We start from the raw sequence: 144,179 nt of genomic DNA, 5'->3' as shown, positions 1-144,179 counted from the left end.
GGGGCACAAAATTTCCTACAAAATCGACTATTTACATCAAAATGACCAAAAATGGACTTGAACCCTTCTCCAAAACACCGTCCAATTGTATTATTGACTCCACCAATTTTGATCAATTTAAGAAATTAATTAAAATTATTGTTATAGGTAGTTTTAATAAATTAAATAACAATTATTTTTATATAATTATATATAACAATAAGTTTTCTAAGTTTTCTTATATAGTTATATTCTTATTGTGTATACATTTTCATAAAAGTAAAATATGTAATTTTACTCAATTGTTACTTCATCAATTTATATTAATATTGTTTGAATATAAAAATAAGTTTTTATACTATTTTTAGTACATAATTTAAATCTGCTGATATTTTTAAATTTTTACAAAGACTAATATTAAAAATGTAAAATTCCCTGATCTCCATCACAAGTCTTACTTAAAGGGATCAGGAATCGAATAATATTAATAGATATGTCTCCATAACAATTTATGATGTAGTACCTATTCTATTAATTAAATCCAAAAATAATGTTAACCATAATATCACACCATGAAATTCCACACTAATTTTAATACCTACATATTTTTTTTTTTTAATTATTACAAAGTAAAAATAATCTAAATAAATGGATACTAATTTTTTATTTATACATTTTAAAAATATTTCATTTTTAAAGTTACTAATGGGAGCAATGGTTTTATAATCTATACTCTACACTGTAAAACTGATTATACGTACATTGTATTATTTAATTCTTAAATAAACATTTTGCAGAAACTTGAAGATAAAAAAACAGATTATGAAAAAAATGGAATTATTGTAAGGTTTAATGAAAATCCATTTGCTATACTAGTGGTCACTCCTATTATGCAAAAGGCTCATAAATTAGCCTTTGCTAAAGATATTGCTTTTGCAGACAGTACAGCATCATGTGATACTCAAAGTCATACTGTTACATTCATGCTTACATCATGTGGTATTGGAGCTATTCCTCTGGGTATATTCATAACAAAAGGACAAACAGTTGATGAATATAAAACAGCATTTTCCCTGCTGAATGATTCAGTTCCTAACAGTTTTGATGGCCAAGGTTTTCCAAGACATTTTATAATTGATGATAGCGAGGCAGAAAGGCAAGCACTAAAATCAATTTGGCCACAATCAAATATTTTGCTTTGTAGGTTCCACGTTTTACAATCAGTATGGAGATGGTTATGGGACGCTAAACATAATATCAAAAACGAACACAGAAAATTGTTGTTTAATTTATTTCAAAGTATTTTAATTTCACCAGATTATAATAGTGCTCACAAAGCCTATATTACTGCTATTGGCAAGACAAAAACTATTAATAATAGCATAGGTGATGAAATTATACCACTTAAGTATGAAAAATGGGTGAAATATATTAATAATTATTGGACGAGAAAAGAGTTATGGTGTTTAGCTTTTAGAAATTCTGTTCCCGAGTAACAATTCAAGTTCCCACACAGTTCAATTTACACTGAGATTGCGGTGCTGCACTCGGTTCATTATTGGTTCCTAGCCCCGACCGTTGATCATTTTGAATACCAAATTTTAACCAGGTGTGAACCGAGTGCAGCAAAGGTTTAAAAGTTCGAATTTTGACCGTTCGAAGGTTCAATGATTGAACGTTCCGTAACCGTGTATAAGTTTAAGTTATGACGGTTTCCATTCAGTTCACTGTTCATTATTGGACCGTGCTACAACAGTGTTTAAGTTTAAGGTAGGGCGGTGCCCATTTAGTTCACAGTTCATTATTAGACCATGCTACAACAGTGTTTTGTTTTACTTTTAAACCTTCTCAAAATATATTGTAAATTAAATCATTAAATAATATATTGTTCCTCAATAGTTCAGCCAAGTAAAATATTTATTGCTAATACTTTTATTCCAGGGGCGCCCTCAGAAAATCAGCTCAGAGGGTGCGAAATTAAATGTATGTTATACATGCATAAATATGTTTATAAACATATGTTGTCACATATTTACATTATTATACATTGATTTTTTTGTTCATTAAAAAAATCCCAGCGGCTGTAAAGGCACCCATTGGCCCCTCTCTGCGGGTGCCCTTATTTTATTCTAAAGTACATAATATTTAAATTAGATTATAATTAATAATAACTTGAATTGAAAACTTTAGATTTTTATTTTTAATATTACAATTTTAAAACAGTTTACTATAATTTTGAGAGGCGTTCTAGATGTGTAATTGAGCACAACATGTTTTAAGTAATCTTTACTACATTGTTTATAGTTTAATCCACTACGCTGTGACAACCCCACTTGAATGTATTTAATTAAGATATATATATACTATATGCTTACAACATGTTGGATAATTTAATGATTTTCTATATCTTTTGATAAAATGTATTATTGTATGATTCTACATTTTCACAGAAAATATATATGTTAAGCCCCCTCTCTCGGGTATAGCGTTTAAATATAAAATTAAAAAACTTCCCTATACAAATATCTGGCTCACACACGGGTATTGTACATAAATTAATATTTTAATACAATTTAATAATATATAGGCATATAAGAAAAATTATATTTTTATTATTATTTATTACATTTTGTAATCATACATATGAATAAAATAAAAATTAATCAAAAATCAGTGGTTTAGAATGTTTCAAAATATTATTGATGACCTGAATGGCTGCAGAAACGTCTTCTTTTGTTTTTATTCGTCCAGCTAAAGATTCTAGACATAAAATATTTTCAAAAATTATTTATATTTAAGACTATTATAATAACTGTATAATATTGTAAGCATTAGATATTCATTATAAATATACATGAATATACATACCATTCATTACTTTGTACAAGTGTAATATTTTGAATGACCTTTTTGTTTTTCCATGAAAACTGAAATTTGACGCCACATGTCTGGTAAAACATAAATCAAAACAATTTGAAACCGCGGCACTCAATGACAGATTAGATCCAGTTCGCAGAACCAAATAATTTTTCTGAAAAACATGTAAAGCATATTAGAATATATTTTATGTTATAAAATGTATAATAGAATTTACTAGTTCTTCAGCATGACCGTTAAAGTTTGAATTTTCAGTTTGTGGTTTTAAAATTTGCTCTACCAAATCTAAGTTCTCCATAGATTTCAATGGTAAAAAATCCATAAAAGGTGTTGGTAAACTTGGGAGAGGTATAGCAGATCGAGAATGGTTAAGCAATGTATTTAATTTTTTATCTAAATTGCTGAGAAAAGCTGAAACTTTTGTTTGTTGTGTGTTGAATAATGTAAATTGAGTTAGGATGTAGTTTTCTCTTTTCATTATATTAGCTTTCAACTTATCTATTTGTTTACAGCAACAATTCATATTGGAACTGGTCGGAACAACATCTGAAAAAAATATTATAAATTAAAATTTAACGTTTTTGGTATTTATTTTAGTGATTTACCTGCATTGTTTTCCATTGCAGTAAGTGCTAAATGATTGTTATCTTCATTTACATTTTCAACATGATTTGATTTTTCTGCAGGTTCAAACTAAAATATTAAAAAAATAATATTTATACTTTATACTAATTATCACAAATATCAACTACTAATATTACAGTGTTTATGTCAATGTTATAACTGTAGTAATTGTCATCATTCTCATCATCGATCACGTAACTGTCATCATTGTCTATATCTTTACAAAAATCAACTATCTAAAAAAATATTTATAATTAATAAATATATATTTTTTTCATCAAATTTAACAATTATATTGATTTTAGTTACTTACTAATGAATTAGATACAACTTTGTCAGCAACTTCATTAGTTGCATGTAGATTAGCAGGGGTATTATTAAACACACTTTCTGTGACTGTCGAATGCAATTGTGAACCATCATTGTTAGAAGTTTCACTTAAATTTTTATTAACGATGTCCTGTGTGAACTATTAAATAGTTTTAAAATCGTAAGATATATTTTAAGTAGTGCTATTATTTTACCATATTTAGTGTTAATGTATCTTGTCCTTGATGATCAACTACATTTGCAATATTCTCAATCTTCTCTGTACAGCTTGTATTTGGTAAATCTGCAGATGTTGAGTTGCAATCCGTATTTTCATTTGTGTTTATTTTAAACGGCCTTAATACATTACTCTAAAAAGTTAATTGTATAATTTATAAAACATTTTCAAATCATTATCAACAGGAAATTAAATAACAAAAAAGAAATAATTACCAAGTATTAAGTATATAATGGTACTTACAGTTGATGCAATTTGACTTGGTTCAGAAAAACTTATCTTTGGTGGTATTGGTAATGTTATATTATTTATAGGTAATATTGACTGTTGATTTGTTGTACTTTTTAACACTTTATTTTTTAGCGCAGTATCAATATCAGGTGAGAAACGTTTCGGTGCCTTTCTACAGCGATTCTTATGGTTATATGAATCATGCACACGGGTATCACTATCGTTATCATCGCTCCCAGACCATGCTTTAGCAACGTTTCTGGCAATTAGTACACTATCTAAAAATAAATATACGCTTTTACAGATTAAATAACAAAAGTTGTATGATAAATAAGATGTAATTAAACATAGAAACTATAAACATTTATTTATTTTCTTTACCAAATGGTCCAGCAATTTTCATTGAATCATGCCAAATACCATCTATAGTGTTTGGTTCAAACGCTTCCTTTATCATTTTATCAATTTGTTGGTTTTTAAAAAATGAAAATCCTTTTTGGGGTAATTTAAGATCAGTTTTGGAATGTGGAAACCAACATTTTCCAGGAGCTTCAATAGTCGATCCGTCTTGAGTATATGACTTGTACCAGTTAAGGTACGGTTTGGCTAGAGCGACAGCGACCGCGACCGTACTACGACCGCGACCGCGATTTTACTGCATTAATGAAATTAAATGTACCCGGTTTACCTACGGCGACCGCGACCGGCGATTTTGGATCGGTCGCGGCGATTATAACTTCGGTCGCTACAAGAGCGGTCAAATCGCGGTCGCTCCACATATATTCGGATTGAAAACAGTACGGCGGCAAGGTGGGCCTAATAACCCCCACAGAAAAATTTCAGAAATTTTAGAATATAAGAACTTGTATACTTTATATAATATAATAATAGCTATATATAGCTATAATAGTTATATGATACGAAAATTATGAAAATATTTAAATTTTATTTAATTTTATAACCCTTAGTATTTGTTGAAAAAACTTTAGCACATGAAAAAAAATATTTACCTGCTGCCCCCCTCATTAAAAAAGACAAGCAAACGTACAATAGCTTAGCTCATTCATTGAAAAAAATACTTGCTAAACTTGAGACAAATGTTTAGAAAAATCACCTAAAACGAATCTCACTCACAAATATGGTAGTATCTGGAGAAAAAAAAAATAATTCGCTTTAAATGACCAAATCTTCCTATTAAAAATCTGTTGGTAGCAATGGTAAAAATTGTTAACAGGGTAGGATCTCGATGAGGTGATCTATTTGTCAGCATACTAATGACCTAATGGCAATTTGTACCATTATTATATAACATTAACATCCAATGGTTAAAAATAGATTTTTCGATTTTTCTCATTGTGCGTGTTGTAAACAAAATAATGCGTGATAAGTGATAACACAAACAGTCACTTGAATATTCATAATTTAAAATTGAAAAGTAGTAAGTACGTTTGTTATATAAGTAAGTAAACAACAAGTATGAACAAAACACTAAAATTTTCAAAAGAAGAAGACGAGGCATTGGCCGAAAATGTTTCAAAACATCCGGCATTATACAATCCTCAAAATCAAGACCACAAGGACTTGAATATTAAAGAAGCGATTTGGGCAGAAGTCAGTAAATCAGTAGGCAGAAGTGGTAAGTAGATTGATATTAATACTAGTTTATTATAACTAGGTAAATATTGTACAACAGAAACTCGCAGAATAAGTGGTGCAAATGCATAAATAACAATTAATGAATTGGACTTTTCAACATTCAAATAAATAATAAAATATTAACTTATAAAAGTAAATGTCCAACTAATTCACAGCTCTACTATAATTGGTTGTATAATTAACTATAAGGCGTACCAGTAATATAAGTAGGTAGGTCGTATCAATATTATTTTTTCATTATTATTTTATTCATAAATTGTTATTTATTATTAGGACATTGCCATACCCGCATTTGTTGTCTTCACTTCACAATTTACAAGTGCGTAACAAGTTTTAATAATACAATTAAGAGTGAATTTACGTATACATACCAAAACAAGTTATAGCTAAGTAGTAAGTGTACAACATTTTATACTTTAAAAATGCTCATAGATAAATTACTTCAAAATAAAAATATCCAGAATATACCTTCAACAACAACACAAATAATATTGTTAAATTTAAGTTTTATAGTGAAATGCCAAACTTAACTTTTAAGAATCTAACATTATAATATATTAATATATAGGGGGGAGGCATGTGTGATGTTATACCAAAAGTATGTTGCACCCAGTGAGCTGTTTTCTGCTGTAAAATAATGTTGATTCAATTAAAACTCAATTTATTATAATATAACTGCAGGTATCAGTATCTTTAATAAGCTGTAACAATGTAATAATAATATAATATTTATATTAATTATAACAATAATAATATAAGTACTAATATGTATAAATTTGTAAAAAAATAGGTATTATGTTGATGAAGTTCTTGAAATTTGATGATTTTGCCATGGTACTTGCCCTTCTTGAATAAAAAAATTCTTAAATTTGTCTCTTACATCAAATCCTTCAGCATTTGCAAAGCCTCCTGTTCTTGATAAGTCATTAAATAATGTTGGCTGTGTTGTATCATGTTCATAATAAGATTTTCCATTTTTTTCTAAAAATGCATCCCTTAGCAAATTATGCAAGCAACAAGCCACTATAATTAAATCGTCACAAACTTCTGCATCTACAGCTATTGGAGTGTAAAACACTCTAAATACTTGAGACAATAAACCAAAAGCATTTTCAGTTACCCTCCGACATCTGCTTAATCTATAATTAAAAATGGTCTTAGATCTGTCTCCTTGTATTGAACCTCTTGAATATGGTTTCATAATATTCTTATGAAGCCGAAATGCTTCATCTCCAACAATAACATGAGGAGTAACTATATTTGTACCAGGAAGAGCCTTATCTTCAGGAAAATTGAAAACTCCTTGTAATATTTGTTGGCCTATTGTTGTTTTATTGAAAATTCCACTATCGCCTTCTTTTCCATAGGAACCAACATCAATTATTAGGAACTTACAATTAGCATCTACATAGGCCAAAAGAACTATAGAAAAATACTCTTTATAGTTAAAGAATAATGATCCTGTTTTTTTTGGACACTTCATGCGGATATGTTTACCATCAATTGCAGCTATTACATTAGGGAATTGCCATTTATTCCAAAACTCAAGAGCATTTTTTTTTTAAATTTCCTCAGTAGGACTTGGTATAAATATTGACAATAAATGTTTTTTCATAGCTTTGAGTGTATTTTTTATAATAATGCTTATATAACTATGAGAAATTCTAAATTGAAATGATAATGAGCGGTAGCTTTCTCCACTTGCAAGATATCTGTAAGCATAAAAGTAAGCAAATATTGTTGTGATGTATTTTTTCAAAAATAAATAATGACTTTACTACCAAATATAGTTTTGAACTTGGTGGATAAACATTATCTAGTATTTATTTATTTATTATTATTATTCATTAAGTACTAAAAAAAAATGTAATATTTATGATTTATGAGATAGGTATTCCAAATGTAATTGTATAATATATAGCAATATTCATAGACAAATATTAGAAAAATATTAGATTTATTGTAGCTCAAACTCAAACAATAAATGGCACTTAGAGATTTTCCTGAAAAATCTTAGTAAAATAAAATCTAAAATAAATTTTTAATTTTGGAATTCTTTACATATTTCTTACAAAAATTAAGATATTTTTTAACCAAAACCAATGCTAAAAGGAGCTATTAAGATTTTTATTTTTTCTTAGCCAAGTTATTGTACACATAGACCTTAGGGGTATCATTAGATATGGCTAATTACATTTTATAATTCAAATGTATTAAATATTAAAGGCTTATTATTTATTTACAGGGGATGAGTGTAAAAAAAGATTTAAAAATCTAAAAGACTCATATAGGAGAAACAAACAGGCGAGAAAGCAAGGAACTGGATCCAGTGCATCAGCCAAACCGACAAAATGGTCTCTGGCACCATACTTGAGTTTTTTAGATACTGTTCCTCAAGAAAGAGAGTAAGTTATAAGAAGTTTTATTTTCATTAAATGATTTTAATTGATATATTTTTTTTTAAATATTTTATGATACTGTATTTTATTAAGTTGAACTGATCTTAACTTGTATATTTTGTTATTTATATTTATTTTTTAGCTCAACCACAAACTACAATGATGAGAACCATGAAACTGAGTTCATTGAAAATGAAACTTGTGCTGAAGATCTTCAGAAAGAAGGTGACATCAGTATAGAAGTTCCCATTGATGCACAGAAATTACCTCAATATTCAGCTAATTCTAAAGAAAATAAAAGAAAATATATATCAGAAATGTTTGAAAAAAGATCTAAAGAGAGAATGGACATAATATCTAAACTATCTGCAGCAACCTCATCATCAAATGAGCAAGAGGACTCTGTTGATTATTTTTTTAAAAGTTTAGCTTTAACAGTGAAAAAGTTACCATCAAATTTGATTGTACAAGCAAAATTAAAATGTTTGACTGTAGTAACAGAATTGGAACAACAGCATTTGGAAACACCTGTTGATACTGTAAAAAACCATTCTCTGTCTATAAATTCAGCTTCAACATCTGCATCTTATTCTCATCAATCATCACACTTAACATTAGAACCACATTATTCATCTAACAGTATAAACCCAGATCTTCAACATTATAATGAGTATAACCAATACTACACAAAAGCACCGATCAGTACGTTAAGTCAATACCAAATTGAAAAAAGACATGGAGATGTAAGGGAAGAAGAAGACATTGTAAAATACCACAATCTGTAGTCATGAAGAATTTCCAAATTTTACTATTTTAATAATATGTTAATTTAAAAAAATAATATTATCAAGGAAAATGTTTTTTTTAATTTTATTTTATACTTTTAAATATCTATTGGCTATTTTTATTAAAGTTTAACTTACACTTTAATTTGTATAATAATAAACATACCTAAAATGTTAGAAGTGCTTCAACCTACATGTTTAATCGTATCTAAATTAAAACCGTAATTAAAAATAATTTGAAAACTATTGAGTATAGAATATTAGAAAATGATAAAAATATAAAGATTTGGGATATATTTCATGTACCTACAGTTATTCATTATTTAAAATATTAAATATTCATATCCTACAAATTTAATTCAACTTTCCGGTAGACATTGTATTTAAGGTAGGTATGTTTTAGACAAACTAATGGGAAATCTTGCATTTAACTTTAAAATCTTAGATATAGTAAGAAAATTGTTTATGAATTTTTAACTCAAAATAATTTGAAAATGTTAGTGATCTTGACTTGACTCTCATAAAAATTATTTAGGATTTACACCCACTTTTTTTTTAATTTCCACTGAAAGCAAATTATGAGAAACATTGAATAACATTTTTATCCACATACATGTAAAAAAAAAACCAATAAAAATCGAAAATTTCATTGCTAGGTAATTTTTAAAATAGATCATAGAACTGTTACCTTAGAGTTACTGCCAACTTTTCTTCAGGTGTTATAGGTTTTGGTACAAATGGTGTTGGAATAGTAGTCAGGTCTCCTTCAATTAGGCTCAAAATGTAGTCAAATTGATCACGGTTGAGACGAAAAAATTCTCTGAATTTTTTCTCATCTAGGCGGAGATGACCGTTGATCAGTATTTGATGATACCCTTCTTCTCTCCTGGTCTTAAATAATGGATTAGGTCTTGATTTTGGCTTTGGATTAACTAAATACTGTAAATAAATATCATCGTCGTCTGCTTCTTCGAGTAATAACCATTGAATTAATTGGTTATTATCCATGTTTGCGTTTGTGAAATTATAAGTTAGGTTTTCTTAGTATTATTTTATACTTCGATACAAAACTTAAATAGTCGAATTTATTAAGTCAAACATAAATTCTCATATAAGTATTCGGCTATGATTATTGATTAAATTATTTCTGTTATCAATTATCATCCCCTCTATGACAGAATTTTTCATTTAGAAGCGGTCGCTATCGCTGTAAATAAACCATGTTGGCGATTTGCGACCGCGACCGCGATCGCGATTATTATTCAGTCGCAGTCGCTGTCGCTCTAGCCAAACCGTACCTTTATATGGAACATGTTGTATACTGTTGCATTTAGAAAATTCTACAATTAACCATGACCTAAACAACCAAAGAAATATATTATGTATAGTTATTATTATTTTTTGTATATTTTAAATATTAAACCAACATGATGTTTGTTAAATAGGTGGGAATTAACAAGTACAATTTCCAAAAATATTATTATTAATATTCTTATTCTAATATTCAAAAAGTTGTAATGAATTTAATATAAATACAGTACCTAGGTCACTGTTATTAATAATGACAGTAAGTGTAATTTTACTTCTATTTCTTTAGTTCAAAAAGCAAAATATCTATTATGAATACTTACTCTTATTAAAATATCAAAAACACTATAAGATGAACATTGTATTGTTGTATAGATAATGCAAACATGACCACTGTACAAGAGCAAGACTAATAAAAGCATTAGGTGTAGGTAATGTGTTTTAATTTTATATTTTTAGTTAGTATATAATTATAATTGTATTAATATACATGTATGTATGCCATAAAATTATTTAAATGAAAATAAATAAATAATAAAAATATTATATTATAGGTAATTTGTTTTTAATAACTTTATTGATGAAGAAATGGTATTACAATATTATGTACTTCATCAAAAGGCAAACAAACAAGTTTTTCAACAATATCGCTTTCTTCCCAACTAATAAGTGGTCCTAGCTCAGAAACTTTGTAGATTCCTAAAGACGATGACTTGCAAGGATTGTCAAAAAATTCTTCTTTTCTAACATAACTACGTCCAATTACTACAACTTGCGGTTTATTAGAAGTTAAAGTAGCAAAATTTTCAACTATTACTACCTGTCCATCACTTGTTTTCACACAATTATTGGCCTTGTCTAATTTTATGGTAAAATGTTTAAATTGCCATCCATTATATTGTGGATTACAAGTGTTTGACAACAATGCTCTTGGTTTACTATTGTCATATCTACATTCAATTGGACCAACTTCTTTTTGTGAATTGTTTTGTGACATATTCATTTTGAAAAATGATCGTTCCGCATTTCTTCGAATAATTTGCTGTACGGGTTTATTTCCTGTTTTCACATCTCTTTTTAAAACCTGCATATGATTTTCAAATGGAAATGCTGATATAGAGTCAAGTGGTCCATATTTTAATGCATCTTGTGCTAGGTGTACTAAAGCATGTACATTATGCGATATATAATTAACACCATAAATGTTTTTGAAAGTTTCAACAAAATACTTTAGAAGGTCTTGTGCATAATATAAATATTCTTGATTTGATTTACTTGATAATAAAATTCTCATTGCTATTGATAAAACAAGAAAGTGATTATAAATATGAGGATCTATTATGTCATTTTTAAACAAAACTATTCCAGTGTACAACAAACATTGACGCAACTCTGTAGCTTTCCATCTGTTTAAGTCTTTCAATGGATGTGTTCTTGAATATTCTGAAGGTTTTCTTTGAAATTCAACAGGAATGTGGTGAGCTAGTGAGGTGAGATTATTATCAAGGACAGCAATTGACTTTGGTGGTAAATTATGTCTATGTTTTACTGAGATCCAGAATGATAAAACTTTTTTGACTACACCAATGCAAACTAAATGCATATAATCGTAAGGCACAGATAATATAACATCAAAATCAGGAACCTCAGCTAGTATTGTAGTACCATTGTGAAAACCTTCATATTGGTAATTAATAAACCTGTTATGAGTTCGCAGAGGTGCGTCTAACTCTGGAAAACATGATGTATTTTGAGCTCGTTCTCCAGAAGTTGTACAGCGGACACAAGAATATCTCCCAGTATGACCACGACAATTCAATACAAAAGACTTTGCCGGGGCATCACAGATAACAGCATGTAATTTAACTGTAACTTCTTTATTATTATATTTTATAATTGTTTGTTTCATCGATTTGAATTCATCAACAAACTCTTTTAAATAATTATTTGGGTCATTTGGTTTTTTTTTTCCAAAATATAAACCAATCAAAAATACAACTGGTTTTTTAAAACTTAAATTAGAATAATAACCCATAATTGGCCAAAGATGACTAGGTGGATTTTTTGTAACAGATATTCCATCTATGCCAACCACTAACAACAATTCTGATGGCAATTGGCCTACACATTCTTCATCTAACATCTTGATTGAATTTTCTATTCCAAAATAATAATAATGTCCATCTTCCATTGCTCTTACTTGAGTAATTTTTGGTGTTTTTAGTAATGTACGAGCATCTTGTGGAAGTTCCTTCAAATTCAGTAATAATTTTAATCTTTTAAGTAAGTCACTAACTGCTACTTTTGAAATATTAAATAATAAAGCCCATTTTGCTAGTTCAGAACATAAATCTTCACTATCAATAGATGGATTTTCATATTCAGAAGTTGTTGAATAGCATTCACCACCATCTGTAAAAACCTCTAATGGGGTATCTTCAATTTCTGCAGTTTCAAGAGACATGTGGTTATCATTATAACAATTGTTCAAATTCAGTTGGCCAGATACTAAATCATTCAAATGACCAAGAGGCGTTATTCCAGAAAAATTTTGTTTTAATATGGGCTGATTTAAATCGGTCTCACTTTCAGAACTAGCATATATCATGGCAGTGGTTTTTTTTCTAACCCTATACTTAGAACTTTTGCTAACTTTGAGCTTTAATTTTTTATTTAGGCCTTCCATCATATGTAACTTCTATAAAATATTAAAATAACAATTTTTAAAATTAATTTATGATTTCATAATAATTATGAACTATTAATGTGATAGGTACCAAATGTAGCTCGTACACATTTACATAGCTATGTATTTATATATTGTAGTAACTATCAAGTAGTCAAGTATATCATAAAAAATTTAAATAACTGAAGGATTTAGTGGATGAAGGTGTTAACTAACACTTTTTTCAAAATCGTTTTTATTACATAAAATGATGCATCATGACGTATTACATAGACTATACAAATATTAGAACAAAATAATTTTTATTTATGGAGATACCAAATTGATAAAGGTGTTATTTATACAATATGTCATCCTTGTTTTGTGGATTAAGGTGTTATTGTATTAATCTCCTATTATTTTATTAACAGATACAATTTATAATTAAATGTATACAATTTCAGAGCATTGTTTATGACTTTAAAATACATAATTTTTGTTTTCAAAAATTTCTTAGCATTTGAATAGTTAAAAAGTTCCAAACGTTTATATAACTAAACCACTAAAACTGTCCTCCTGAATAATTTCAAAATTGTGAGTTAACACCTTCATCCTCTAACCCCTTCAACTATATCTTCTAGTTGTAGAATAATATTATTTTAATACTTAAGAGTTAAGTTTATATTTTATAGTTATTAAATAAAATTTTAAAATTGTATTTTTGTAGGTAATAAGACACATTTATTTATTTTTATACACTTTTTCGTTTAAATTATTATAAAATACTCCATCTAATATATATACAACATTATAAAGGTATTAGTATTGCTAGGGTAATATAAGATATCTCAAGTAAATTAACCACAGGTAGGTATTATGAAAATAATTAATATTCCTCTTCTTTAAAAATGTTGCTTTTAATTGATAATAAAATCATATTTTGGTTACTTATTACTTGAAATACAATCATAGAATATTAAATACAACAGCATCAGTAACTTCTTAAAAATAAAACTTAATTTAGGTACCTAATTAATTGTAAATTATAAAATTGAACTAAGTATTCTAATGTAGTTATTTGTTTAAGCTTATTGTTTAACAATTTTTTTTTCTATAATATATATATTTAACCAATATTATAACTTAATTTTTATTTTAGAACAAAAATATGATTTCTAAATTTCAGTCAATTTATACATAATTATATTGTGTTAAGTATATTGTGTAACAAAGAATTACAGTTACCTACCTTACGAGATTAAATAAATACTTATAAAAAAATAGTATTTAAATCATAAATAAACTATAATATTAAATTATACTAGTAATCCATATGATTACATACTATACAATACTATACAGTTCAACAATAGTGAGATTATATATAATATAATAGTAATATACCTAAACTGTATTTCATGCATAATAAATAAAGGTATATTATTAATATATTGATGATATATTATATTATTATGGTAATCAACTACAACTATTGTATATACATTTTAATATACTTACATGATTATTCTGCGTATTGACAGCGAATATCGAATGTCGTTTATGTAGTGAACACGCGATGCAGTTTACGTATGTGTAAATGATTTGTAGTTTTCGGCCTTCGGGTGAAGAAACGGTGAATGCGGTAAATATGTTAGGTTTTTATAACCCTACTTGCAATAATATTATTATTCCGCATCATGAAACCAGATAGTGATCGTATTAAATCTATTTTCGAGTATTAGGTACCAAAAACTATAAAAGATTTGCAAAGGTTTTTAAGTATGGTTAATTAGGTACGTCGGAAATTTTATTCCTAACCTGCCAATGTTCACTAAGAGATATTCTTACAAAGAATAATGAGTTTGTATGGACATCAATACATAATGAGTGTGTAAATAAACTTAAAACATTAATTGCTGGTCCCTCCGTACTTAGAAACTATGATAACACAAAATACGTGATCATACAGACAGATAGTAGTAAATTTGCCATTGAATGTGTTTTGTTACAAGAAGGCAGACCAGTTTGTTTTAAATCGAAAAGCTTATCTGAAACCGAAATTTACTACGGACAGGTTGATAAGGAATTTCTGTCAGTCTTATTTGCGTGCAAGGTATTTCATCATTATATTTATATAGTAGGCGCGTGACAGTTCAAACCGATCACCTTCCTTTAATTTCGGTAATGAAAAAGAACATAAATGACATTCCGTCTAAAAAGCTTCAATGCATTAAGGTCAAATTATCACGATATGATATTAATCTTATACATGTACCGGAAAAAAAATGTGTATCGCAGATGCATTAAGTCGAGCGTGTATATCGTCTCGAGATAATGACGTTGATGTTTCCGATGTAGTTCATTCAATTAATATGTCTAAAAATATTCGAAATGAGTTTGTACAAGAAACAATTAAAGATGATTTATTAAATCAATTAGTATACGTGTGCAAGAATGGCTGGCCTAAGCATAACAATAAAGTCTCGCGCGAGCTTATACCATATTTTAATATGCGTTACCAACTATTATATGATGACGATTTACTTTTTCTTAATAATCGTGTGTTTGTCCCTATGAAGTTACAGAATAAAATTTTATTTAAACTACACGAAATTCATCTTGGAATTTGTAAGACTAAAATGAGAGCACGTTCCTTGTTTTATTGGAAAGGTTTAGATAAAGATATCGAGGAATATATTGGTAATTGTGCAGTATGTAATAAATTTAGAAGTGAGAATATTAAAGACCCTATGATATGTCAAGAAGTTTCTAATCTACCGTATGAGAAAGTTGCGTGTGATCTTTTGGATCATGGGAAAGATACTTACCTAGTATAAGTTGATTACTATTCTGGTTGGTTTGAGTTAAATTATTTATCTTCTAAAACCTCAAGTCATATAATTAAAATACTAAAAGTTATTTTTTCGATACGTAGGATTCCAAAGCAACTTGTGGCAAATAATATGCCATTTTATTCTAATGAATTTCAGAATTTTGCGACTGACTAGGAATTTGTTATAACTACGTCAAGCCTTAGATACCCAAAATCTAACGGACTTGCGGTCTGCGGAGAAAGGTTTAAGTATTGCAAAATCAATACTAAAAATATCGGATGAAGGTAAATCTATAATTTGTATCATTATGTATTATTTCACATTTGTAAGCTTAATTTATAATTTGTATTATGTATTATTTCACTTTTGTAAACTTAATCTATAGGTAATCTGTTTTGTTTAGATATAAAAAGGGGGGAGATGTTACATAGCTAATAGCATTGATTATAGAATAGACAGATAGACCATGCTATAGGGATTTTCGGCGACTACAATTTTAATTATGATAGCTGCCGGTAGGTAGCGTTGTATGAATTAATTTTATATTATTACTACTGACGGCGAATAACATATTATTCCTAGACCGGTTTGAGGTAGTGACAGAAAAAGCGATAAGCCTATTAATGACTTTATCATGGATAAACCTATATTTATTATTTTCTGAGCATTGCGCTATGATTGCCACTATCGCTAAATAGTATATTCACAAAATTGTTAATTTTTGCGTCGAATTCTACTACAGAAAGCAATAATTAATTAATTTCATTACGAAAGATCAATTTTGTTTGGATGTTTGGAATGTTACGATTCAGTAAAATCTGCTTTGGGCGGAAATATTTAATTGAACATTACATACTATACTAGATTTACCAAGTTTTAAAAATAAAGCAAATCTTTAACCATATTGTAATTTTTAATTTTATTGCATTTTCATACTTTATAAAATACATTGTTTTGTATTTTTGTGTTCAAATTTTAAAATGAATAAAAACTCAATAACAACATAAATAATATACATAATTAAATTATTAATATAATTTATAAATAAAATAATAGTTGTGTTTTGTTATTATAAGTACATACTGAATGTGTTAAGTTTAGAAACCAACTATAAGTCTATATAATATGATGAAAAACGATTCTGAGTGAAGATATACCAAGATTGCTAAACTGGATTAGAAATAAAATACTAGGTTTAAAGAATAAAAAAATTGTCTTTATTAGTAAAAAAACACAAAATAAGGGTAAAATACATTTATACATTTATATTGAAGCATAATTATTAGAATAAAAGTAAATTGTGATGTTTGTTGGTTCTGAAAAGAACCGTTTAATAAAATTGAAACAGATAGTCTTAAAAAAGACTATTTAAAAATTTAATGCTAAGTCCTGAAAAGAACTGTTTAATATAATAAAAATCAATGCTTAATCCTGAAAAGAACTGTTTAATGTAGTTGATGTGAATTGTCCTAAAAAAGACAGTTTAATGTAATTGATACAAATAGTCCTGAAAAGAACTATTTAATGTAATTGATCCTTAGTCCTGAAAAGAACTATTTAATGTAGTTGATGTGAATTGTCCTAAAAAGGACAGTTAAGACTGCTTCTATAGTGTTTTATGCAAATAGGTACAAGGTCAGAACAAGAAAAAATGTATTTAATTTATTTAAATATGGTTTAATATTTTTAATTTAGAAAGTTTTGCTAATTTTGAGGTAGTTGAAAATAATTTTGTTTTATTAAATATTTTACAAATTAAAAGTTGTTCAATTATGTACATTTTATGATCTATGCAGTTTGTCAATGATTCATCAAGCCATTTTTTAATTGTATTATTATTTTTTAAGCACTCAGTTAGTTGAAATTTTATTTTCTTTTTATGCAAATAGTTTTTATAATTGCTTTCAAAAATATTTAAAATTTTATTTACTACATTATTTAAGCTATTTGATGGTGCTTTAAGTCCACTTTCATTGTCAATTGAAGTATAATTTTTATTAAGAAGATGCAACTGCTTTTTATCATTTAAGTTTTTATCAACAAATAGTTCAAGTTGACATTGGTTACAATTAAATTTTTTCATACATTTATAGCCCAAATATCATGCGAAATATGTTACAGAACAGTCTTCTAAAGTGACATCAATATTACTATCAGTATTATTTGAGTCCTCGTCAGATGAAAAAAAACAGAGAGATAAATTAGAATTACATTCTGTGTCGGAATCAGATGATAATTTCGAACTGTTAAAATTTATTTTATTTAGTGAACTAACTGGGTCAATTATAATTGGATTATCATCTTCTTGGGTTTCCTCACAATTTGTCGCTTTTGATGTACATAAAGAAAAAATACAATTACTTCTTATGGAAGTTCTGATTGTTCTAGCTGTTGGGTTTTTGTTATAACCACCATTTTGTCGAAAAATACTAAAGAGGTTTTCTAAAACATCCTGATTTAAACGATTAGTCATTAAAAATACAATATCATTAGATTTCTCTGCTTCAAAAAATTGCAATACACCTTTAATGGTCTGTGTAAGCCCTTTAAAACAGGGAGGTTGAGATAATTTTCCTTTTTTTAATTTTTGTAAATTTGTGAAGTATTGTGAAGCTTCTATTAAAAAATTTTTTACAGTACCTAGATCAGTTAATGCACAGAGGTATGGATTATGACTATATAAAGATTTACTATTTAAACAATCAAATAAATTATTAATAAACTCAATAAAATCTGCAGTATTCGATGAAGTGTTACTTTGAAGTTGTCCTGTTTGTATACAAGTTCGGATTGCTGCGGCCATGGAATTGCTTAATAATTGTACTGCTAATTTAACACGCATTTTTTGAAAAGAATTAGGGTAAATATGAGCATCTGTTATTTTGATGAGAGACTTACTTTTATGATTTTGTTTGTCCAACTCATATGTTTTTTTTATATCATCAAATGAGATTATTTTATTATCTTTTATATAACAGGCATTAATTAAATTATTTCTAATACTTTTAAGTAAATGAGGAACATCAAACAAAGAAAAAATTTTATTGTTGTTGATAAAAAAAAATGGATTATCTTCTGAAATATTTAATGATTTTAAAGTGCTTTGGTTGTTTGTGCCTTGATCGCAAACTATAATTTTGGGACACAACCCAACCTCAAATAACTTTTGTAAAACATCAATTATTAAATTTTTTAAAATTGTTTTGTTAACTCCAGAATGAACAAGAAAATATGCAATTGGAAATTTCCATGTAGAGTAAATACCTCGAGCCATAAATACTAAAACACAGTTAGCACTTTTATTGGTCCTCCCATAATGACCTAAATCTTCAAAACCTTCAATAAAATCAAATTCTTTGGAATATTCTATAAATTCTTTTATATACATTTCATCAAAACAAACAGTGCAAGCTTTTTCTTTATAATCAGATGACTCAAATTTTTTTTGTATATGACTGAAAAATAATTTACTAAAACCTGGTAAGAATTTTGATTGACCAATCCAACGACGAATAGTTGATGGCCCAGGTAAATTAACTTTTTGTGAACGTAAAAATTTATATGCTGTTGGTGATTTATAATATAAGTTTAAAGCTAAATTTTTTTCATTTAATGTCCACGGACAACTCCTATCTTTTAATTGCATCGTTACCATTGCCTTAGAATTAATTGATGGAAAGTTATGCATATTTATTGAATTCTTAGCATTATTATGTGTTTTAAAAGTTTTAACTCTTTTTTTTAATTTTGAAATTTGAGTTATTTTATTATGAATTAATTTGTTTTTTAGTTTTAATTTTTGTTTTAAATTGATTTTTCTAGGTGTATCTATTTCTATCAAATCAGATTTCCTTTTTAAATTTGGGCTAGGCATGTCAATTATATTTGTTATTTTAATTTTTTGAGGTGTAGAAAAAGTTGAAGGGGGGCTCGGAAAAACTAACTCTACCATGTCTGGTTTTGAGTGTGTATATGTTTTAGTTGGGGTTGACATTATACCTATTATACTCCTGCTGAGATTCATCATTCTGGTTAATGCCTGATGATGTAGATGGCTGTGTTTTAGATTGATAATTATAGGGAATAGCAGTATCTATCAAACGATTTTGAGTAAAATTTTGTACAAAGCTTTCGGGTGGGAAATGTTCTTGACAAATGTACCTATTGTGGAGTTTATCTGGATCAACAGAAAACAAACTTGTGTTTCCTGTGTAGATATAAAAAATATGTGTAAAAAAAATTATAAATATTCGCAATGGTACAGAAAAATTAAAATTTAAAATTAATTACTCACCTGAATGTATTATCCATACTTCTTTTCTATCATCTTTTGGAAAACGATACATTTTTAAATTTGGAAACATTTTCTTTGATTTTCCACAATTTAAATATTGGCATTTATTTCCAGACATGTTTAAGAATTTTTAATTGTAAATGCAACTCAAAACTCAAAAAACAAGAAAATTCGGAAGGCGGTTGTTCCACAATGAACAAGATAGTAATAAATGATAATATAATAAAATTATTATTTCCAATCATTTCAGTATATCTTCAGTTTCTTATTATTACTCTATTTTTAGATCGGCACTTCGCGATAAGCCACCTCTTCCCTTCCCCGCATATCCATGGCAAACATCTATGATGGGGGTACCACCTCCTTGCAACCCAACTACACTAGCGCTCCATAGTGGTTGCATCCTACGCATGGTCACCAAATATTAACATTGCATGGGCTATCTGTCTATTCTATAATCAATGCTAATAGCTATGATACCTACCTGCTATATACAATGAATGTAGGAAAAAAAGTCCCTGGAAAAAAAGATTCGGAAAAAAAGTCCCCGGTAAAAAAGTCCCACGGAAAAAAAGTCCCACGGAAAAAAAGTCCCACGGAAAAAAAGTCCCCAAATTAATATTTGATTTAAATTAAGTCTTTTATCGTATAGGTATTTATAATTTATATAGGTACATAGCCCATAGGTTACTTACATGTTACATATTTTGCTGAAGATAATTAACAAACAACTAAATTAAATAGGTACAAAATATTATAATAATTCAATATCTTAAACATCTTTAATAATATTAATTAAAAAATATAAAAATACATTTATTTAGATATATAAGATATATTCCTCTCGTAAAATAATTTAAAATTTAATAAAATATGTCGTATAATATTATTTAAAAAATATAAAAAATTATTTAATTAGTTATAAAAGATATTATGTTAAATAATAAAATATGTCGTATGTTAGGTATTTAAAAAATATAAAAATGCTAAAAAATATAAAAGATATGTAAAACAATAAAATATGTCGTATGTTATTTATAAAATATGAAATGCTTTTAATCAGTATTTAATAAAATGATCTTTTTCTTAAATTTTGACCTATATGTTTTAAAAAATTAGGAACATCTTTAGATTCGTCCTCGTCAAAACGCTGACATAAAATATTTAATCGTACTTCAATTTTTTTACCAGCTTTTGTTTTTCTCCGGTTAATTTCTCCTATTTCAGCCAATGCCATTCTTGCTTTGTCCGTTCCAACTTCTTGACACATTTTTGTAAGTAGTTTCCAAATACTGGGATGTTTAATGCCGACGAGATGGGAAAACCTATTATTCCAGCCCTCACAAGCATTATTAGTTCTGTGCGGATACAGCTGCATAGTAATTATAAACGCGCGTTTAACGCTTCTCATGTGAACTAGCCCTTATACTGCAACGGGAGACTTTTTTTCCGGGAACTTTTTTTCCATGGGACTTTTTCACCGGGGACTTTTTTTCCGGATCTTTTTTTCCGGGGACTTTTTTTCCGTTTACCATATACAATAACTCCGACAATAACTGTTATGCAATTATGATGTATTAACGCGTGTACTGCTATCGGTACTTTATACACAATAAAATCGGTATGCTTCTAGCACTCGAGTTTAGAACATGTATTTTTCACCTACACTCCTTATGAGATGCAACACATCATGCTAACAGTGTCGCATTACACACTATTTTAGGCCGTGGACCAATGCATTGGTCGGCAACTATGGACAGGGATGTTCCAGATATAATTATGGATCTGGAACAGGAACTCCTCTCTGATTACACCTCGAGAAGACAGCGGACAACGATTGTAACGGAACCATTGAATAATATAATAGTTGCGTCCCGAAAAAATCGGTAGGTAAATAATAATAATAGCTGATGATATTGAATATTTATAGAATTAGAACCGTGGGAAATCAGTAAATTCCATTGTCTAAATGTTATTTTGTGTATACTTATGTAGATAACTACAACACTAAAAAAATGTGGTTAATGTTTTATTATATTAGGTGTCATTAATATAATGTCGTTAGTATGTCCAAGGTTGATAGACGTATTAAAATAGGTATGTGATTTACGAACATTGGTAATTAATGACGAAATATTTTGATTGAAAACATACTGAGCTAATTAAACCCATATGAGTAACTACCACTTAAAATAGTTAAGCTCTATAGTATATCTAATTTTTATATTAGTGGGATTAGTTACAATATTTATGTATTACACATAAAAACAAAAATATACATATGCACAATTATTTATTATCCATAGAACTATCAAAATTCAATCATTATTTGGTTAAGTGAGTTAGTGATAGTGAGTTCCTCTATTTTTTTAAAATTTTATTTAATTAGTAGCTACTTATACAAATAATAATGTTTTAAAAATATAAAAATATACAAGACAGATAGCCTATAAAAAGATTATTATCATGTATTATACTAAAAAGTAGATAATATTCTCTGTACTTCTGTAATTAAATAGATAGAAGTATAAAATAATGAAACCAATAATTACAAACATATTTAGGTGTAGAAAATCAGACACAATTAAAACATAGTAGGTACCTGGTATAAGAAATATTTATCTACCAACATTCCTAAACAATTACATCACAACAAATATACAAAAAGGACACATCACCGCAGTAAGCTATTAACATTCTTCACTGTCTACGTTCTAAATTATGACCATGTTTGGGCATAAAGAAACAACACGATATGGGAAAGACTACACAACATCATTACAATATGACGCAATCGAAAATAATTTCCAAAAAAAAAAATAAAAATAATGTCATATAATTTATCCTCCATAATGTATGACTAAATATTATAATGCACTCCCAAAATGCATATCCCACTCATTTCCAACAAATAACTTTTATTCAAGCAATGAAAATATCATAGATAAAAAAATTATACAAAGAGAGAATAATAATATATTATAAGAGCAATAAAATATTTTAAAAATGTTTTTAAAAATATAAAAAAAGGTTTTTAAAACATATAATATAGCAATGTTTTGATGGCCGCTTTTCCATAGAAATAAATATGTTTAATTAACATTTTTTTAATGTATTTAAATTATTTTTTGGTCGTTTTTAAATAAACAAAAAAGGTTTTTAATATATTTTTTAAAAACTTTCTAAATGTTTTTTAAACATATGCAGTTTAAAAATGCAGTGTTTTCAGCTTATTATAGGTAGGTACATTATGTTATTTTTTTTTTTATACACACCCTATGTGTATAGAATTGCAAGAAATTGTTTACTAAAAAAAAAAAAATTATTAATTTATAATTTAATAGTATGAAACACACAAAAAAAATTAATTTTAAATAAAATGATAAAGAACCTTTATGGTTATAAGCATAATATCAATATGTATACAATTAATACAAAATAAAATAATAATATATATACTTAATAAAATATATATAATGTATACATAGGTAATAGGTATACTATGATAGGGTATACTTTAGTACTAGGTACTAAAAGAAAATAACAACTTTTAAGTATAATTATATAATAAAAACTGCAATAACCAAACTTGGATGTAACAAATAACAATATAAGTATATAATAAAATTTGTACCTATAATGTATACATAGGTATAATTATTTATATAAAAAAAACAATTTTTAAGTATGAAATAAAAATAATAATAACTGAACTTGGATGTAACGAATAGGTAACAATTAAACAATTGCAAATAAGACTATACATTAAAAAATGCTGGTTAGGTCAGATAGGCTGGTCAGATGTGGCAAGATCTATTGCTGCAGTAGTCTAAAGATAATTTAATGGCATTTCTATAATTAATAAATACAATTATATTAAAAAATGTATATTTAATTTAAATCTTATAATAATGTAAATAAAATAACTGAAAATGTATACTTTTTAATTCTGGTTTCGCTCAGAGCCATCCATGAGCTTATGATTTCTATAATACCAGCTTTTGTAGTGTTAGGAAATTTGTGTTATATCGCACCTAATAAAAAAGTATAAAACAATATAATATGACATAAAATAATGTACCTAATACAAAATATGAGATATACACATTTAATTTGGAAACAAGCTTCTCTACAATTTTGAACATTACATTATAAAAGTGTGTGATTTACTACGAGATTTATGAAACATTAATAACTCTATTCAAAATTATTCTTTATTACTGTTAGGGTCGTTCTTACAATATATGGTAGTGTCAGTTAAATCAGTTAATTCTAACAGACTGATAACAGATTTTATTACCGGCAGAATTCCGGAGCTTATAAGAGTCCGACAACTTTTACTGGAAAGATATCTATAATTTGATATTTGCACTTTTTTTTATTATCTTTCTATAATATAATATAAATTATTATTATATTGGACGCTTTAAACGGCGGCGGCTGTTTCCCGTTAACACATAGTACAAAATATTAAAATATTAATATAGACATCAAAATTCCAAACAAATTAAAATATTTTGTTTCTGCAAACGTTATCGTCTTATCGGATATTAATGTATTATATCATAATCATATTATGACAATTGACAATATCAATATGCCATGGATAGCAACGTATTTACGTATCTATAATCTATAAATAAATACGAAATATTGTGTGTGCGCGATGGTGGTGTGGTGGTGCCGTGGTGGTGTATATCGGAAAGGAACTGACTGCAACTGCTGGAATAATAATTACAAACTAAATAATATGTTATTATGACTTATGAGTAGTATACTGTTCGACGTACGTTTACCGCAAAGTAATATAGGTACATTAATTTTAGTGGATATAAATAGTTTTATTTTCACATTTATTGATTAACCAAGTGATATCAATAATATAACCTAACCTGATTATAATATGTTTTGTGTTCATATCGGAAAAATTAAGAGAATAGTGTTGTTAAATGTTAATTGTCTATTTGTCTGGCGTTGATGTGTTGTATTGTACTGTTGTGGTTACTATTATAATATGTCCCCGAACTCCGAAGCGCAATAAATTGAGTAACGAGTATAATAGGTACGATTAATACTCAATACTAAAAAATAAAAATGCATAAAGTCAAAACTAATCGTAAAGGAGGAGCAGAAAAAATTAGAGCTAAACGAATTGCTGAACTGAAAGCAGCAGGAAGTCATCCAAAACAGAAGAAATTACAATTTTGTTCAATTATTACACGAAGTGGTAAGTTTATAAGTTTATTTAATTCAATTTTATACCTCAAGTCCTTAAGTACCTATTTTAATTTATATTGCATTGGCATTTTTAGATAATTGTAATGATGATACGTCGGAATTCGAAATAAAAACAAATAATCCTACATTTTCTAGTGTAAGTATTAAAGTATATTATATACCTACCATGTTGAAAAATATAAACTGTAAATTATGAAAAATGTACATAAAGGTATTGAAAAAAAAAAACTAGGTTTAAACTGTTATTTCAATATGTGTTGTAGACTATAGAATACATAAATTTTATATTCTTATTCGAAATAACTTATATTTCATTTATCATTGCAGGATCCTGTATATGGCCAGTACATCCACTGTGCATAGTGCCAATAACTTAAACGCCAATGACAAAAGTTTCGAATTAGTAATAGAATCTGATGGTAATGAAAAAAAAAATCCTACATATTCTACTGTAAGTATAAAGTATTAAAGTATATAAACTGTAAATAAAGAAAAATGTACCCAAAGGTATTTAAAAAAAAAAACTAGGCATATACTTTTATTTCAATATGTGTTGTAGACTATAGAATTCAAAAAACTTATGTTTCTAAATGTTTGATTGCATAAGGTAGAAGATAGTATTACACATTCTAATATCAATATCAATAGTATTATAGATGATGAGACAGGTATTATGAATAGTAGTATTGGAAAAACTGGTTCTGATTTTATTTCGGTTTGTCCATCGACAACTGACAATCCTGTTGTGAGTACATTCGCTTATTGCCATTTTAATTAGATACTTTACACATTAAATTTATATGAGATTTTTTTTTTGTAGAAAAATTATGGTTATATTATACAAATTGATTTAAAATTTCCGACAAATCTTAAAAGTTTAACCGTGGTTCAAAAATTGGAGTTTGTTAATACAATTCACCCTTGTTAACCTAAGTTTTTAGAAAATGTAGCATGGTCTCTTCACAGAATATATAATCGAACAGACCTAAAAGGTAATTTAATACCAAGAAAATGGTTGACTGTGCAATGTAAAGGCAATAATTATGTAATCGCTGTGTATTGCACAATTTGCATGGTATTCAGTTCTTCAGCTAGTAATTTTTGTTCTGGATGTACAAATTTCAAAAATATATATGCTACCATTGAATCACATGAAAATAGTCAAGTTCATAGTTTAGCTGTGGAAGCATATATTCTAGCATCCAATAATTACAATATTGAAAATTCTGTAAATAGAAATATGATGAGCTTAAAAAAAAAACAAGCACTTGAACGTATTCATGTTTTAGAGCAAGTTTTTGAAATTGTTAAGCTTTTGGGGAAACAAAATCTCCCTTATAGAGGTTCAGGTTCATCTGAATCTTTATATAATATTAACTGTGAGAATATTAACTATAATAAAGGAAACTTTTTAGAACTCTTAAAGTTTACAGCCAAGCGAGATTCAATTTTAAATGACTATTAATTGACAGTTGCAATTGAAAGCAGTAAAAAGCGCAAAGAAAATATTTCTAATAATTCTAAAGGAAGAGGATCTTTAGTAACTATGCTCTCCAAGAATACAGTCAATAAAGTTATCTTAGCTATATTAAAGTTAATAAGAAGAAAAATTGAAGGTGAATTGGGAGATAAACAATTTAGTATACAGGTATGTTATTTGAAAATTAAATTTTTTCTCTATTTATACAATAGGTACATATTTTAAATATTTTGTTCATAGGTAGACAGCACACAAGATATAGGGTCCACAGACCAAGCTGCTGTTTGTATACGGTATGTTTTTAAATCTGAACGTCTCTTTGCTGTATTAGAAGTGAAAAATTCTTCTGGAAAAGGTATGTATGAATTATTAAAAAAATGTTTTGATGACCATTCGATTAATTTTCAAAACATTGTTGGTGAGTCTTTTGATGGTGCTAATATGCGAGGAGATTTCAATGGACTTCATGCATGCATAAAAAAAGAAAATGAAAACAGTATTTAAATATGGTGTTATGCACATATTTTTAATTTATGCATCTGTGACACTTGTGATAATAGAGATGCTATTAAATTATTTGGATTATTGAATCGTCTATCTACATTCTTCTCAGACTCTTACAAAAGAATGAATGTTTGGAAAGAACAACAGGAACAACTAGGAACTGGTCAGAATAAATTAAGAAAACTTCAAAAAATTGGTGAAACCCGGTGGTGGTCACGAGAAAAAGCATTAAAATGGGTTTTCAGTGGTGATGACTGTTTATATCCAGTTGTTCTTAGTGCTCTAAACTTTGTTACCACATCAAGTAAATTTGATCCAAAATCTTCATCCGAGGCCTCGTCTTTAATAGAAAATTTATGTAATTTTAAAATCATATGTACAGCTCATGTATTTTTAAAAATATTTATTACTGTTGGTTCTACGTCAACTTATTTACAAACTAAAAATTTAGACCTCCTTGCTGCATGGGAAATGGTTGAAACAACTATTAAAGAAATAGATAAAATTAATTTTGATGATGTTATGTCGGAATCAGAAAAATTTTGTTCGGATATGAATACCAAGATAACAACTATTAAATTACCTGAAGATATAATTGTCGAATCTGAGTTTAAACAAAACAAAATAAGGCGTACAAAGTGAATGTTTGACGAAATATGTAGCGATGAATCACCAATAAATCCCAAACAAAAATTTAAGGTTGAAGTGTTCCTGTGTATTATTGATCAACTAAAATCTAGCCTGTCAGAGAGATTTACAAATAATACAAGTTTAATTGCTGACATACAATATCTTCTACCAAAACATTTTAAGGATTTGAATTCAGATGATTTTCCAGAATCAGCGTTACAAAAATTGTCTACTATGTCATCAGTAGACCATCCATTGTTAATTGCTGAATTAAAACATTTTGCAAGTATTTACAATAGTGTTATACAACCGCTAAACAAATCTAATCGTATAATATATGACAGCATTGATGACAATAGCCATGAAGAAGATGATAGGATTAAAGATAATTTATATGAACTTCCCACAGATATCAGGACTGGTAAAATAAAAAACAATTTAGGTAGGTTGTAACATATAAACCTAGGTATATAAACAAGTATAACTAAAAACTTAATAGGAAATTCATTTTTTTTTAGGATGTCACAAGTCTATGAAAGAAAATAATAATGGACATAATCGTGATTCTTGTCTCTTGTATGTTCACAAACTAATTTATTCACTTAATATGCATTCTCCTTTATACGCTAATCTTTTTACTGCCATAGAATTTGTATTAACACTATCTATGAGTCAAGTAAATTGCGAGCGTGTTTTTAGTAAATTGAAAATAATTAAAAATCGTTTACGTTCTTCTCTTGGAAATGAACCCTTGGAAGCATTTCTCCTTATGACAGTCGAAAAAGAAATTTTAGACGAAATTGATTTTGAAGACATACTTGAAATAGTAAAGAGTTCATCACCGTTATTGTCTAAGCTGTTATCAAAATATTAAATATTAAAATTTATATTAACTGCACCTAAGTACCTATAATGCTATAAAATATCATTACTTTTATTTTGTTTAATTATGTTTTATGTTATATCAAATTTATCACATTGACTATATTATTATGTATTTATGTTATGTTTTCATTATTATTTATACAAGATTTTAGCAAGAGTTATGTTGATGACAATATTAACCATTTAGATATTGTACAACAACATATAATATAATATATTATAAAAACCATTAACATATTCATAACATTCAGTAATTATTGTTTTGTATAAAAGATAATTTGGGCGTTGGTCCACAAAATTTATATAGGCCCGTAATCACAATATGAGTAAATATTTTAATTTTAACTTTTAACTTTTAATTTTTTTTTTTTTTTTTGGGGGGAGGGGGTGAGACTTGTAATAATAGGGATGCTAATGAACTTGGAATAGTGGGCCGGACCCTTCCCAGTCCGCCACTGCTTAGAAAATTAACAATGTTGTGTGTAATTCAAGGATGTGAAACTTCTTAACAAATATTAAAATTGTAAATAATAAAATATAGTTGATATGAATATTGCCTACTATTATTATAACTTTGTGAATTGGACTTGCTTCAAGACTTTTTTTATTTTTTTTGCCCCATCCAACTATAATCTGCTATAAATTCATCCAAAAACATTATTCTCATTGTCGATGTTGTCATTTTAGATAAACTCTTTATCCCACCATTGGTAAATGCAATTGTGGACACCTATTAAGTTAATTGTACATTATTAATACATGGTCTAAAACATATTTTAAAATACAGAAAATATAATTTTATTAAAGGATATCACAAATTCACAACACTAACTTTTTTTTTTTGATTTTAAGTTTATTTGTGTATTATTGTAGCTAAAATAATTACAATGTTTTAGTAAAAATCCAAAGTTGAAAAAATTATTATTTATCAAGATAATGAGTTGATAGATTCAGAGATTTTGGCGCTATATATAGAGCCTATGGGTGACATAGATAAACACAATGTTTTTTAATAACTTACAACAGTATTTAATAATTTTGTTCTTCATAAGCCTAAATATATCTATGTGCTTAAAATATTATATAATATATTAATTTGTATACAAATTATATAAGTACTTGTTTTTAGTATAGTGATGTTCTTCAATATAGGTAGGAATAATGAAATTATATTACTTAGGAGAGAATTTTTATTTAGGAACTATATATATAATATAAACTAACCTTGGCTTATTAATTTAAAAGAATTTAGGTATTTACTATAATATTAAATCAAAATGTGTTATATAATTTAACTAACACATAACATATTATTATGCATTAGTTAAAACTTTCATAAAGAAAAAAAAAAATATTAATTTAACTACTAGCTACCTTAAACATTTCATAATCACCAGTTTATGGAAATATTCAATATCTTCAAGTTTGTTTTCTAACATTTTAAGACCATCTTCACTTTTTATTGGAAATACTACATTGTCCATTTTATAATTAGATACTACTACAGGTTTTTTATCATCGGTAGTATCCTTATTATCAATGAGATGATGTTTAATATAAGAAACAGTATTTCTTAATTTCATAATATCGGCTTCAATAATGGTACAATTAAAATTAATAACTTTAAAAATAATCAGTAAATAATTTAAGATTTTTAACTCACCAGAAATGAAACACAGGTCTGATGAAGAGCATCGGTGTTCGTTCTTACTATAACGTGTACCTATTAAAGGACATTCAGGCTTAGAAATCTTACCACTATCGACTGGAGTACTTATAATAGCACTAGAAATTGAGCTTGAAGTAGAAGGTGACAATGTTGATATTTAATTATATGTCCTCTTTGTAGCAGATTTCAACAATATAGGTGGAGGCGTAGGAAACTGACGATCAATGTTGGTTGGTCGTAAACTGGCTTGTGGTTCTAGGACTTCAGTAGAACTGGTCAGAGGATGTAGATCATTTTTATCCAGAGCAATATCCTCATTGCTACTACTAATTTCAAAAAGTAGCCTTGAAGAAGTTGTTTTATTTCGGCAACCTTTACCTATCATTTCAAATTCTGACTCTAAATTTGACTCACTTTGTTTTTTATTTGCTTTTATCATCATTTTGTATCCTCTTTCATAATCACCTATATAAGAATAAATCAATTTTGATATATGTAAGTATTTGTTTCAAATATTATATGACATTGGTTAATAATAACTTGTTGTGGCATAAAAATAGCACTATAAAAAGTAGCCAATGATAATTTGTAATTAATTGCACATTGCAGTAATAAGAAAACAGTTTAATTGATTATTAACACAACAAATTTCTTACTAAATTTCTTATAAAAATTAAACTCACTAATATCTCGTTCAATAATAACCATACTGAACACTTCCCAATCCTCTTTACAATCGGTGTACTCTTTTGCCAACTTTTTTATAGTAGGTACTTACACGAGCAACAGGGTATAAGCAGTGTCTATCATTTACAATTAATTTTACCGGTACCACATCATAGTATGTTATCTCATCAGTATTAATAATTTTGATTAATGACCACATTATTGCATAGGTATTATCTAAAACTAAGTTGGATAAAATAAGTTTTAAAAATATATTATTTTTTACCTACAAAAGTGTCATACCTATGGGTATATTTTTTCTATTTTATTCTCTGCCTCAATTCATAAGCAAACATAAACAACCTTAAACTTAAAATAAAAAATAGATAGGTAACTGAATACATAATCATTAAATTTACATCATTCAGCATTTATGTTTTAAATTAAATTAACAAATATTTTACATACTTTAGAAGTAATATTCTCCATCTTATTGTTCAGAAATCTAACACTTATAACCTAATATTAAAAGTACAAAATATACTTATCCTAATAAATAATCTTTACATTTACAATAGGTATTTAACATAGATGAACTAAAGGTAAGACAATATATGACTGATTTTTGTATGGGAAATATATATATTTTAAGCAAATTTCTGAAACTAGCCACATTTTTAAGATGGATAAATGTTGAACAACATAAATTCCAAGTGATGAGCTATTACACGGCACTGAATAGTAATCTTATTGTGATATAAATTTTTTACCAATGACAACTTCAGTTTTTAGTGACTTTGAATAAGCAAAGTTGTGCACCATTACAATATCACCATTTTTTGACCCACAGCAATTATCAGGTTTTGTTATTCTTAATTGAAAGTGTTGAAACATATGAATCTTGTACCTATTGTGGTCCACAACAATTTGCTAGAAGAGGACCATCACAGTGAATATTTGATATTTTTGATAATGATGATTGCCGAGGAGTTTCAAAATAGTTTTCCAATAAAAAACATTCACCTAATCGATTACAAATTTGTTCAGCTGGTTTATTATATCCTCGTACCATTGATTTAATTTTTTGCAAATAATTTTCAAATTGAAATGCAGATATTGTTTCTAAAGTAAAATTTGATGTTATTCCTGAATAGTAATCAGAGTCATCTACTATATGAATTAAACCGTGGAAATTATGAGTGATAAAGTCTTTACTATACAGATAAATAAAGTCTTCAACAAAATACCGTAGTAATGATCTGGCATAATTACACATCCACTATCTTTACACATTTTAGGTGACAATAATATAGTTACTGCAAAATTAAGAGTTGAAAAGTTCTCATATTTTTTACTAGTAAAACCAGATTTTAAGACAACTGGTCCTAAATATAGTAAAAATGTTCGAAATTCAGTAGCTTTCCAACGAAGTAAATTTTCAGTTCTCTTGGCTTCCTATTAATTTCAATAGGTACACATGAACGATATTCAACTAATAATGATGATAATCTAAGTCAGAGAGAGAAACATTTACTGTACTCAATGTTAAAATTATAGTACGAGTTACTCCTAAATAAACAAGGTGCATTATATCTAAAACAAACGAGTTGTTAAAATGCAGTCCTGGGAATTTTGTAAGTAACGTTTCAGTTTTTCTAAATTCTGTATCTGACCAATTATGAAAATCTTCATTTGTTCTTAGTACACAATCAAGATCTGTAAATACTCTACGATTTTTACTCGATTCATCTTTAACAACACACCTTGTACATGAGTTATACCCACTAAAAGACTTTATACCAAGAATGTCTGCCTTTGCAGGGGCATCACAACAGAAAGCAACAACTTTTACTGGAATTATTTTTCTACTTTGATGTAAAATACCATTCTCTGATAAATAACTGACTTCATTAACAAATTCTTCTAGGTAACAATCGATATCATGAAGTTTACCTTTACCAAACTATAAACCAATTGGGAACACATTATTTTGTAGTTAATTTATATCTGATAATATCCCAAATAAAATTGGTATCACTTGTATGTTTGAACTTTTAAAAATTGGAATACCATCTATAGTGATTATTAGTTTGAAACTATGAATTAAATCTTGAAAAGTTCCAGAAATAATTCTTTTAAGTTGTTTTTCAAGTCCTATATGGATATATTTTCCAGGAAAAACTATTTTTGAACAAAATTTAGTCTTGGATGTTTTCAATAATGTCCTAGAATCACTTGGTAAAGCAGAGGTTAAAGCAGGACTCTTTGAATTTCAGAATCATCAACAAGGAGGGGGGAATAGTTCACTTTGGGAACTCCTGGCCTATAGCCTATAACGTACCTTTTTCACCACATACAAGTGTGTGGTTTTACCAATCCCCTCCCCTTCACTACTTTCTCAATCTATAATAACTTTATATATTTAGGTGAGAGCTGCGTCAGGACTCAGGACTACACCATACTACGAATGATCACAATTCATTTTAATTGCAGTGTTCGTCCAATATTATTGTTACTCTTCTAGTCTTCTACCAGATAAATCGAACTATCTACTATATCCTACACGGACATTGTACCTTTAATAAGGTATGTTATACTTATATACTATCAACAGACTACTTATTGGTCTTATTGTTAGGTAATTTTAATGGTAAAATTTAATATAAAATTAATCAAGATACATATTGAATAAATATTTTTATTTATTGAGTTATATAGTTAAATATCTTATATTGTTGTATGTAAATATTTTTCACAAACAAAACTTATAATATATTTATTTAGAAATAAAAATTTACATTCAATTAGTATGTACTTATGTAAATTCTGATGGAAAATTACAGTTAAATTAGTTTTCAATTTTTAAATAACGTTAAATAATTTTATCTGAAGTCTAACCTAACCTAACTTAAAATAAATAGAATGCAGTAGAAATATATTTCTTATATTCGTCGAATAAATTAACCTACCAACGTCCTAAAAATTATACAAGTATGAATAATAGGTACCTATCAACATAGGCTTTCATATATTGATACTTAACATGATATTTTTTGTTACTTACCTATTAGTTGGTTTATTCTTAATTTAAAAAAAACTAGGTTTCAACAATTTAAATTGATATAACAAAAATCGTTCGATAATTTCATAAAAATTGCATAAGATATGTTATATTTGTGTGATAAAAAAATATTATTTTTAGTATTTAATTTATCAATAATATTAATTTACAAATGATTTAACAATAATCAAGATCAAAAACGTATTAATTTTATTCTGCAGGTTTTTAACATATTATAGTCACATCGTATAATGTTGTGTATTATTTCAGAAAATCATGAAGTTCAATTTGATTATTTTGGTACTGAGCTTGTGCATTGACTTAATTCTTGGATCTATCGCTAATAATAGTTCGTACTGGGAAGTTCCGTTCAGGTTTTGTGGATCAAATCTCGCAGTTGAGCTCTCAATCATCTGCAAAGGCCGCTACAACGAAGATCCACGTGAATATAATTTTCTATAGTACCTTATTCTTAATTATAATAGTATCGTCTATTTGTCGAAATTAACCTATAAAGTTTATATTAATTGTAAATTCAACGAACTCTAGAATACAAAATTAGATACCTATCACACACACACACAGTTAATTATCGGGGTTTGTGTTTCTTCTCATTTTTTATAAGTATGAAAAAATAAAACGAAAATTTCATAATTTAGTTAGATCATTTAAAATCTTTCTCAAAGACTGCGATGCCCCCCTCCCCCGCGGTTAAGGTTTCTAGCCACAGGAGTAATGATGGTGGTATAAGTCGTATCGTTGATATCGATTATTTCAATCCAATTCACTATCGAACAAATAGTGAGCGAATTAAATAATATCGTAAAACTAAGAATATAGTAAATATTATACATTTTGTTTTCAAAATCTATCGATTAATCGAAATAATCGATTATTTTGACACTATCGACTATCGAGTGTAACGAATGACTATCGCGCAGGCCTAGAAACATTTTGATTTATCATTATGGTCATAGTGTGCTGATGTAGATTTGACGAAATAAACGTTATGTTTTCTCGTAATGCTCTAATATAATACATTAAGAACTAAAAAGCAAACTTTTTTTTTAAGATTTAAAAAAAGACCTTATGAGGAGACCAGACTCGCATATCCCCTTTTTTATATGCAGATTATAATATGTTTGAAAACATTTTAGGGGTTCTAATCTTCCCTTTCCTTGCTACTCCTTGTATATTTTAGTTTGTAATTAAAACAATTTAAAATTGAATAAAATGTAAAAGAAATATGGTAAATGGTAATCTAATGATCATGTTAACTTATTTTAAGCATATTCTTTTTAGTTAGATTTATTGAAAAATGTTTGTCTTTGTTAATGATTTACCTTTGTTTGCAGGTACTCACTCGTTCAAATCTAAAAGGGCTATCGCTAATGAGTGTTGTAAAATAACTCCGTGCAGCAGGAAATATTTGAAAGATCATTATTGTCTTCCTGAATCGAAATGGTATGTAATAACATAAATAAGATATCTAAAATTGTAAACTTAAATTAACCATTCAACAAAATTTATATAAAAATAAACTTACGATAAATTCATAAACAAAGTTACAAACTTAATAATAAAAAAATATGTTCTAATTTAATTTAATAGAAATGTATCTATATAAGATTCTACTACATTTCAAATTACTTAGGTATGTAATTTTTTCAGTAACTAATTAATATGTATAAATTCCAGGCCTACAACTACAACTTTAACTTCAACTTCTACTTCAACTACAACTACAACTCCAAAACCAAAACCGGGATTTACGTTTAAAATCCGAAAAACGGATTACACTAATATTTTATTTTATTATTTTGATCTACGTAAGTACCTACATACTTTAAATCGGAGTGTCCGAATTGGTTCTGAAATGTCTGAATTGGTTCCGGGGTTCTTTCAAAGGGTATATCCGAATTAGTTCCCGAGTTGTTAAAATTTTGGCTTAATAAATAATATATAACAAACATTAAAAAAAAATTAAAATCTTAATTTAAAAATATAAAATAAATACCTAATAATAAATATAGGCGGTATATCGTTTTTTTTTTTTAATTCGTTTATTTTCTTTATAGTTATTATTTTCTATTATTGAGGTAAAAACATTTAAAAAAAATTTAAATCTACTGATTTCGTTATTTTTATATGTTCGGATGTGCGGAATAAAAGCAACTGTTGAATTTTCTGTGAAATGATTCACAGCAATTAGTAGTTCGTTCTATACTACTGGTATATTCAGCCCACATTGTTGGTGGAAGTGAGCTATCTTTTTCAATATAATTTTTAAAATATAATCGAAGAAATCATCAATTTTTTCATTCAAAATATTAATTATAATATTAAATATTTCATTTATATTATATTGTATTTTGCTTTTTCGTAAGTCTGTATCGGGAAGCAATTCGGACGTGTGCCGCCTACCTAGAATATCGGGAACCAATTCGGATGTCAATTTTCAGGTATGGGAACCAATTCGGATGCAGCCTTAAAGGGCTCATGAGTGGCCTGTAAGGGTCTTGGAGTGCATTTGAATTCGTTGGAATTTGTTGAAATAGAACTAGATACTTAGACGTTATTGTGATTTCTTACAAAACTATTTATAAACAGTTCAATATAGTTTATTTTGAATAGTAAAAATAATTTAATTTTTAAAAATGACAATATTCTTATATCTTGACACCTTGTCCTAGAATTTAGGACACCTAACTACATTTTTACTTATTCCATTTTAACTCAAATACCATTAAGTATGCTCTCAGATTCAACAAAATAAATTTTGACCTTTTTCGTTCAAATTCAAGTTTAGTTATGATACATTGAGTATATAGTTAGAATGAAAAATTTAGCTTATAAATATAAAACTCAAAACATACCTTTAATGTTGTGTAAATATAATGCTGCCCTACTGCACTTAAAGCTTCTTGTACTGGAGGGATTTAGATGCTTATAATTACCTTAATAAAAATATAGTGTGGTGGAATTGATGATATCACATTTTTTCACACAAATAGGTTGAAATAAATTATCTACAAATGGCTCAAAGCGAGTATCATCGTATCGACATCTAATGTTCCATAATTTCAATATTACCCATCCAATGTATATAATCATAGCAATAAATACACTTAAATAGTATAGAAATCCACAAACTAAAAGTTGATTTAATAATTTGTTTCAATTTTTCAGTGATGCAAGTATTGGAATATCTTCAATTGGATAAGTAACCAGTATACCAAGCAACTATCAACATTATATTGCAGCTTCAAAAATATATTTCAATCTTTTGTTATAATTAAATTATTAATATGATACACTATCAATATATGGACTATCTATAGATATCCCAACATTTTATTTTTCAATTTTAAACATCATATTACAATTTAATTTATAGTGAAAAATAAAATAATAATAATATAATATGAATCAAATACTTAAATTAGTATGTATAAGAAAGTAAATGTAGATTTAACAATTATAAATTAGTTTTTATTACCCAACTCAAATAATAATATAAGATTTATATTTTTATACATGATTTTCTGACTTATTATTTTTTATTTGTTTTGTTTATCATAGGTACACTAGTAATTTACATTCGATGTAAATGTTTGAGTTAGAATAATAATAATTATTAAAGAACAAAGAACTAAAATTGTACCACAAAATGTAATTTTAAGAAATCATAATATGTATGATTGATTATTATTTTAATATAATAAAAAGAAAATAATTTATTCATTGCTTGGTTCAGGAAGCAATTTTACCATATTAGGTTGGTTAAATAAGATAATTTGAATAAAGCAAATTGAATTATGATTTTTAAACAACATTTTACTATCTTATGACGTATATAAAACTAAACTAGAATATTTCAATATAAAACATTATATTTATATATATCTGTTTATACAAGCGACACTCTTCGCCGGTCTAAAGTTATGACTTAAGAGTCCAACATTTTGAATATTTTGTAACTTCATACCTTGTTGGTGTGTGTAAATATTGAACATCACGGAAATGAACGTTTTGGGTGGCCTACAATAATGTGTCTAGGGTGTTGAGTGTTTCAACTTCTTTACTTTTTATACTTTACATATGTACATCCTATGTAGTGTGCTAACATACCATAAAATAGCATTTGATGTGGTCATACCTTGTGATTTCTATTATGATAATATTATTTTAAATCTTAGTTAACGATACCTTGGCTCATCAAGACACCACCAAATTTTAATCCTAGAATTTATATGATAAAACTGATAACCAATATGATAGTGATTAATGACGTTACTTGTGGGTGTAGCATACTCTTAAAATATAGCTCAAACAATACATTTAAAAAGTCTACATTCCTTCAATAGATTAGTTGTTTATTTATACTATAGTGGACTCCCTTTAATTAAATCTTCTAACAGTCAGTTTTATCCAATTTTAGCATTGTTAAAAATTATCAATCATTATAACCGATAATATTGTATTTCCGATTGGTACTTATATTAACCATGACATCTTGTTTAAACAATTGTTTATAAGATATTATAGTAATTTAAGCTAATAGTTTATACGAAAAAGATATTACTGTATGTGATATAGTAGGTACATTATGTATTAGGTAGTTCCTTTACTGTAAAACTAAACCATTTAATACAAACTAACTATCTATTGATAATAATATTATAATTGTAAATTTTAATTTTTGTTTAATATTATATAGATTTATATAACTATTTTAATTGTACATGGATGAACTTGGTTGGTATGTAATTAAATTAATTTGATTAAAAAAAAACCTTGGTACCTTTTTGTGTTTTCAAATTCCAAAAATCAAAGTTTGTTTTCATTCCACATTTAAAATCAGAATTTTATTTTTAATGACATGATTACAAAATTGAAAAGAGTTACCCAAAATATTTAAATTAGTACTTTCAATAAAACAACATAGGTCCTACAAAGATGAAAAAATAACATGATTGGCATTGTTAGCTATATATAAATTAAACCTTCATTTAATTTGTTATATTATATTACATTTTGTCAAGTAACTTATATATACATTTTTCATACCTACATAAAAATTAATTTCAGTTTATCAATTATCAGTCTCAATAGAAAATTGATATTGTGTACCTAGTAATTATTGGTTACTATTTATCACTACCTACATGTATTTCACAGTTTTTTTGTTTTATTAAGTGTCCAGAATTTTTATTTATCGGTTACTGACTACTGAAGGCTGTTTTAAAAAATTTTTAATTGCAGTAACTTTCATGGACAAGGTATAGAAATAATTTTTTAATTTTCTTAAACTTTCAGGGTTGGGAGGGAAGGTTACAACTCCACCAGCACCACCATGTCTATGACACTGGTATCTTAATTATTATGTTACATATAACAATTTAGTGATCAATTAACGACCTCAATTTTTTTTTATCGGACATTTGAGAAAGGTTTTTGAAATTTACGATGGGAATTTTTATTCATAAATAGCTTACAGATTATAATAATATTATAGCAATAAAATAAATAAATATGTATTGCCATTTACTTTATAATATATACAGGGTGATTTTTTTATCATGAACCACTCATTATTTCAAAAAGTATCAATGTTTTTTAAAATATTTTTTTACAAAGTTTCATATTGTTAAAAAAACAACGTTTTTATGAAAAAATTATATTTTTTAATATTTTTTATCCTTATAATTTTTTAAGTTTTTTACTTTTTTGAATGGCAACATAGAGTTTTAATTTCATATTCCAAAGCAGAATATTTTTCTAAGTATTTTGATACGTAAAAATCGAATTTTGGACGAGTAGTTCATGAGTTATAAGTATTTAAAGTTTAGACAAGCGGAGTAGTGGACAAACATTTTGCGGGGTAACCCCGTACCACTCCACTCAGCCAATCTAAACTTTAAATACTTATAACTCATAAACTACTCGTCCAAAATTCGACTTTTACGTATCAAAATACTTAGAAAAATATTCTGCTTTGGGATATGAAATTAAAACTCTAGGTTGCCATTCAAAAAAGTAAAAAACTTAAAAAATTATAAGGATAAAAAATATTAAAAAATATAATTTTTTCATAAAAACGTTGTTTTTTTAACAACATGAAACTTTGTAAAAAAATATTTTCAAAAACATTGATACTTTTTGAAATAATGAGTGGTTCATGATAAAAAAATCGCCCTGTATAGTCTATATATATTATAAAAAAAATAATACAAATTAAATTTGATAACATTTTTTATCATGCATACCTTATATAGTTATATACAAATAATGTACATATACGTACATATTATATACATTTTTATACAGGTATTTTTTATAATATTTATAATAATATAACTATGTAAGTAAAATAAAAAAAAAAAAAATAATTTCTATTCGATAAGATTGTTTTTCCCTGTCGTAATCTAATTGTAAATTTTAATTTTTGTTTAATATTATATAGATTTAAATAACTATTTTAATTGTACATGGATGTACTTGGTTGGTATGTAATTAAATTACAAGACATTGACAATACCACTTAATAATGTTAGAAGTTCGCAATATTGGCTAGACATTTATGGTATTACCATTGATTATAAATACTATAGATTGCTCACTGGCCGGTTTTTCGGTGGCGTGCTATTTGCACGGTATCGTTAGGCTGCGCTGCGGACGCGTGGTTAGTTGTGCACGGTAACGCTGCAATCGCTAGCGTCTAACTGAGTGCGAAATGATAAATATAATATTAAGTACCTAATAACTAATAAACGTTCAAAATCTATTTTGGTTTCGTGTATAATTTAGTCAATGGCTCGATGTCTCACACACACACACGCGCACACACACACACATATATGCAATAATGGATAATATGGTGTATTGGTGTGTAGTTTTTCATTTTCAAATTGACGCTTTGACAGTCGGTTCACGGTTGTATCGTGATTGTTAACACGTTCTGTAACGTTTCTTCTATTACGCCAAAATGTCGAGAAGAAAGTGTTCTTATTTTAATTGCAAAAATATGCAAAAAAATACCAAAACTCGATTTCACACCTTTCCGTTGGATTCTAATTTATTAAATAAGTGGATAATCCATTCCGGCAAGTACCTAATGGGCTATTTTTTATTAAATAATGTTCCTATAATCCTATTTAATTCAAATTTAACCTAATCTAGTAACATACTTCAAACTTTAGGGAATGTCGAGTTGGATTCTATAAGCCCGAAAAAAATTAGAAATCGATTTTTATGCTCTGAACATTTTAATAGAGACCAGTATTCTAATCCAGTTGATCCTAAATCACGACTTAATTCCAACGCGGTTCCAAAAAATTATTCTGAAGGTAGGTAACATTTGACAGTTTAACAAAGTTTATGTGTATGACTTTATAATTTATATAATTATATTTTATGATATAATATCTACTATACACAGCGCACGTGTTTCCTACATTAAATTAAATATATTATTGTTATAGTTGCACATGTAACTAGATCTACATCGTCGGTTAATATATGAAATTCACCCAAAACTTGGAACTGGAGTGTTTCCAGTACAGACTTCATTGAATGAATTATAAATATTATAAATACAAAAATAAAAGTAGTTATCTGAAATATTAAATTAATTATGTAATTAAAAAAGTGGGCAAGTGGGTATCGCTCTGCTGTATGAGTAGGTCACTTTAGTGGATGTGTTAAATTTGAATGCAATGACAGGTATCATTGTATACGAAAAACGATTCTGAACGGAGATGATTTGTTAGTCTATCCGTCTAGCGTCTAGGATATATTATACATGGTGTATAAGATAGAACTGACTAAAAAAAAAAAATTATGCTAATTTAACGTAAAACAAAAATTGTGAAAATTATATAATTAATAAATTTAAAAAATATACTCATTTCAGAAATTATATTGAAAATAATATTTGAAAGAAGTTATAACACTCCAAATTAATTTATGCAAAAAAATATTGATATTTTAAAAAATTAACAAGATTTAGATAAATATTTTTACCATCAAAATTTTTTTAAAATTAAATTTACAAATTGGCTATTTTGAATTTTTTCAATAAAAATTTAATCAAATTTAAATTCTTTTATTTTTACTATTAAAAAAATAAAATTTTTATTTTCATATTGTACGTGTATCTTAAGGATCTCTTAATGATTAAATGATGAACAAAAAAAATAAAAAAATATTAATCAGAACAAAAGTTATTCTAAAAGTCAGTTCTATCTGTTACGGTGGAAGACATAAGCGCCAAAATTAGATAAGACAAAATAAAGTCTTATCGTACAAAAGCGCCAAAATCGTATCGTACGAAAGCGCCAAAATCCTAGGTACCTGTGTAAATTTGGGCTGAAATTCCGGATAATGAGGTTATACGAACTACAAATGCAGCTGAATCATATCATCGACATTTAAAAGATCAATTTTATTTTGCTCATTGTTCCGTACATAGTAATTGATGTTTTATTAAAATTATGAAGCGAAACATATTTATTTATATGAACTCTCCTCCTAACAATAAATTAAGGGTATCTCACGAAGAAATACCAGGATGGCGAAATAAATCGTTTAGAATATGTGAAAAAAATAGGATTAAAAAATCAACCAATTTATTAGATTTATATTTATTTGTATGTATATCATAATTTATTATTCATTTTAGATTCTGAACGAAGTGATGAATGTATTGATTTTACAATGATGTGTGTCTGTGTACAGCATAACTAGTCGAAAAAATGCTTCGATTTCAAACTTTGGGGGTGGTTTCTGATGTAAAAGTGAATATCCTTGGTGCAATATAGAGGTGGAAAGTAAACATTTTCCAACAGTTTTCAAAAAAATCGAGAAAAACAAAAAAAAAATGACGGAAAACGGGAGTTTTTACGCAAAACCAGTTTTAGACCAAATCGATTTTTTTATATGGTTGTAATTCAAAAACTAATCTTTTTAAACGCTTGAAATTTTTACCAAATGTTTATGTTAGTGTTATCTATGTACAGCTTAATTTTCAAAAAATTTTGATTTTTATGAGCAATTTTTTTTGAAGTGTCGGTAAAAAATTTTTGGATGACCAAAAAAAACTTGAAAATTTAATACTAGGTTCCTTATGAGTTGTTCTTATTATAGCTAAAAAAAATTAAAAATCGTTAGACACAATTTTTTTTTTTAAGCGTTAATACTTTAAATTTTTACGAAATCTGTCGAAAACGCGAAAATTCGCAAGTAATTTTGAAGTTGAAAAATCATAAAAATTGTTGTGTTTATAACTAAGGATTGAAAATACAACATTAAGTCTTCCATAATTTTTCCTTCAAGTAGCTATAGAGAAAACTCGAAGCGTCATTATAGGAAAAATTTTAAGTGCATTTGAATTTTAAATTTTTACGAAATAGCGTAACGATAACGATTTATCCTGAAACGATTTTAAATATTTGTTATTATTCAAAAAGTATAAGTCATAGATACTTGAAAATTTTACCAGTTATTAAGATTGGCATTTTCTTTACAGGATTTAATTTTCAAAATATTTTGACTTTTTTTGAGATATTTATAGACGACTGAAATTTTCAATTTGCCTGAACATTTTTTTTTTGAAGTGTCGATTAAAATTTTTTGGCTCAATCAAAATACTTGAAAATTTGATACAAAGTTCCTCATAAGTTATTCTTATAGTGATTAAAAAATTATAAGAATACATAGGCACGGTTTTTTTTATTAGCATTTTAAGTTCAAACATTGACTTAATACGTAAAAATTACGGCAATTTTCAGTTATCTTAGACCGAAATTCATAAAAGTTTTTCTTTTTAATTCTAAGATTTGAGAATTTAATACAAGGCTCCTAAAATAGTTTTACAATATCATTTGAAAAATAAAAGAAATATATAGTCACACATTTTTTTTATAAGCATTTACAGTTCAAATTTTGACTAAATACATATAAATTACGGCAATGTTCAAATTATCTTAGATCAAAATTCATAAAAGTTTTTCTTTTTAATTCTAAGATTTGAGGCCATCGAAAACCGCCCAGTGAGCAATCTATAGTATTTATAATCAATGGTATTACCTAATTTATATAATTTACGGTGACATACTTTAAACACTATTACTATACACAAAAACCATACTACCTAGGTACCATGTACTTTAAATATAATGAAATTTAAGGTGTAGTTAACATAAAGAATAAAGATCAATTCGATAAAGATATATAAGTTTTTGATAGAACATGCCTATTAAAGGTTAAAGAACATAAAAAAAATTTCATAAACCAATTATGGTAATAATACCGAATAATATATATTTTATAATTGATCAACCAAAAAAAATTTTATTTTATTTTAATATGTATTGTTAATGTATTCAATGATAATCAAGTTATTATTGTTTTTTTTTGTATAATATAAGCCTTATACATTTATACAGTCATATTATTATTATTTTTTAATTTGAACCTTATTCAATATAAATTATTTAATTTTTTTTTTCATAGATATTTGATAAAATATATACTTTTAAATTGATCTTTTAAATAAAGATAATGATATTTTATCTTCATGTAATTAAACTTCTTTATTTATATTACACTATATAAATTATTAATTTTTGATGACTGTATTGTTACAATTATGAAACTAGATCAATCAAGATTATAACTCTGCGCAAGACACACAGTACATTATTGATCTAATTGAGTATTTCTTAGATATCTAATATATTCATTAAGGTTTCTATCTCTTTTTGAATATCAACATACTGTTACAATCAAAATTGACAATAACAACAGGAATTAACTATGCATTGTTGTGAGTCATTACACAGACAAAAGTAATAAAAACCCAAAAATAATTGAGGAAGTGTGGTCATATTATAGTAAGTTATTCAAATTACTGATTTTTATATTATTTTGGTGGAATCTAATACATTTACACATAAGATAATACATAATCTGGATTTGAATATTGTAGTGTCCCAGCATACAGGAGAACGAACGACTTGTGTTGAGGTAGATGGTTTGGGTGAAATAAGTATAACAACTTGACTTGTGATTAATTATTATACAATTATTTGCTTGCGATGTGGACAAAACGTTATTACTGATACAAGAATGATTTAATTGAAAATATTTTAAGTCTAAATGATTAATTTGGAATGGTGACTGGCGTGAAGGAGGTGCTTGCACTGACTCTGGTGGCTCACGTCTGCATTTGGTCTATTCAGGGCTCTCCAATATAGTCCTACTCTCTGTGTGTATGTGCGTGTTTAGCGCATAGCCGGACAGCCGTCAGTACATAGCAATATCTAAAAAATTTTACTGTTATACTTCATACTTTTTTATTAACCTGATATTAATTTAAATGACATTTAATTTCTATTGTTAAGATGTATTAGTATCATAGATGCAACTTCAATTAAAAAAAAAACTATGGATGCTCAAAAGCTATACATTTTCTAATTTTAGTTTTTTTTTTGTAAGGAAAAGTTTCTGATACTTAAACACAAACATTATTTGAGAATGCTAATTTTAAAATACCCTCTAAGCCCCCTCCCCATTTGTGCCCATGATTAGTATACAATTGTTTGTCTGAATATATTATGTTTACCTACTTAACATGATTTGGTTTATAATTTAATTGCTTAATGTAGGTACCATAGCTAATTATAGATATAAAATATATTCTGATGTCCGCCACACATTTCATCATAGTATTTGAATACTAGTTATAAAAATACCATACCATTCCTATTTCTGTTGCTTAAAATTGGTAGAAATTAGAACTATATAGAAATAAAAATTACAAAATACCTAACATAATATTTGAACTAACATGTTATTAACTAAAAATAAGTACTTGTTTAAGTGTTTGATATATAAATATATATTATGTAATTATTTTATTTTGCAAACATTTAATTTGATAAAATACAATATAAAGTATATAATTGAAAAGTTTAATTTGGGGATAAGTACAGATAGTTCATCTTAATACATTAATAATTGATTCATTATATAAGATTGAAACATTTTGAAGCTGCTATACCAAGTTGCCAGTCGTGTTACTCATCTGTTTGTGGAAATTGTATTGCAATCCAAACTGTAAAATCGAAATAAATTATTAAATCAATTTTAAGTTGGTCAGTTTGGGTACAACTCAAATGTACTCAACGCTACAGATATAATGGATGGGTAATAAGATGGAAGCTTATTAAAATTAGCGTCAAGACTCTTTTAGTGCCATTTGAAGTTAATTCATTACAAGCTATCTATCTGAGTGAAAAAATGGGATATCAGTATATCACTGATTCAACATTTCAACCACATATTATACTTACATTCTGGGTTAATATACAGGGGATCGTTATTTCAAAAATTTGAAAAATACAATGATTTTTATTATTTAAAATAATCCATAGAATCATAAAATAGGTGAAACTAGTATAGTTTTACCTATTCTGTAATATATTTGTTTATAAATATGTTATGAATTTCAATTTTCTATAAAAATTTCAACAACAACAACGATGTATGTAATCCAAATGCAGTTTTACACTCTTACAATCCATCAAAAATTTATTTAAATTGGTACTTACGCAGATCTGAATAATAATATGTATAATTAACATATTTCATTTCTCTCAATTTCTGTGCTGAAGACACATACAACTCCGGTTCAGGACCACAATAATATGTTTTCAAAAATCTCCTGGTGCACGTGTCTAAACAACAATCATCAACGACAGCCCTTTTAAGTTTGGTCAGCTGTTGACTATCTGAAAATGAAGGAAATTCATAAGTCAAAATAAAAATAGTTATAAATCTAATAGACCTAACCTTATATATTATAAGTTAACTTGATTATTTGTGTTATCAATTTATTGTGATAAAGGCATAACGCATTATTGTAGATAATCATAAGAGTATCAGATAATCAGTAGCGATCTGATTGTCAGAGAAGGCGGATCCCTCTGCAGTAATTAATATGTAATATAAAATCAATGCCGTAGAAACTGTGGTGCGGGCGGTTCATTGCACCGGGGCTCCGCGTTGCAATTTCTAATATGAGGCCCATACTTAAATAAAATAATATAAGAATTAAGAATCTATACTAATAACAATTTTTTTAATAAGATCATAATATAATGATAATGCCGTTAACACTTTGTTATTTTAGTATAATATAGCACCGCCAGGCTTCATATTAGTACTCTCAGTTCCCATATAATAACATATAATAATATAATTATTTTTAAATGTTTTGAATACATAATATATTATGTACAGTATAGTTGCTTAATAGCTTAAATAAATAAAGAGTTGCGATTACATTTACATTTATACATTTTCAACTTTATTATTAGTTATTAATTTTTCTATACAAATAATTGAAGAAAAATTGATTACAATTTTAATCAATTATATTTGTATTATAATTAAAAATTCAGAATATAAATAAGTACAAATTTAAAAATATTGCAATGCAGTTTATTATATTATTAGTGGGGTTGTGGACTGTGGCGGGCTAAGCATCCCACGGATCTGTGTACCATCAATTATATCTGCACTCCCTACATTAACATCCGGTGTGCGCTTTTAAAGGGGCCACAGTTTAAATTTGCACTGGGGCCCATCTATTTCTAGCGGCACTGTTTAAAATAAAGTAATATTGCGTACAATCCCAATTAAAGTAGTATTTAATTATAGTTCCAAATTTCATCTATAACATTTGATTACCATTTACCAAGTAATCAATAGGTACATTAAAGCCGTGGAAGTGGTAAACTAAAATGTACTGAGAATAGCTAAGAAAGAGAAGCAGACTAATTATGTAATTATATTGCAGTATAATAGTATGAAGGTTTACTGGATAATATTGTATAATTGTTTTTATTCAAATTATTTTGGTTAATCATTATTTATTTCAGAAAGGAAAATTCGAAATTACAATTAAAATTGAACGTATGAAACTAATCTGAAAATTAAAATTCTATATATTCTTTTGTGTGTCTAATCATTCATCTATTAATGAGCAAACAAAATTTTTCATAGTCATAAAAATTCTGTCCATAAATTAAATATGTATGTATTGGCAATCAAAAGCTTATACATTTTTAGACCAGCGGGGTGGCATTTTGGCATCAAATAAATGCATAGGCATATACGCAGATATGCTTAGATCATGTACTACGGACTGAAAAGTCTTTGTTATTATTGTGCATAAATAAATGACTGATAACCAAATCAGATTGAACAATCTGAATTCTTCGCAATTCGCTGTCGTACATTGCTGTCAGAGAGTAGGGGTTCTTGGTTCATACATAAATCATGTTTTCATTATGACATCAAGAATTAGCATGAGGGTTAGGTCTATAATACACGATCCTAGTAGTTAAAACTACATCCATATAGTACCTACATTATCTAAGGTATGTAACAGACCACGTGGAAAAACAACATAATGTATAAAAAAGATAAGAGCGTGACCATTTCAGCTTATAATTTGTGATGTTTTTAGTTTTCAAAAAGTGGGATCTGAATGTAAACATACTGTCTATAGCCATAGGAAAGGAAGTCATTGTCATACCAGTAAAAAAAATAAAAAAAGGAGTGCTGTCATGGGACACCCGGGAGAAACGTAGTTTCTTTGGAAGTCTTATAGGTTATAGATTAATTTCAGTGGAACTATTCGAAATGAATGTAAATATTATCTTATCAGGTTTTTTTATTTAATTCATTGAAAAATACATTGAATTATTATTATTGCTCATATTCAATCACCGAAAGCAAATGATACGTTGTCATTAAATGATCGCGAAAACTGAACAGAGCAACATTGTCAACACAACACGCACCGCGGAGAAAAGGTCAATGACATCGGAGCCCGATGCGATCAAACAAAACAACGCGAAATGATGTAATCATAACGGAAAAACCCAGATTCGTCAGCACAGTTACAAAAGTGATTTTATAATATATATTTTGTTATGAACGGTTTCTATTGTAATACTATAATAATTTATTTATTATAACAATAACAATTAATAATAATAGTATCTAAGGTTTCCAGCTACCTGCAACCTGACCTTTTTTATTTTGTGTGTTTTATAGGTGGCGACGTGTAGATATATAATAACAACGTAGCCGGCCGTAGAGCGAGAGGGGCAGGAGTATAGAGAAAGCGATAAAGAGTAAGAGAGATAGCGATTAACGCTTTTATTTTCGTTACGCACGGTTTTTCTAGGCTAGGGTCCCTCCGCTCACATCACGCCTTAAGAAACTACGTTTCAAAAAATGGTAAACCTTTTGGTTTTAATAATATAATATTATGCACCTTTTAAAACGGGTATAATGTGAAAGTAGTATTTTGCCAGATATCCCATATGCCCAGTAACATTATTTTAACCAATTAAAAACAGAAATTTAATGCACTACTGGCAACACTTTTTGATCAAAATAAAATCAGATAATTTAAAAACATAAATGTTCCCGCCTTCCCGAGAATATTTCCCATGAAGGTTTTATGAAATATAAATTACAGTTTCCTAACCAATTTCTAAAAAAAAAAAAACAAATTCTAACCAGCTTTATGGTCTGCTAGTTTCGATTGATGGAAGATAAAGTATTGTAATTGATAATCAGATACCATAATATATAAATTATATTTACTTTTATCTTTATTGTAGATGCCTTTACAGATGATTGCTAGTTCAGCCGAGAGTCTTGTTCCACAAAACTGTATCGGATCAACCCAGTACGAACTATTATCAGCGATAGATCCCAGAATCAAGTCAATGCATAAGCACAGAACAAACAAAATCATATTGAACTTCATGATTATCTGAAACATTCGGTCATACAACATAAACTTTTGACTATAAGTATCGTTTATTAAATTACCTCACGATATAGAATAAAATAAATACACGTTGATCTTGATTATTAGATTATTATTGAATTTAAATGCGACTAAACACTAAATATCAATTGTTATATAATAAATTTATTTTTATCACACAAATATAGCATAAATCGTTGATTACTTTCTAATGTCAGAATTGTTTTTTATTATTTTTAAATACATACTTAGTGTCATTATACTATCTAAAATTGTGGAATATTTTGAAACTCTCATTAATTTTTATTCTTTTCATAATCACAATATCGTATAAAATATAAAAGTAATTGTTGGTACCAATACTTACATATATCATTTATAAGCAGTTAATTTATTTGACGACTATTATGAAAGTAGTTTTATTACAGTTTATTGCTGGTATTTAATAATAATTTAATATTAATATTAAAATATGATAATTGACTGAACTATAATTTGCTTTCATATCTTTTATAAGTACCTATAATAAGTAAAAATCTTCATATCTAAATGTTTTTAATATTATAATTTGTTAAATAAATTTACCACAGTATGTAACTATAATTCTAAATTAAATAGTAATACGTATTTAAAATGTAATACGATTATTATTTTTGTATATCAATAAAATATAATTAATATTATCTTGAATTAATTTTATATTAAATAATATGACTGATTTATTTAACGTTAAGTTCCTAATGCATTGATAGTGGATAAGTAATTAAACATACCTTTTTCAAGAAAAATTGCTGTGTAGGATACCTGTAGTCGACTCGATGTATCTGGTGGAAGAGTAACAATAGTTGTACTAACACTGTAGCCAAATTGAATTCTGTAACGTGATCAACTGTGGTGCAGTCTAGGGAGCAGATGAGCAGTCGGCAGATCCTACCTACTTATATATTTGATTTATATGTAGCAAATATAGAGAATAGGTGGGGGTTGTTTAGACTCTAGTGACCATTCAGGTAACAAAAGGACCTTATAAGGTGTACGGGCCGCGTACGAACAACAATAGTACGCGACGCCCGGTCACCGAAATACTTCGCGCGTTACATAGGTATACGATACACCGCTACTCACCAACCGACCTATGTGTGTGTGACGTAAAGCGACTCAAAGGAAGTGGACGTGGTCGCCGAGCAAGATCAGAGAGTACTGGTGTGTGGTGAATGTGTGAGGGTGTGTCGTGTGTATGTGTGTGCTTATAAATAAATAATAATAAAATGGTAACACGTTTCGGGTAAATAATTAATTTATGTATAATACACGATATCAATAATAAATTAACAAATATATAAAAATCACAGAAACACAATTATAATCGTATAAAAATATAATAATTAATAAATTAAAGCCCTTATGGCTGAACAAGATAAATAATATTATAGCCCCTTCTGGCTCAACACAGGAAAAATATGGGCAAAAACAATAATACAATAATGATAATAATAATCAGTGGTGATCAGCACATACTGTAAAAAACAATATAAATTTTAATAATATAATAAATGTCGGCGATTAGCGCCTAACAATGTAAAAAAATAACGTTCGCGACGACGGTTAAAGGAAGACAAAAGTGTCACGGCGGCCGTATTAACGAAGCTCGCCTCGCCTAGCATATTATAATATATTAATGTCGTACGTTCGCTCGAATATAAGGAATTACGTAACGAAAATAAAAAATTCGTTGGACGTTGACGTTCATTCAACGTCCAAGACAACGTTTTTGACTTCCCATTTTATCAAAGATCGCTTACCGGTGAATGTCATAATGGGAAATTTTCTGCCGGAACCTTTTTTTAAGTACGAGTATGTAACTAATTTCGGACTAATTTCTAACTGTACTAAAATTTGGTCGTCTGTTTCTAAAATGTTTACCCCCTCACTGATCATAAAAAACAAAGCCGAGTTTCTCATAAATCTGGTTGCTAAAGTAAAATCTAGTGAAAATCAATTAACTACAATGACTATTATCTAACTATTATTTAATTACTATTTTCATCAAATCTTATACCACATATTTTTTATTATTATGATGTACATATTATATAATTATATAATAATAATAATAATAATACATAAATTTATTATTAAACATTCATAAATTTTCTCTAAAATATTATAATTACATAGAATGTAAAATTGTGCTAACTTGAATTTTTCATTAATTTATTGCTATTACTTATTTGGAGACCTAAGGTATTTTTTTTAAATATTGTATCCAACTATTAAATATATTATGTTATTAACTTCCAGTTAAATAACTATTACAATTTAAAATATACTTTAGCATTTAATATGACTTTATTATTATTTATTAGTTATTATTTATTGCATAGGTAATAAAATTTCAACTACCTATGTTATGTGTATATTTCAAATTTTGAATTTCAATCTAACTGTATTGATAGGTTTCAAAAACAAATGACACTGGCAGAAGTCAGAATTTATTTATATTGCCAAATGCAACAAAATTAGTGGTAAACCATCCTAGAATTAAATTTAAGGTAGGTACCAACCTAAATGTGAACATGAAATACAAACAAAAATAACTATATTTGTAATTTTTAAGGAATGGGCACATTGGTTAAAGAGAACTTATCTACCCACTCTAATATATCCCTTTTTTATGCGTCTCTATCAGTTTTAGTTTGACTCTTGCTTTAGGTGTTGTTTAATAATTACATTTTTTTTCCTCTCAGTGCTTACATTATTAAGACACTATTAAAACATATTATATAAAATACAATTATATTATTATAAACTTAATACAATTTATCAAACAAATGTATCAATGTCAATGTATTAAAAATAAAAGACAAATGTAGATTTATAGTTTATAGATTTGGTTGTTTTTAATTGAGATGACATAATTTCTATTGATTATAGTGTTATTAGGTATAATACTACTGGTATAAAACTATATACTAATATCGATGCATAATGGTTTTTTACCGTCATACCAATTTAGAAGTTGAAGCAATTAGATAATAGAATAAAGTTTAAATTTTCAAAAAGCGCGGTAAAGCCAATCAGAAGGCTAAAATTATAAAAGGTGCCGAGACCGAACCCAGAATGCTAATATGCTGTTCGGGCATCACATACTCACATCGAAAATGTAAGCTGACAGTTTGTCAACAAAAATTCGAATCAGACAGATTAACTCGTAAACAAGTCAACAACTCCGATTTATGGCTAATTCATCATTATTGTACGCCGTTCTGTGCTAATTTTTTTTTTCATTGTTTATACAGTTGAACATCTTGAAATTATATTAAATAAGATATTTTTTCAAGTTGAGGTACATCATTTGGGTATTGATTTCACTTCTTTATTAAGCTCCAAATTCAATTTTTTTCAACCATGGCCCTTTTTGGCACAGAACTTTGAGATTGATTTCACATTTTTTTTAACATCAAAGTTCTATCTTTTCTCCCAGTCTCTTCAACTTACGCACAAAAAGCCTTTTTTACTTCTACGAAGTAGTTTTTTTGAAGATAATATATACGAATATACGATAAACAATATACATATACGATATACAATATACATATACGATTTGGTAATAATAATATATTATAATTTATAACATAAATATTGATAATATTGATCAATATAATCATTGTTTGTATTGGGTTTAAAGGAATGATTGCCGACAGAATTCTGCCGGTCGGACACTTTACGAAGACATATCACTTAACCGGGGTTGGTAAGAACCGACTGTCGATTAAACTTAACACTAACCGACACTTAACTGGACATTGTAAGAACGGCCCTAGTATTTTTGAATAATCTGATACAGTAACATCTTCAAAAGCTTACAATCTTTAAAAATCTTTGATATGCTGCGAATTTATAAAATCATTATATTTTATCGTTGATTTATGTTCTATAACTTCATAAAAATTTGTTACAGACCTAAAAACAAGACACTTTCTGCAAATAATATTGTAAGGATTGTGTTGTCAAGCTTAATGTCAGGGAGAATAATGATTATTTTTCTTGATGTGTAGAGATACTTTTGAAAAGTTAAAAATGTCTGTATACTTACCTCGACTATGTACTAAAATGTCAAAAAGATCAAACCCTGAAAATAATATTTGATTTAAATAATCGTTTTGATAATGAAATAATAGGAATTTTCGATTTGGTTTGTTTTTACCAGACATTTGTGATTTGTCTTGAACCTAACATTTTTACATAATTGAGTTATTGCCAAAAAAATTTAATGGACAAATTTTTGGGATCTTCTGTCCAGGCTCCAGAGATTTATTACTTTCCAAAGCTAAATTAAAAAGAGAAATATAATTATAATATGAGTTTTGGGCAAACAATAATGAAATTAATTTCCGGATACAACAATTAATACACTTAAATATCCAAATTCTTACTTATAAATAAATGATAATAATATAAAAATGCAACGTTTAATGAATATTATAATATTAGTATAATTAGAACATTACAAATAATTTACTCGTAATTCTCTGATAATTTTTCTCCGTGTATTATTAAAAAAACCCTAAAACATCAAAAATCACCTAAAAATTAAACCAAAGACTGTAAAATAAAATGTAATTTTATAAATTTGTAGGTACATTATTTAAACAAATTTGAAGACTTTAATAAAGAAACCAAGATTACAACATTTCCTTTTCAATTAAGTCTTTATTTTTTTTTAAGGACTTACACATAATATAAATAATAACACTAATATAATAATAGGATTCTTACAAACATAAGGTATATCTAGTAGTTAAAAAATAAATATATTTGTACTTAATTATTTATGTAATATATTCATTTTAATATTGGACCACTTAATGTGTTGATGTTAATATCAAAATGTATTGTTACACCATTGCTTGTAACAATTGCAATGGCTATTAAGTATACCGTGTAAGGCTTTAGATCTGAAACTAATACAGAACCTTCGCAATCGTTTTGATGAACTTCACTCACTGTCTTGACTGTCATAGGCTCTGAAATGAATAAAACATATTTAAACTGTATTTTTAATAGTTACAACATAAAAATAAAATGAAAAATATTCAACATATGTTGAATGTAGTTCTTGATAGGAATTAAAGGGTAGGTACCTACATAAATACAACATAGTTTACAAATCAGTATTTCAAGTCCAATCATGTTTATTGTTCGTATATAAAAAATATAATTTGATTGGGTGAAGAATATTAACACATTATTAGTTTTAAAATACTAACATAGATTCAATAACGTGAAGATTTGTTATTCGTCTTAATGTGTTTATATCAAAAATATATCCAAAATTAAGAAAGCAAATCATGAATGAAATTCATAAAAATAACCATTGTACCTAGAACCTATATAATTATTTATTAAGGTAATATAATGTGCATTTTCCATACTCAATAACAATTTCTAAACGTTTTGACTCGTTTTGAACTATTTATATTTATTTTTCACAAATTTCGATTTTCATTAGTTTGTTTTAAATTATTGTTGATAAAAATATTTTCAAATGGTTAAAAACCTTAAAAATGTAGTAGAAGATTTCTCAAAATTACATTTTTTTTACTCTCACATTTAGACTATATTAGATATTAGATAAACAAATTATAACAATTTTAGTTAGTAATTAATATTATTATTCACGGGTAGGTACATGAAACTTTTGAATATAGAGACCGATACATTCATATTCAAGAACATTAATAATAATATTTTTTTTTGCTACTAATTACCATCAAAATAATGCTGATTAGTCGTGATACTGTTTTTGAACACCTCTATTTAATGAAGCAATTATAAATTCGTCAGTATAATGTATCATACATTTTTTATCACAATGGAATAAAATTTAGCTCCATACTTTTGATAAAGCATATTAAAATAATGAGTTTTAATACAATAAGTGCCAAACACAACTAATAAACTAATAAAGGCATTTACACGTTTCTGTTAATTTACCTACCACAAGATAAAAATATTGAGAAACAACTGAAATTTATTTTTCCTTTTATTTAAATTTAACACAGATTGAATAATTTTATTCAATGCTCACATGTATAATATATTATACAGCTTAATTGTGATTATTTTTATTGAAACTGTATTGAATAAACTGAAAAATATTATTTATAAATATATTATGCTGATTATTACTTATGTGTTATGTATATTGAATAGTAACTTTTTTTATTTGAATTACCTACCTATAATATTAGTTATTATTATATTTTTAATATAAAACATTGCCACATAAACCATGTTAAATTATTATTTCAAGCTAAGATTTTATGGTTTTACATTTAAATACCTACAGTTGAAAAATAACAAATTTTTTTAATGTAATATATAAACTTCAATTCTGATTTTATATAATATACATAATATTATGTAAATACACAATATATTCCAAAAATATGGAAAATTTAATGATTTTACCAAATCCATATACCATAATATCATATTGAACCTCTAATATTTCCATATTATATATTCATGCTTTTAATGCAATTACTGGTGAAAGAATTATATTGTTTGCAACAGGTGACAGCTTGGGAATTTCGACAAGCCCAAGACTTGATATTGCGATGGTAATTTTAACCTTGGCCTTAAATATTTCTTACAACTTTATGAAATCAGAGTTCTAAAAAGTGATTCATATATAACTGCTGTTTATTATTTTCTTGAACGCAAGACAATGTATATTTACAAAGAAATATTCAAACTTATTTTAACTACCTAACATGCAAAGCATGAATTATTTCCCGATCCAAATTACTTAAATTTTGATTTCTTAAAAAACCTTTAATTTCTGCCGTTAAAACAATTTTGATACAAATCTGACTATTTATCATTTGTGCCAAAGTTTTTACAGAAAAATCCAAGATTTAGGGTTAATCAACATGAATATAAGTAATGACAATTTAAGTAATTTTTGCGGAATATTGGATAGACTTGAGTTTCTTACTCTTGAACTTGTTTTCGAAGGAATTTTTAACCTTAAAACATTATTTCTCCCAAAGGAAATCTTTTAAATTACTTTGACTCAATCTACGTAAATGAATCACTTACAAATAGTAGAAACTAGTACCAAATTGAAATTTAAAAAAAATAAGTCAACTTTTTCCTACGAATACTTGGAATGTACATAAAACTACAATAATGTGACCACCGAACGAATAATATATGTGAATCATGGATTCACAGATTTAATCATTTAGTTGGCCACAGTTATCCAATTATTTGGACACTCATCCACAAAATGAGATCGGAAATAGTGACAAATAAGGCGAAATTAGCCATTGAAAGCATGGATGAGCCAGTAAAAAAAAAATTCAACATATTATATCCGACTGGTTAACTTATGTCAAATAATAGATATTAAATAAATAACCATTAAAGACTTTTTAGAAAAAGTTGGTCATAACAAGATCGAGATAAACATTATAATTATTATTGCTTTTTTTTATACGTTACATAAGTAGGTATACGAAAATATATACCAGGACTTCTTATTAAATATATTATTTTTTTTTTTTTAGCGATAGGTTATTAAACTGATAAGTCATAATATTAGAAACATTATTATAAGATTTTATTAATGAACATTATATAAATTGCATTTTTTTTTAAATGTTATTTAATATATTATATTGTTGTATATTATGCATATCGTACTTAATAACCCACATTACAAATCACAATTATCTTAGTCCACGAGACATAGAGAAATATAAATTAACATATTAAATGTTAACAAAAATTAAGTTTAAGTTAAACAAACAAAATATTGACATTTGACTTATGAAAGATAAAGTTAAAAAAATTATCACTTTGTAATAAATGTAATTAATGTATCAAACGCCAATCATAGGTATTTAATTATGATAATCAACAGGTAAGTATCTCAAATGGCATATATTTTAAATATAATTAAGGATAATATTAGATTCAATTTGATTAAAATGTAATGATCGTTTATTCCCGTTATTTTATTATATATTATTATATATGATATTTCCAATAATCAATTTGTTCAATGAAGATAAATCATCATATTTGAAGCTTCGGTTTCTTATAAGTTGGAACAACTATTTTTATATGAAACATTCATATTTTTCCTAAGATATATATCAATGAGTTTTCGCGTGATTATGATAATATTAATGAATGATCAGAAAACTAAAATAAAAAATTACACAATCTGACCAAAAATGTGTATTGTGAGGTAAAAAAAGTTAGGTAGCTTCAGGTTAGGGATTATTTTATTTAATCGTGAAGGATCTAATAGGTATGACCCCACTGCATAAATTTCACAAAATACTATTGTAAATGTGACTAAGTATGTAATACAATATTAACTAAATGCTTAAACTTAAGAATATTGAGTTTTCATTAAAAACTAAAAATATCTTACCTCTGCAAAGGGGATTATTTATGGCAACTATGGGACAGTAAAATATGTGATATCCAACAATTAAACCAGTCTTGTCATCACAGTAAACTTTCCAGCTCAAACCCACAAACGTCGAACCAATCACACTAACCCAAACGTTCTTTACATTGCCATTGACTAATCAATCGTAAAGTGATTTGTACAAAATGTATATCAATAAAATAAATTAGTATACATAACAAAATTTTATTATTACAGAAAAGAGCTTATAAAACAAATGCAGTTAAATAATTACGTACAAGATTCCCACACCATTCCACTACTGCTGGCTTTAAGGTTATCAATACCATTTCTCATTGGATTTTCGCTATTAACACTTATTGCAAAAATATATTTTTCCATATCTTCGATCAAAGTAATGTTGTAGCGAGATACTGAAATTGGTAAATGCATCCAGTTCATAAAACCCTGTAGAGAAAAAATATTAATCCAGTCATTAGGTATATCAAAAACGTTGGATAATAATTGTAATTACAAATTAGAGTAAATTCTTGAAGTGAAACTTCTTTATAGAGGGTACCCATGAGAAAATAAAATGATTACCAACCTATCGACCGTCACGAAAAATTAGATAGCGTGATGATCAATAATATGGTCTAACAATCACGATACTGTAGGTTAAGTATTATGTTAAGCAAATCCTACATATTATAATAAAATATACCAAATATTATTTTCTATTTCGTATTTCTAGTTTCTACTTTCAGTTCAACATTTTGTAACGAGACAAAACACTATACACCATGTTAGATACTAGCGCGCTTCTGTGTCAGCATTATAACTATGACACAAATTCGTCACAAAATCCAAAATAGATGGCGCCCCCGTTTTTGTGTTTGTCCACCACCCAATGCTATTTGACTTATATTACTCGTAAAATATTCAATTTACTCATAACAAAAAGACCACTTATAGCTGTAAATACAATCAGAAATAGTAGAAAAAGAGTTAATAATTAATAAAATTCATGTTACATCACTACCCATCAGTCTACGAACAATTATAGTATTATCATAGAAATATGAGCACATCGCTCTCGGCAAAAGATTACATCTTTCCCATTATATTATAATATAAGTGATTTTAGGGACATGTGATCTATCCGGTATAAAAATTCAGTGAATATAGGCACACTCAACTTTAAGTACCTAATCTCCTCTCTATATAATTTTTATATTAGAAAAGGCAGAACAACCCGTCATATATATAGAAAAAAAATAATGCACGATAATATATAACCATTGATTCTAAACACTAGTAATTCAGAGCTGCTGATGGACGATAGCTAATTTAAATTCATGTACAGGGCCCATGGAAACACTCACGGTCTTTGCCTATGAAAACATTCCCTTCTAAATACTGTATTCTTTAATAAATAATTATTCTTGTAAATTCATCGGAAAATTAAATGAATAGAAGTGAGTATATAAATTAAGTAAATTCCATAAATATTGTACAAAATTGTATGAACAAAAAATTAATGACACCAGAAAATTTTAGTAATTTTGCATATAATATTAAAATAAAATTAATTTAATTTCTGATGTATACATGTTTTTTGTGTATATAATTATTACTCTTATCCAATTTACTTTACGTTGATATCAGTAGTTATATAGCCTAAGTACCTATAGAACATTTAGTATTAAAATAAATACTGCTGTGTAACACACTAAAAAACATACTAGTAACTAAGTATAATATAATAATGGGAATATATTATATTATTGCATATGCCTACGTACTACTTTATTAATATTAATTATTACGATTGGTCATATTCATACAATACGTTAATTCACATACATTACACTGCCGTGGATTGATCAGATCTTTTTCACACCAAAACAAAGTGTAGAAATCTCGTTGATCTGCAGTGTACAATATCTGAGAATCTGCACCTTTCCAGGATAGTTCAAAAATACCTTGTTTGTCAAATACATTTCTCTTGAACGACACTGGTTTATTTAGTGCTATAAATAGCGATAAGTTGACAATACAACCAGGTAAACATACAATTAATCAATTTAAAATAAACCAAATATATATAATATGACTCACTGTCTGCTACGCTTGGTACGTAAACCCTTGAACATTCTTTAGAATAACCTTCTTTATTGTATGAGATTACTATAAATTCGTATCCGATGTTGGTACTGAGAGAATTAAATTTAGCGTAATTATTTTCGGTTACATCGCTACGATAAGTGCTGTTTTGATAAATAAATAGGTGATGGTAATTAGAATGATTTAAAATTAGTTAAAAGAATAATATATTATGTTATAATATTTGTTAGGATAAAATATAGCAATAAAATATGAAAGTATATTATTATTATCAGGATGTTTACAAAAAATGTTCTATATAACACTAATAAAAAACTAATATTATTTTTTATAAATAATTAAAAATTATCTATATATTATTAAACAAAATATTGATGTTTTCATCTATAATTTAACTGAAAAATTACATTAGAAACAGTGATAATGTTTAAAATACATTTTCTAACGAAATATTTTAATGTAGATAAAGTTACATATATATAACCCTTTAAAATCACCGACGTAAAACGTTCAAAGTAATACTTACGTGATTTGTTTATCTTCTGTTGTATGAATATAGTATGCGATGTATTCAAAGCATTCACCACATTTTTCTTTGTCATCTATAGTTTGCCAATAAATCACAACGTCCCTTTTGGATTTGTCTGATAACGATGTGAAATATTCAAAGCTCCCAATATCAGTTCGTGGTGGTCTTTTAGGAACTGTAAATTTATTAGACATATAAAAAAGTAAGCATACAATAAAATAAATACCACTAAATCATACGATTATGTTCAAAATCAAAAGGACTAGTCAATATTTGATTCATCATTTTCGAATAACAAAATAAATGTATAAAAATGTGAAATACCTCAAAATAGGTATACTGAACCTAGCTATCGTAGAAATAAATTAAAAATTTACTTGTGGGTTTGGTGTAGACAGTGATGCAACCAGGAGAAGACCACTTATCATCCCCAACAGCTAACGCCGTCCGAACAGATATGCAAAAATCATAACGCGTAAACGGATATTCCAAACCGATGACATTGAAGGAATAATTATCGGCATCGTGTTCCAGACATTTCATGTCTTGGACCGAAGTGGTTTGATCTGATGTCGATTGCGATTTACAGGTATCACTTGCAGTTATTGACTATGGGGAAAAAAGGTATAATTACGTCAATCATAATTTTATTTTAACTGTTATCTGTGTATGATTGAACTCTTACATTCCACTGTTTAGGATTAGAATCCCATTGGGATTTATATTGAATCTTAAAAATTAATCCGTGTGAATAAAAAGACATTGTACCTAAAGACCACACAAGTTTGATACTAGATTTTGTTTCATCGACCACTGTGATTTTTGTTGGTTTCGTAGGAATGACTAAACATTAAAATAAAATAAAAATAAAATTAAGTGCATCTGCATAGTTATATAATAAATATTTTTCTTAATTTAAACAAGTTAAAATTATAGTTTTGTAAAATATATACTATTGGCGTAATGGTGGAAACGAATCGAGGTTGACGAATTTCCCAGTGCATTTTCGCCAATTATCATGAAATAATAATACTCGTGTGATTGTCTGTATAGTTGTGAAGTAGATAAATCCCAATAACAACTATTATTTCTGATATCTGAATCTGTAGGACAATTTGTGACAGTTCTAGAACTAAAAATGTGTATATTTTAAATAAATGATTTAATTAATGAATACCATTGATAATAATGCTAATAAAATATCACCTGCCACGACCAGGTAATCTAAAGTATAATTTATACGTAGTTTTTATGGGGTTTTCCGGCTTGGTCCAATTACACATTAAACTTTCCCAGTTGTTAGAGATACAAGAGAAATTTGTAATCTTCAATGGTTTATCTATAAACAACGATCAATTATTCATAAATACTAAGACAATTAAATACGTAAAACAATAAAACTATATATGTCCCTGTTTTATAATAAATGTATCATACTTTAAAAAAATTATACAAATAGAAACTAAAAATATTGCTAATTACCTAACTAATATTGTTTTTATTTTTTTAAGAGCTTCAATGGTGGTATGCTTACTGTTTTACTAACATCAAAAATATTATTCTGTGTAAGTATTAATATACTGCTGTCCTAAGGAAGAATGCCGTAATTTCCTTCCATGCTATTTTGAGAAAAATGACATTTTATGTTTAGTAGTTTTTGATGGTTATAAATAAATAAATACAATATTTTCAAAGTAAAATCCATAATTTCTTATAGAAATATACCTGATGAATTAAAACTGTTCGATTTTATTTTTAATTTGTATTTCAACAAGATATTGTTTTGATATTTATACTAAGTACGCTATTAATTATTCAGAATTGTTTACTTAGCAGAAATGCCATTTTTACGTAGCATATCAAAATGTACTGATCACATATGGTTGAAGAAATAACGCCGTATATTCTATATATTTTTTTTAGGTTTAAGTATAATTATTGGTTAGTTTGTTTAGTTATAACACGTCAATTAGAAAATTATTAAAATTATTTCAATGTCTTAAGCTTAAAATCCTAGTAAATATAATAATAATAATATTAAGTCAAATTTAATTAATTCATTTAGTGAATTATTTACATATCGTTATATTTAAATACATTTTTAGTTTACTAAATAACACAATTTGAATGTTATTGAATTGTCTTTATAATTTAATGAGTTATAGATTGTATTATGTAGTTATATTTTTCCAAAATTGTCTTCTATTCTGAGGAATAATTTGATTTAAATTCGAAAGAATATATTCACGTTTTTCCTTTGGTATTCCACAATTTTCAGTATGTGAAGGCGTTAGAGACATTCCTTTTTGGTTCATATATTTTTTTTTGTACAAAATCCAATGTTGGATATTTTTCGTCATTAAACTGACTTTTAGTAAGCAACACATATTTTACACGTACAGCTTTAATCGATACGATATCTCTGACAAAACTCTATTTGTAGACTGTAATAGTTTTTGCTGTGCCTTATAGTCTTTCCATTGAAAAAATCAGAATAAATCATTTTTTTTTTTTTTAAGTTAACATTTCCTTTATTGGCTGCCCCTACATCTTAAGAAAAATCTTTGAAATCGTAGGTTTTCTTTTGACGTTTCAACAAAGAGAGTTTAACTTGATGGTGGAAACTATAGGCTTACATAAATGTATGTCCAGCTTCAAAATAATTTCTTGGGCACAAATATCATCTAAGTTGACTGTGTATACTAAAAATGATAATAAACGCCAGTTCTTATTTTGACTGCTGCAGTTATCCAGCCAAATTGTCAACTTTTTGGCATCGCAATATTGCAAGAAAAACGAATAAAACGTGATGACAAAGTATTCTTCTTTACACTCACTAACACTTTCATGCCATACGAGTACACATGCAAATGTGGAAAATAACTAGCAACTATTCTTTTATTAAATAATAAAACTTTTTTAAATGTATCAACACATGGCAACATGATCACTTTTTGCAGAACATAAATAGATTTTGCATCAAATTCCTTTTTCGCGTGCTCTTGATACAGAGCTCTTGCAACATCAGCTTTTTTTATATATACAGAGTAAATTTGGCAAATTTCACAATCATCATCTAAATTATCTTTTGCGTGTTCATGAATTTTTATACCTTCACATATCTCACACTCTTCACTCTTCGCGTCCGAGTACAGTAAACGATATATTTATTTTTTAGAAACTTGATTTCTATAATAATCATATGAAATTATTGAGGTTCAGGGTATGTATCTAAAAAAAGTTGATGCATTAGCGAATACTCGGTAAATATAAAATGTGTGTGGTGTACGACACCAAATTTCCAAATATTATCAGTAATTTAAAATTAAATTTTAAGATACGGCTTATAATGAGATCAGTTTCCTAAACAACAAGGCCGTAGATTATGAGGAAGTGCTACGTAAAAACGCCGTATTTGAAATAATACACACACCAATCTTCCTCGGCAAACTGTGATTACAGCGTTTTTACTAAACTCCGATTATATTTAATGACCATTGCGGCAGCAATCTTATTTGCTTATAAACACACATTTCTGAATAAATAATCATATTTACGGCATTTTTATTTAAGAAAAGCGTGTAAAATTATAACATTAAACGTAATACAGTAAAATCTCGTTCTGTTTTCGATTTACAGTATTTTTTCTTAGGATGGCAGTATAATTATAGTATGTTATATTATATTATTATTATTTTAATAATTAAATACATGGTTTGAAGAGTAAATTAATTTTATATTAGTTTATTTCTTTGTGTTTAATATACGATTAGTACCTATGATATAATTATAAAATTATAAATATTTAAATATCTTTAAATCATATTTTATTGAAGCTATTCTCTTGCTTTTAAAAATTTAAATGTTTTTATGTTTGTATAGTGTATACGCAAAAATCAGTTGAAAAAATGATTCAATTTTCAACTTTGAAGGAAGTTTCTGTTTGAAAATTTGTTCCAAATGTTACTTTTGTGAGATGAATATTGAGAATAGTCAATACCTATTTAATGTTTTAAAAATAAAACTAAGCAAAAAAAAAAAAAATATATTATCTGTAGGACGTAGGTTATAATAATTGCAGTTAACTTACATCCAACAAAAACATTGTTAAGACACACCCCGATACAGTCATCATGTGAAGCATGTGTTTTACTTGGATGAGATCCAACAACATTTATATTGCTATTTTTCAGAGCATTATTGATTGAAGTACCAGACGATTTGGATAATTCAGCACATTGGTTGTTTTTATCCAAACATATCATGCATGTATAAACATCGGAACCTGCTGGAGGATTAGGTACGCGCAATTGTGCTGCCGTCGAGTTAATGATTGACACATATTGATTGGGCACACGTTCTTCGTTGTTATAGAACCTGATTCTTTGGCTCAGAGGTATTAATTTGTTTCCATCGGCAACATTATCTCTAAGAACTTTCTGCAATAGTTCGTGGTTAGGATTTAAAACGCATGCAATTTCCAACGGAGTACCGCTGTTGTACTCGATGAAAATTTCACCACTCGGAGTTGTTCCTAAAATTGAAAAAAAATTAAATAATAATTGATTTGAATTGCAATTTGCTTAAAAACTGTGATGCAGATAGTTTAATGAAAAACAAATTTATTTTTAGAAACCAATGTAAAAACACTGACTGAAGTAGATTAAAATGTTCCTGTTACATGTTTTTCATGCATAATAATGATAAGGAATTGTTGAACATAATTAAATCAAAAATAATAAACTAATAATAATTTGTTATGCTTAAAACATTTCCTAGTTCAAGTAATTAACAACTAATTTATTAAATTGTATAAAATTAGTATTTAAAAACAGCTTTTGATATACAATTCTTTGGTTCAATCTATGAATAATCAGTTTTATAATATATTGAAAGTTAATTAATTTATGAATAAAAACATTTAAATGATCATTTAGTTTTTTCTTAGTATATATAATTAGTTAATAATATATGGTTCTTCAATTTACAATACGATTGAATTGAATGTAACTTAAAAGTAAAAACGATTCATGTTCTTAATTTCTTACCTCCGGGTGAATATATGCCGGGGCCACAAGTAATTGATGAGTTTGAAAATCCAACTAGTATAAGTAATATCAACAATTCTTCAATCCAATTCTGTCCCGATGTAAACAGTCTATGTTTGAAAGATCCAGTTTTATACTTACGGGGTATCATTGTACCTATAAGCAAATTATCTGTAACAAAAAAATAAAAATTATTGAACTTCTGATCAGTGTCGCAACTACCGGGTGTGCAAGGCGTGCATTGCACATCGGCCCCCAAGGCCCCAAGCCCTTATATGCCCCACATCACCTTATAACATGCCAAACTGTTAACTTGTTAAAATGTTAGAAATGTTCAAAGCCAAACTTAATACACTAATACTAGTTCTAATAAGTGTCCTATACCTTCTACAGAATAATAATAATAAAAATAATAATGCGGGTCCTTGTCCGTGGTCTGCGTTATCAGGCGACTAACCACTCAACCAATGTGAGCTCATTTAATCGTATATAAAAATGGATCATTCCAATGGGTTTTTAATTTGTATACGTACGATTTCGGGACAACGGGGAAAATGGTAATAACTATTAAGTAATCACGATATCTGTTGAAGTGAAAACATACATTTGTCATTTAATTGTTTTTCATTATTTGTCTGTATGATCTATAAGTGGTTTTACTTGTAAAATTTATATTTACTGTAATATAGTAGTATAGTACACTAAACTGTACCTACAGTACTCTAAAGTGTACCTTGTAAGAGTTTTAAGTTTTAACCGTCTAACAAATAACTGTTTTATTATGAAAGTGATTTTGAGTGATTTTTGTTTTGATTTTTTAATAGTATTTTAAATTTGTTAAAAATGTCAAAACGTATATATGTTAATGGCTGGGAAAAGCACAAAAAAAATGAAACAACCGAAAGAAAAAGTAATGCAGCAAATGTTAAGAAATTGTGAATTTGTGAATTAAAAAATCAGGTAATTATTTGTAAATTATATCTATTAGATATATTAGTAAATAGAATTTAGTAAATTGTTAAGTGTTAAGTGAATCTAAAAAAATTTTCAAATTATATTAAAAAAAAACATATAATATATATTTATTGATTGTATTATTATAATTTTAAATTTAATTTAAAAAAAAAAAACAACATTAAATAACCAATAGGCTAACAAATAAGTTGTAAATTATAGGTATACTTATGTATTTCGGTTTATATTAATATATTAATACAACATAATTTATTAAATAAAAAAAAATAATTGAAAATGATCCACTAAATTAAATTATAAAAGAGAATGATAGTTCAGAAGGTACGTTTATTGATTACCTGTATATTTATAAATAAAAATGTTAAAAAATATAACAATAAATATTGCACAAATAAGTTGTAAATTATAGGTACTTCAATATTTCATTATATATTTCAGATTTTGGTGGCCTAAATTTAACTTTGAAGTATACAACTAATCGTGGACATTTTGAAAGTGAAGTATGCACATATTTAAAAAGAGTATTTTGTTATTCGGACCATGCAAACCATCAATCAAAAAATTTCCTAGGAACCATGTTAATAGATGTTTTTCTACTGATTATTACTATAACAACTAAAACAGGTATCAAAATTCCACGACAATGGTTATGTTATTCTTTAATATTAGATAAAGTATATTCTGAGTTTTGTTGGCTTTTTGCTAACCGGCAAACGAGCATTTTAAATATGAATGGATTTCTGGCGTTGACAACGGGCAACATTTATCACAACAAATTTCTAAACATGAAAATTCTATTCAACATATTATAAAAACAACAACAATTTCGAAGATATTGGGAAAAAAATAAAACATTAGATACAGATTTAGAGAAACAGATATCTGAAGAAGCAGAGTATTGGAGGAATGTTCTTCGTCGAGTTATTCATGTTATTTTAACACTTACATCTGGTAATACTGCTCTCCGAAGAAACAAAGGGAAGAAAGGTAATCTTCAAGAAATTGAAGATAACTTTATGCATACTATTATATTACTTGCAAAATTTGATCCTTTTATTCATAATTTATTAAATGATTCAAAAAAACATGTAAAATACTCAAACTTGAAAATTCAAGACGAGCTTATAGAACTTTACATGCTTGTTCATCACCAAGAGCTAAGAATTTGGCGTTTTATATAATTGATAAGGATTTATCAACAAGTTTTCCTGTTGTTTTAGCTGCATGTCTTATATTTTTAACCATTCCTGTTACGGTAACATCGACAAAAAGGAGTTTTTCTAAGCTTAAATTAACTAAAAATTATTTGCTCAATTCCATAGGCCAAGAACGACTCAGTGGAGTTTCCATACTAAACATAGAAAGGAGAAGAACTTCAGATATAGATATAAAGAAAATCATTGAGAACTATGCATATGCAAAAGCGAGAAAAAAACAATTCTGTTAGATACTTTAGTTTCAAATGTGTTAAAATTATACTATAATTTTATAAATGTTTTATGTTTATAACCATTATAAATGTAATTATACAACATTAAACAACCATTATCTGTATAATTTAATAATTTCCATAATATTCCTTATAATATTAACCTTTCATAATATAAACACCGGCTATCATATTTTATTAACAATAGGTAAATTAATTTTGAAAAAATATTTAGGCCCCCAAATTAAGATTTGCACACCAGCCCCGTAATTTGTAGTTGCGGCACTGCTTCTAATACAAATTATGTGAAATGTTTTCATGCTAGGGTGATAAAATAGTGCAGACTGATATTGAATTATCTAGCTTACTAATTATTTACTTATACTAGAAACGAAATATAAAAAAACTCTATAAACGTTAATTATTATACTTACTCTAAACAACTTAATAATTTTTTACACTAGATATTTATTTAATGTTATCCACGCAGATTTACACAAGATAATAAAAATAAACCAGGACCTCGCACTGCTGCATTGGTCATTTGGTAGATCATTGTAAATTGTGATGCATATGTTAAACTTGAGTTCAACAACATATCGTAAATCTATATTCATACAAAAAACGATTCTAAACACAGAAACGACATATCAACTTCTATAAGTACCTAATGATATTTAATATTAATTTATATGAGTATAAGTTATAACCATAAATCTCAGTGAGTTAACATTAATGGCCTGTCCATTCATAATTATTGATCTCGAAGAGATTTTCAATGTCGTGTTTTAAAAATCAATGGGCATTTATATTATCTAGACACTGGACTATTAAGTATATAAATAGGAGATGTTTTTGACTTTGTTAGAGATAATCTCTAAATTTTAAATTTAATTATCTTTTCATAAATGACAATATAGTAAAAATAGTATTGGTATATTGATATTTATGGTTAATTTGGCGGTTGTGGACAGAAGGCTATGAGTTCACGACTACAAGATAACCTTTTCAATCAAGATTCTTATTTCTTTCAACTTATCAACTCTGCAGAGCATCAAACTTATGAATGTACTATATTGTATTATATGCGAGTAATCTTATATTTAAAATTATAAGATTTATAACTGTTGGTTCGTTGTATAACGTGTTAAATTTAATAATTATTTTTTTATATTCAATATATTAATTATAATTCTTAATTCATCGTATACAATGAAAGGTATCCGGCGTAACTTGAAAAAAAAACAAAAGTGAAAGAAAAAATAGAAGATTAAAAATATCACTTGTGAAAATACACAAAGACATTTATGTATAATGATCCATTATTATATATATATATTTTTTTTTATAAAGGGATTACCTATCTTCCGGAACCACAGATTGAGAAACGCGGTGTTAGACTCATTAGTGTCAGACATTTTACGACGTCTGATAACGTGACCATCGAGTGTATAGTATACTAATATTAGAATAATTAATATTTGCGTTGAATTATGGTATTTTTAATATTTAATTCATGAGTATGAAAATAAAATAATTAAACAGAAAAAATACGTACAAATGCGAATTTTTAAATGTACGTAAATCTTTATAAAAGTATCAAAAAACACAACACCTTAGAATATAATATATTTAATAATAGCGATATGAATAAAAATGAATTACAATTGGTTTTCATAACAATATTGGTTCAGTTCACTTTTATTTTTTTCTACTATTTACTCATTCACTATTTTGTTTTTGTTTAATAACCCAGAATCGAATAAAATTCATATACTTATATCACACGTTATATGATATGGATTATAGCCTATAGGTCCTTCATATTGTATATTTTAAACAAATAATGCATTAATAAATTCAGTCATATATTAGTGCAGTCTAAAACATATGGATGGTTTTAACAATTTTATTAATTTAAGACCAGACTTAAGAGGATTAGGAGGAATAGATAGGATAATATAATACCCACGAATAGTAGTCGAGTGTGGTAATGACAGTCAACAGATATAATAATCATAATTTGTTTTAACTTTATTTCCTGTACAACGATTTTATTGTCTATACATCTATAATAGGTACATAATGAAGTAGAATTCCAATATTGCCCACTAAAGTAATTTAATGTTTTTATATCTCTTACAGTAAAATTTTAGCTCTCAATTTTAGTTATACAACTATTTCGCTGTGGAATTTTTATGATTAAAACGTAATAATTAATAAATAATATAGTTTCATCGTTATTGGTGCCTGCATGTCTTCGTGTTACGTCGTTTGTCAAATATAAATGGGCATGCACAATAAATACTAAATAGTAATAATAATTATTATGTATTATAGCTGTGCGGTTTATGAAGTGTTGTTAATTGCAATGTAGGTATACCTATGTAAATGCATAAGTTATACATAAAAGTGTGTACATTTTGAATGCTTTTATTTATATATGTTTTAGTGTGTATTTAATACCAAGATGGATTTTAATTTGCATATGATGATTGTTTATTATAATAACGTCGTGATATCGTCAATATTCAGTGATTTATGATCGATACAATTTTTATATTTATTTTATTATAATAATTGTGAAATGACGAATTGTAATTCCATTATTCCATATAATAATTTATAATAAATAAGATTGAATATCTTAAACACATCAAATATATAAGTAAACTGTGACCTATTTTTATAAAATTATATGATATAAGATTAAGATTAGTTCCGAATTGCATTTAGATTTGATTGAAATGTATTTTTTGTATACTTAAAAAGTATTTGAGTATCTAGGTACGCTAGGTAGTTCTTAAAATTACATTCATGAAGATTATATATTTCTAGCTTATAACATCTAAAAATGTATATACAGCCATTCCAATTGTATGTACTTATGTATATTGTTAGTATTTAGCTTAGAAATTGAATAAAATAATAATATAAACTTAAAGGTTGATAATTTTCAATATTACATTTTTAGGTGAGTTATGTAAAATATTGATGTTTACAAATATTAAATGTTCATACCTCATCCATTTCGCTGTAGGTAATAAAGAACAAGGGTGACACAGTTTCCTAGACATTCAAATTATATCAGTTGGTGTAACAATAAGCGATTTCAATTTATTTCTCTATTATACTTTTAAGTTCATGTAAAAAATGTTTGTCATCAAGAGTCAAGACCAATGACATTATAGTATATTTTGTATAATATGTTACAATTCACTATTAATATAGGATTAACAACTATAATTGGGCCATACAACCATGATAACAGATTTATTGGAAACAAAATTCCTTCTGCTAATTGTTGTCGAAAAAAAATAATATTGAGTTTTGGTTATTACAAAAATACCTAATTGCCTTATATTAATAGTTTATATAATGGTTGTTTAAAAAACTTATTCCAACGTTCTAAAAAAGTATACGTTCCAGATTATTTTTATAGACAGTAAATATTTTTTTATTAATCTGTATCAGTGTATCAAAATCAAAATGTAAATTTTATTTAAACTGAATAGATATTAAAAACCAACTAATAATGAGGAATTCTGTTTTTTTGTTTTTATTAAATAATAATATTTATGAATATCAAATTTTCGTGCATACCTTAAAAATTTTAATGTAGTAAAAACCAATAAGAGAACACAAATTCTTAGGTAGGTACCTTTAAAATACATCTACCTAGGTTATATTATGATATAAAGCCAACAATACGACATTTAAAATGGCAAACAAAAATTGGTTAAATTTTGTGCGATGGAAACGACACATGTGGACGTGATATTATCAAGTAGATTAGCCAACATTTTTTATATTTGTCTTTTGAATATACTTTAAGAAAATTTAGTTGAATAGTTTTATACTATTAATAACGTTTTAATGTATTTTATAGGTCTAAAAATAGAAATCTCAACAAACTAAAAAAAAAATAAAAAAATATTGTACTATTGTCTATTGTTCCTTACTACCTAATTACAACTAATCAATGTTAAACCGAATATAATTTCGTGAAAAAAAGTATTAGTTAGTACGAAGTGAGTTACAATATTAATAATATTTATGGAAATAAAACATTACTTTCTAGTTTGCTAGTTATTTCATATTTGCCCTTCATTTGTGAGTTTTATATTTGTTTCAGATTTATTTTATGTAAAAATGCATAATTTTGTTTCATGTGATATTTCAATTCAAAAAATGTTAAAATATGACTAACTTTTAAATACATTCTGTATTGGTTATTTCAATTGCATATTTTGATTGTTCAGTGTGATATAGGTACAGTCGGCAGTCGCGTAGACTGATCATTTTTATTGCTGTATTTTTTTTCATTTAAACAAAACATTTGAAATGAGTGAATACAGTTGTATAACATAATTTAGTTTAAACACTATTTTAATAGCCTATATAATAAAAAATGTTACTAAATCGATATTTGTATGAATACATTTAGTTGGTTGTAATTAAAATGACAAAATTATTATACGTGGTTTTAATACCTTAATGCATGAACGTATTCACACCATTGTTTACAATTTCGTGGTACATTGACTATAATAACCATAATATAGATATAAATAACATATCAGGTATATTATGATACGTACCAAAATAATATGCTATATTTATGGCTGAAATTATTTCAACAAACCTAAAAGAAAAGCTAATAACCAGTGCCGTAACTAGGCATTGGCAAGGTGGGCGGTGGCCAAGGGCGCAATTTAAAATGATCGCGCTAGGGGCGCAATTTTTATTTCATATAAATACTAAAAATTCATTATTAATTTATAACATTGGTTGCCAAGGGCGCACATAAAGCTAGTTACGGCACTGCTAATAACTAATAATGATATTGATATATAATATACTTAAATGATGTGTGTAAAATGTAAATCGTACTAAATCGTTTTTCGTATGCAATGATTTTTCATTGGTTAGGTCATTCAACAAATTAAATAACAGAGCGAATTATATCAGGTACTTATTTATAAATTTTCGAATAAATATGATGATTAATAAATCCATATATCATTAATCAGACGAAATTAATTTTAATTCAATGATTTCTTTGTTATGGATTTTAAAAGTAAATAACTAAAAGTGGTAACTACTTATAATAAGTGGAGCAAAGAACCAATTGAAATACAATTACTAACTTTTATTTCACACCTTCAAACACTGTATTATGTATGTTTAATTCACAGTCACTTATATCGTGTACAGAGCGGCAAGGTTATAAAATATAATAAATATGTGCCACAAGAAAATTAAAGTCTCAGTATATGAGGTATAGTCGTATAGATTGTGAATTTTATGGGGGCTTGTTTATGAACTAGTTATATTTGAATAAATATAATTAAATGTTAAAAATACATTTTTAATTTGTTTTTTGATAATTATAGTACGATAAGGGTTTGTAATGAAATAAAAAACAAAAGCAGGTAAGTCGTGGATGTCGCTCTGCTATACAGTAGGTTACTGTAATGGATGGGATTAAATTTGAATGCAATGATAGGTATCATTGTATACGAAAAACGATTCTGAACGGAGATGATTTGTCAGTCTAGGATATATTATATTTAAATATTGTCATATATTCTATTTTGAAATAAATATTTTATTTTTCAATTAAGTCGCATTTTGCATAAGGCATAGTTAATCAATTAGTGTAGTTATCATGTAGTTATCATAATTCATAATACCTTATATTATCATAGATATACGAATACCTGGTTTGAGGATAAATCGTTATCATTACGCGATTTCATAAATCATTTAAAACTCAAACGCTCAAAACATTTTTCCTATAATGACACTTCAAATTTTCTCTATAGCTATTTGAAGCAAAACTTGGTGTTAAATTTTATAACCTTAGATATAAATACAAACAATATTATTAATTTTGAACTAAAAAATAATTTGCAAATATTCATGATTTTGACGAATTTTTGTCAATATTGGAAATTCAAATGCTAATAAAAATTTAATTTGAATTTCCGGTGGACATTTTTTTTGTGATAAAGATTGAAAAACTTGTAAGGAGCCTTGTATTAAATTTTCAAATCTTATGTATAAAAGGAAAATTTTTTATGAATTTCTAGAATAAAATAATTTACGAATTTTCGTGATTTTTACGTATGTTGTCAAAATTAAAATTTGAATGCATGTAAAAAAAAAATGTAGATATATATTTCTTTTATTTTTCAATTGCTATTGCAAAACTATATTATGAGCTTTGTATTAAATTCTCAAATCTTAGAATTAAAAAGAAAAACTTTTATGAATTTTGATCTAAGATAATTTGAACATTGCCGTAATTTATATGTATTTAGTCAAAATTTGAACTGTAAATGCTTATAAAAAAAATGTGTGACTATATATTTCTTTTATTTTTCAAATGATATTGTAAAACTATTTTAGGAGCCTTGTATTAAATTCTCAAATCATAGAATTAAAAAAAAAAACTTTTATGAATTTTGATCTAAGATCTAAGAGTGTAGACCATTTCGGCATTCAGTTACGGTTAGGTTAGGTTAGTCAGTCTAGGGTTTTTAAACCATATTCATTATAATATTATAATTTTAAAAAAAAATTAAGTATCTATAAAATAAATTCCAAATCAATTAAATTAGATTCATTATAAATGTAGCCGACTCACTCAGTCATTCACAGTATATATTAAAATAAGTTAACGACAATAACTATTAACATTAGAGTATAAGGTACCTATACTCTAGACAATATAATTAGCTACCAACAAATATTATATTTAAATTACAACAATATAACTAAGATTATTATTCTTGTTAAATTAATATAATGTAATTTCATTCAAATTTGAACTTAAAATAACTATAAAAAAACTGTTTGTATAGTTTTTAGATTTTTTGTGTGTCAGAATTACCTACTTGCGTGAAACCTTATTTTAAATTTTCAATCCTTATTTATATACAGGTAAAACGTTTTAAACATTTTTAATAATTAAATAATTTGAAAATTTTCTATTAAATAAATTTTGTCGAAATTTTAACTTTAAACGGCTATATAAAAAAAAAATGTGCCTATGTAAATTTAATATTTTCCAACTTCTATTATATCAACTTTTAGAAAATTTTGTAATACATTTTCAAGTTTTTTTAACCCAATGAATAAAATTTGATCGACATTTATAGAATAAAAAACATAAGAAAACGAAAAATTTCAAATAGCTAAACATAACTTAAAAATTGTTGAAATGTTTTGAAAATGTTATGAAGTACAGGAATTGATAAAATAAAAATATGGTTTAAATTTAAAGTTTATTGAGATATTTGTTTTTGATTAACAACAAAATATAAGAATATTAATACAAGAGAAATTGAGAGAATGTCCAATGTTGGAATTCAAATTAAATTTAACTTTCCGGTAGACATTTTTTATTTGATAAAAGTAGGTAAACTTAATATGAACTATGAAGAATCTCGTATTGAATTTTAAAATTAGATTTTTTTTTTAAACTAGAAAATTGTACAATCTGTAGAATAATTATTTACAATAAGCACAAATGATTTAAGAATTTGATAGAAGAGATAAAATAATAGAGATAAAGTAACAAACAATAAGTTAAATTACAATTACAATTATTTACATAAGTTCAGATAGACGACTTAACTGAAGAGGCCATCATTGATGGTACTTCATGACATGACATGTGGTGTAAACCAGATTTAAAAAGATAAATTTTTATGAATTTCTAACTCAATATTATTTGCACCTTTTCGTTATTTTTATGCTTTTTTACCCAACGAAATAAAATATGATTGACATTTTTAGAAAAAAAAATCGATTTACTTTCTACTATCAAAGTAATAAAAGTATACGATTTATGCTATCGAATATCATAATTAAACTTGATGATTTATGAATTTTTACTTAATTCATAAGGATATGATAGATGAAAAAAAACACACTCCATTGTAAAATCAATAAAATCATCGGTTCTTAAAATCATTGTAGCATAGGTTTATTTGTATTTTTTTTAATAATACTAAAAAGATACAGGCAGAAGTAATTGTGCATTGTGAAGTACGTAAACGTTACGCACAAGATAGTATTCGTAGCCCGTGAATACGTATAACAATAGAGAATATTCTTTTCGGATAAGAAACCAATATATGGAGCCCCGCAGACACATGAACACAAAACATTAATCTGGATAATAAATCGTCTTAGACACATAGTACTAACACCTTAACACATGATATAAGCATTTGTAACGTATACAGGGATTGGGAAATATATACTCGCATTATATACGTTATTTTTTTTGGAATTATTTTCTAGGGATAAAAAGGTCCATTTTGTGTGGTAACAATATTATCAGTAGGAGGTATACATACCACTACAGTTTATTGTACTGGCCAGACCATTTTTTTTATACGTATGTTAAAAATTAAATATGTGTCTACCTAAATACGAGAATAAAATAAACCACAAATTTATAAATAAATAAAAAATTAAACATTATTTTAGACTCATGTAGGTCATAAATCTCTAAGCTGAGACATTTTTGGGGGAAATATAAAATAGGTTTTAAGCAATGTTGAAACAATAATACACTATTCCAAAATTGAAGATCGATTAAGTTTTGATACTATAATGTAAAAAAGTAACGAGTAAATTAAAAAGTATATATTCTGTCACTACTTAACTCTCAGATCTTCAAATTAAGTCATTTAAGTTAATGCAAGCTTAATTAATGATAGTAACATTGAAAAGCGGATTTAAAAAAAAAAATACTATGACAAAATTGAATATTTATATAGAAAATGCGAGTTCACACTGTACTGACCAAAAAATATTAAAAATATATAAACGAATATTTTTATTAATATATATATAATATATAATAATATATACATATCAGTGGCGCACACGTAGGGTACCAAGTGGTGCAATTGCACTGGTTTCTCGTAGGTCCCGCGGGGCCTACATACATTCGGGGGCCCCACTCTGCAGATCTCTTGATTAGACACTATAAATACATAACATCTGGTCCATCTGAATATTTAGATCGTTGAATAAAGCGTAAAGAGTTGGTAGTGCCAAATATGCAAACAAATAAATTTGGGGGCCCTATAGTTATAACTGCACTGGTTCGTGGAAAACCTGTGGGCGCCACTGATACATATAATATAATATATAAAATATATAATATAATAATATTGATATATTTACTTACATATTTGTACTTAATATACTGCCTACGTCATAATCATTTGGTATAGAAAGTGTTAGTACAAGCTAGTCACGATAACTCGAACTTTTCCCGATTATTTTTAAAAGTACTTTGTGTTTTCTCTCCTCGAGTACTAATTATAGATTCAATGTATACTTCAAAACCACCTTTAAAGTTTAAGATTTTTATTCTTATGACAAACACACAAAAAACAATTAAAGCTTATTTAAAACCATTGAATCAAAAATTTAAATCAAATAACAATTAAAAAAAAATTGTTCTCAGGAAATCAAAAATACAACGGGGAGATAAAGATGATAGATATACTATACGACTAAATAACTATACGGCCAATAACATAATAGAAATAATAATAACATGAAGTAGGTATAAATTGTATAATAAACTTATATGAACTTACCTCGATAATTATATTTATTGCAGGCCGTCTGGTTGCCAATTGATCTTTACTTTTCGTTTTTTTTCGCAATATACTTTTTTACAGCAAATCTATATCATGACGATATAACGTGTTTTCGGCAGTCGAGTGGTTAGAACTGCGATCTAAAAATTATCAATATTAATTAACGCCAAATAACAATCACCAACAAAATAAAAAAATTGATATTATATTGCAATACCTTAAGGAGCCATTAAATATAACAAAAAAATAAAAATAATTACTTCGATGTAAGTCAGAGATTAAAAGCCACAGCATGAAAATCATACAACAGCTTAGAAACAGTGAATGAATGAGACTGTCCCGGATCCTGATACTGATGGTTGACCGTTGAGCGCACAAAAAATAATACGTAGCGCTAAGGGAAGTGGGAGGGGATCATTGTTATGGCCGATCCTTAAAAATGAGCGTAGAAATAATATTGTAAACACATGATTTTTGGTTGTCTTTTTGATTAAATATGGACAGAATTACATGATGTGCCCTTAAATGAAACTTCTATGTCTTAAAATATTGAATGATGGAATTTCTTTTAGAGGCAAAAAACGCATTTTCACCGAACTATGTATTATAGCCTATCTATATAGATTACAGACTATGGAGACAAATGATAGTTAGCAAATGTTGGACATCTTCTCGTAACTATAATGATATACACTAATACTATAAGTAGACATTTGGTTAAATTTTTAAGGGGCTATAACAATCAAATTTAAAGTGCTCACAAGGGCTTCAACTCCGCATCCTCTTCCTATAAATAAATATAAAATATTACTAATAAAAATATCGCAACAGTTTAATTTCGGGAAAGCGCTCTTAAATTAAATCATGTATTTCCAATATTATTATTCACACTTGACGTTTAAAAGCCATATAAGGCTGCTTACCATTTAGCATTAAATATTATAACTACCAGGGTCTAAAGCGGATTTAGAAATTAAAAAAGGGAAGAGCTAGATGATAAAATTTACTTTAAGTGCATAAAAGCATAGGCATTGAGTTTAAGTTTTATTAATAAAATAATAATAATAACAAACTTAAACAAAATTATCTTTTATTGCATATAATATTATATAATTAAGTGTGCAAGAGTGAAATATTTTTAAGTACCCACAGCCTAATGTGGACTTTGGTCCTCATAGCCCCTCCCCCTTGTATTTGTGCCTGATATACTTAGTTGAATATAAGTGCTATAACTTAAGAATCCTAAAATAGCTTCAAAAGGGCTATAATCAATTACATAATAATATAGGTACTGTAACCACCGAGAATTTCAAATAAAAATAATTTACAGAAAAATAAATATATTTTCATAGAATTGTCTAGTCTTACCAAAAATAATAGCACATGATGCCAACGATGAAAATATTTTTTTCTTTTTTTGACCAACATAACTAAAAATTTGCAATAGCTCATCATCAAAAATAGTTCTTAGCATTTGTCTAATAGTAGATGCTAATGAATTTTTCACCAAACGTTTTAGACCATTAACCTGAAATCAATATTAAATATTTAAAATTGTTTAGTTATTATTAATATGTATAATATATACATATAATGGAGTTTGCATATTTGAATATGATTTAAATATAATATGTTAAAGAATAACTTACAACATTTAATCTGAATGATTTCTTAAGTAAATTGTTTTCAAATTCCCTAGGTTCATCTTCATTGCGCAATGGCAACATTGAACTATAATCATTTTCACAATTTATAGTTATTGAATCCTTTTGATTTGAAACACTCCTTTCATTTCTTAATACTACATCATTTAAAATACTATTCATTATATTTTGGTTATGCGTCAAGTTCTCAATTTCATATTTAATTTTTAAGACAACACTTAAAAATTTTTCAATGTATCTGAATTATAAATAATGTAAGTAATGATTTATATTAGAAAAGGTAAGTAGTAAATATGCATGATATTTTAGAACATTACCATTAGAATCTGATACATTTGGAAATATATTAGGAGTAATACAGTTTTGGTTTAAACTGTTTAAAGATCCACGGAATGAAGTTGTTGGAGTGTATCTACCCAAAGAGTTATTAACTGTAATATAAAAAAATATTATTACTAAATATTGATTTAATAATACAAAGCATGTAAAATATTAACACATTTATGGTTCGAAAAGATTTTGATTAATTTTATTGAAACATCTAGTGATTAAAAAGGTAAAGGCAACTGGATACCAGTCGAAATTGAGTTATAAAACTAGCAATATATTTCTTCAATCAGCCTAATATTTATGTATGGTTATAATAAACCTTTTACTCGCAGACCGGCTCATCCTATACCAAATTATATAATATATTGATGTCGTATACAGACATGGCACGGTGGTGCAGCTCATTTAGTATAAATATAATATAGTATACAAGTTTATCGTATTTTTTACCGTATCAGAGTAACTTGGTAACCAAAAAGGGCCACCTATCTCGACAAGTGGAAACATGAAGAGAGTCGGTCTATTAGTAAAATGTCTAGATATACCTAGTGAAGCGATAAGAATTCCGAAAACAAAATTTGAATTCAGCATCAAGTCATGTGATAACGGGCATGTCACTTTTTTAATATCAGTCCTTAACTTAATTTAAATTTATTGACATCATTAAAAAAAAAAACTAAACATAAATTGCAAAAGTGGCTCTCACGTACATAATATCACACTGAAGTCAAATCTGTTTTCATAATTGTTTTCTTTATACTACATTGATCGGACTGATCGAAGAAAGATAGGTAGTTTTTGTTGTACAAATTTCCAATCAGTTTTAACTGACTTGTGTGTGCGAGAGTTCCCCTGCTCTAATCTAGTGTGTCATGAATTACGTGTGGACACCCACACTATAATTATCATTTACTACTCACACAACAACACTGTGTAATGCATGTAAAACGAGACATTGCCTAAATTTGACTACTCAGAAACTGCTTGTAACCAGGAGCCTTAAGTATTATGACATAAAAGTATCATTTGTTTAATGCTGTTTGTATAAATATTATCTAAAGAAATTTTATTATTACCAGAAACCTTATGGTTGAGTGTATCTAATGCCACAGTAGTTTCAGGTTGAGTAGAATCCAACATAGTCACTTTGAACGGAGAAGAAGTAGTATGTACTATAATTGAATTTTGCTGTTTCATTTCTAAGAATTAAAAATTGTTTAAAATTTATTAAAACAATTAAAATTATTTAATTCTTATACCAACCTATAGAACCATTAGAATCTGATGATGAATAATTTTTAGAATCGAAGAAGTCCTGTGAAACTTTTAATTTATCATAATCATCATGATTTCTTGTAGGGACATCTAAATGCAAATATGTACATAAAATAAAACAAAAATTCTAAGTTATAAGTTATAACAATAACGATACCCATAGTTCTATAATCGTATGAATCATTAAGGTTTGCATCACTTATTCCAGCTACAGTACTACTTAAATGCTGTGTATGAGATTTTTGTTTATTATTATAACTAGGTATAAGAAAATCTTTTGAAAATATTAAATATAAGTATTAAATCAATTAAAAATTATTTAGACTAAGTATGAAATTGTAACTATTTTTAGTATAATAATACTTTGGCTAGAAGTAGAAGAGGTTGTATCAAATAATTTTTTTCTAACTTCTAAAGTAGGACAAGTTGAGATTATGTGTGGCCTATTTGATTTTGGGTCGTCACACACGGAACTAGACAAATCATCTAGAAAAATGTTTATTATTAATGATTAACAACATTAATTAGTGAAACAATAATAATTTTAATGACAATTACCTGTATATAATAAACCAGAAAAAATAGGAGCATCTTCCACTACAAGCTTTCATCCTTCTAGTTTTATTTTGAATATCTTCACTAGTAGAAAGATCTGATGTGTTTTCAGCCATTCTTACTTTTGATTTAGCTTCTGGGAGGCTATCTAAAATTTTTCAATATTTACTTAATCATAATGTTTATTTATACATTATATTATATTATAAGCTTATCCTATATTTTTTGATAATTATTGCAGATAGATTAGTATTTTTGCCTCACAATGCATACATAACTAAATAGAAAAAAAAAATTATAAAATTATCAATGCCTTTTTTTAAAATTCTTGAAGGAAAATAATTAAAATCGTATTTATTCACAATTGTTCTTCTGTGAATATGTTTTTTTATATCCCTATTTTCCCACGCACACATTGATTTTTTAACCCAATGGCTAGGTACTGCTTCAACAGAATTTTCTTTGACAAAATAAACAACAGTCCACATGATAATACTGTAGTGTATACTGAAAAAAAAAATGTTAACATTTGTTATCTTAAATTTGTAGGTAGGTATACTATACTAAAATACTTTTTAAGTAATAGCTTATAAACAATTTTTTTTTACTGCATATGATTTATACCTATTGGCTTAAAATGACGATGTAATATTGATAAATGATGAACATGTATAGATAAATAAGTACTTATATTAAACAATAAGCTACTAAACACATTATAACAGGTAACATATTAAATAATTAGTCATGCTTGATGCATCAATTGTTTTTGTTAGAAATTTAAAAAAAAAACTAAAATTATATCTACTAGTAGGGACCTACTTGTTTAGTAGTTATATAATTAAAAATATAAACTTAAGTATGAAGTATAACATAATATTATGCCTTATACCTACACCACATAATTTAAATATTTCTACTTTGTTTACCAACATAATATGATATGATATATATTTTATTATTATTATTAGCTAATATAACAGTAGGTATTACTTATGAAATTTTTTCAACGAGGAAAAACAAATTTATATAAATTATTATTTTAATTTAAGGCTAGCAAAAAGTTAAGTACGCATATAGAACAAATATATATATATAATACTATTGATTATAAATACTATAGATTGTTCACTGAGCGGTTTTTCGGTGGCACGATAAAAGTCGGGTAACGCTATGAGGCGCTGTAGTCGCATGGTTAGTGTGGTCGGGTAACGTTGTAATCGCTGTAGTCACGTCTGGTTGGCGAATGGCGATGGAACAGCGATTTCAGGAGAGGCACATCATTCCATAATATTGTCAATTGACTACCAGTCTATACTCTATACTATTTATTTATTTCACACTATCTCATTATGGTAATACTACAGCATATATCCTGCATGCAGAGCGTAGTTCACATTGACATAATATAAATTATATAATTTATATTATGTCAATGGTAGTTCATAGTTAGGTTCTCACTACTCTATGTATAATCCGAGATCCGCAACGCGGATTTACTGTTACAGTGATAGGGCATAATCAAAATCGACTGATCTGCATACAAAATATCCACTGCTTTAAACAATTAATATAATTAATAAATTAGTGTAATGAATATTAAGTACCTATGATAATTAATAATCCAAATAAATAAAACAATTTAGTACTGCTAGGCTAAAAAAAACAACATAAAACTAAACTTTAATTAATAGTTGGTACAAATTCATAAAATTATACACTCAAATTATTCTTATAGCTTGATGAAATGTATATCAACGTGTAATAATTGTGAAGCAGATGATAACGAATTTCTCACAATCGATGTTTTAAAAGATGTTGTTATAAATAATATAAATACTTCAAATCCTACGGACATAATAGAAACATCAAACTTTGATAGCGATCAACAAAAAAAATCTGATTCTGATTCAAGCACCCAACTATTTGAGATCCCAAACTCACTGGAAGTATCATTAGAAACATGCTCCATAATTTATTTTGCTGGCTATTTAGCCAAAAAATGCATGGACAAATTAAATTGTTCTTTTTGTGATTTAATTAAACCAAAAGAAAATGTATGTGATGAAAAAGAATTGTTACTAATGTATAAAACATATGATCATGTAGGTGCATCTCAGGGTCTAAAAGCTCCATCAGATAATTTGATAAAAGTGGTTACATTATGTTTGAACTTATTCAAAAGTAAATTTCCTGAGATAATAATGTCTGAGAAAAAAATTTTAGAACAACTTATGTCTAGTGCAGAAAAAAAAATTAATAAACACTCTTCTGTTTTAAAAAGTACTTCTTGTAAAAATCACTATATATATACATACTACACTTACTCTTTCGAACTAAAATTTACAAAGAGTGTAAATGGTTAAGTACAAATATTGAAAGGAAAGGATACCAAAATGCAGTCAAACTCCGTGTGCTTGAGCATAAATGAATGCGATTTTAGAAAATATTATATTTCTATATAGAACATTGGTACTTATTTCAATATTTTTTATTTTTGTTATTTCATTTTATTTCATACGGAGTAAACTCCATTTACAAAAAATATATATCATTTTATATAATTTATATGAATTCATTTATAGCTGAAAGTTTTAGACTATAAGCTTTTTTTTCAACTATTGATAAGTGGTTACTGGTTACTAGTATATTATTATATAACATTTATTATTTATATATTTAAATTTATATACAGTATCTATACTATTTGTTTTATGTATTTTTTATTTGTATTATACTTTTTCATTTGTAAATATTTAAAAATGTGTGTAAAAAAAGAACTAAAAATACGTCTAAATTGTTAATGATTACCTAATAGTTTACTAATTGTGTTTTGTGCATAGGTATAAAATAGATACCTATATTAAATATTTACTGGAATTTTAACTTTTGTATTTATTTACATGGCATACAGAATAGATACCTACCCTTTTTTCAAATGTTCTTAGTGCACTTTCATTTATAATTAAATTTTTACCATACGGTTAAATTTGCTATGCTTGATTTTATTTGTTGGGTCGAAAAACTTGAAAATTTAATACAAGGCTCCTCATCCTTACACATTGTTACAATATCATTTTAAAAATACTAAAAATATATTGGCAACATTTTTTATAAGTATTTAAATATCAAATTTCGACAAAATTATATAAACAGTGCAAATGGATTAATGACAATTCAAATAAAAAAAGAGAATTACAAAATGTAGACAAATTAAAAATTTTTAAAAATAAATACCTAATTGATTGGTGCTGCATACAGTACGTATACTTTTGATGATTTTAGTAATAACTTAGATAAAATGAATAGGTAGGTCTACATGACATTTTAATGAAAAATTTGTTTGATTATATTGTATACATTTTACAAGAAATCTTAAAAATTAACCTGTTATAAATAAAAATAAATGTTTATAAATACAGTATATTAATTGAACCTTGTAGTTATAAATTTTTATTATTGTTTGTATAATTATTTCTGTAAACGTGAATATATTTCAAAAAATGTTTTCATCAATCGAAAGCCATTAAAATAAAACTTTTGATTTTGTTGAGCAAACATAAGGACTTAAAACTCCATCGAATTTAATAATAAAAATTGCAACCATATCATTAACTCAAACTCTTAATAGTTTATGATTTACTAATTGTACCTAGGTATTATAGGTATATAAAATAATTACTGGAATATTAGTTATTGTTTATTTGAGTAAAATACCTACGTAAATAAATTAAGAATAGATGGGTCTCATCTTTCCAATATTTTTTAGTTTACTCTTTCTTAATTTTCTAACAGCTCTTATAATTAATAGTAAATTAGAACGCTCTAAATTAGTTTCTTTTCCCAATGTGTTAATAGACAATAGTTGAAGGTTTGATTATTAATTAATAATATAAATAATTATTGTAATGACGATCAGTGGAGAGCAAAATAAATGGTCACTCATTTCAGTGAACATCGATCGGTAACGTAAAACAAAAATAAAAATTGATGCCCGTAGACACCGCGCACACGACCAAATCATTCAAAATAAAAATAGTGATTATTTGATTATTATTAGAAGTCGGATCGGTTCGGGATCGGGAGTCGTCGACGTCATGACGACTGACGAGTGACGATAAAAACCAGTTATACCCGCACCGCGACAATCGCGGTTACGGCATTTGGAATAAAATACGAATTTATTAATATTGTTTGTTCTTATCGCCATCTATCGAGAGTTTTAATGTACGCCACCGAAAAACCGGCCAGTGAGCAATCTATAGTATTTATAATCAATGATATTACTTTTGATGTTTGACCGCACATTGAAAAAATAGGTTTCAGTATTAGATACCTATTAATTTTAAATTGTTAATCCAATTTTCATGTTTTTGTGATGTTAATGTTGATGTGAATGTACTACTTGATAGGCTATTTTATAAGTAATATAACTTTTAGTATATGCATAAAATATATTTACATTTTTTTTTTTTTACAATATTAGGTACAATTGTTTTTTTTCTTCTTTTAGTATATAACTTCAAATTATACATTAAGAAGAATGTAATAATGGAATTGCAATGCTAATTGTCATTCCAATGACAATAACATGACTTTTTTTAGATATCATTGACAGTCCAAGTATTCTTTGATAAATTTTTAACAGTGTATATTCCAAAATTAAACGACTGAATTGGTTCATCATAGAATAATCCTTTGAATTCAAATTTTCTTCCAATCAAAACTATTGAACCAGTGTCAGTTTTACAATATCATTTGTTTTAGATGCAAAATATGAATCTGCATCTTTTTTAACTTTTATTTTATAATTTTCTAAAACTAATGTATTCAATTGTGGATTTACACAACCATCTAATAAAGGTCCATTGCTATGTGGTCCTTTTAATAAACTGTTGTCACTTTGATTAATTGTATTTGAACTCAAATTAAAGTTATCGCATTCACTGAATCTTTTAACAACTTGTTCCAAAGGCTTATTAGGCTGTCTTAACATATTTTTGAGAACTTTCATATAGTTCTCAAATGGAAAAGCACTGCAATTGTCTAGGGGCCCATATTTTTTATAACCATCTACTAAATGAATTAAACCATGAATGTTTGAAGATATAAGATAGGTTTAGTAGATTATCAGCATATTGTATTAATGCACCGAGGTTGGGAGATAATAATATAATCATTGCTATATTGAGTGCCATAAAATGTTTATAACAATCTTTGGACACAATACCTTTCAGTACTTAAGGGCCAATATACAGTAGAAATGAACGAAATTCCGTGGCTTTCCAACGCAATACCTCTTGTTAAAGCTCTGGGCTTTCTGGAAAACTCACAAGGAAATTTAGACTTGAAACTCAATAATACATTTGAAATTTGCTTAATTTTTGAAGAGGGTAATCGAACATTTAAAGGCCCATTCATCCATAACAGTATAAGTTTTTTCATAGCACCAAGAGTTACCAAGTGCATATAATCGAGGGAGAAAGAAGATACCACGATTTGTAAAATGGGTTGAAAGGTCTGGTAATCCAAAATTACTGACCATGACTCTAGGAGCAGATCTACAAAAGTTATTTGGTTTGTGATCTTCATTTCGATTCAGATTGTCATAGTAAAGGCACAAAATTACTGAAACATAATGCTATTCCTACATTATGTCTACCAGTTTGTGAGTTACATTATCGCGTGAACCATATTTATGTCCAATGTTCGTGTTAAATGTTTGTGTTAATTTATCAAAAATAAGTAAGATAGGTACGGAACTTTTTTAAATGATATAAATGTACTATGTATAGATATTCGATCATAAACATTTGAAATTAGTGTAAGTAAATACATCTTTTAAATGTTAACTACTTATCTAACATTCAGCGCAATTAAGTAATTATTCAACTCTACTTGTGTTCCGGTCAATTTTGTGGTAAATTTAATTTATTAAATGTTGCTTTATTGAGTATTTGCTTTATGCTAACTGCATGATTGAATGATAATTATTATTTTTTTATTTGTTTATAATAATGAGGGCTAGTAATTAAAGATTGTTGCTTTTTATCTTATCATATATAATTTTTTATATTAAAATATATTGTTGAAATCTAATAGGTACATCTTATGGAGATGGTGATGGGTCAAATCTACTAACAAATAAATAAATATGCTAACGACATGTCTAGGCATTTTAAAATGCAATTAAAATATTTAAAATTAGGTATAATAATTAATCACAATTTTATTTTCCAGCCATGAAATATGTTTTGCCACAGTCTATAGATCCTATGAAACCAACCAACTCAGATAGTCGTTGTAAGTATTATTTATTATAAAAATTATATAAAACTTAAATATTTTATATTTTAATTGGTTTACAGGTTCAGTCATACGCAGCCAAGTTGAGCTTGTATCTACAATAGGTCATACAATATCTTTTAGTGTTGATCATATACCTTTTGTGTCGACGACTGATCGTTAATATTCTAAAGAATTTAAATGTATATCATTAATGTGTTAACTTTAAAATATCTCAAAATGCTCTTAATGGCTTATTAGGTATTTTAAAGCAACACACTTGTTTTGAATATTTGCCTAAAGATTCAAGAACAATCTTACATACTAAACCAATCAACATCTTAAACATTCACTCGGTAGAACCTGGAAACTATTACCATTTTGGCTTAGCTAATGCTATTAAAGAAAATATTCCATTAAATTTAAAAAATGCTTCAGTGATCCATATTGTTGCAGGAATAGATGGTTTGCCTTTATTTAAATCAACTGCTGAAGAATTTTGGCCAATACTTGCTTATATACAGCCAAATAGAAGTAACGTATTTCCAGTAGGGATTTACTGTGGAAATAGAAAACCCTTGGACAGCAATACATTCCTAAAGTATTTTGTAGAAGAAATAAATTTTCTGGACAACAATGGTATTGAAATTAATGGAAAAAACTTTAAAGTTATGTTGGATGTGTTATGCTGTGACGCTCCGGCTAAATCATTCATATTAAAAACTAAAGGACATGCTGGATTCTCTTCTTGTTCAAGATGTGAGCATGAAGGAGAACACTTATTGAATAGAATGTGTTTTCCATATATAACACCAGATAATCGACCATCCAAGAGAACTCATCAGAATTATATTTCTCAGTTTGATGAGGAATATCATACTGGAAATACTTCTATATTAACTACAGTACCATATTTTAACACTGTTGCAGATTTTTCATTGGATTAGCAACATTTAGTCTGCCTTGGTGTGGTTAGAAAAATTATGTATTTATGGATTAAAGGCCTATACGTTATCCATCTTGGAAAATAGAACAAATATCTACAATACTGATAGGTCTAAGAGTCAGTATACCTTGCGAAATCAATCGAAAACTAAGAAGTTTGGCTCATATAAAAAACTGGAAAGCTACTGAATTTCGTACATTTTTATTGTATTTGGGTTCTTCTGCTATCAAATCTGTTGTATTAAAGGAACACTGGAACCACTTTTTTGATTTAAGTTTAGCAATGACAATATTATTGAGTCCTGACTATGCACAATATATTAATATTGCTAAGAAACTGTTGGATAATTTTGTTAAAACCTTTGAAAAGTTGTATGGTCGTCACCTTATATCGCACAATGACCATGGATTAACGCATATATGTGATGACTATATTAAATTCGGTCCATTGGACAATTATTCAACATTTCCATTCGAGAATTACATGAGTACTCTAAAGAACATGATACGGAAGCCAGACAAGCCACTTATACAAGTTGTTAAAAGAAGTAACGAAATAAGTTTATTGAAATTAGATTCTCAAAAAGAAATACCCGTGTTTAATTTTTCTGGATTTCATAAATGTGGACCATTGATACAAAATATACAAGGATCCCAGTATACTACCTTAAAAATGAAAACATTTACTATTAAATTAAATACAGAAGCTGATAGTTGTCTTTTAACATGTAGCGGTAACATAATTAAAGTCTTCAATATAGTTAAAGATAAAAATGATGCAATATTTTTAATTTGTAAACAATTTCAAAACAAAGATATTTTATTTGATAAACCGATTAAATCTTTAGAATTAGATATTTATAATGTTAATACATTAAGTCATGAGCTCTACTGCTATCCTATAAATGAGATTAAAAAAAAAAAATGATTTTAATTCATTCTGACAGTAATGTGTTAATAGCTTTACCATTAATTCATAGTTCTTGTAATGCATAGTTAATAGTTATTAATATTTTATATTTAACGTTCATTGTTAGCAATCAAGTATAAAGATTGTTAGTTATATTTATCATTAGTTGGTTTTAATGTTAATTTAAGTTATAGTACATATTATATTCATTTATTAATACCTATTTAAACAATATATTTAATAAATTTAAAATTATTTAAAGTGTGGCAGTTTTATTATTTTAATATTTACTATATTTCAGTATAATAATGTGGTCAGTTGTAAATTTTTCTGATGACAATGGAGTTGCAGTTGTGCCATCATTTTGGGTCAAAGAAAATAAATCTGCTTGGCCAAAAAAAAACGCAAATCACTTTATAAAACAAAGATTAATACCAAATAAATATGATTTTGAGTATTTATCAATTAAAAAAAAAATGTGCAAGGACTTAGGTAATATTATAATATACAATAGTACTAAAGAATACATATTATTGCTATTGTCTATTATGTTATTAAAATAATTTTATATTTTTCAGATGATTATTTTCAGGCTAAGGTCTGAGCAAAAAAGTCTGAAAATACTTCGAATGTTTCATCTTCACCATATGAAACAGATGATGAAATCAGAAATAGGCAAAAGAAGGCAACAAAAAAAATATATAATAAAATGGCAACAATTCAAAAAAATAAGGCAATTAAAAAACCAGCATGGAGTCCAGATTCCATTAAAAGTCTAGGTAATTTTGAAAAATAAAAATATTATATATATCTACCCATTAGAATAGTAGGTACTTATTAAAATTACTGTTTGATTCTTAGGTTCATGTGGGGAAATTGAAGAGAATACTAATTGTGACAATGAGCTTAATAATCCAGATAACATACATATTGGTATGAAAATTATAATCAGTACACTGCATGTATTATTTAGTTTGTTTATAGGCCCACATGGTAGGAATGTAGGACACAACAGTGAAATAAGCTGTCTTTATTTCTTACACATAGTTGTATATATAGATTGTATAGTAAACCTGATCACTTTATTTCACTTATTGTGACAGGTCAATGTTAAAGTAGCTAGTACAACTTAATGTTTAATATAAAGCAATAGCGTAGTTAAGATTTTAAAATTTAGATTTTTTGAATTTGTAAAAAATCATATATACCACATATTTGGTTAAATTTTAAACATCTTATTATTATTTTTACAACATCAACATTCTAGACATCCTATTACTTTATTTTTTATTTTTAATCAGTACCTATACTATTTATTTATAATTATTGTTCTTTATAGATACTCCACCTTCTAGGAATAAAATTATTATTGATAAAGTATTATTCGACTGCCCCAACGAAAAAGGTCGTAACTCGATTTTTTTCAATTCCGAGTTATTACCGCCATCGGATAGCTGATTTTTTTCTGTATCCCCCACGAATACAGTCGTATCTTAATTCACCCAAAGACATTAGAAATAAAATAATTTTTATAACTCACTGAAACATTGATACCCGACGAAAACAGGGAGGGCCGTAAAAACAGGAAATTATTTTTCAGGAAAATTAATATCAGAACGCTATTTTGTATGAACGATATTTTTCATGAACACTATTCAACAAGACTTTTATTTAATGGAATTATTTTTTATCAGAATGTTATTTTTTTGGAACAATAATACCATGGAATATATTTATCAGGAAATTATTTTCTCGAAAACCGTTTACAAAGGAATGGTATATAATAGTATTATACTACACAGAATCGTACGAATCGGGACAGTTTTTTATAGTACGGTAAAAACAAAAAATTATTTTCAACGATTTGTAATTACAATTTATTAATTAAAAAATAAAGTATTTTACAGAATCGTACGAATTGGGATGATATTAAAAACAATATACCAACAAACCATGGTCGTAGTAAATAGGTTATAACCATAATACTGTTATCACTTATCAATTAGTGTTAAATTTACTGGTTTAAATTAATTTGTGTTCTAATTTTAGTTTGAACATAGGTGCAATTAGGGAGTCAAAGCCACAGACAAAATATTATTAATATTGTGTTTTAATGTAGGTATTGTTAATAAAGTTGAGAACACCGAACAATACGCTCAATTTTTGGGAATTTTATATTGGAAGTCATACGATCTGATGTCAGTAAATAGTAATATTTAAGTGTTCAAAGTTCATTACCAGAAATTATTATTTTTCTCTCGCGCAAATAAGTTTTTGCAATGTTTTACATTTGTAAGACGGAGACAACACATGCGGGTATAGCGTTCTCTTAATATACGGTCCAAAAGACCGTGTGCCTGATCGCGAAAAATCAACTATAGGTTATATTTTTAAATTGTGTTTTCCAATAATTGCTGCTGAATAGACGATATCGATAATGGATCAATAAACTATTCAATAAAGAATATTATTCAGTCCTAATATGTCTAAATAAGTACTAACCTAACCGTAACTGTAACTGCTAATATATTATATGAGTTTAGTATTTATATTTTATTCAACGTATGAAGACTTTTAGATCAAGCTTTTCGATTAATTTTGTTTGAAATTAATAAAATATGAATAAAAACGGTTTTGTATATAAAAATAATGGAGGCATCCATAAAAACAAGAGTGTTCGGTAAGTTTAAATAAAATCATCTTATTATTGTATTCAATTTTTATGATTTTATATTTTAATATTAATCAGATATTTGATCTGCAAAACCAAATATTGCAAAGGCTCTGCTAAAATGTTAGCGAATGGGACAATTGTTGAGTTGGAGAAACATACGCATGACCCTGATGACCACAATCACGAAATTTTGAAAAAAGCATTCAGGCAAATACTGAAAGACCGTTCTAAAAACGAGACAACAAGACTCCGGACCATATATGATGAAGAAATGATTAGGTAAACATGAATTTAAATATTATTTATTAGTTATATTTTTGGCATAAAATATGCAATTAAGCTCCCTGCAAGCGTTTTTTGGAATTTTTTTTTTTCAAAGTGTGTGTTATTTCATGCCTAATTTGATGGTACTTTCAAAAAAAGCCGGTCAAACTTATTTTTGGAGTTATGGTAAAAAAACTTATTCAAAAATCGTGTTTTTGAATTTAAAATTAAATGTTTGTATTTACATGTTCAAAATTTTTGTGGAATCAGAATTTTCCTAATAGTTGCGAACTTGTGTCTTGTGTACTATGCCTATAATAACATGCCTCTCGATTTTATTGAAATTTACGAGCTTTTTGGGCGAAAACGTCAAAACGTCAAGGGGATGTTTCTATAGTAGTGATTGAAAAATTGCAGTCTTGGACATTAATTGCCAAAAACAATATATTAAAATGTGATCACGGGCATTATCTTAAATTCTTAAATTATGTTTGAGAGCATATTGTTTGAACGGATATGTATGGAGACATTGTAATCGTTCTATTAATTTACCCATGCCCCCACATCAGGGTTTTTTTTATATTACTTTGTAACGTACCTCGGGTCGCCCTTGTCAACCATACGTAATTTTGGCGCGGCGACGAATATGCAAATGTTTGAAATAACTTTATAATTCAGTTTTATGTGGTTTATTAACAATAACATAAAAAGTAAGTACGATAGGCAAATTCTGATTTCACTAAAATGTCGAACATATAAATAGGTACAAACATTTCTAAAAAAAAAAAATTCTAAAAACTTAAATTTTTGGTATTTTAAATTCAAAAACGCGATTTTTTTTACTATAACTTCCAAAATAAAAGTTTGACCGGCTTTTTTTGATTGGGAGCTAAATTGCATTTGTTCTCATACTATTTATATTTATTTTCACCCCTTATATAAAGAAAAGACATAAAATAAACAAATTAAAATATTGATCTAAAATTGTAAAATTATATAAATTAAGATTAAACTTTTAAATAATAATACATATTTAAAATAAATTTTATTAGAAATGCAGCTGCTGCAACCCTATACCCCTGGCCAGTGGCTGAGATCTCGATGAGAAAAGCTAGGAGAACAACTATGCCAGTTTTACCGTCATCATTGAGTGAATTAGCAAACTTCCTAGATTTCAATGTGCAACGTTATATGTGCTGTCAACAGCCCTTCTTTCAAGATAAGGTTACAGATACACATGGGAAATGTTCAATCATTTTTGCATGTAGTACACTCATTAGAAAAATTGTTATTCTTGGTAGTAATGAGTTGCATGCTGATGCAACTTTTAAAGTTGTGCCTTCAACTCCACCAAGCCGTCAACTTTTTATTATGCATTTAATATACCAAAACCACGTGAGTTTTGTTAATTAAAGCTAACCATTTTTTAGTAACTATACATTAATAATTTCTAATATTTTATTAGTCCATACCGATTGTTTATGCTTTGATGGAATCAAAAACTGAAGAGGCATATACTATATTATTAAGCAAATGCAAAGAGTTATTTCCGTTTATAATGCCAGCAAATATAATGACTGATTTTGAATCTGGGTTGCTGAATGCTTTTAAATCTGTTTATCCAGATGCAGATCAGCATTCTTGTTTTTTCCATTATGTACAGGTATTTTAATGATAATTTAAACATGTAGTCATAATTTATTTATTTATTGAAATGCTCAGAAAAATATTTTGTTTTTGAAAATTAAATTAAAATTACATGTTGTCATTCAAAAAAGTAAAAAACTTAAAAATATAATTTTTTAATAAAAATGTTGTTTTTTAACAACTTGAAACTATGTAAAAAAATAATTTCTTAAACATTAATACATTTTGAAACAATAAGTGACAATGATAAAAAAATCACCTTGTATATTCATAATTACAATTTTTTTTTCCATATTTATTACTGGCATTTAATGGATAAATGGAAAAAAAAAATTGAATAAATAATCTATAAATAATTCATTGCCAAATGTTAAACTTCTTAATTAGATTATTTTTATTTTGTTTGTATGGTATATCTTAAACAATATTGTTTATTTTCACTTGTTATTTCAGGCACTAGTCAAAAATATCAGAACAAGAGGATTAACGCACTTTGTTAAATCTAATTTGAATGCACAATTTTGTGTGCAGATGTTTTGTGCATTGGCATTATTGCCTACAAATAAAATTGATGAAGGGTATACAGTAATTCGCCAATATGCCAGGGATAAGAACATATTCATGGATATGGCACCATTTTTTAGTTATTTTTCAAGGTGTGCCACCTATGTGTATAATAATATGTTAATAGATAAATTTTATATCTTAAATTAAATTGATGTTGTTTTGTTTTAGGTATTGGTTAAATAATCAAAATGGAGGTGAGTATTTGTTTTCAGTACACGGAATAGCAAGGCGTACCAATAATAATATTGAATCGTTTCATGGACGTCTAAAAGATAAATTTCAAGTGATGCATCCAAACCTTTGGACATTTTTGAGTAAGCATGACTAAATTCCAATTTTTAATTATGAAGTTTTTGTAAAATAATATAATTTACTCCATGAAATGTTTAGAATTTAATTAGTGCAACCTGAATTATATTAATAATACCTCTATTAATTGTTTTATTCGTCTATTTTAACCAGGGGCATCATTTGAGGGGGCCAAGGTGTGCAATGGCACCACTAACTTAAAAAATTTTAACAATTTGCCCACCATTAATACTCCAAGCGCCGTCATAATTAACTGATACATTATGTTTTCATATATAGGTAATATAAATAAAATATATATATTTTTTAAGTTTTTATATTCATTATAGGTACCTTATTTGCCTTTTTTTCCCAAATAATAGTGAAATTAGCTGGTTGCTTTAATTGCTTATAAGCTTTTAATTCTTTGAATTGATAGCTATTTAAAAGTTGCATTAGTCGTTATGAGTTTCAATTAGAATTATAAAAGGGAAGGAAAGAATATTTACATAGGTTTGCATAGGTTTCCTACATTTATATAAATAAGTTTATTTTTTTTTGATGGCCTGGTGAAATGTCAAAATTGGCCTGCCTAAAAGTTTGCACACCCAGAAAAAAAACTGAAACGACGCCCCTGATTTTAACATTAAAATATTTACTACTTTACTAATAAGAATCTAAGTTTGCATACTTTTATGAAATATGTTACCTAATATTTATTAAGTAATTTCTGTTTTGTTTATAGCACATTTAAATGAATTAAGTAAAAAATCACACATTATAATTGATCAATTGGAACAAGGGCGTTCAGTAACTCGGCCAATAAAAGTTAAATACATAGCGAATTCACAACGTATTAGAATTGCTTCATCTCAATTAGACCTAGGTATTTTAAAAGTGAATGAGTTCCTTTTCCAGTGCTGTCACACAACTGAAAGATACTTAAGAGAAGAGCTTAATTGGCAGATAAATGTGTTAGGAGGTATATTTAATTCAACAAATTTGAGAACAATGAAGGAAACTAACCTTGTTTATTACTTATTGGTATTGTAAATAATATATTATAAAATATGTATAGAAGTTACATCGGAAAATGATGACAATGACCATGATGCTATACCCATTCATCAATTGAATAATTCAACAAGCATGGATAATAATGTGACAAATGAACATATCCCTAATAACATGGTGGACAGTGATGCAACGGGAGATGAGATTTTTGTAGTTGATTTTAATAATATTTCAATTTATAGCAATGGTACAATACAAAATTAAATAGTCTTATTTTATTTATATAACTGAATTTAGTAAATATGTAATATTACATAACATAATTTTATTAAACTTTAATTTTTTTAGATTCAGATGGTTCAGAAAGGTTGAGTCACGTATCAGGCCAGCAGAAACAAGAACCACTTGTTTTTTTAGGTATAGTTTTAATATACTTATTTTAAAACATAAAACTTATATTCAAGAAATGTATTGTATTATAGACAATGAAAATGACTATGCGATTCCAGAAGATATGGACCCAATTGAAACAGAATATGTGGAAATAATAGCTGCAGAAAGGGAGGAAGACAGACAGCATTTATCATATTATGCACAATACAATCATAATGAACCATTGCAACCAAACCACCAAACTTGCATAATTTGTAACCAAGCAAGTACACATGTTATAGTGCCTTGCGGACATAAAGTTGTATGTGGAAGTGAAGAATGTTTGGCTGGAATCCAAAATAACTGTCCAATTTGTGCAGTTCCTCTCACTCTAATTATGAAAGTATATGATTAATTAAGTTAATTAAATTAAGTTGGTAGGATTTTTTTTTGTATTACAGTGACAAATTATAGTACAATTTGTATTATGATGAGATTTTCAATGTAAAGTGGTAAACATATTTATATTTGTTGCATATTTGCCACTTAGTTAATAATTATTATTTAACAATTAATAACTATTATTGTTTATTAGTTTTTAGTAAATATGATTTATATTATGTGCTATCAGTATTTAATATACTGATAATGTACAGCAGCTGTTTTTTGATTATATTTTCCCGATTAATACCATTCTGTAATAGTAATTTCCTGAGAAAATCTGTCCTGGAAAGTACAGTTCCTTCCCAATATTAATCCCAACAATTTTGTATCCCAATTTATATAATTCATTTAAATGATACTTCCCACGACTTATCATTCATTCATCAAAGTTATTCCTATATAAATTCTGTCCAGAATAGTACGGGTCCCAGTAATTATTATCCTGATTTTTACGCGGGCCCGAAAACAGCTGTATGTATAGATACGACCATGGTTTATAATCACGGTCCCGCGAATAAAGTCTTATCTATTATTTTATTTTTACGTGATAAATTAATAATAATATTATGATAATAATTTTCATGATTATAAACGAAAATTACACCTGAAGACTTTTTACTTCGAAAACAGTTTTTTTGATTAAGTGTGAGACGTGTTAATTGTTTAACTTTAGTTATAGAACACGGCTGTATTCACTGCTAAGAAATGAATAATGTAAGTACAAAATAATATTATTATCTATGATTATAAAAAGTACATAATAGTACCAATATTTTAATCCAATTATATTATTACTTATTTAAGAGTGATGATGAATCAGTCGGTTCAAGTAGTGTTCTTGACTTTTATGAGTATGGGCAAATTAGTAGCTGTGACAATCTTAGTGACTTCTACGACAGCGATCAGGATCCGGAATATACAACTCATGATAATAGATCAGTAAATTATTCAAATGATATTTTATTAGATCCTAATCATAATGTAAGTTATGATTTAAGTATAAGATACTGAATTTTGTAATTATAAGATAAAGCAAACATTTTTAAAATATATACAATAATAATATTAATATTTTTATTTATTTGTATTATGTTATCACTTTTATAAATTTTTTAATGTAAAAATATTTCTTAAGACAATATAGTAATTATTAATACTTGTCTTATTTAATTTTAATTTAAGGATGCTTCAACAGCTAATGAGTTAGTAGAAAATATTACTGAAATTAATTCAAATGTTGATCTAGATAATTATGATATTGTATTAGTTCCCAATCATGAAGTAAGTATAAATTTAAGTATGAAATAATGAACTTAGTAATTATAATGTTAAATACAAATTACAAGACAAGTAATCAATTTGTAGTAAGGTACTCATATTGAAAACCCTAGTAATTAAAACTGTAGTCAAATTGTTGACTCAAAATTTGATTATACAATAATATTTATTGTGTAATATTATATTTTAACCAATCAATAATATTATATTTTTTAATTTGTTATTAAATTAAAATATAAATTACTATTGAATAAATTGAAAATGTATTATCATTATAAAAAGTCATGAGGAAATATTATATTATAATAATATTATGGGTTTTACATTTTTTTTTTACAAACAAATTGTTAATATTTTTCATTTTGATAGTATTTTAAACTTCTACAGATTTATTGCTTCGTTTTTAAGTTTAGTAATATGCATTAAAATGAATAATTTATTATTCATAATTATTTTGATTTTATATAATTATAATATTATTAGGAACTTGATGGCTCAAGTACAATTAATAATAAAAAAAGGAAACGTTCAAATAATATTACTCCTAAAGAAAAACATACTCGTGTACGTCAGCGAAATACACCTGAATGGATAGATAATAAATCTAAAAAAATGTTAAACTTGGGTTTAGAGCACACAAACAGAAAAGGAAAAAAGATAAAATCAAAACAAATGGGTGCACCATGTAAATGCAAAAAGAAATGCTCCGAAAAAGTTAGTGAGGAAATATTTGGTGAATACTGGGGTTTAGGGGACCATTCAAGACAATGGGACTTCATTGCAAGGTATGTCAAAATATTTGATAAAAAAGTTTCAACAAACTCATCATCTTCACGCAGACAGATTTCAAAAAAATATTTTTTACCCCTTAAGAATAATGATACTCAATGTGTGTGCAAAGTTATGTTTCTGAACACACTTGCTATATCAGAAAAGGTAGTTTCTAATGTGGGGAAAAAACTAGAATTATCTCCAGCAATAACAGCTGACAAAAGAGGTACACATACAAATCGACCACATAAAATACATAGTGAAGTTATAGCTTATATCAAAAAACACATTGACATGTTCCCAGTAGTTGATTCACACTACACAAGACAAAATACTACAAAACAATACTTAGAGTCAGACCTATCAATAGCAAAAATGCATCGTTTTTACTTAGAATGGGCCCAAAAAGAAACAACTAATGTCATGGCTCAGAATGTCACTCTCAGGCAATATTCGGATGTATTTAATCAATCGTATAACCTTAGTTTTTTTAAACCTAAAAGAGATTTGTGTGACCAATGTCAACAATTTGATATAGCTAGCACAGAAGAGAAAGAGTTACAGAAGGCTATGTATGATGAACATTTAGTCAACAAGAACATTGCTAGAGATCAAAAAAATATTGATAAAGAACGATCAATTAATAACCCTGAGTTGTGTGTTGCCGTTTTTGATCTGCAAAAAGTTCTTAATACACCCCAAGGTGAAGCAAGTTCTTTTTATTATAAACGAAAATTTGCAGTTTATAATTTCACGGTATATGATATTGGTAAAAAATTAGGTTATTGCTATATGTGGAACGAGTCAGAGGCAAAAAGAGGGTCGAATGAGATAGGGACATGCTTAATGAAGTTTTTGAAGTACATGACTGATAAAGGAGAAAAAAAGAATTTTGCTTCTATTCGGATAATTGCGGTGGTCAAAACAGAAATCGTTTCATTTTTGCAATGTGGGAGTATGCAGCCTTCACCCTAAAAATTAAAATAACTCATAGATTTTTAGAAAAGGGGCATACCCAAAATGAGGGTGATAGCATGCATGCATGCATTGAAAATGCCCAAAAAGGTAAAAATATTTATGTCCCTGCTCAATGGGTAACATTAATTAGCTGTGCAAAAGTCACTGGAAAACCTTACACAGTGATTGAGTTATCAAATGAAGATTTTTTGGATTTCAAACCATTAGTCGATGACAAACTATGTAATTGGACAACAGCTCATGATGGTACCAAAATTAAATGGAATACCATAAGAGAAATAACTGTGACATTTGAAAAGCCTTTTGAAATCTGCCTAAAATATGATTTAAGTGCTTCAGACTTTGTCGAAATCGATATATCACGTCTTAAAAAACAAAGGGGAAGACATCAACATCGCTTTAAACCAATAAAAGCATATAATGGAAAGTTATGTATTGGAAAACCAAAAATTGCGGATTTGTTATCACTATGCACAATGGGACTTGTTCCATCAACATACCACGACTTCTATAAGTCTCTTGAATCAACATAACAATATTATATTATTATATTTTGTTTTAATTATTTACTATTTATTATTATAATTTTTTGAATATTATGTTGTAAAAAGTTTATTTTATTTTATTCTGTTATTAATCTCTGCTAAAAGTTATAACTTTTTTTTTATTATCATTATTTAACTATAAGTTTAATTGTTTTGTTATTAATCTGTGCTAAAAGTTATAACATTTTTTTTATTATCATTATTTAACTATAAGTTTAATTGTTTTGTTATTAATCTGTGCTAAAAGTTATAGCATTTTTTTTATTATCATTATTTAATTATGTTTAATTAAAAGTTTAATTGTTTTGTTATTAATCTATGCTAAAAGTTATAACATAATTTTTTATTATTTAATTTTGTTAAATAAAAAGTTAATAATATTGTGTGTATTGATTCCCTTAAAGAATAATAATATTATGATAAATATGTTTGTTTTCTTAATAATTAAAATTATTAAAATTCAAGTATTTCACGTCATTATTCCCAAAACATATTTTTATGTTTATTCTACTTTTTTTTATAGCTGTCCACCCACGATAAAGCTCGTAAGTATAGATACTACTTTTTTTTATATAGATACCAGGCCACGAAAAAGGTCGGAAGTATAGATACTACTTTTTTTATATAGATGCCAGGCCACGAAAAAGGTCGTAAGTATAGTTACTACTTTTTTTTTTTGCTTGTCATCCGCGAAAAAGGTCGTAAGTATAGATACTACTTTTTTTTATAAGTAGTAAGTCTTAAAAAACCCTGAAGTCATAATTTTTTTTAAAAACTGATTATTATAATAATTACGGTAACCTTCATTCTACCAGTGATGTTATTTTGGAAAATTTACGTTTAAAAATAAAATAAGAATATGAATTGCAATGCTCATTTTATTCAAACTGAAAAGTTAGAAAAAACGAGTTACGACCTTTTTCCTTGGGGCAGTCGTATTGAGCAACCAATCAGTTAAAAGACAATTAGATTTTTTTAATGAGCTATCTTTGAGCCCAGAGTTAATACCAGCTGCCGAAGTACTTAGTATGTATATAATAATACTATTGTAAAGATGATTTTTAAAAATTAAAAAACTTCTAATAATTATATCAATTATCCTTTTTTTCAGTTGCTCAAGATGATGCACAAGAAGTTATTTATACATCCTCGTCGCCCTTTAAAGTCTCCAGGATCAGTGCTACAGTTGATAACTCAGAATTAGGTATGTATAATAGTATGAAATTTACAGTTTATTACTTAATTTAATAACCATTTAGTGGTTTCATTTGGCGGCAGACTGGTGGCAAGTTGGGCATTTGCTCCTGTCTAATTTTCAAAGCAGCCCGATGGGCTATCCCCAGTTGTTTCCGTTTAATGATTATTATGTTTTATTAGCACAAAAACATGCCTATTTTATTGAGTACTAAGAAATTATTGTCACAATGATACATTTTGTAATAAATAATATATAGACCTCTTTTTTTTAACAGATTGACTACCATGAAAATTTAGACATACTTGCCAAATTGTTTATGTGACACATATATGGGTTACGCCTGATTTTTATTTTGTTTCTGTGCATCACAAAGTGTAATTCATGAAACACTAGTGACACACTGGTGGGTCACGTTTTTATTGATTTTGGAATCAATTATTTATCAGTAACATTTTAATATAATAATAAAATAAGGTTATAATAAAATCAAATTTTTCTCAAAAAATGGATAGCAAACATTATGTGACTCATATACGGGTCTCGTGGCAGTTAACCTGAGTTACCCATTTGAGCTGGTCAAACCCTCCCCCCCACCAATTGAAAACAGAAGTGACACGACTAACTATTATCTAAAAACCAAATGCATAATATTTAAAATCATTAAATATGTTAACAGACATACTGAATAAGATAAATAGAACCACATTAAACACATGGTATGAAATAAAGACTATGACCGAAAGAATAGAAAATATTGAAAAATGTATGACAAATAAGACAAATATATTTGAACTTCACGAAACAACATTGGAAGGCATTGTTCATGTATTACACAACACATACTTTGTAATTTACCATTGAAAACAGAAGAGGATCTTTCAATATTTGAAGAAAAATTAACTGATATCCAGATAAAAAAAAAATGGTAAGAGTTATTTATTATAATAATAATGAGTAATAACTAACATTTAAAGAGGTCTCTAAATCTTTTGACCTAAGTAACTTACTGGGTTTTTTGTATGGGCTATCTTTATAATTTTTTGGGGAGTTATTAAATTTGTTCAATACGGATGTACCTACTTATAAATAATTGAATTGTATTCAGGTAAAAAAATAATAATAATAACAATTTGAAAGTCAACTAAAAGAACAAATTAAAATATGATTACAGGTAGAAGAACTGTCACGGTTAGCTCGCAACAACATAGGAGGTACAGTTAGAACAATATTGAGATTTCTTTTCACTGATGAACTACTAAAGGAATTTAGTTACAAGGGACAAAAAAAAAAAAGGTGTTCTCAGTTTTGGCCACATGTTCCTTAATATTCGGTAAGAAAGATGATAACATAATATATTCTTTTATATTCAATTTCTTCTCGAAGTTTATTTTACATTTTTATCCTATGATACCAATATACCTACGTATAAATTAACCAAATATATTTTTTCAGTTTATAGTTTATTATATTTGAATGTGTTTCAGATTCAATAAATAAAATTGGAAAGTTTAAAAATTGCAATACAATTGATGTTGAAACACCAATGAAAATTTTTATTGCTGGCGCCAAATTCCGTCTCAATCAACCTTAATGTATTATATAATTAATTGTAGAATTATTAATAAAAATAAAATATTTCATTTGCTCCGTCAAATAATTTGTAAAAAATTTTTAGTAATATAATTATATATTATATAATATTTTTATTTATCAATTAGAATGTTGTGAGCCAACCTATAATAGTTGAAAAAAGTATATTTTATTGAATGTATACTTTATAATTATGCCAATAGGTATAATATTATTTTAATATTATATTATAATAAGTGAATAATTGTAGGATTGTGCTAAAAAGTAATAAGTAGAAGACTAATTGGATTATGCTTGAAGATATTAAAATTATTTGTCGTACTTGACAAATAATAAAAAAGGGGGATACTGTATATCTATTTATTTATATTAATAAAAATGATGATTGAAAATTGGTAATATACAATATATAGGTAGTCATATAGAATATAGATAATATATATTATGTAATTAAATCTACCTATGTATAATATATTATTTATATACCTGTAAGTAATAATAACCCTGTGAGTTATGTTATAAATTAATTAGGTAGTTTAGGTAAACATATTATATTTATAAATGTATGAATATATTTAAAATCTTTAAATAATCATATAATGAGAATATTAAAATAATAATAAAATAAAAATAATATTATAATATTATAAAAATAACATTTTATTTACATTATTTTTAAAATATCATATAAACAATAATCTTGTGGCCAACTGACATTTTATAAATATTTTAGAATAAGAAAAAAAACATTTATTAAATCATATCATCATAAAAATAATATTTTTTAAATCTTAATAAAATAATTTATATTTTTGCTATCTGGGATATAGCTATAATATTGTGAGAATATATAGCTGCAATATTGTGTAAATATACAGCTCCAATATTGTGTAAATATATAGCTTTAATATTGTGAAAATATATAGATAAAATATTGTGAAAACGTTTAATGTCCTGCCAAAAAATGTTTTGAAAATATTTTAAAATATTCTGACAATCTAAATAAAATATTTTAATGTTCACAAACAATATTTACACAATATTTTGAAAATATATTTTGCTGTGTGGGACAGTTGTCATAAATTTATTATTTTCATTTTTTTACTTGATTACATTTTAATTACAATAAAAATTGTTATTAAAAAAAATATGATTTTACTTTTGTTTTATTCATTATCTACACAATTACCTAACCTAATTGACTTACTAACAAACTAACACTAACTGAAAGCAATATTTCTACCTACAAGGGATGCCCTCTGAAATGTAGCTCAGAGGGGTGGGGGGCAAAAAAAATTACCCAAATAAATACCCAATATCAGCTTTATGTAAAAAAACTTCCAATTTTGTAACTAAAATGAAAAATCTAAGGGGGTAGTGGCCTCCACTGCCCTCCCTACCGGGCGTCCCTGTTACCTGGGATAGTGTATATAGTCTATATTTATAATTTATATATAATATATTATATAGATAGATAGATAGATATAATATGTATGCAGTGGCGTCACTAAATCTAGGGAGCAATATTATTTATTCACCATAATCTAAACCCTGACCTCCCCCTGGTTTAGTCTTAATACTATTTTTATGGTATTTGTGGGGGAGCAATTGCCCCCATTTGTCCCCCCCCCCAATTATGCCACTGTATGTAGTATGTCTGTAGTCCTGTATTTTCTATAAGGCACTGTTTAGATACTTTTCATGAATCCGTAATAAGACACTAATCCATATTTAATTTATAGACACCATTGAGACACTGGTGTCCAAACTTGACACTTTCAATGGTCTTGTCGTATTCAAATGTTAGTGTCGGACTGGTGTCTAGCACCAGTCCAGGACGAATAAATTTAACTGCTGATACTAACTGAAAACCAATATTTCTACCCGGGTGTATAACGACAAATAACAATAACATTATAATTACTTACAATAATATTGAAAATACTACAAAATAAATATTAGGTACCTAAGTTAGGTTAGCTCGGGTTAGCTATGCACTTTATATAATATAATATAAAGACGGTTAGGTAGTCATAAACTCACAACCATCAGTTACTTTAATACGTCGCAAGAAAAATAATGTAGGTATTCGAACATATATACATTGAATAACAAGTACCTAACAGTCATTGCACCTACAATTTTAATCGTTTAAACCATGTAAAAATAAATATAATATATTTAAAATGTATTAAATGTGTACTCACCAGTCACCAAATTACAGCAAATTATAGATGTTGAATTCGTAATGGCAATATTCAATATTATATTGTACAGCGCAATGGTAAAATACTAAAATGATAATAAATCGTAAAAACACACAAGTCACAAAAGGCGCGTAGAGGCCGGAAAACAATGTCACGCAGACGGCAGATCAGTGATCACAGGCATATTAAGTTGACAAAAGTCAAGAAAACACAGACGGCAGTTAGTACGACACTACACCTACGGTCTACGAAAGTCGACGAACCCGCGTAATGGCGCGTACCGCAATCGCACAATCGCACGTTACTTGTTTATCATAATATCGTATTCATTCGTCCCGCAAACGTAGTTTATGGGAGTGGGTCGGAGGGTCTCGATACAATATTGAATATTATAGTAGATGTTGATATAATTTTAGATTATACAATAACATGGCTATTTAACGGGTTTCACCACTAATTTTAGATCGGTATACTCCACGGTTATCACTTATCTACACGATCATCGTGATAAACTGGTTAACGCCAAACCGAAACGGTATCGAATATTCCGTGATATAATAAACTAATAATAACTTTTTTATATCATGGAGTATTCAAGTGTATTGATTATCGAATAATATGGTATTATACTATTATGGTGTAATTAACCTTGATTTTTCAGTGAGTAGTCATGTCTGGCCATAAACTTGTAACTTGTAAGTACTGAGTAGTGACCCCTAACACGCTAGTCTACACCAGTATTATTAGTTATTACAACGGACTAGATAAGATAGTAACTATATAGTAAGATATTAGATAGAATAGACTGGAAACGAGCAAGCGAGTTGATGACGGGCCGGGTGTGTGGGTAGCTTGTATGGGAGGTGGGATATAGCGAGCGTGCATTATCGAATGCTACAAGCCTAAAACGGCTACAACTGACTATAACAACTACACTCAAATATTAATATAAGTAGAGTAAAAATTATTATTCATCAACCATCATACAATTTAGCATAATATGCTACTCATGATATAATAAAGTTTATGATAATAGCATGATAGCTAATCTTGCGTTTATTGTCTCCGTCTTACAAACGTAGGTACGACACGAAAAATGTTCGTTCACTAGTTTCAAGTGTGCTGTTAATTTGTGTATGAGAGTGAATGGACTTATGGACCGATTATCAAACTTTTAGTTAAGAACAATATCTGCGCTTAACCGTCGGCTTTTATTCGATATTTCAATTTTCAAGCAAGATATCAGCATTTTTAAATTGTGAAATTTCACAAACCAACCCATATCTTGCTTGAAAACTAAATTATCGAAAAAGTCGCTGATAATATTCTTAAATCATAGGTGTGTTTGATAATAGGTCAATTCATTCTAATATCTAAACTAACAGCACACTATTAAAACCAACGAACGAAATTATGCTTTATCGTACATGAGACCACAAATGCATGAATAGCGTCTTCTTAATAGAAGCGCGGACTGCCCGGTTAGATAATCTTCTTGATAGAATTCTATCATTAGTCAGTTCGCTCTATCTCCGTGAATATTACTTACAAAGTGTATCATATAATATTCATTAATTTATATAGTATTCTATACTAATATTAAATATACTTTGATTACCTACTTATTATTTATTATAATGACTAACATTCTAACAATAATAGTTATTATTCCCCCTTTATTGAAATTTTAACCTTAATTATTTTGTTAATATAATATACCTAAACATTCATTATAATTCATTATATTTCATTCATTTTTAATATTTTAATTTATTTTAATAGCAGATAAATGATAAAGTAAACCATGAACTATTGTTAAAAATAATGTTTAATATATTATTTATAATTATGTGACTTATATGCTTTTATTAAAAAAAAAGTAATGCATAACCATAATGAATAACAAGAACGAAATAAACTACATATTATCCATATAAGTTATTAGTTATTACAATATTACCATATTTTAACATGATAATATAAGGAATTACCTATTACGTAAAAACAATTGGTAATAGTAATAAATACATCATTATTTATGATCTGTAATTATTTGTATTTTTGCACGTTTGTATGCGTGGTTCCGTAAAAAATAATTTATAAATTATAATTTGTAATAATATAATCAATGGTGTGTATTATAATATGTCCGACGTAAATCGTAGTTATCACTTGTCTTATATAGTTATATCACTATTATAAATTATAATTAACAATGGTATTCAATACTATACTGCAGAACACCTACTGTTAGTTATGTAAGTGGTTTAGATAATCAAAAAATTGCAAACATTTATCACTAATTATAGAAAAATAATTTGGTTGTTAGAAATAATTACTAATTATTAGTATTGAGCATTTTTTCCTTTGTATTTGTTTAGTAATAGGTATATCAAAGCCAGAAGGCTGGAAATGCAAATTTTTAAAATTGTTATTACAAACAAAATAATAAAAAAACATGAATATATTATTATGAAAATTATATTATAAATGTAATAAAACAAAAATAATATTATATTGTTTCTGAAATAATAATATGATTGTAATGACATATAAATGATATTATAATATTTACAAAGAAATATTATTTTGATAGCGGTATAGTAATATTATAGTAATAATATCATTACGATTTTGCTACCTGGGTAGTAATATACTTTAATAAGTTTGTTATTTTTATCGTGTATTAATGTGAAATAAATGAAAAATTATTTTAAATAATATTTATACTATTTAAATATTATCATTGATTAAATACAAATAGATAGCCCATTTCAATGTAGATTTTGGAAACCGTAATTTTAGTGTTATTATGATTTCATAGATCGCGTCTACAGTTTTGTTGCATAATAATAAATATTATAATATGGTATAGGCATCAACTATTGGCGACCGGTGGAACGCAGACGACCGAACTATTTTTATACATAATAATATTATCAAAATAAACTTGTACAATAATAAATAATATTATGCTCTCTAATCTCTATACATAATAATATAATATTATAATATCAAAATTATTTAGTGCCAGCTATTATTATTATTATTATTATTATTACTGGTGCCGCCGTGCTGTTGTGGTTTTTGCTCAAAATTGTCTCATACTTTCATAGAATAATTGTATTGATTGTTTATATATTGTGACGTATTGTAATTTTTTGAAACCACTAATAAATGAAACTATTACATATTCAAACTGTTTCTATTTTTTTTTTCTTCAAAATCCAAAATATTTATACTATTTCAGTTATTAATTTTTTTAAAAATGACAAGATAAAATTTGATTCTTCGCATATTTTAAGAATAAAACTTTTTTATTAAAGCACATTTTAGATTCTGAGTGGAGCTATTTTATAATAAATATGTGTGTTTTTTTCTTGTCTGTCATATTTAAGGTGGTTTTATTTAGGGTGCCGTAAAATGCTACAATTTTTAACTTAAAGGTATAGTGTTTGGTAGCAAAGTAGATGTAGTTGGTACTTTTATAAGTAAATAATGTTTAGGAGTTAGGACTCATTAAGGTTATCTGGAAAAACAAAAAGGAAACTGGAATTTTTACGCAAAACCAGTGTTTAAAGAAACCGATTTTTTTTTGTCTAAACTCAAAAAAAATAACTTAAATACTTGATAATTTTTTTTGTTTTTTGTTTAGAAATTGTCGATAAAAAATGTTCACTGGCTCAAAAACTTTGAAAACTTAATACAAAGTTCCTCATAATCTGTTATATAAATACCAAATATTTATCAAAATAAACATGGTCACGATATTTTTTATAAACGTTTCGAGTTAGAATTTTGATGAATGTCGTTAAAATCACAAAAATATTGCTACTAATTATTTTATTAATTTTTTATACATTTTTTTAGTTCTTAATATTCATACATTAGATTTACAATTTGAACACAAGGTTCTTAATTTATTGTTATTTTTGAACTTTTTAAAAAAATTAACATAAATCTTCAAATACTTTTTCAGTGTACAGACAAAGAGGTGGGTATAACCGAAACCCTACATCTAGAACATTTAGAACAACATTCCGAATAAATTCAAAATTAAATTTAATAAAACCTTCCAATTCAAGTAATTGCGAAGCAGACGATGATAAAAATATACTAATTTTACAACTTCCATTTTAGATACTACAAATAATTTAGATTTTGATTCTGATCATAGTACGTCTTCCTTATTATCATTAAATTCTTCTTATCCAACTTCAAAAATAGATTCTACAACAAATAATTTTAAAAATGTTACCTACTTTAGAAGATTGCTCTAACACATATTTTGCAGGTTATTTAGGGTTCAAATTTATTAACAAAATTAACTGTGGTTTATGTAAATATATATTTCTTAAGAAAGATCAATATTTTGAAAACAATAGTGAGCTCTTGATTAAATTTAAATCATATGAAAATAAGGATTCTCTTCCAACAAAATTAATGTTACCAACAGAAGAATTTGTTAACTTTGTTAAATCATCACAACAAATTTATAAAAAAAAAAGTATGTTTAACTATTTTAAAAGATATTGAAATAAATTTATATCCTTTTTTAAATATTGAAAATAGTTGCCAGTCATTTATCATACATCACCGTTCATTTAATACATTGTCGTTTGTTAAGAGATTTTAATATTATGTCCAAAAATATGAAAACAAAAAAAAATAAAGATAAGTTATCTATATTACAGGATGTTTAAATATGTTATTATGTAATATGTTATACTTTTATTAATATTTTAAATGATTTTAATGTACTTTTAAACAGAATTGTATTTCGTTATTTATTTTATGTGTCATTTATAAGGAATATTCATTATAAAAATATTATTTTAAAATCAGCTGAATAATATGTTGTTTATTTGGTATTTTTTATGATTTTTATTTATTTTTTATTATATATTATTCATTTTTGTTTTGAGTGGCTAACAATTTAACTTGTAGCTATATGATTACTAAATATATTGATAAAATAAGTATATATATTTTGCATAAATCAATGTTAAATATAAGATTGTTTCACCTTTTTTAATTTTGTGTTTTAGTATTCTTCCACTAATTCCTATAAATAAGACCAAACTTATTCTCATCAATAATAATTATATATGAGCTTGAATGCTTGATGCCTTGATCCAAGACTGATGTTTTTTACAATCAACATAATAATTTAGTTATTTTTAATTGATAGTTACCATAATTGTTGCGTCTTCACCTGACGCTGGTAATTGTGGATTGGGGCGGATAACTTAATAACATAAAGTTGTGATTGTTAAGCATGTGCTTGAAACACTTTTATTAGAAAAAACACACACAGTGACATCAAGGAGAGAGCTTACAATATATTTGATAAACAGTGATAACAGTTTTATCAGTGTTGACATATTATCATATTATGAAACATCTCTCTCCTTAGATAATATTTTAATATTTATTATAACACATTTTTTATTACAACATAATTAAACAATATTTAAATTAACACTTTTCTTGTTACAAACTTATAACATAATTTAACAATATTTAAATTAACATTTTTCTTGTTACAAACTTATAACATAATTTAACAATATTTAAATTAACATTTTTTTTTTTTTTAAATTAATAATAAGAATTTCTCACAGTTATTTTTTTAAGATAATATGAGTTCCTTCTATATCTTACTTTGTTTACCTCAACTATATAGGACCTTGGCACTTTAAATTTTTTAATTATTACTCCTTTTACCCATTCTTTCTTTTTTATGTCTCTTACTAATACCTGTTCATTTACCTTAAATTCTTCTCTCACCTTTGAGGTTTTATCATAATATTTCTTTACCTTAAACTTTTCCTTCTTACTTCTCTCTTTTGCATTCACTACCTTTGGCTTTAACATTGCTTTTTTTACTGGTAGTTTTGTATTTAAAATTTTTGACATCAATAATTGTGCTGGAGAAAGTTTACTATCTAAAACAGGTGTGTTCCTATAATTTAAAAGAAATAATTGTAGATCTTTTTTTTCCATAATGCTTTTTTTTATCATCTTTTTAGCTATTCCTACAAATTTTTCAGCTAACCCATTACTACGTAGATAATATGGGCTAGATGTTATTATTTTGAATTTATACTCAACACTAAATTGTTTGAATTCATAACTTTCAAATGGCATATTGTCGGCTATTAATTCTAACGGAATACCAAATCTTGCAAATATTTCCTTGCAACAGTCTATTAGAGTAGCACTATTTGCACTTTTGATTGGTATTACTTCTAACCATTTGGAGTAATAGTCAACAATTACAAAATATTTTTTCCCAGCCCATTCAGCTATATCTGCTCCCAGCTTTAAAAATGGTATTTCGGGTATTTCATGTTGAATTAACGGTTTTTTATAATAATAATAATCTTTATTAACGGAAATTTAATTCCAATTACATTTTTTTTTTTTATATATATATATATAATATAATACAAATTGTTTGTAGCTATGAGTTATTATAATGATAGGTATGAATTTATAATTTACAAAAATAATTTACAACAATTTTAAAATTTATCAAAAAGTATACACAGAATACAAAGTAATACATAAAAAACTTAAATAAATAATAAAAAATAAAACAAAAATCTTTATCATTTTTTATTTTATATATCTTAATATTTGAACAGAAAATTCTGTCAAAGATGTATTAAAAAAATCAATATTTTCAACAAAATTGCCAGCTAACATTAGGATATTTGATGGCGAATTTAACATGTAGGACGTGGTTACAGTTTTTATGTAAAATAAGTTTTTTTTTCTAGAATTTTTTGCATTTATTTTAAAATTTAAGTTTTGGAGTATTTCAGGGCAATCAATCATATTATTTATTATTTTGTATAAACATTTTAGTTTTATTTGAAAGAAACGGGTTTCAAGTGAAAATATATTAAAAATACTTGATTCCACTTCATAATCTGAATGTGGAGTTCTAAAGACAAAACATTGAAAACATAAGAAACGAATAAAATTATTTTGAACTTTCTCTAAACTCTGTATGCTAGTTTTTGAATATGGATGCCAAATTAGTAATGCATAATCAAAATGAGAACGGACAATGGATTGGTATAATGTTTTTAATGCAAATTGATCTCTAAAATTTGCACATGTGCGTTTTAAAAAACCTAATTTCGCAAACGCTTTGTTCCTAATATAATGTAAATGGTCATTAAAAGAGAGTTTAACATCAAACCAGACTCCAAGGTCATTTACTATAGATACTCTTGATAAACTAATATCTGCTAAAGAATAATCGAGTATAATTGTCGTCTTTTTCATAGAAAAAGTAATCGTAGAGCATTTTTTCAAATTTAAGCATAAATCATTATTTTGACACCACACAAAGATATTATCTAAATCAAACTGGAGTTTAATAGCATCATCCATGGTTCTAATTTCTTTAAATATCTTTGCATCATCGGCAAACAGTAAGATTTTTGAATATAAAACTACTTTTGATATATCGTTTATAAAAAGACAGAATAATATCGGAGATAAGTGGTCTCCTTGAGGAACTCCTGATGTAACGTTAATTTTTTCAGATAGATGGTTACCATATTTGATAACCTGAGTACGGCCTGTGATAAACGAATGAAACCATGAAATAAGTGGTTCAGCAAACCCATAAGCTTTAAGTTTACTAATTAATAGTTTGTGATTTATCCTATCAAATGCCTTCTCCATATCCGTATAAATAACATCAGTTTGTGAGTGAGTACTAAATGACTGTAGGATCGAGTGTTTGAATATGCTTAGGTTTGTAACTGTTGACCTGTTTTGTCTAAAACCATGTTGATCATTTGAAAGTAATGGATTGCATAATTTTGTAATAATTTTATTTACCATTTTAGAAAATAATTTAGGAATAATGGATAATTTTGATATTGGGCGATAATTATTTATTAGATTTTTTTTTCCTTTTTTAAAAATAGGAGTAATAAATGATGATTTCCATTGATCAGGAAAAATACCGGTTTCTAATGATTTATTGAATAACGCAGTAATAACTGGAGTAAGTATGAATGCACATTTTTGTAAAAATATTGGAGATAATTTATCAGGACCTATTGCTGTTATGAGATTAATATTCCATAGTTCGTTAAAAACATCTATCTGATTAAGTTGAATTTTTGAAATAGGGGTTAAATTATTTTCTTCCACAACACTTTGAGGATAAGTATTATTATTTGAGACATATGTATCAGAAAAATAATCTTTAAATAAATGTATAATGTCTTTCTCATTATCAGCTTCTTTATTCAAATAAGACATTACGTTAGGTAACTTATGATTATTTGTACTATTATTAGTATTATTATAAGAATTTTGTTGACAGATATTGCAACTCAACAGAAAATTTTCAATGTTACTATTAATACCTGGCCAATAACAATGTTGTCTTGCCTTAAGTTTTGTTTTATTAACTCCCAGGTGTGTTTCATGAAGTAACTCTAAAATGTCTCTCCTCGTTTTTTTAGGGATCAATAATCTATTATTCCAGTATAGGAGGTCTCCTTCCATTGTTATTTCATTCTTTAATTTGAAATAATGAATTAACTCTGAATTGATTTCAGAATTACTAAGACTTTTAGGCCAACCATTTTTATAATAAGCAGTTACCATTTTTAACGTTTCGTCCTCTAACATGTTTTTCTTATACTCATTAATTTTTTCCTCACTAAACCTGATTTCCCCTACTTTTACTGTGTGTATTTTGTCCTTCATACTTTCATCATCTTTCACACTTTTATCTTTAATAAAATTCCTACTAAGAAGATCAGCGATATACATAAACTTACCAGGTAGATACACTAAGTCAAATGTATACAAAAATAATTTCATTCTTAATCTTTTGATTCTATTATTTTGTATTTTATCCAGACCTTTTTTAATTATGCTAACTAAAGGTTGATGATCAGTATAAATTATAATATTATAATTTCCATAGATATAGTTATGTAGTTTTTGACAAGAGAACGTCACCGCTAACAGTTCTTTTTCAATTTGGGCATAACCTTTTTCTGTATCAGTTAGGGATCTTGACAGGAAACATACTGGTTTTTTGTTTTGAAGTAGACAACAACCAATAGCATCCTGTGATGCATCACATTGTATTTCTACTTTTATATTAGGATCAAAATTAGTCAAGGTTGATGCGTTACAAATTAATTGTTTTACTTCTGTTAATACTGCTGAATGACTCTCATTTCAGACCCAAATTTTATCTTTTTTAAGTAATTCTCTTAAAGGAGATATTATTTCTGACATTTTAGGTATGAAATCTTTTAAATAATTTACCATGCCTAAAACTCTCTGAAGTTCCGTTTTATTTAAAGGATCTTTTAGTTCATTTATTACTTTTACTCTCTGTGGGTCAGGGCGCATTCCCTGTTCATTGAACAAAAACCCTAAGAACTTAACTTCATTCATACCAAATTGTATTTTATTTTTATTTAGTTTTATATTATTTTCCCTTGCTATTTGGATTACTTGATTTAGTATTGTATCATGTTCCTCCTTCGTGTCAGCACTTATCATAATATCATCAAAGTATATTATTAATTCTTTTACACAAGAGAAATATTTATTTAACAAACTTTGGAAAACTTCTGGTGAAACATTTAACCCAAAAGGAAGTCTTAGGAATTTATAAGTTCCGAATGGGGTACTAAAATTACATAACTTGCTTGACTCATCATCAAGACCAACCTGCCAAAAACCATCAGATAAGTCAACCACCGTAAACCATTTTTTTCCTTTTAATTTAGGTATTATTTCTTTTAATGTTGGTATTGGATATTTGACAGTTTTAAGTGCTCTATTAAGATCTTGTGGATCCAGGCATATTCGTAACTTATTATTTGGTTTCTCTACTATTACTATGTTTGATATCCAGTCAACAGGTTCATTTACAGTAGCAATCACTTTAATTTTAACTAAATGGTCTAATGTATTTTTTAGCTTGTCTTTAATAGACAATGGCACCCTTCTTGCAGTGTTTATAACAGGAGTTGCATTTTCAGGGGGTAAACCACTAGTCAATTTTGTGTACACCAGACTTCCAACCATGTGTACTTCCATGTATTTCCGTATACTTCCGTATACTTCCATGTACTTCCATGTACTTCCAAGTACTTCCATGTACTTCCAAGTACTTCCGTATACTTCCAAGTACTTCCATATACTTCCAAGTACTTCCATATAATTCCAAGTATTTCCATACATTACTTTCTAATACTTCTATGTATATTTCTAAATATTTAAATTTACCTATTATTACTTTTCTAAATACTTTCAACATGTTATACATAACATGTTAAAATATTTTAGTACAATTTAATAATTATTATATTAGAAGCTTAAGTAACTGTTTGAAGTATCTATAATTTTACATCAGATAACCCAAAAAACTCTTTAGATTTCATATATTATGTAATTAAAAAGTATTATACTTGATAGGGAAAAAAGCCAAAGAATATTATAGTGTACAAGTACTACTATACTAAAAATACATTGAACCAATGTTCATTGTTCAAGTATAGTTAATCAAAATGTATTTTTATCAGGTTTGAACAAATAAGTTTATTAGTGTTAAATGCAAGTTTTAAGTAAGTACAGATTTAACACTTATATTAAAATGAATAAAATGTAGTTCCTTAAATATTAACAGGTACATTCTTGTGCTATAACTATAACAAAAACAAATTTTGAATACAAAATATTTAGATTCTACAATTCTACATATAACTGAAATAAGAGTAAACAATATGTGCTAATTGAAATGATAATAATAATTATTATTATAGATGAAAGAAATGTATTTTGCCTTTAGTTGTATTTTTTAATACAAAATATAAAAATTAATTACTTGTAACTATATTACTTAATTTTATGTTTAGAACAAGGTATTGATTAATAATTAAATAATGTATAAAAAGAGAAAAACCAAAAACTATTTAAATGAAATAAAAATTATAAATACATATCGTATCAATTTAAAACAAATTAAAAAATTTAAAAATTAAAAATTAAAAAACATTGTAACTATAATAACAATTACTGTAACTAAACAATAATAATTATTTAAATTTTTTGTATAGTTTTATTATATTACATTTATCTGATCTTTTAATATCGAATGGATTACAACCAATCAAAGAAATTGGTCCATAAAATATGTATTTTTGAGGTACTAATTGTAAATCGTCGACTTTAGGCCATTTAAACTTATCCAACTCTGCTTTTAAAAATTTTATTTTACAATTCTTTTCAGTTATTTCGAGAATACGACCAATATACCATCCACTATCGTATATGATAGCATAATATTTTTCAGTTTGAAGTGATATTATACTATCATTTTGACTGCTTTCAGAAGATTCAGTGTCTGGAGAATCTGCATATTTTATGACTTCATTTTGTGAATCTTCTGAAGAATCTTCATCAGTAGTAACTTTTTTCTTTTTGGTCAGTGTATAGACGGGTGGTATTTTATTTTCAGGGCTAGTTTTCGATGATTTTTTGTTCATTCTACATTCGTAATTACTTATAAACCGCCGCAACCGATCACTGCTGACCCGATCTCTTGGTTTTTCTAAAAGCCAACAAAGTGAAGATTTTTTTATAATAGTTGACTTATCATTTGCTAAACTTATTTTCACAAAAGGTGAATCTATAGGAATATCGTTTTTGTTGTCACTGCATGAATATTTGTTTAAAATTTGTTCACTGAAATCTTGAAGATTTAGGGAATTACCACAATTCAATATCTCGCTTATATTATTAACATCTTCAGCAAAATCTAAGTAGTCTGTTTCATTAATTAAATTGCTATGTGATAAATCTGCATCAAGTTCTTCTTCAATTACTTTATCTTTTTCTCTGTTAGTTTTGTTAAAAAATAATGGCTTTTCAAAAACTAAATCTTTGTTTACAATCATTCCAATATGAGTTTCAGCGATTTCCTTTGCATCATTGAAACTTCTTTGTATAATATTTAAAATAGTATTATTAGAAAAATATGAGAAATCTGTTTCTACTGTTTTAGTTGATGTTTTCTCTCGAGTAAATTTAATGTCTATTTTTGAATTTAATAATTCAGCTTTAATCTCGTTTATTGATTCAATACGTTTAAGTCTTGACATAATATCTTTCATAGAAAAGTTAACAACAGTAGAGTAAGTACTTGTAAGTGACCGAGTTGCTCTGAAAAATTGCTCACACGTTTGGCTGCTAAAATTCCATATCGTATACATTTCTGGACTTAAGTTTTTATCTTCTCGAAATCGTATAATAAGGCGTATCAGCGAATGGGCATTTATTTCTATGCAATTCAGACAATTAGTAGTTATAAAATTATTTCCAACATTAAATTCACTTTTATTTTTCAGCCAAATTTTCCAAATTCGTAGAAAAAATACACTGAACCACATTTTATAAATTCGTTCTTCAGTACTTACTTCCTTATTTAAAAAAGCAGTTAAAATATAATTCATTATTTTTAGATAGGCAATTGTTGCATGTGTATTTGGAATATTTTCTAAAATGGTCAATACGTTAGTAGAACACATTTTTTCTGCAGACGAAAAATTCATTTTGTCCTCAGGTTTAAGATCCGACACTGTCAACAAATGCTTGTCTTTGGAAAATGTTCTAGTTAACTCCATAAGATGATCTACCGTTGCAAAATAATTACCCATTGGTATAATAATATTTGATTTAAGAAATCGCGTACGTAATTTTGTCAGAATATGAACTGTGTCTTGAATATATATTTCTTTATTTTGTTCTTGGTTAGGAATAATTGGTGGCTCTCCAATTATAAACCAAGACCAACTGCTTACCTCCGCATTATTCTCTAACATTTCATCATTCATTGTACTAATACTTGTACCAATGCTTTGGAGTAGCATTGCTTTAAGTAATCTAGGATCACCATCTGATGAAAATCCTAATATTTCAATACCTTGTTCAGAAGCAACAGTTTTCATGAACTCCCATCTATTTATTACGTCTTCGTTAGAAAAACGGTTATTAGTTCCAAAAATAGACAAACAAAAGGGCGCGGCAGTGTCGTTTAATGGTTTAGCCATTATAACATAAGCATAGTTGGCTCTACTTTCAGAATTAAAATACTGTGCAATAGTTTTTGCAGAGCTTGCTATGAATGCATTAGGCACTGGACAACCATTCATAAGGGGTAAAACAAAACCTACAATTTTATTTGATTTCACATCGTATTCAATTTTTCCCGTAATCCTAGTGGCATCTTCACTTATCCATATCTTTAGTGGTAGATTCTTCTTGATTAGATAAACTCTAAGTTCATTAAATCTAAAACTGCCTTCTATTACTTTACTTTGTGTATTGTCAAGATAACGAAATATTGTTGTTATTGATGGTAAAACTCGATCCATATTTGCATGTAATGTTTCATACAACAGTCTACCTCCAACAATAAATATATAAGTAGCAAATTTCTTAAACTCTTCGTCAAATCTGTTGCGGTGTTTATATTTACTGGATTTTTGATTTTTTTCGGCACATTCATATAAACATTTCAACAAAGAATTTGAATCAAGTACTGAAGAAGCTGATCGAACCGACAAAACATTATCACCCTCAGTTTCCTCTATGTTACGCACCAACATATTACTCAAGTTTTGATTATTTTCCATTAATTTACTAACTTCATCGAGCACAGGAATATAATTTGTAATAAGTGTTTGTTTAAATTCTCCAGTAACCAATGATCGCTCTCTCCGACGTTTTTCTCTTTCACTTCTCTGGTATTTTGTACTTTTCCACTTATTTTCATTTTTATTTGACAATACTTGAGACGTTTGAACATTTAAATCGCAAAAGTTATTCGTCTCAAACATAACTTTGCTATTCTGAAAATCCGGCTGACAATTGAGATCTTCTTGGTCGGCAGTTTTAGTAGGGGTTTTAGTTATTGTTTCTTTAATGATCTCTATATACTTCGAGATGTTGAAGGTCCGTGTGTTTGTTGTGATGTTACACCATGTGTTATTTGTATATAATTATCAAGTGTAAGTGTTTGTTTATTTTTAATTTTATTAGGGACAGATTGAGCAGATTTCTTTTGGTGTAATTTTACATGTTTGTAATAATTGGAAAATTACCATCTTTTTGAATGTCCAGGGCTAAACACTTTGCATATATTAACTCGTACATTGCATTCAAAACATAAAACTTTAGCTACAACGTCGTTATCATCATTTAGTACAGAAAGTGTTATGTCTAGTTCTTGATCGTTGTAAATATCCATTGCATTTATTTTAAGCCATTCTTTTATCCTTTTTAGTACAATCGATCTTTCTGATGACAGATCAACATTTAAAGTATCTAATTTTTGTTTTTTTGATACTATCGTATCATCAGAGACATCTTCAATTTCTTTACTTACAGTATAAACTAATGATTGTTTTTTTTTTTGTGATTTATTATCAGTTTTTTGTGCTGCAGTCAGTTTAACTATTGACTTCTTTTGAAGTTGTTCTTTATAGAAATCAGAAATACAAAGCAAGACTTTTTTATATCCAGTTAAAATCTTAAATTTTTTAATATTATTTTTGAAGATACCGTAATATTCAGGATATTCGCTTTCATCAATAATATCTGGCAATATTTCTATTGCAAACTGTTCAGTATTTTCTATATCTTTATCGTCAATTTTAGAAATAACAAATTTATTCGAAAATCCATTTGCAATAAATATCTTTTTAATTCCATCTGGCAAAAGTGTTTGAAAGTGCTGTTCAGCCTCAGCAAAAGGACAGTTTTCTATGCTTGGATCTTTCGCGATATCCATTTCAAGCTCCATTCGAATATTTTAATTTAACGCCCACACAAACTATCTGATTGAATAAAATACAAAATCTAATTTAAAACCAATCAATTAACTAATTATATAATTATATTAGTTAGCTTTTTTATTACGGCTAAATTTGTAAAAGTATATTGGTTTTTTTTTTAATGTTCGATGTAAGATCTTAAAATATTATTTACAAACAGAATGATACATATAACCTCATATAACCATAAGACGTAGCTTATCACGAATGTATTTTTTTTTTTGTTTTTTAATTTACGTTTAAATGTTTTTAAAACAATGGTATTTATAAATCGTTTGCGATTAATGTTTTTGAAAATTTTGTTATCGGCGGTGTATGAACGACCCTTATAATATACCCTTATTTAATTTATTATTATTATTGATATCTATTTAATATTAAATTTAAAAAAAATATAATATTGTAATTTTAGATTCTGAGCTGAGCAATGAATGTATTTTAGAACGATTTTTGTTTTGTGTGCCTATCACCTTTTAGGTCAGTAAAAATGCTTAAGAGGATGTTAAATATGCATGTGTTGTCTCCGTCTTACAAGTGCGTAACATATCAAATTTTACGCTCAGCAGATCACGCGAAGCTCCGTGAATTTAAAATTAAGAGTGAATTGACCTCTTATAAAAATTAAAGGTAACATTATTATCGAGGGCTTCTCGTTCGCTTTTTATTATATTTTAATTTTAAAGCGAGTTATGAGTATTTTAAGAGATACTTATAAATTTATAATTATTTATAATTTTATATTTTATATTTTATAGTTTTAAAATACTCATAACTCGCTTTAAAATTATACTGTAATATAAAGTGAATGAGAATTCCTCGATAATAATGTTACCTTTAATTTTTATAAGAGGTCAATTCACTCTAAATTTTAAATTCACGGAGCTTCGCGTGATCCTGCTGAGCGTAAAATTTGCTATGTTACACACTTGTAAAACGGAGACAACACATACGGGTATAACAACCTCTTAACTGAATTTTTTTGAGCTGGTTACAGTCAGTTGGACATAAATTATGATGGTACGCATCCGAAATAAACGGGAAAAACGATGTTATCGTCGATTAAATAGGACAATTTTGTTCGTTCCCAATAAATTGTTTATTTTTCTATTAAAAACATTAAAAATCTGTAAAATTAAAAAAATCGAATACTTCATATTTAAAAAAAATCTGTAAAATTAGATATCTCTTAAATTTTATGTTTAAAAAAATTTGTTGTGAATTTTATTTTGCATATTTTCCAATTTTTAGTGCTATTTATAGCGCTTATATTAATGTTTTAATGGGCATATTTAAGCGCTAAAAATTAATTGTTTAAGTGCTATAACTTCCGAGCCCTGAAATGAGTAAGTAAAGGGCTGATAATAGTACTTAAACTATTAAATATAAAATTTAATGTCAGGAACGACAATTTGAAATATTTCGAGTTCAAGAGTAAAAACAAAAAATTGATTATTTTCGTAATATTTATTTCAATTTATGTCCCCATCACTAATTATTTTTATAAATATCTGGAAAATGAATACATTTGTTTGAAATAAAAGCATACAGTATAGTATAACCAGCACCACAAAGTATAATAAAGCAATGTGCACATTTATAAACAAAAACAGGCAAAAAGTGCTGAAAATAGAGCTCGCAAAATTATTAAACATGTATTTTTTTTTAAGTTTCAAATAATAGTCTTTATTTCAATTTTTAAACTTATTTTAAATTATTCTAGATAATAATATGTAGTGTTGATTATTGTATCATACTGTTTTAAAATTTATTTTAATTATACTAAATCGAAATTCCATTACTATACAACTTATTTAAATTCTAAAATCTACCTATTACATATTTATAATATAATTATAGATTCTACTGACATATTATAGTTATTATATTTTATTTAAAACTTAACATTGAGTAAATAAATCTTAAAAACTTACCAATTGACATAGAATTATTTGAAAAACTGTGGAAAAATTAGGGAAAAATTAACTTGTGTGCTGTATGTGTGTAGACGTCATACAACGGACACGACTTCGATCGGACTGGAGACGACTAAGCAAATAATACTAAGCCAAACCCAACCATATTTATTTATAGCCAAGTTTAACCATATTTATTTAAAACTGGTATAGTTCAATTATTTTTAGAAATATTTTATTCAAAATGAAGAGTTATTATTAATTACTCAGGCCAAAATTATTTAATAATACAATAAACAGGGCAATATACACATCACACACATAATATTATTATTATGAGAGCATGGTAGCTGCAAAACACCGTTTCTTGTCATGTTTACTTTTATATTGAACAATATAGACCAATGGTTCCCAACCTTTTTTGGTTCACGGCACACTCACGCAATATTGACAACCACATTTCTCGCGGCACACCTAGAAAATCTCAGGGCACATTACTGTGCCGTGGCAGACATACGTTCTTTACTTGCTTCACTCCAAATAAAGTTAAATAATAATTATTTAATATCGGTACTTCCGCGTATTTCCATGTACTTCCACATATTTCCAAGTACTTCCAAGTACTTCCATGTACTTCCACGTACTTCCAAGTACTTCCAAGTACTTCCACGGACTTCCGTGTACTTCCTAATACTTCCAAAGTATTTCCTAATATGTGTACACCTACTTCCACTAGTGGTTTACCCCCCTGCATTTTCTTTTAAAACTAATTTACATTTTTCAGGAAATAATCCTAATCCAGTGAAAACATCTATATTGTTACTTACGAATTGATCTTCATTCTTAATTGCTTGTACTCTTTTAACTAGATTTAATTTTTCACACAATTCTGAGCCTAATATTGCCTCTATTTTTTTTATACAATGCCCATGTTTTATTGTATCATTTACAACTAGAAATTTTCCTTTTATTTGCGTTTCACCATGAGCTCTACAATCTACCCATATAATACCTAGTGGTTTTATTACAAATCCTCCAAATGTTTCTATTCTTACCTCACTCTTTTCAATTTCTGGTTTTGGTAACAATTTGTTATAGATACTAGAGGGTAGTATACTAACTTCAGCACCTGTATCAAGTTTTATATTCACTTCCAAATTATTTATTTGTATTAATTGTGTCCAACTCGCTTTTGCTAAATTATTTTCCTCTTTATTCTGATCTCTCGCTATACTACTCTTATTTTTGCAACCTATAGCAAAATGATTCATTTTCGAGCACTTATTACACTTTTTTCCGAACGCTGGACAATTTTTTGGCCCATGTTCATTGTTACATTTTTTACATAAGTATTTAACATCTTGGAAACTGTTTTTATTAACATCACTATTATTACCAATTTTGTTACTTTTAAACGGCTGCTTACCTTTAAATTCCTTGTTATGATGCTGCCTTATTGTCTTAACTTCTGTTCTGTTTACTGATACCCCTTCTTTGCCAGCTACTGATGTTGATTCGATCTCTTGCCTGCTTTTCTCTGATAATTCGATGGACTGACAGAACTGAACAGTTTGCTCCAAATCCATGTTCTTTTCAAGCAGCTTTTGTTGAGATTCTTTATTTTGAATACCCAATACAATTTGAGTACACAATAACTGTTTTTCAGCATCTTTGAATTAACAATGTTTTATCAATTCTTTTAGATCTGTGTAAAATTTGTCAAAGGGCTCTGACGGGTTTTGTTTTCTTTGAAAAAATTTGAATTGAGACATTACCAAATTTCTTTTTGGTATACACCTTACTTTTAATGCGTCCAATATTGCACTAACTGATTGTTCTGGTAAGTCATCTTTTATTTGGAAATATATTTTCCTAGCTTCTGCACCCAATATGTTCAACAGTCTGGCTACTTGAGTTTCTTTCGATTTTTTAGTAGTTTCTGTTGCTGTGAAGAATATCTCAACTTCTTGTTGAAATAATTCAAAATTTGCCTCCACATCTCTGTCCAATATTAGTATTGCCGGTTTTTCAAACTCCACCATTTTGTTACTTATTAGTTTTCTTGACTTATACACTATTACTGTAGTATAGTTAAGATCCTACCGACTGCGCCATGTTGCGTCTTCACCTGACGCTGGTAATTGTGGATTGGGGCGGATAACTTAATAACATAAAGTTGTGATTGTTAAGCATGTGCTTGAAACACTTTTATTAGAAAAAACACACACAGTGACATCAAGGAGAGAGCTTACAATATATTTGATAAACAGTGATAACAGTTTTATCAGTGTTGACATATTATCATATTATGAAACAATAATGAAAGTAGTAAAGAATTATTGCTTATTAACTATAATATATATTTTGTATTAAAATATAATTACTAAGTTCAATTACCAAGTTCAAAATATTATTTACTATTTACAAGTTACAAAAACTGTATGTCTTTATGAGTCATGCAGTATTGTTGAGATGTGTATTGTGTATTTAGTATTTAGTATTTACTGTTTAGTGTTTACCTTTACCGCGTTTTGTTTTATCAATACTCAGTAATAGCACTATCAATGTTTTTCATGAAATAAATAAAAAATGTATTGTTTTTTCTAATAATGAACAACAGTCAATGCGAACTCTAACGTCTGGGGTCCAAACTAATATATTTTCGGGACCAAATAGCGGGTCCAGAGCGCTGCCGAACAATGTACAGGCGTGGGCAATTTATTTGTATTTAATCAATGATATTATCAATTAACTGTGGCGAACACGCACTTGCGTTTATGTATATCATGTAGTTTAACCTTTCAGTAGATTAGAGCACTTTAAATTCAATTTTAAAAGTAAGTGTACAATTTACTTTCTTAGATGTTTTACAATGAAACATATTTTGATTGGAATTTTGTTAATAATCGCAGAATAAATCATTATCTGTATTTATCATATTAAGATGTTATTTTCAAGTAACTAAATAAAACAATAATGGGTAGACATTATAGACACCCATTTTCTTTTGAAGTGGATTTATTAAATTATAGTTGGCACCCTATAAATATATTTTTCCCGCTCCCCTTAAAGGTAGCTAGTACGGTCCTGAGTCGGGGCTAGATTAATCCTGCCTTTAGGCAGTAAGTTCATATTTTAAATTGCCCGTGTGTAACAATATACAATTTATATACAAGTACTAGAAATAATGTAACTTTCTAAAACATGATAATTTAGTTTTTTCAATATTTAAGTCTTTGTCAAATACAATATTATTGTACAACTTTTTATGATTTTATTTTATTTTTTGTAAATGTATATTCTTATGGCTCCCTGTGGGGGGGGGGGGGGATCAGAATACACCCACGGCAGTCCATGCCCGTCGTAAAAGGCGACCAAAATGGATCTAACAATGGGCAGCAACATTATTAGTATCAAGTAGAGATTCATCTTTACTTGAATAGCATCACTTAGTTATAAGTGATTTCATTGCGATACAGAAGGCAACGGGAAACCACTGTATTAATTTTCCCAAACATTAAGCAATGAAGGACAACCATATGGCGTACCAGATTTGCAACGACAAGGCATGGCCTTTAGTAAAGAAGAAAGAAGAAGATATTCTTATGGCGGATTGATTATATTGCATTGCAAATCCTGTAAATGTAAAATCAAAAATTTGGTTTGAGTGTCTGGTCAAATGTTTTAGTAGTGTTATCTATATACATTTTAATTTTCAAAATTTTTTGACTTTTTTTGAGTTATTTATAGACCACTGAAATTTTCGACTTTTTTGAGAATTTTTTTTGAAGTGTTGGTAAAAAATGTTGGACGACCAAAAAAACTTGAAAATTTAATAAAAGGTTCCTTATGAGTTGTTCTTATTGTAGCTAAAAAAAATTAAAAATCGTAAGTCACGATTTTTTTAATAAGCGTGTTTATAGTTCAAAATTTTACGAAATCTGTCGAAAACTCGAAAATTTGCAAGTAATTTTGAAGTTGAAAAATCATAAAATTTTTTGCGTTTATAACTAATGATTAAAAATACAACACTAAGTTTTCCATAAGTTTTCCTTCAAGTAGCTATAGAGAAAACTCGAAGCATCATTATAGGAAAAATTTTAAGTGCGTTTGAATTTTAAATTTTTACGAAATAGTATAACGATAACGATTTATCCTGAAACAATTTTAAATATTTGTTATTATTCAAAAAGTATAAGTCCTAGATACTTGAAAATTTTACCAGTTATTAGGATTGGCATTTGCTTTACATGATTTAATTTTCAAAATATTTTGACTTTTTTTGAGATATTTTAAGACAACTGAAATTTTCAATTTGTCTGAAAATTTTTTTTTTGAAGTGTCGATAAGAATTTTATGGCCTTATCAAAATACTTGAAAATTTAATACATAGTTCCTCATGAGTTATTCTTATAGTGATTAAAAAAGTATAAGAATACATAGGCACATTTTTTTTTTATTAGTATTTGAAGTTCAAATATTGACTTAATACGTAAAAATTACAGCAGTTTTCAAATAATCTTAGATCGAAATTCATAAAAGTTTTCTTTTTAATTCTAAGATTTGAGAATTTAATACAAGGCTCCTAAAATAGTTTTACAATATCATTTGAAAAATAAAAGAAATATATAGTCACACATTTTTTTATAAGCATTTACAGTTCAAATTTTGACTAAATACATATAAATTACGGCAATGTTCAAATTATCTTAGATCAAAATTCATAAAAGTTTTTCTTTTTAATTCTAAGATTTGAGAATTTAATACAAAGCTCCTTACAAGTTTTTCAATCTTTATCACAATAAAAATGTCCACCGGAAATTCAAATTAAATTTTTATTAGCATTCGAATTTCCAATATTGACAAAAATTTGTCAAAACCATGAATATTTGCAAATTATTTTTTAGTTCAAAATTCATAATATTGTTTGTATTTATATCTAAGGTTATAAAATTTAACACCAAGTTTTCCATAAGTTTTGCTTCAAATAGCTATAGAGAAAATTTGAAGTGTCATTATAGGAAAAATGTTTTGAGCGTTTGAGTTTTAAATAATTTATGAAATCGCGTAATGATAACGATTTATCCTCAGGCCAGGTATTCGTATATCTATGATAATATAAGGTATTATGAATTATGATAACTACATGATAACTACACTAATTGATTAATTATGCCTTATGCAAAATGCGACTTAATTGAAAAATAAAATATTTGTTTCAAAATAGAATATATGACAATATTAAAATATAATATATCCTAGACTGACAAATCATCTCCGTTCAGAATCGTTTTTCGTATACAATGATACCTATCATTGCATTCAAATTTAATCTCATCCATTACAGTAACCTACTGTACAGCAGAGCGACATCCACGAATTACCCGCTTTTTTTTTTTAAATATACAGTTTAATAACTTACAACTTTTTCGGTCAGCCTTTTTTCCCTAACTTTCAATATAACCTAAATAATTAATGTAAATATTTTATGTTATTTGCTGTGTAATTATTATTATTATTTGTCTAATTTTATTATAATTACTCATTTACTATCAATATTTTGTATATTTTATGTTTATACTTTATAGTCTTTAATTTTAATTTTAGCAGAGAACATTGATTTTTAGTAACTTACAACTTCATCTGTGTCGGATTTTTTTTCTGTGTCCACAACATTCTGTTTTAAATTTTTCTAAAAAAAAAATAATAAAACAGTATATTTTATAATTTAAACATGACATGTGTATTTGTGAAATTAAAACTTACAATTTCTTCTTCCAAAATTACATTTTTTGTTTGTAGTACTGTCTATAAAATAATTTTGTGTTTAATAATTTCAAATTTTTTTGATGTTTTTTTTTCAATATACATTTTAATAACTTGCAACTTTTCAGCCAGTCTTTTTTCCTTAACTTTCAATGTAACCTAAATAAGGAATGTAAATATGTAATTTTAAGTTATTTGCTTTTATAATTATTATTATTATTTGTCTAATTTTATTATAATTAATCATTTACTATCAATATTTTGTATATTTTATGTTTAGACTTTTGTCTTTAATTTAAATCTTAGTAGAGAATATTGTTTTTTAATCACTTACAACTTCATCTGCGAGGGACTTATTTTCTGTGTCCAGTTGAACCACCTCCTCTGCATAATGATTGCTTTCATTTTTTTTGCCACTAAAATGTTTTGCTATGTGTGATATTGCTGTAAATAATTATGTCAAATATGTTCCTATTCTGAATGTATTTTTAAAGTATAAAGTAAAGTATGCAAAATATATGTGTTCTCTACCTATATTTTAAGTGTTAATATTATTACATATTATATACCAGTGGTTTTCAACAAGCACACTTAGTGAATACTCATGGCACCCGGTTTTAAAATCACTATTATATACACTTACTTGACGCAAGTTATCCATTTCCTCAAAGCTTTTTTGAAGTTGGTTTTTATAAAAATCTCCTTCTGTTTGCGTGCCATTATCATTTTGATACTTAATATATAACTCTCCAACATCTTCAAAGGTAGTCATTTTCAATATTGTGTTCAGTATTGTAGTGTTCATGATGGAGTAACAATGTATAACAAGCTTATATATGTATATATTTTTTAATTCAATAAAACATATTGTATGTTAAAAATGTATAAGAATAAATAACTTATTTTTTATTTGAAACTTATTTGTTAATACCTGTCAGTAGTATAAAAATGAGAGTTCAGACCGCTGGCCCTACTAGCCCAGTTCAAGGTTCGGTTACAAGACATTTAAGAGGCATTGTATTTTTTGATCCTGTGCCAGTATTAGAGTGATTAAAAACTGAACAATAAAAACAGAATAAACCATTCATAGATTTTGATATCAGTAGCCAAAAATATTTTTCCAAATGCTCTATTTTTACGAATCTTTTTTCTATACTACTACATTTATTTTGAATAGAAAAAGGAAAATCATTTTTATTTAGGGGTCTCCAATGATTTTCGAGAAGTTGTTTTTTAAAAATATTATTAATATAAGAATTTGAATTTAAAAAATCTCCAATACCTAGCGTATTATTTAAATTAATTTCAGTGTTTAATGGTTGAAAAATATTTGATTCAATTTTTTCTTTGGATGTTAAAGACGACTCACTTGAATCCACAGCAATTCGATTTTTATTTTCCTCAATTGTTCGATCATTATTTTCCACAGCACTTGCACTAGTTACACTTTTCTTTTTAAAAAAATGTGTAATATCGACAGTTTTCCTCTTAGACATTATGTTTATGTTCAATAAACGAATAATATGAAATAATTACAGTATAACAACAATAATACAAACGTCACCAATTAAATTAAAAAAATAAATCGCGGTCATTGTGGACCAGTAACATGATGCTTCTTTTTCAATAATTCCTCAGCATGTACCGATCGATCGTCTGAAATACGATCCCCTGGCTGTTCCCGCGCTTATTGCTGTGCAACCAAAACCCGTGTGCACTCTGGTTTCATATTTAACTTGTAGAGAATTTTCCTGGCTTTCCGAATATACTATAGAATTGCTTCGCCACCTTCCGTAACATTGTCAAAAAAATGTGAAACCGCGCGCCCGCATGTACCGATCGATCAAATGAAATACGGTCCCCTGGCCGTTCCCATGCTTATTGCTGTGCAACCAAATCCCGTGTGCACTCTAGATCAGGGGTGTCCAACTTGCAAGGCCGCAAGGGCCAAAACTTAAACCTCTGATCTGGTTGCGGGCCATACACTAATTTTGTTAATGTAACAACAAAATAATGAGAGGTATAAAAATAATTAAAACAAAAAAGTAGTATTATTTCTTTTATTGCTCAACATCTAAATTTTTTCTACATGCAGAAAATGTAGAGGCAGTTTTTTAAAGAACTAAGACAAACATTGTAATAATAATGAAAATATATCTAATTTGAAGACTGTGGTCGATCGGCTTCATCCACCAATGAAGAAATGTCCACTGCCAGTTCAGTTGTAGACAATCCCATTTGATGACGTAAGGTAGAATCAGTAAGGTTGCTTCTGTTGGGGTTTTTAATGTATTTCATGTGGGAAAAGGCACTTTCACATATATATGTGCTTCCGAACATTGATGTCATTTTCAGTCCAAAATCTCGCAGGTTTGGGAATTTCTCCTTAGATAGCAATTAAAAAAATTCAGGTCCCTTTTCTTGTCTGGTGCTTAGGAACATGTCAGCTTGAAGGTCACTTAACTCAAGTTGTAAGTCAGGTGGTTGATCTTCAATGGATGCTCCAAGAGTATTATTATAAAGCAGTACACTGCTTTTGAGACTTTCAATATCTTTAAATCGTGTATTGAATTCATTAATAACTTGTTGAATTTGTGAACTGCAGCATGAAAAGTCAATATTTTTCTCACTGTTGGGTTCTTCTGCTAGTTTCAGGCAGCTAGGGAAGTGTGTTAGGTTGTTCTTTTCCAAAGCATGTTTAAACACGTTTAGCTTATTCCGGAATCCGTTTATTATTCCGACCAAATCTGAAACCGTCTGGTTTCTTCCTTGAAGACTCAAGTTTAAACTGTTAAGGTGATTAGTCAGATCTGTTATAAAAGCTAACTGTCTTAAGAATTCTGGATCCTGAAACTTCTCTTCCAGTTCAGTTGTATCGGATGAAACGTATTTATTAAGAAATGGAGGGATTTCCTTTCTTATGGCAAAAAATCGTTCCATGCACTTTCCTGCACTCAGCCACCTTACATGGTTGTACATTAGCAAGTCTCCATACTCAGCCTCTGTGTCCACTAAAAACTGCCTAAGTTGCCTGTGTAAAAGCCAAAAGGGATCGATTTCCACCTCTAATCATATTTATAATTTTAATCACGGTCTGAAAAGCTTGATCCTGCTTGACTGATTTTCCACATAAAGCTCCCTGATGTATAATACAATGTATTGTCGGACAAATAACACCATTCTCTCGAAGCAGACCCACTAATCCAGTTTTTTTACCAGTCATTGATGGGGCCCGTTGGATGCCGTAATCGTTGCAAAACAGTTGTTCGTTATAATATTTTAATATAATTAAAATTATTAAACTGTTTTTGTATATTATATTTTATACCTATAAGTATATAATATATATATATATTCGTATATACCTATAAATATTTTTATTATGCATTTTTTGTTTTTCTTTTATAACATCTTTTTTTACAATGGTAGCATTTAAAGAAAATATATGATTTCCGTAAAACCTTACGCGGGCCGCCAGTTGGACAACCCTGCTAGATTCATATTTAACTTGTAGAGAATTTTCCTTGCTTTCCGAATATACTATCGAATCGCTTCGACACCTTCCGGAACATTGTCAAATAAATTTAAAACCGCAGTACCATATTCGCTATAAACTCTAATCGCCTTTCTGGGTCAGAAGGTTTTAAACCTTGTACATAATGTATTTTATACGGGTGATACAAATTGGTCTTAAAAATACGGTGTACAGAGGTATGGATTATGTTTGTTTGCCTGGATATTGACCTTGTGGAAGCATTCGGATCAATACTAAATGCAGCCAAGATAGTAACCGAATGTCGCTCATCAGATGTGACATTATTTTTTGATTTATGAAGACCATTCGCAAAGCTACCTAGGTAGTAAGCTACTCTAGCTAGAGTTTAAAATAAGAGAATTTTATTTTTTTTTAATGTTGATTGTGATTGTGTATGTAATATTGACTTATAATTTTGACAAATATATTTTTTAATTTTAAGTGTTATATCTTATATATGTATATATATATTTTTCAATTCAATAAAACATATTGTATGTTAAAAATGTATAAGAATAAATAACTTATTTTTTATTTGAAACTTATTTGTTAATACCTGTCAGTAGTATAAAAATGAGAGTTCAGACCGCTGGCCCTACTAGCCCACTGGCCCTACTAGCCTTTGCTGGCCCTCCTCACCTCTGCTGGCCCTCCTCGTCACTTGCGTACGTACGCGACGTTACCCCACCCCGCATCCCATCGCTACTAGCCTCTGCTGGCCCTCCTCGCATTTGCTGGCCCTCCTCACATTTGCTGGCCCTCCTCGTCACTCGCGTACGTACGCGACGTTACCCCACCCCACATCCCACATCACCGCCGCCACCACCTGTCGCATACGTGTGTGACGTATATTTACCCCTCCCTCCACCCGTATCACATGACTGATACATATTTTGTATATTTACCCTTCCACCTGAACCCATCTACTCATCACGTGACCGATACATATTTTATATATTATACTCCACCTTCCCACTACCTTACGATCCGTTATGTGAGCTATATATATTTTATCAGTTATCAATTACAGACTCTTGTCTCTTAGATATACTTATGATATCTGTACCTTCCCACGAAATTGTATCATACTTCAAAAACATTACCGTTTAATAAATAATTAAAAATACCTATTAGATAATAACATTCTATATATTATTATTATAAGCGGATGATATTTTATGAAAAGTAAATATCGTTAGTACTAACAAATATCTTAATCGCTTGTACGTTAGACTCATACGCGACAACAACAATTTAAAAAAACATATATTTGGGAATAACATATTAATAAATGATATACATAACAAAATCTGTACCTTCCCACAAAATTTTATCATACTTAAAAAAACAACCGTCTAATAAACAATCTAAAAAATACATATTAATGAAAATGTATAAGTCGCGAGTGAACTCTCGTCCTTTAGATACTATACTTAACAACAACAACAAATTAATATATATTAGTGAATAACATAATAATTACCAATCTGTTTATAACATTCTATATATTATTATTATAAGCAAATGTCATTAATACTAAAAAATATCTTAATCGCTTATACGTTGGACTCATAGATATACGTTGGACTCATAGATATACGCGACAACAACAATTTAAAAAAACATCTTCTTTAATATAAAATGTCTTAATCGCTTAAACGTTAGATAGCTCAATATTGTATCTCCCACCCATTAATGGACCCGTCGATAGACACTTGGCTCTGCAAGAGCCGACATTCAATCAGTCTGTTCTTAGTCTTACACACTTGTAATTCTCCTCTACGTTTTGATCAGTCTAATAAATTGTTCTAAGCTTATAGTTTTTCAAGTCTTATAATATTGTGTAGTGTTTATTATTTTACCAAGTTTTTAAAATTTTAAGTGTTTATTATTTCTATAATTTTTCAGTGTTTAGCATTTTTACAATTTTTAAATTAATTTACAATATGGCCGGTTCAATCGTAGGTAACGCTACCTTATACAACGAAAAGAAGAAGAAAGCCTTCACTTATGTACCACCATCACCTCCGGTCGAGCTCATCGAATCCACTATAGTTACACACTCGACTTTGTTAGCCGCAAATTTGTACACATTGGTATTGACCCGGTTGAAAAATGTCGAGTGGTTATTCATTTGATAACTTCTTCTCGTCACGTCAAAATAGCACCGGATTTTCTCAGACGTATATATTCACTAATGGGGAATATTTTATCTTTTATACTGGATATACCACTATCGTATAAACGTACGATTTTTCTGGAAACCGATTGTTATAAAATATCAACTATGGTTTATAGCGGTTCAAACGTTTTAGTAATTGAATCAAAAACGGAAGACGGGTGCAGAGTTTTATTAAATCGAACTGATTTAATAAAACTCCAAGAATTGGAATGGTGTATTACAGCGAACATAAATGAAAAAGAAGCGAATATAATACCTAAAATTATGAAACAAATGGATGAATATAAAGTATATTTGACTGAAAAGTGCTTACGATTGGATTCACCACCTAAAAATGTATTAGAAATGGAAATTTACGTTCGTAACACAGAAGTTAAACAGAGTATGACTGCACCTCACCTCAGCCAAATTAAAATGTTCGCGGTTGCTCAATTAGCTAAACAATGTATGGAATACCGGAACACACTAAATCCTATAGTAATAATTGAATTATATATTATTTCGTACATAAAATATTAAATAACATTTATTTTTATTTTAGTTGTATAAGGATTTCCACGGACTGTCAACTCTATCACCTAGCTATTCAGTAGTAATGAAAGGAATGGATAGATTGGAAGAAGAAATGAATGCAGAGGATGAAATCAATCCGTTGGAGAATGACAATAATTTAGTTAAGGTAATACATAAATATAATATTATATACAAACATATATATTTAAACACAAACTTTTTACAGTGTGGGTATTCACCGATATCGCCAAACTATACTCCAGACAAAAAAATATCAATTATACAGAAAAATTATGATATATCTATTCTAGCTAAGGTAATTTATAAAATATTTGTCTTCATATAAAAATAATATTGTATCTATTAACAATGATATAATACGCCGCCTTCATCTCATATAAAATATTATATTTATATAAATTATTATTTTGTTTAGCCTATTGATGAGAACGATGGATATAGTAGCAGTCTACCGCCACCAGCATTCGATGGGTACGATTCGGATAATTTTGCGCAGTACCCTCCGTGGTTTATTACACCTAGTTATATACAACCTTCGTCAGCGAGTGATGGAGTTGACGAGAACGATGGTCCAACTGTTTTCGTACAATCACCTCCACCCTCACCATCATTCTTTAACAAGTCGGCAAAAAAACGGAGCGCTCAACACCCAACACCATCGCATAACGTAAAACGTAGATTATTATAATATTTATAAAAGTTAAATAATTTAGATAATATGTAGAATAAAAATAAACATGATAAATAAAAATATATTTTTATTTAATAATATTAAGATTTACAATAAATATTTACAAGGTTCTTACTTCTCCATTAAATGGATTATAAGTTATAATTTAGTCATGTAATATTAAGCAATATGCTGAAGCGGAAGCTGGAAACGCTTCGTCAGCTTCTAATTCAATTCTGAGGTCGACAGTCGATATTTTCACATTGTCGTTTTGTCTGCTCATATCAATCACTAATTGGTGAACTATTTTTGAAATCTGATCGGTTCAATAGGGGCGTAGTAAGACCTAGCCGAGAAAATGTAGAACAAATGTATAGGTTAGGCTAGATTAGTTTCCCGTAGGTTAGACTGGAAATAAAAAATCAAAAAAATAATTCATGTTACATGATGTATCATGTCTTCATCTCTAGCCGTGATGAAGGAACGTGACATTAAACTGATAAAATATATATATATATATATTTTATAATCTTTTAATAAATCTAATAACATTTCTTTATCTTTTATAACCATATGACTTTTTTTATTTTGAGATCTCATTTGCATTTTATCTAAATTATCACGATTGAAAATCGTTTTATAACGGAAATAATTATTAATGCAGAAGTATTTTAAAATGGGGTTGTCATTTATCGAAGTTCCTGACACAATATACTCTACATTTAAATAGTTGAAAAAAATATAATCTGTCTCTTTATTCAGAATGTTTGTTATATTATATCCAAAATGTAATATGTATACCATCTCAACATATTCATAACAAAAATAATTGACTCTTATTACATCGAATTCAAAAACCGTATTAGTTATTCTTAAATCTATTAAAATAGGGTTAAATTTAATTTTTCTCATAATTATACCACACCTTACAGTATAATTCTCCATACATTCGGTACCCTCACCCCATTTTATTTTTTCTTGCGCAAGGTTAATAGAAGTATAAATATTAAATCCCATCATAATGTCAGGTATAAAAATAATTTTATCATCATAAATTCATAATAATTCACATATTCCCATAGGAATCCGTCTAATAAAGCATTTAAAAAATTATACGTCTCCCCTAATTCATAATTACTGGTTGTAAGAGTGGGTGAAAATGTCTCCGAGCGCGCGTCATCTTCATCGTTGCCGGTGATCTCAGACTCGTCTTCACTCATGTTATCATTTTCTAAATTTTCAACCGCATTTTCATAGTCTTCTACTGCACGCGTTCTAACACTATATTGCGAATGAGAAAATAATATACATTTTAAAAATAATATAAAGATCATACTTACAGTTCTATACCATATATATTTATTAAATCATTCGTATTTAGTAGCGGGTTCAATACTCTTCGTCCACCTCTCGATGTAGCTAACGCAAATACGAATAAAGATAAAAATTCTATTATTGAAATCATTTTGAGAAAAAATAAAACAGAAAGTTAATAAATGCGTAAAGACTGAGAAAACACGGAGCGCAGAGAGTACGTAAAAATATGAGTGTCTAGAACAGACTGACTGTGTCTCGGCAGACGACAGAGTTACTGGGCAGAAATCCCGATATTTTATGGTTGGGGACTTGGGGTTGGGCAATGAATAGGATTTAAGATGATCTCTAAGAATTAAAAATATATAATATATTGTCCTACAATAACCTTCCCGCAATCCATACTTTGTGCGTTAGGTCGAGCGAGTACCTAGTAAAATATACAAATAATAGTGTGCGGCGTCAGGATTTCTCATGTACCAATCGTTTGAATTTTTCAACAGAAAAATGTTCTTTTACACACCTGTAAATATCCTACGTATCGTTATGCTAGCTGCAGTGGCGCCGATCCCTATGTCCAGATATTGCAGTTGCAATACCTATTAAGGGTGGGTGGGTGTAATAAGCCTACGAAAAACACGGGCTAAAATTATAGTTGTAGTACAAGATAAGACGTTACATTATAGCATGCAAGCTGCAGATTTCACGGTTGACTTATAAATATAAAGTATAATACGACGATCTTTAAATTTAACAATTAAATAAAATTCATTTGTAACATAATCGAAAGGGACTTATTTTACTATATGAATATAGATGGTAATTTATTATGTATAGTGAATCCTTCAAAACTGATATACATAATTTAATAAGCTCCTGCATAGCGAGGTCGTGTGATCGGAAGAATGGCTTTAGGAACCCTGAGGCTGTACCCCGAGCTCCAAACTAAAGTCCAAAAACTTCCCAATTTGCGATGCTATGCTGTTGTTGAAACCATGGAATGCACGGCCTATATTACTTTTCTTTTCTTCGTTTACTGCATTATTCTGTTGCGGGTCATTTGTTTCCCAAGCCCAACGGATTGTCAGGTCCAGAATGAGGCCGTGATTTTTACTTCTTTCTATAACGATGATGTCTGTATGTTTAAAATCTTTAATGGAGATTAAGATAGGGTAAATCTACGAGAATTTGTAACACGAGAAGTTTTGAACATCAATAGCTACATTTGGTATTAAACGACAAATTAAACACAAATTTTGAATCATAAATAGTTGGTATTTTTAAGGGAATATTAAGTGCAAGGGTATCAGTTATTATTATAAAGTTTAATATAAATTACTAATAATACGTAAAAGCATAATATTATACTTTATTTAATGTAAAAAAAATACTGCATCAAATACTGGCTTGAAAATCTTGTGATGTCAATAAAGTCTAATCGATTATAAGCAGAGAAGTATATAGTTACCAAATAATTTTAAGAAAAAACAAATAAATATTAAATAAATTATTTACCAAAAAGAAACAGCCTGCCATTACTCCGGCGAAAAAAATGACCAAGGTAAAGTTCGACCGAAGACGCACACACACTGGTGAAAAACCGTACGGGTGCGACGTGTGTGACAAATCGTTCTCTCACAGAAGCATTTTGATAAGACATCGACGCACACACACTGGTGAAAAACCGTACGGGTGTGATGTGTGTGACAAATCGTTCACAACAAATAGCCAATTGATGATACATCGACGCACACACACTGGTGAAAAACCGTACGGGTGTGATGTGTGTGACAAATCGTTCACAACAAATAGCCAATTGATGATACATCGACGCACACACACTGGTGAAAAACCGTACGGGTGTGATGTGTGTGACAAATCGTTCTCTCACAGTAGCAATTTGATAAGACATCGACGCACACATACTGGTGAAAAACCGTACGGGTGTGATGTGACAAATCGTTCAGTAGAAGTAGCGAATTGATAAGACATCGACGCACACGCACTGGTGAAAAACCACAAGATAAATCATATTAACAAATAATGTTTGCACTGATAATATATTGTATTTTTTATACTTTATAATGAATATATTATTTGTATGTGTTAAATAACACGCTATTTATTCATCACTTGTTCTTAATTTGATTACATAAAGATAATTCATACAAGTAATTCTTACAACATTTAACTTATATATTATATACAATACATAATAATCTACATATACCAAGCATGGAAGTATGATAAGCTAGACAGTGATAACAATAACGAATCACCGTTGCAGAGGTTCAGTACATTTCGTATGATTGACATTAGCAGGTCTGTTTTACGTTTGCAGGATTATTATTTTATATTAGGTATAATAATAATATTATAATTAAGAGTGAGAAATACCAAAGAATATCGGAAAAAACCTACGCTTAAAGACTGTAGTCATTTACGCAGGGGCGCACAATTTTGCAATGGGACAAAATATATGTAGCCCTATCTAGAGTCACATCTTTGAATGTCCTACACTGATAAATTATGATACTTTTAAAGTTGTCGCAGATACACTAGCAATCTTGCAATACAACTTCTTGAGACAAAAATTTAGACCCGACTCTGGTAGGTTATTGTCTTCCCGCCACGAATTGCTGTGATTATATGCCATGTTGAACAGGTTTGGGCTATTCCAAGAGAAGTTTTAGAAGTTCAACAGAATAATAATCCAGCAAATAACATATCCAATCTCAGAGGGTTCCCAGACGGTTACAACTCATTTGCAGCGGTTACATTCCTCTTACTCTTATCAAATCCAACATTGAGGAATCAAATAAAAAATCTTCCACCAGATCATATCTTGAACGTGATGATCAATAATTACTGGGCAAACAGACTGCAAGATTTGCGAGAATTTATGCTTTTCGCTGGACACGAGTATACATTTGCAACAAATAATAACATAACAATACCCAACTTCTTACAATCAATTTTGAATAAAACTAATCAAATTAATGATATCGTTACGTTCAAGGGTGTTTATATTAAAACTTGCATTGTATGTTCTTTTAAAATTATCCAAGAATTTCAATCAAATATTATACGAGTACCCATAAAAAATGATTCGACAATAACGTATGAGTTAAAAACACTTATTGATTTCTAACGTTCAATTAAAAAAACTCTTCTATATATATAAAAGTAAGTGGCGGTTTCTATTATCCTTATGATCACGAAAACTACCCAACTGATTGACTTGAAATTTAACATAGATATTCAGCTACATCTGAGGAAGGTCAGAACTGACATGAAAACCCCACTCGATGTCTTTCTAGGTCACCAGGTCGAGACGACTTCATGTATCTATTTTAATGTATATTTTATAATTATTATTATATGTTATTATTATATGATTATGTTTCTATGGAAACTGTTTGTTAACAAAGATTAATATAGGAAAAGTTAAAGTAGCTGAATATCTATGTTGAATTTAAAGTCAATCAGTCGGGTAGTTTTCGAGATCATAAGGATAATAGAAACCGCCACTTACTTTTATATATATAGATAGATAGATTCATATAATTATGAGTATAATTAATAACTTTACTATTTAAAATATTGATTTTTTTTTGTACATTGGTTCCCATCATGGATTGGTATGCCTAGTCCCACATAATTGAAACATTTTATTACCGGAAAATATTATTTATAAATACATACATATGTACATATTATGGCGATAAGATAATTCTCAAGCCCGTTCGGATTACCGCGTCTTTCGGATTAGCCTGCCGTGTTCGGATTATAGAGACCCTTATATACTGTACTTACTACTCATATAACTATCTAGTTGTATATATTTAATCGGGTTAGATACACCGTAAAGTATGCATAAATATCATAGGCGTGTCTAGATCTTTGGTCAGAGGGTCCAACCTGATGCGTACCCAAAGGGCTAATGTGCCCTAGCCCCCTTTTTTGAACAATTTTTCTTAATTCATGGTGCCACTTGAAATCACAGAGGGTGCAGGTGCATACCCTGCACCCCCCGTGGACAGGCCCACGATAAATATATATATTTTATTCTATAATAAGTACATTATATCATTACGGTATTTTCCGTAAGGTATTGAAAATGTAAGGTAAGCGAATGTTACAGAAGAAAAAAAAAACTATATACAGTGGCGTCGATCCCTATGTCCAGGTATTGCAGTAATAAGCCTACGAAAAACACGGGCTAAAATTATAGTTGTAGTACAAGATAAGACGTTACATTATAGCATGCAAGCTGCAGCTTTCACGGTTGACTTATAAATATAAAGTATAATATGACAATCTTTAAATTTAACAATTAACTGTTTAATAAAATTCATTTGTAACATAATCGAAAGGGACTTATTTTACTATATGAATATAGATGGTAATTTATTATGTATAGTGAATCCTTGAAAATTGATATACATAATTTAATAAGGTCCTGCATAGCGTTAAGGGTGGGAGGGTGTAATAAGCCTATGAAACACACTGGCTAAAATTATTTTAATTTATGAAAGTTATAAATTATTTTATTTATCGTCATAGCTAACATTATGAATTAGGATAAACCATAAAACCTAATGTAGGTGGGTGGGTCTTGCTTTGCAGGTATGCTTTGCAATACCTCTAAAAACTGACTTCGGCGCCACTGGCTAGCTGTATAATATTATTTCATTAAAATCCAAATATTATCATAATTTTATAATATTTATAATGCATTGCCTCAGACATGATTAGGGCTGTCAACCGTCCCGCGTAAGGCGGGACGTCCCGTATCTAGGAGTCAAATAATGCGTCCTGCGATGCATGTTCGCGGGACACTGACTGTCACGCTTCTTAGTATACCTATCATAGTCCTATTAAAAATAACTATTACGTTTTGTCAAATATCAGTAGTATTTATAGATTCATTTCCAACAATATTTATGTCGGACACTCATCGAAATGTGTATATACAATCAATATTATTTTTGGTGCGTTATATTTGTAACATTATGATCAAACGTTAGGTTAATGATTAATTGTGTTAAAAAAATTATGATGATTCTTCTGTTGATTTAAATTTAAATTTTAAATAAAACTGATATAAAATGATTATTTAAATAGTTTTACATTCGTTTCAGTATGTAAAGGCGAGCGTTTTTAATATTTATTAGACTTCAATCCTCTATAAGTATTTAAACTTATCAAAATTAGTATTTATAAAACAGTGAATCAGTTTATTTTTAAAAATTGTAAAATATAATTATAACCAAACTTCTGCTAGACATGAACCAAAATATCCATTACGATCATTCTCCGTTTTTAATAAATTATTATAAGAATAACTTATATCTAACACATCTAAAATTGTTTTTCCATTTGTAGGCTTATACTTATTTACAATTAAATTATACTTATTTGCAATTAAATTAAATTTAAATCATCGTCATCGCATTTTCTCTCTCTAATATTTTAAATAATAAATTATATCAATAATTATCACTTACTGATTTGAAATTAAAAAATAAACTTTTATTGATTAACTTCCTCTTCCAGAAGTCATGACCACTATCGCACTTAATCTGGTAAACATTCTCATATAACTCCCGCAACTTCAAAATCATAACTTGAATATTTTGTAATATCGTTGTTGCCGCCATAAATTAATATAATATAATATAGTAAAATACTATCGGTTACGGAGGAACAGCCGATCGACACAATCACACACATACACAAACACTCGCGAGCACCAGCCGTTATTTTTATATTTATTTTGTTTTAATTATATTTTGTGTCTTGTGAATTATATAATATTATGCGAATCTAGTATCGGCGCGTTATCTACTGCCGCCGCAATTTTGTTCTCCTCCGTCCGTCGTCGTGATGCTAGGCCGTTGCGAATAATATATTCTTTTTTATGCACGAATTGCTATTTCTTGTTATTAACTTATAATTATTTTTTGTCATATTATTATGCCTTTTATATTTGTTGCGTGAATTTATATACGCGTAATCGCCATATCTTTTACTTTATATTATATACGTGTCAGGGCCTAAAATTTTAAATTTTTCGTACTACACATTATATTTTAATTAAACGTTTATAACAAATAATGTACACAGATGATGAAGATTCTTCTGAAAATTGATTTTAATTATCAATTAGGTATAAAATAAACCAGTACTTCAATATTTGTTTATCTAAATGACTATTTTTATGATTTCAATAAAAAAATGCATTTTAAACACATATATTTTTATTTAGGTATGTATACTTAATTATTTAAGAAATATTTTTTTTTAAATAAAAAAACTGTTATGAAAATTAAAAATATAAATGTCCTTATATATACTTATGTAATTTATTAATCAACTAATTAAATTATTAAAACGACACTTTATTATCTAGTAAATTTGTTTTTTTTATAGATTTGCTTTTATCAAATACTTCTTCAAAATATTCTTGTAAAGTTGCTTTTGGATCAGTGGCGCAACTAGAGTTCAAATCTTGGGGGTGCTACAAAAGGTAAACCGTTATATTGCCGTGGGGGGCTCCGCCCCCCCCCCCATTACACCTTTAAAATATTTTATTTTGACTATTATTATTAGGTATATTAAAATACTAAACAATTTTAACACATTTCATTTTTATTTATTGTATTTTATGATTTAAAATTATTAAAGTGTTAAACATAATCTTCTGTCAATCTTAGCAAATGTGTTTAATATCTCTTCGGGAACAATTTTAACGTTAAGGTAGGTAACATTTTGTTCTTGTTCACACAAACTACGTGACGTGCTTGGAGTGCTTGGACCAGGATCATCAACAGTTTCACTGTCTGAATGGTCTGATGTACTTTGAATACTTTTTTTTTTTTGATATTTTTACTAAAAATGCTGAACATTATGAATATCGAATAACAAATTTTAATTTTAATAACTGCACTGAATTAAATAACGAACACTTTCAAATTTGAAACAAACAATAAACAACTAGCAAGCCTGCTGGTAAACGAGGACCACCGGGTATTATCACTTATTAGTTATTATTTTTACAATCGCTGAATCGCTGTCACGATTAAAGATAGCACTTTATCTTTAAACGTGATCGCTGTTGACCGTCTAATGTAGTAATGTAATCTTAAAAATATCAAATAAATTAACTATTTCTAACAGAAAATATGCTCAACTTAAAAATC

At 27.5% G+C, this 144,179-nt stretch overlaps 10 protein-coding genes and 6 pseudogenes across 11 annotated transcripts; 7 read left to right on the top strand and 9 right to left on the bottom strand.

Annotated features, from left to right (window-relative positions):
- Positions 1 to 2,084: 2,084 nt before the first annotated feature.
- On the bottom strand, positions 2,085 to 5,743 carry LOC149061863 (uncharacterized). Its single transcript, XM_089218097.1, has 9 exons — positions 4,640 to 5,743; positions 4,271 to 4,536; positions 4,005 to 4,160; positions 3,794 to 3,949; positions 3,618 to 3,716; positions 3,462 to 3,549; positions 3,074 to 3,402; positions 2,848 to 3,010; positions 2,085 to 2,739 (listed from the first exon to the last, which is right to left on the bottom strand). Exons 1-9 carry the CDS (start codon positions 4,713 to 4,715, stop codon positions 2,639 to 2,641), a joined length of 1,434 nt encoding a protein of 477 aa, XP_089074223.1. The 5' UTR covers positions 4,716 to 5,743; the 3' UTR covers positions 2,085 to 2,638.
- A 14,139-nt stretch (positions 5,744 to 19,882) lies between these two features.
- Positions 19,883 to 20,556, bottom strand: LOC149061862 (uncharacterized). The gene is made up of 2 exons (XM_089215130.1): positions 20,200 to 20,556; positions 19,883 to 20,112 (listed from the first exon to the last, which is right to left on the bottom strand). Exons 1-2 carry the CDS (start codon positions 20,315 to 20,317, stop codon positions 19,883 to 19,885), a joined length of 348 nt encoding a protein of 115 aa, XP_089071256.1. The 5' UTR covers positions 20,318 to 20,556.
- A 3,427-nt stretch (positions 20,557 to 23,983) lies between these two features.
- On the bottom strand, positions 23,984 to 31,491 carry LOC149061861 (uncharacterized; annotated as a pseudogene).
- Positions 31,492 to 31,853: 362 nt separating this feature from the next.
- Positions 31,854 to 33,842, bottom strand: LOC149061860 (uncharacterized; annotated as a pseudogene).
- On the top strand, positions 33,493 to 37,674 carry LOC149061859 (uncharacterized). Its single transcript, XM_089218108.1, has 5 exons — positions 33,493 to 33,857; positions 34,603 to 34,774; positions 35,688 to 35,796; positions 36,031 to 36,161; positions 37,522 to 37,674. The coding sequence occupies exons 2-5, from the start codon at positions 34,609 to 34,611 to the stop codon at positions 37,557 to 37,559; spliced, it is 444 nt and encodes a 147-aa protein (XP_089074234.1). The 5' UTR covers positions 33,493 to 33,857; positions 34,603 to 34,608; the 3' UTR covers positions 37,560 to 37,674.
- An 8,639-nt stretch (positions 37,675 to 46,313) lies between these two features.
- LOC149061858 (uncharacterized) lies at positions 46,314 to 54,402 on the bottom strand. The gene is made up of 7 exons (XM_089215129.1): positions 54,396 to 54,402; positions 54,285 to 54,320; positions 51,991 to 52,173; positions 50,962 to 51,122; positions 50,020 to 50,191; positions 46,947 to 47,126; positions 46,314 to 46,450 (listed from the first exon to the last, which is right to left on the bottom strand). Exons 1-7 carry the CDS (start codon positions 54,400 to 54,402, stop codon positions 46,413 to 46,415), a joined length of 777 nt encoding a protein of 258 aa, XP_089071255.1. The 3' UTR covers positions 46,314 to 46,412.
- Positions 54,403 to 54,931: 529 nt separating this feature from the next.
- Positions 54,932 to 79,082, bottom strand: LOC149061857 (cytokine receptor-like). 2 transcript variants are annotated; one of them, XM_089218093.1, is made up of 15 exons: positions 78,873 to 79,082; positions 78,623 to 78,794; positions 78,360 to 78,502; positions 66,324 to 66,494; positions 65,366 to 65,809; positions 62,482 to 62,614; positions 62,229 to 62,407; positions 61,961 to 62,118; positions 61,653 to 61,884; positions 61,273 to 61,450; positions 60,741 to 60,889; positions 60,486 to 60,652; positions 58,919 to 59,087; positions 58,641 to 58,796; positions 54,932 to 55,215 (listed from the first exon to the last, which is right to left on the bottom strand). In XM_089218093.1, the coding sequence occupies exons 4-15, from the start codon at positions 66,472 to 66,474 to the stop codon at positions 55,034 to 55,036; spliced, it is 2,298 nt and encodes a 765-aa protein (XP_089074219.1). In that variant the 5' UTR covers positions 66,475 to 66,494; positions 78,360 to 78,502; positions 78,623 to 78,794; positions 78,873 to 79,082; the 3' UTR covers positions 54,932 to 55,033. The 2 variants fall into 2 exon arrangements, with proteins under 2 accessions (XP_089074219.1, XP_089074218.1); XM_089218092.1 differs by having other exon boundaries at positions 78,623 to 79,082.
- A 1,030-nt stretch (positions 79,083 to 80,112) lies between these two features.
- Positions 80,113 to 81,931, bottom strand: LOC149061856 (uncharacterized). The gene is made up of 5 exons (XM_089218109.1): positions 81,789 to 81,931; positions 81,620 to 81,721; positions 81,433 to 81,555; positions 80,344 to 80,457; positions 80,113 to 80,264 (listed from the first exon to the last, which is right to left on the bottom strand). Exons 1-5 carry the CDS (start codon positions 81,790 to 81,792, stop codon positions 80,245 to 80,247), a joined length of 363 nt encoding a protein of 120 aa, XP_089074235.1. The 5' UTR covers positions 81,793 to 81,931; the 3' UTR covers positions 80,113 to 80,244.
- A 19-nt stretch (positions 81,932 to 81,950) lies between these two features.
- Positions 81,951 to 82,326, bottom strand: LOC149061855 (uncharacterized; annotated as a pseudogene).
- Positions 82,327 to 88,695: 6,369 nt separating this feature from the next.
- On the top strand, positions 88,696 to 89,418 carry LOC149061854 (uncharacterized; the record flags this gene model as incomplete). The annotated part of the gene is made up of 1 exon (XM_089221219.1): positions 88,696 to 89,418. A coding segment is annotated over one exon (723 nt), but the record flags the coding sequence as incomplete, so codon positions are not given.
- A 1,216-nt stretch (positions 89,419 to 90,634) lies between these two features.
- LOC149061850 (uncharacterized) lies at positions 90,635 to 104,042 on the top strand (annotated as a pseudogene).
- LOC149061853 (uncharacterized) lies at positions 92,371 to 97,223 on the top strand. Its single transcript, XM_089221214.1, has 9 exons — positions 92,371 to 93,006; positions 93,076 to 93,279; positions 94,317 to 94,659; positions 94,730 to 94,927; positions 95,365 to 95,567; positions 95,647 to 95,792; positions 96,512 to 96,748; positions 96,845 to 97,027; positions 97,129 to 97,223. Exons 1-9 carry the CDS (start codon positions 92,945 to 92,947, stop codon positions 97,221 to 97,223), a joined length of 1,671 nt encoding a protein of 556 aa, XP_089077340.1. The 5' UTR covers positions 92,371 to 92,944.
- LOC149061852 (uncharacterized) lies at positions 97,247 to 97,770 on the top strand. Its single transcript, XM_089221210.1, has one exon. The coding sequence runs from the start codon at positions 97,247 to 97,249 to the stop codon at positions 97,565 to 97,567; it is 321 nt and encodes a 106-aa protein (XP_089077336.1). The 3' UTR covers positions 97,568 to 97,770.
- Positions 98,440 to 101,332, top strand: LOC149061851 (uncharacterized; annotated as a pseudogene).
- Positions 104,043 to 131,136: 27,094 nt separating the features above from the next.
- Positions 131,137 to 131,718, bottom strand: LOC149061849 (general transcription factor II-I repeat domain-containing protein 2A-like). Its single transcript, XM_089215128.1, has one exon. The coding sequence runs from the start codon at positions 131,716 to 131,718 to the stop codon at positions 131,137 to 131,139; it is 582 nt and encodes a 193-aa protein (XP_089071254.1).
- Positions 131,719 to 134,220: 2,502 nt separating this feature from the next.
- On the top strand, positions 134,221 to 135,962 carry LOC149061848 (uncharacterized; annotated as a pseudogene).
- The last annotated feature ends 8,217 nt before the right edge of the window (positions 135,963 to 144,179 follow it).

Source organism: Diuraphis noxia, unplaced genomic scaffold (genome assembly GCF_037042655.1).
Source record: "Diuraphis noxia isolate RWA-SAM2 unplaced genomic scaffold, SU_Dnox_SAM2 contig0001, whole genome shotgun sequence".
NCBI lineage: Eukaryota > Metazoa > Arthropoda > Insecta > Hemiptera > Aphididae > Diuraphis > Diuraphis noxia.
This window is presented reverse-complemented; position numbering and strand designations above follow the sequence as displayed.

Bases quoted from the DNA above. Each gene is read 5' to 3' on its own strand.
- LOC149061856 (XM_089218109.1), bottom strand. The intron at 80,458-81,432 runs GTAATAATAAAA...TTTATATTACAG, and splicing joins ACTCAACCATAAGGTTTCTG to TTAATAACTCTTTGGGTAGA. The intron at 80,265-80,343 runs GTAATGTTCTAA...TTTATAATTCAG, and splicing joins AAATGTATCAGATTCTAATG to ATACATTGAAAAATTTTTAA.
- LOC149061858 (XM_089215129.1), bottom strand. The intron at 52,174-54,284 runs GTAAGTATACAG...GATTTTCACTAG, and splicing joins CATTTTAGTACATAGTCGAG to ATTTTACTTTAGCAACCAGA. The intron at 50,192-50,961 runs GTATGTTTAATT...CGAATGTTTCAG, and splicing joins AGCAATTTTTCTTGAAAAAG to ATAATCATGAAGTTCAATAT.
- LOC149061859 (XM_089218108.1), top strand. From the start codon at position 34,609: ATGAAGTTCAATTTGATTATTTTGGTACTGAGCTTGTGCATTGACTTA. The intron at 35,797-36,030 runs GTATGTAATAAC...TATAAATTCCAG, and splicing joins TGTCTTCCTGAATCGAAATG to GCCTACAACTACAACTTTAA. The intron at 36,162-37,521 runs GTAAGTACCTAC...TCAATTTTTCAG, and splicing joins ATTTTATTATTTTGATCTAC to TGATGCAAGTATTGGAATAT.
- LOC149061853 (XM_089221214.1), top strand. From the start codon at position 92,945: ATGAATAAAAACGGTTTTGTATATAAAAATAATGGAGGCATCCATAAA. The intron at 95,793-96,511 runs GTAAGCATGACT...TTTTGTTTATAG, and splicing joins AAACCTTTGGACATTTTTGA to CACATTTAAATGAATTAAGT. The intron at 97,028-97,128 runs GTACAATACAAA...TAATTTTTTTAG, and splicing joins TATTTCAATTTATAGCAATG to ATTCAGATGGTTCAGAAAGG.
- LOC149061852 (XM_089221210.1), top strand. From the start codon at position 97,247: ATGTATTGTATTATAGACAATGAAAATGACTATGCGATTCCAGAAGAT.
- LOC149061862 (XM_089215130.1), bottom strand. From the start codon at position 20,317: ATGTCTGGAAATAAATGCCAATATTTAAATTGTGGAAAATCAAAGAAA. The intron at 20,113-20,199 runs GTGAGTAATTAA...ATATCTACACAG, and splicing joins AGTATGGATAATACATTCAG to GAAACACAAGTTTGTTTTCT.
- LOC149061857 (XM_089218092.1), bottom strand. From the start codon at position 66,474: ATGATACCCCGTAAGTATAAAACTGGATCTTTCAAACATAGACTGTTT. The intron at 62,615-65,365 runs GTAAGTTAACTG...CGTTGTTTATAG, and splicing joins TAACAATGTTTTTGTTGGAT to ATAAACCATTGAAGATTACA. The intron at 60,890-61,272 runs GTAAGTATTACT...TTATCAAAACAG, and splicing joins ACAGAAGATAAACAAATCAC to CACTTATCGTAGCGATGTAA.
- LOC149061863 (XM_089218097.1), bottom strand. From the start codon at position 4,715: ATGATAAAGGAAGCGTTTGAACCAAACACTATAGATGGTATTTGGCAT. The intron at 3,950-4,004 runs GTAAAATAATAG...ACTATTTAATAG, and splicing joins ATACATTAACACTAAATATG to TTCACACAGGACATCGTTAA. The intron at 3,011-3,073 runs GTAAATTCTATT...CATGTTTTTCAG, and splicing joins ACGGTCATGCTGAAGAACTA to AAAAATTATTTGGTTCTGCG.
- LOC149061849 (XM_089215128.1), bottom strand. From the start codon at position 131,718: ATGTACAACCATGTAAGGTGGCTGAGTGCAGGAAAGTGCATGGAACGA.